This window comes from Vicia villosa, linkage group LG6 (genome assembly GCF_029867415.1).
Source record: "Vicia villosa cultivar HV-30 ecotype Madison, WI linkage group LG6, Vvil1.0, whole genome shotgun sequence".
Classification (NCBI taxonomy): domain Eukaryota; kingdom Viridiplantae; phylum Streptophyta; class Magnoliopsida; order Fabales; family Fabaceae; genus Vicia; species Vicia villosa.
Genome location: NC_081185.1, coordinates 1,931,383 through 2,072,693, shown reverse-complemented (window position 1 = coordinate 2,072,693; position 141,311 = coordinate 1,931,383). Strand labels below are relative to the sequence as shown.

At 33.9% G+C, this 141,311-nt stretch overlaps 4 protein-coding genes and 2 long non-coding RNA genes across 12 annotated transcripts; 4 read left to right on the top strand and 2 right to left on the bottom strand.

The window, feature by feature from the left end:
• The first annotated feature begins 15,205 nt into the window (after positions 1 to 15,205).
• LOC131611119 (probable carboxylesterase 17) lies at positions 15,206 to 16,767 on the top strand. Its single transcript, XM_058883230.1, has one exon. The coding sequence runs from the start codon at positions 15,234 to 15,236 to the stop codon at positions 16,299 to 16,301; it is 1,068 nt and encodes a 355-aa protein (XP_058739213.1). The 5' UTR covers positions 15,206 to 15,233; the 3' UTR covers positions 16,302 to 16,767.
• A 3,883-nt stretch (positions 16,768 to 20,650) lies between these two features.
• Positions 20,651 to 30,555, bottom strand: LOC131608726 (uncharacterized). Its single transcript, XR_009285785.1, has 3 exons — positions 30,454 to 30,555; positions 30,120 to 30,363; positions 20,651 to 29,253 (listed from the first exon to the last, which is right to left on the bottom strand). It is a non-coding gene; the product is annotated as an uncharacterized LOC131608726 (long non-coding RNA).
• A 3,827-nt stretch (positions 30,556 to 34,382) lies between these two features.
• On the top strand, positions 34,383 to 35,152 carry LOC131611118 (uncharacterized). The gene is made up of 3 exons (XR_009286762.1): positions 34,383 to 34,456; positions 34,778 to 34,827; positions 34,938 to 35,152. It is a non-coding gene; the product is annotated as an uncharacterized LOC131611118 (long non-coding RNA).
• A 43,008-nt stretch (positions 35,153 to 78,160) lies between these two features.
• On the top strand, positions 78,161 to 109,628 carry LOC131608725 (protein SWEETIE-like). Of its 4 annotated transcripts, none has more exons than XM_058880252.1 (48): positions 78,161 to 78,518; positions 79,825 to 80,032; positions 80,978 to 81,084; positions 82,242 to 82,478; positions 82,585 to 82,674; positions 82,760 to 82,847; positions 85,692 to 85,756; positions 86,419 to 86,523; positions 86,777 to 86,866; positions 86,967 to 87,047; positions 87,128 to 87,196; positions 88,205 to 88,330; positions 88,855 to 88,958; positions 89,586 to 89,718; positions 90,116 to 90,222; positions 91,673 to 91,783; positions 91,860 to 92,027; positions 93,385 to 93,471; positions 94,600 to 94,693; positions 95,504 to 95,572; positions 95,661 to 95,783; positions 95,872 to 95,940; positions 96,033 to 96,137; positions 96,304 to 96,392; positions 97,691 to 97,847; positions 98,408 to 98,557; positions 99,221 to 99,270; positions 99,412 to 99,511; positions 99,773 to 99,829; positions 99,917 to 99,984; positions 100,772 to 100,865; positions 101,449 to 101,651; positions 102,000 to 102,144; positions 102,257 to 102,325; positions 103,061 to 103,117; positions 103,349 to 103,435; positions 103,636 to 103,764; positions 103,852 to 104,055; positions 104,186 to 104,650; positions 105,385 to 105,450; positions 105,660 to 105,757; positions 105,859 to 105,958; positions 106,118 to 106,262; positions 106,382 to 106,689; positions 106,770 to 106,904; positions 107,027 to 107,191; positions 107,282 to 107,407; positions 107,662 to 109,628. In XM_058880252.1, the coding sequence occupies exons 1-48, from the start codon at positions 78,357 to 78,359 to the stop codon at positions 109,192 to 109,194; spliced, it is 7,398 nt and encodes a 2,465-aa protein (XP_058736235.1). In that variant the 5' UTR covers positions 78,161 to 78,356; the 3' UTR covers positions 109,195 to 109,628. The 4 variants fall into 4 exon arrangements, with proteins under 4 accessions (XP_058736235.1, XP_058736234.1, XP_058736236.1 ...); XM_058880251.1 differs by having other exon boundaries at positions 107,024 to 107,191; XM_058880253.1 differs by lacking the exons at positions 78,161 to 78,518; positions 79,825 to 80,032; positions 80,978 to 81,084 and having other exon boundaries at positions 82,346 to 82,482; positions 107,024 to 107,191.
• A 3,728-nt stretch (positions 109,629 to 113,356) lies between these two features.
• LOC131608723 (NADPH-dependent diflavin oxidoreductase 1-like) lies at positions 113,357 to 120,004 on the top strand. 4 transcript variants are annotated; one of them, XM_058880248.1, is made up of 13 exons: positions 113,357 to 113,526; positions 114,955 to 115,127; positions 115,235 to 115,312; positions 115,630 to 115,734; positions 116,009 to 116,100; positions 116,533 to 116,717; positions 117,220 to 117,317; positions 117,424 to 117,498; positions 117,750 to 117,860; positions 118,345 to 118,467; positions 118,563 to 118,682; positions 118,797 to 119,013; positions 119,117 to 120,004. In XM_058880248.1, exons 2-13 carry the CDS (start codon positions 114,990 to 114,992, stop codon positions 119,644 to 119,646), a joined length of 1,872 nt encoding a protein of 623 aa, XP_058736231.1. In that variant the 5' UTR covers positions 113,357 to 113,526; positions 114,955 to 114,989; the 3' UTR covers positions 119,647 to 120,004. The 4 variants fall into 4 exon arrangements, with proteins under 4 accessions (XP_058736231.1, XP_058736230.1, XP_058736228.1 ...); XM_058880247.1 differs by having other exon boundaries at positions 114,948 to 115,127; XM_058880245.1 differs by having other exon boundaries at positions 113,358 to 113,526; positions 114,915 to 115,127.
• Positions 120,005 to 120,019: 15 nt separating this feature from the next.
• Positions 120,020 to 122,299, bottom strand: LOC131608724 (uncharacterized). The gene is made up of 4 exons (XM_058880250.1): positions 121,829 to 122,299; positions 121,361 to 121,532; positions 121,149 to 121,271; positions 120,020 to 120,913 (listed from the first exon to the last, which is right to left on the bottom strand). Exons 1-4 carry the CDS (start codon positions 121,903 to 121,905, stop codon positions 120,206 to 120,208), a joined length of 1,080 nt encoding a protein of 359 aa, XP_058736233.1. The 5' UTR covers positions 121,906 to 122,299; the 3' UTR covers positions 120,020 to 120,205.
• Between the last annotated feature and the right edge of the window lie 19,012 nt (positions 122,300 to 141,311).

The window sequence follows — 141,311 nt, the reverse complement described above, 5'->3', positions numbered from 1 at the left end:
ATATCTAACCAATCAAATTTCTTTTTCATCTAACTTAATTCGAAACTAAGAGCTTTTCATAAATTAAAATCAACCAAACTTTCATCTAACTACAAAAGCTCTTACTTTCTCATTGAACAAATGAAATACATAGACATAAGGTTGTGAAACCCTGTCGAGCTCACTAACAAAAAAAACTAACTTTCCCATTTTACCTTCCTTATAGACAATCTTTTGTAAATAAGACAATAGAAGCAGGAATAAATAGAAACAAACAAACCTATCAAACAAACACATTTACCTTAGGTTAGAGAAAGTTCTTCTTGAGTACAAAGGAGGTGAGGGGTGCCTAACACCTTTCCTTCACTTAACCGACTCCCGAACTCATATTCAGTTGTGATGACCGTCTTATCCTCCTTTTAGGGTTTATCATTATTTCCCTTGTTCCTTAGGAACGAAGAAAATATGGTGGCGACTCTGTGACTTTTTGTCGGATGCGACACTTAAGGCTTCCCCCGACTCCTTCAGTGCCCAGTAAATCTTTGGGGACAATTGTTCTAGTTCGACCAAATGGCCAAATGACTATGGTCTAATACACCTCAAATCCACTCCACTTGATCTAAAGTATAAAGCAAGTTCACACGCTAATGAGCAAAGTATGACCTCTGGTTTCCACTTTTGACTACAATCTTCTTGAATTTTGAAATGACTTTGAAGTTGGAGTGCTAACTAAAATTCTGTTCCTTAGGGGACAAATGTTGGACCAGATGTCTGGTATAACTTGTCCAATTAGTTAAACCAAATTTAACACAATATAACAACAACACAAAATTAATGTAAAAACAATTAAGAACACAAGAGAATTGGTAACCCAGTTTGATGCAATTAGACTTACGTGTGGAGGGCTTCCAACCCAAAAAACGAAATCCACTCTTCAATAAAATTAGTACAACGTGTCTTAGATGAACAAGCCTGTTGCTCAATGCCCTTCTTCCAAATTCTACCTTAATGTCTTTCTATTTAGGACACCTCCAAAATACAAGAACCCCTCTCACTTTCTCTCAATCACATAGTTGACTGATGTTAATCAAGTTTGCAGTCAAACCTTCTACCGGCAGCACATCCTCAAGGCAAGGGAAACCTAGACTGACCAGTTTGCCTATGCGCTTAATTTTTCCATTTTCTCCATCACAAAAGTAACACAAATATTGGAATAGGGTTTCAAATCTTCAAGATATGTTTTTTCTACACTCATGTGCCTGGAACATCCACTATCAAAATACCAATCTTCCTTTGAGGAAACTCTAAGAGATGTGTGAGCTATAAAACTTGTTGCAAATACTATAACTCCCTGTGTTTCTTTAAATTATTTATTTAATTGATTTTGTGGTTTACTTATTTATTTAAATGATTTTTATGTGCTATGGATTGATAGCTGGTGAAATCTATATGCTTATGTGATGTTTGGGGTTGGTGAAATATAGTTTATTTATTTAATTAAATAAGTAGAATTAAGATAATAGTAAATAATAAGAATTATTATTAAATAAATAGAATTAGAGTCAAGAGGGGTATTTTGGTGAATAAGAAAATAAGTAAGGGCATTATGGGGATACCTAATTAAAGAGGATTAGGTTTCTAATAAAAATGGGTTTAGAGATTTTTGGGTTAGTATGTAAAAACATAATTTTGAGAGAAGGAGGCTTGGAGAACAAGGTTGAGAGAGGAAGAAACACCTATTGATAGAGCTTGAAATTGTTGATGGAAATCCAAGATAAGGGGGAGATTACTCTAAATATGACTTCAATTGCATGATTGGGTAGGGAGAAGTCATTAATCCCCATTATATTTCTCTCTATTTTTCTTCATTGTTGAATGTTTAATGAGATTAATGAAATTAGTATGATAACATGATGTAATTGGTGTAAATGTTGTGATTTTTGTGCACTATTTTAACATGAATTTCGTGTCCCTTTGTTTGTGAATATCAATTGAGAATGTGTTTATATGTGTGGTATGAGTATGATGAGTAAATCCCCAAAAGTCATGATAATTTGTTAAATAAATGGTTAATGAATGATAAAACGATGTTATAAACATGTTGTGATGACAAGATATGATTTTACGTGCATTAGGGTGTCTAAATCATTAAAATCAGAGTTTTGAATTGGCTCTCATGGTAGAAAACCTAGTTTTATGTTCTGCTTCAACGTGACGATCGTCGCGAGCATGACGACCTAGTTGTCATGCGTCCTGAGTTAGATCACAAACATCAGCATGGTGACGAGGAGGTCTTCAAGGCCTATAGGCGAGCTTTTGTTTTTCGATCGTTAGAGAGGCGACAAGTAAGTTAGATTGGGGCGCTGGATGGGTGACGACTTGGTTGTCGTGGCTTGCAAAGAGGCGTTTTGCACTATAGGTTCAATTTTCTATTCAGATTATGATGCATTGTTGTTGTGCAATTGATGTCGACAGTTGGTTTGTGTGTGTTATGTGAATTAAATTAAATTATATGAATGATTAAACTGAGATGGTTAATGAGGTAATCATATTGTTGTGTGATAATTATGTGATGATCATAAAATTGCAATTGTGTTATGTAGTTCAGATGTGGGGACTATGTTGGTGTTGTTGTACAAGATTAAATTACAATTAGATGTGGAATTGTAAATTCATTGTTAAGTTGTGGTTGTTGCATAAATATATACATGCATCATTTATTGTTGTTGTTGTGAAAGAGGTGAGTCAAAAGTTCAAATGAGGGGACTAATGACTTGTACGGAGCTCAGATGAGGGGGGTCGGGGTTCCGATGAGGGGCCTAGTGACTTGTACGGAGCTCAGATGAGGGGGATCGGGGTTTAGATGTTGTGATTCGATTTGTATAAAGTGCCATATATTGAGTTGGTACCATATGCATGAGTCGAGTCGTTGTCTACATTGCATTACATATAGGTTGTTCAAATGGATGTTTTGGTGTAGGTGTACTATGGAGTTGTTTTTGGCTAACACATATGAGTTATGCTCATTGATATATTTAATGTGTGTGAAAGATGATATCTTTGTTTACGCTACCCATTGCATTTCTTTTGCACCATTATATATTTTGAGCGCATTTTCACCCCTTTGTTGTTTATGGTGTTTTGTGCTCTTTCTTAGAGAACAAATAAGCAAGTAACTGAGTAACTGCGTTAGAGTTGAAGGATGGCGTTGAGGCTATTCTTCATTTTTCCATTTTTATGCGTTGAGAAATTGTTGCTCTGATCTGTAACACTAGGCGAGCGAGCGTTATTGTTATTTTATTATGCGATATTATTGCGAGAGTTAGATGTTATAACTTCTGATGTTTTCGAGTTGTTTAGATGTTGAAGGGTTTTTGCCATAACTAAGTTTTATCTTTAAAAAGAGAGTTATTATGATACTTAATTGATGTTTGAGTTGTTTTATGTGATTAATTTCGCTGCGATGAGCTTATGTAAAGTCAAGCATGTGATGAAAGGAGTTCATGATATAAACTATTTATCTAAATTGTGTTACAGAGTAGGATTGTGATTGTGTTTGCGTGATTCCCTAGTGCATAGTTATTTACATTCGTATTATTTACGGGTCGTGGTTTTAGGGTTTTACAGGTACCTTGGGTTTCCACACTTTCTTTGCTTGAAGCTTCTTACCTCTTTTTCTTTTGAGTTTTAATTGACTATAGAACTGAGGATATTCATACTTCCTATAACAATCTTCCACAATGATGACATCTCCAAGCAGAGGTCTTGTAACTTTCGTATTAAGGGGACACATGTTGAACAGGTTGTTGAGACATGTGGTCCACCATCAGAAACTCAATTTCTTCTTAGGAGTGACAAACTTCTTAGATGTGATTTTGATTTTCTTGTTCATGAAGTTGGTATCAAATCCTATTTCCTTCACATTCCTGGACATCTTACCAACTTCCAAGATTTCATCTAGAATATTTGAATTATTCTTCAACATACGCACAAAATTCATCATATGTTCAAGCTTAGAATTTAACAAAGTAACATCCTCTTCCAGACCTATGATGGTTAAGACAAGCTTCTCTTTTTTACTTATGAAGTACACCTAAGGTTTACTTCTGTTGCTCAATAATTATACATTCTTCCTCCCACTTGGCATATAAAATCTTATATGTTACATTTATCTCTTCTTCAGTCATGTCTTCATCACTAGATTCACCTTCATGCTTATAATTTCCAATAAGAGCCATCAATTTGTTAGTTGTTTCTCTTTCTCTTTCATCTCAGAATCAGTCCAAGTGATTGACAAATCCTTTTTTCTATCTCTTTAGAAAAGTAGGACATTCATCTTTGATATGACCAAATCCTTCACATTCATGACATTTTGAGGACTGATGTTAGAAACCTTATCATGAACAATTATCCTCCATCTTTTGTCTATCCTTCTCAAAGCTTTGTTGAGCTTTATTCTAATAAAAATTATAACATATGATAGACTTTCTTCAATATCCTTCTCATTTTGATCATCATTTCCTTGGGTGTTGGATACAAAGGGTACAACTTTGTTCATCTTCTCACATCTTCCATTTATGGCCACTTTAAAGTATTTAAGAGAGCTAATGAGTTCATCAAGCTTCAAGGTGCTTAAATCTTGAGCTTCTTTGATAGTTGTTACCTTCATGTAACACTTCTTAGGCAAAGATTTGAGGATTTGTTTTAACCAACTTCTCTTATGACATTTTCTCTCCCAATGCAAATGATTTGTTGGCTATATCACAAAGACGAATGTTAAAATCAGATATGGATTCATCTTCCATCATTCTCATATTTTTAAACTTAGTTGTGAAGAGCTGCAACATCGGCATACGCAATTTAAATGTGCCTTCATGAGCACTCTTGAGAATCTCCTAAGCCATTTTAGCTTCAGTACATGCGTTTATTAGTCTGCATATGTTCGTGTCAACACCATTGGACCATTTGTCGTTTCCAAGAGCTTCATCTTCTTCATATTTGGACCAATTAACTCCATGCTTTAAGCTTGGTTTACCATCTTGAGAAGTGATCACATATGGTTTTCTACCTTTAACCACAACCTTCCAAGTTTATTTGTCCATGGATTTAAGAAAGGAAACAATCTTAGTTTTGCAAAATTACAATTGGTGCCATCCAAAACAGATGGTCTATGAGTGACCCTCCATCCTCCGCATTGTCCATTTGAACATAAAATATCTTTCCTAGAGCTTACTCAAACAGAACATAGTCCCTGCTTTGATGCCATTTGAAATTTTGTTCACAGGGGACAAATGCTGGACCAGATATCTGAGACAACTTGTCCATCTTGTTAAACCAAATTTAACACAATATGACAGCAACACATAATCAATGTAAAAACAACAAAGAACACAAAAGAATTGGTAACCTAGTTTGGTGCAACTAGAGCTGTCAATATGGGCTACCCGGCCCATATGGGCTTCGGACTTTTTAGGGCTGGGCCCAAAAAACCCATTTTTAAATGGGCTCTAATTTTACTACCCAGGCCCGGCCCTGTCTGGGCTGCGGGCTACCCGGCCCTAAATGGGCTTCGGCCCTAAACGGGCCCATTTCTATAAAAAATTAAAATTTTCTCCTTATTTTTGTAAGTAACCATATAATTGCATGCAAGAATACATTTTATATATATATATATATATATATATATATATATATATATATATATATATATATATATATTAAATTTTATATCCAAAATTATAATTTCTAAATAATCCATATAAATTAATAATTAAAATATAAAACAACACATTAACTTAATTTAAACTATCCAAAATACATCACAAATTATCTAATGTAGCACAAATAATTAAATAACTTGTTCCAACAAATTTTAAGTTATAAATATTCATGACAATTATAATTTTATGATAATTATAACAAGAAAATGTTATAAATTTTTATAATAATTATAATTAGGAAAGGATAAATTTTAATTATATTAAAAATATTTAATTTTTTCGGGCCGGTGGGCTACCCATGGCCCATACGGGCCGGCCCATATTTTTTAGGGCTTTTTAGGGCCGGGCTATAAAAGGCCCGGATGTAAATGGGCTCGAAAAATGAGGCCCAGACCCTAAAATTTTTCGGGCCAAATGGGCCGGCCCATGGGCTTCGGCCCATTTTAACAGCTCTAGGTGCAACTACACCTGCGTCTATAGAGCTTCCAACTCAAGAAAGGAAATCCATTATTCCATAGAATTAGTACAAAACGTCCTTGATGAACAAGCCCCTTGTCCAATGCCCAACTTCTTAATTCTACCATACCGTCTTTCTATTTAGGACTCCCTCTAAATATGAGAACCCTTTCACTTTTTCTCAATCACTAACCCTAGTGGTCAACATCAATAATCATAATGATAAATGTTAAATTACAACTCAACTAAACAAACCAACAACTATGCCTTATGATATGAATGTAGGCGATAGTGTGGTATACAAGAAACATAACAAATAAGGACTCAAAACTAGAAACCCTAACACAAAGAGCTACAATCAAGCTCCTGATCTTCAAGGATGGAATGAGTCTCTTTAAATAGAAATTGCTATTTGGGCTTTTCTCCAATGGACATCTGAATTGCACTCTTTGAAGTTGTGGAGATTTGGTTAAGATTTGTTATCCAAAACAACTTCACTAAAACATTTAATTTAATTTAAATTCAAATTTAAAACTCCATAATTTAAATTTGATCTGATTAAATTATCAAATAAATCTAACTAATCAGATTGCTAAAAGATAACAACAAATTTGATTGAAATACAGTAAGAAATTGTGCTTCAAACATCAACAACACGGGCTTGCTGCCAAGAGCCAGATGTTGCACACATGTTAGAACATCGTGTCCCACATGTGTTCCTTCTTCACCAAAATATCTTGTATACTCCATGTTGTTTTGTATGATGCAGTCAATTCAAAAGGAACAACACTAACCGTATAAATTCATCTTGTACCACCGTAAAGAAGATTGGAGCAACCGTTCAAAATTATCAGTTTTTCAACTGCATCCATTTTTTAGTTTCCACACACACACACACACACACACACACACACACACACACATACACACACACACACACACACACACACACACACACACACATATGAGGAGGGATATTCTTACTCGAGGAGTAAGTTATCAAGACTTACTCCTCATCATAACCATTGATTCTTTTCAATCTAATGGTTAAAATTAATAACAGAATATATATATATATATATATATATATATATATATATATATATATATATATATATATATATATATATATATATATATATTGAATAAAAACAGAATAAAGTATATAAAATAAAAATAGTATAAATATTCATATACACAATAGAATATTAATGTTAGAATTAAATGATCTATAGTATAAAAACAAATAATTTACTAAAAATATAAAGTAAGTATCATTAATTTGTTGAATAAATCAATGATTTATAGTATAGATACACATAGACTGACAAATTAAAATGACAAATTAAAATATCAGTGAGATTATATGTTTGTTTGCATTGGCTTATTTGAGTTTACCCAATAGCATACATTTTGTGATATTATTTGTTTGAAAGAACTTATGGAAACAACTTATGACATTGTTCATAAGATTTTTTTCATCTTATTTTCATAATTTCTTCAAGATAACTAAGATTTATTTTTATATTTTAATTCAAAGTACAAAATACAATATAATAATAATAATATTATTCATATTTATTTAAATAGGTCGACCTCATAGGTTTAAAAGACTTTTTATATGGTCTTTGGCCTAGCCTTTTTAGCTAAATAGGCTTATCAAAAAGCCTATACCTTTTCTATTTACATGAAAAACCTGGCCTAACCTAAGTCTATGTAGGCTGGGCCATATGCCCCTGTTAATTGGTCTGGCCTATTCCCATCCCTATCTCCATCCAAGAATATTTACTTTTATATCAATCTTTACAACATTTTGTTATCACTTTTCTTATATATTCTTCGTATATAGCAAACTACATGAAGGAAAGTACAGTGAAAAAAGTAGGCACGCAAGGTACGCGGAGTTTTTTTTTCTTTCTTTATGAAAAAGAAGATCCATTGCTATCAATGATCAAAGATAAACTTCTCATGTCTTAAAAATATTGGTCAAACTAGAAAACATCTAATTAAAGTATTTTCATAATTTGCCAAAGAGTGAAATAAAATACAAAGGAGAGACAGAGACAATTTTGTTTAATTATTTGGTATCTCAACACATCTACTTGAATTAAAAAAAAAGACAATTTTTAATTTCTTCTAAATTGTCAAACATGTTTTGGTTAATTTTTAGATTCAACGATCACTAGCTTAATCATAGTATAAATTTTATTTTCTATAGTATATATAAAATTCGAATCAAGCTTAAACAGTGTTAAATATCATTTTGTTGTCTTAATAACCGAAAGTATAGCTCTACCTAAATCCAAATAAATAACGTTTTTCTTTCATAGCTTATCACTTCAAAAGTAAGGAATGTACCAAGTAGGACTTTGGTACATGGAATGGCAAAGTGTGCTTAGAACAAATTTGGACTAAAGAAAAATTATCGAATATTCAGCAGATTCCATGATTTTATTCCAAGAATCAAAATCTCATGCAATTGTTCAACATCGTGGCGGTACATGATCCAGGCAGAGGGGAGGAAGTACCTTTTAGAAAACTCCAATCTTTACTATAGATTATGAAGTGGAACCCACAAAGAACAATATGAGTCATATTAACTTTATATAGTTAGTTTTATGTTGTGACAATGGTCAATTATTCTTTTTATCTACAGGTTCATGTATGACCTTGATTTTGATTTGTGAAAGTGAAGGATTTGTTGAAAAACAATTACTAGAATGAGTAGTATAAGGAAATTTTATATTAGTTAGGAATATGGAGATTTGAGCCTTTATAAGTGAAAGAATGAACTCACTTATCGCTTTAAGGTTTTAGGTAGATATGTGGTGTGTGTCTCACAAAGATGTGTTGCTCCTGAAGGTAGTTTCCAAGTAGGGGTGAGAATAGGTCAGGCCAATTAACAGGGGCCTACGACTTAGACTACACAGGCCTAAGTCAGGCCAGTTTTTTTTTTCAAATAGAAAAGGCCTAGGTTTTCTTAAAAGCCTATTTAGCTAAAAATGTTAGGTCACAGACCATACAAAAAGTCTTTTAAGCCTAGTAGGTTGCCTATTTAAATATATATGAATAGTTTAATTATTATTATTATAATATTGTATTTATACTTTGAATTAAAATACAAAAATCAAGCTTAGTCATTTTGAAGAACGAATGAAAATTAACTGCAAAAACTTTATGAACAATGTCATAAGTTGTTTTCATAAGTTCTCCCAAATAAATAGTATCACAAAATTTATGTTAATAGGTAAACTTGAATAAGTCAATGCAAATAAGCATTTAGTCTTGTTGATCTTTTAATTTGTTAGTCTATTTAAATATTAGTTAAATTTCTTATTTACAAATGCTCAAATAAAATACGTTTTTATGTAGGCTCTTAGGCCAAACAGGCTTTCAAAAAGGTCAGGCTTAGGCCTAAAAATAAGCCTTTGATAGGCCACAGGTCAGACTTAGGCTTTGAACTTTTTGACAGGTCAGTCTCAGACTTGGAAAATCCTAGCTCGGCCCAGCCTATTCCCACCCCTATCCCCAAGTGTAAAAATGCTCCTCGTTTGACCCCCGAATTGCGCCAATAGGGTTGTAGCAACAGGACGCATTCGAGAATGATTAAGTGTGTAGTAGTTAATAATAGGTGATGTTATAAAAAAAATTTAAGGATTTTGTTCTTAATCTTGATCAAATTAGTGAAGGAGTTAATACGATTGTGTAAAGTCTCATAACTTCTCGAATCACCCGAACTAGACGGTTGTGATTAAGTGTGGAGTAATTAATAATAGGTGATGTTATAACAAAATTTAAGAATTTTGTTCTTAACATGGCATGATCTTGAGCAAATTATTGAAGGAGTCAAGATGGTTGTGTGTAGTCTCATAACATCTCAAATCACCCGAACTAGACAGTTTTACAATGTTTGTTCATGGTAGTTGTTACAGTTACGATAGACATAGCGAAAAACACACACAAAACATAAAGAAGGAAGAAACTATTAGATCATCAATTAGGGGGGTTCACCATGAGGGAGCATTTTTCATTGGAGTATTTCTTTATAAGCAACACACCTTGTGAGAGACATGCCACATATTCACCTAAAATCTTAAGGTGATAGGTGTCTGAATTCTCCCACTTATAAAGTGCTCAATCTCCATTTTTATAATCAATGTGAGACTTTCTCACACTTGTTTCTCAACACTTCCAACTCACACTTGTTTTTCTCAACAGAAACAAGTCTGTAAAATCGCCCCACGGCCAGATGGGATCATAGCACGATGCATGCAAGAACCTAAAGAAGAATAAGTGTGTGAAAATTTTCTCACAATTGGTTGAGATTATGGTGGGATTTAGTATCCAACTGTGTGATGCCAAGTGAATTAAATGAAATATCGTTGCACAATGTGTTGGTAAATATTGTTGATCCATCGTGATATTAGGGAAGAAATTTTAGTAACTTAATGATTAAATAGCGAGAAATAACAGATTTGAAAATACTTCAATTTTAAGCTCATAAATTTCTCAAAATTAATTTAAAATTCACTTCTTCTAAATATAGGCTCTACATAACACCCTTCCCCCTTCTATAACCTTAGTAACTTTAATCATTGTTCCGCTAAAATTAGAATAACCCATGTGTATACAAACTAAAAAATATTACAATTTGAAGATGATTTGGTACACTTGTCAAAAAGTCTATTTAATTTTTGACGTCTTTGCCGGAGTTTATTTGATTAATTTCAACAAGAAAGTTAGAAAAAAATTGAATTAACTTTTAATTTCGTTTAACGGTTAAATCCAAAATACCAAAAAAAGGGATTTATTCATATTTCTTTCTTTTTATTTGTGCAATGCTACTGAAATAGTTTTATATCAGTGTAGGCGTGGTAAACAATATAGCATATTAATATTTGATTGAAGAATTGAGAAAACCGCAAAAGCTAATTGGAAAGTACCTCAGATGGAAAGACCATAAGTAAAAGAAAAAAGAGCAACCATGGAAGGGACTAATTAAGACAATGAATCCATACATTAGGATAGATCGATGAATCAATCGCTGCCACCCATGTGTATCTTAGGAGATTTTGGTAGAATGATCAATCGATGGCAGATCACTCGCGGATTCTAGTCATCGAGTTGAGTTGCCTTCGATGTCAAAAATTAAGTTCTTGCATATCTAAAAGACACATGATATGATTGGAAAGTACCTCAGATGGAAAGACCATAAGTAAAAGAAAAAAGAGCAACCATGGAAGGGACTAATTAAGACAATGAATCCATACATTAGGATAGATCGATGAATCAATCGCTGCCACCCATGTGTATCTTAGGAGATTTTGGTAGAATGATTAATCGATGGCAGATCACTCGCGGATTCTAGTCATCGACTTGAGTTGCCTTTGATGTCAAAAATTAAGTTCTTGCATATCTAAAAGACACATGATATGACAAGGGATTAGTTTAGGATCCATATGAACTGTTGATAAGGTTTTATGAGACATGTTCATTATGTTATCCAACTGAAGTAATTAAAGATAACAAAAGTTAAGATTCTTCACTTTCACCTTAATTGAAAGAGCGAAAGAATGGTCAAGTTCCTTGAGAAGTGGTACCATCTGTAGTTCAGATGATCTAGAAGAAAAGCTTTTCGAGAGGTTCTATCCAATTAGGAAGATCGTAGATAAGACGAAGAACATTAAAAATTTCAAACAAGGTGATGTTCAATCTCTTTATGACTCATATGAGAGGTTCAAGTTAATGTTGAAGAGATGTCCATTACATGATTTAGATGACATGGTACAAGTACAATACTTTACACATGGTTTTAAAACTCACACATGTATGATCTTTAATGCCTTAGCTAGAGGCAGTATGAGGAACAAATTATAAACACAAGTGAAAAAACTCATAGAGAATATGACCTAGAATGAATATTGTCACTACAACAAATTTTACATATACCTACAGAGGTCTTTAATAACAATATTTAAAACTGTAGGTATAAATATTATATACTTACAGGCGAGTACGGTGTACAGCGGGTGTAGGAATTATACTCTTTAGAGGTTAAATATGTGGTTTTGGTACAACATGCAGTGCAATTTATGGAATAAATAGTAATTAATTATTATTAATTATTACTATTCTACTAAAAAACTCCTTCTCGCGGGTCAGTTTCTAAAACCCTAATATCACACTCAATTGAAAGATCCAAAAACACATTCAACCCCTAATTATCACTGTTTTTCAATCCCTTTTATCCATTCACAACCAATCATTTCTACAGCCTTTCAAATACTCCCCTCCTAGAGCCTATTATATCTTTGTTCAACCGCTAGCAACCTTTAGCATTGACCCTCCTTTGTATGTGGCCAACATCAAGCCTTGAGAAACTATTCTACCTGGGAGCCCCCTATTTCATCACCAACCTCGATCTGTAACCTAAATCCTAATTTGTGACAAACCTATCGGTATGCGACTCACCACCATTATAGTTGGATTTTTTACTTCCATAGAACGAGTCCTCCAACACCATTGTCGCAATATTTTGTATATTTGTAGCCTTTACTTTCTGTGAATTTTAAGTTAGTAAGGGTTTTTAATTTGAGCTAGAAATCTTTTAACTCACTGTGTTCAGCTACAATACTTCATTGGTTTAAATGGAAAGTGATAGTTGTTCTTTTGTGATGGAAAATCGTTGATTTCCTTGCTAAGAAAGATGATTTCATAGACGGCAGTAGCATATACATGTAGAATAATATGCTGAAGATGTTTCCTTTTTCTGTTACAGGTGGAGATATTTTCTAGTTCAGAACATCCAAGAGACTTTGCTTCCAATACTAGTGTTTGTTCACAAACTTCTTTCGTTGATTCTCACGAGTATGATATGTAAGTAAATAGTTAGATTGTTGTGTATTTTCAATTAAAGTATGTTGATTCTCATAAGTCGGATATGTAAGTAAGTAGTTATCATTGTTCTGAAAATTATAAAACAACATAATTTTGTGACCACATCTTTGTATCATGTATAAGCTGCAAAAAGGAGGGTAAATGTGAGTTTAATATTAAGATAGAACTTGTCAAATTATTATATAGTGACAGACAAAAGTCGTAGGTATAACTAAATGTTTTATTCCATCGGCTTAAAATATGTAACTATAGCCTAAAGTGATGAAAAAAATCAGTAGTACAAACGAATTATATGTTATGAAGTATTTTGGACTATACCTACGGAAAATAGACATTTACCTATGCTTTTTGCCCGTCACAAAAGTCAAATTTATTGTAGTGTGTACACTCACTTATAAATGTGCTAAAAAGAAAGGAGTGTTACCCTTGATACTAAGTGCTCAACTTGAAGCCCTGATAAAGCATATTGTGGGTTCCACCTTGACATCACAACCTGTTCAACAAGATCAATCTCTTAGATACGATTTTATAGTGTTGAAAATATAAATGATTAGTGTGTGCGCAAAGGTGAACCAAAAGAAGCCAAATGTAAGAATAATTTTTAAAAATGTAATCCGTTCTTCCACACTTACAATCACGGATGAAAAAATCATCCTAATTTTAAGTGAAGCATCAATTAAAATCAAACATCAAATCAAAAAGCATCTAAAAAAATCAACAAACTTAGAACCAACCACCAAAGAAACATTCTTCTCTATAATAGACTCTAACTCAATTCATAAAGATGATAGAGAGGAATTTTAAAGCAATCAAGAATAATTAAAAGATACCCTGAAAAAACGATGAAACATTACTTAGAAATCTAAATTTACATGTAACTACCTAAATACATTTAGGATGTCAAAGTATTAATTTTTATAACTTACATGAGAAGTAAGGAATGTACCAAGTATGAGTTTGGCACAGGGAATAGCAAACTTGGACTATAGAAAAGCTTTCAAATATTATGTAGGTCCAATTTATAAAATTTTATTCCAAGAATCAAAATCTCATGCAATATTTGTTCAACATCTAGGTGGTACATGGTCGTAGTGGACTGAAGCACGGGTAAGTACCCTAAAAACTTTCCAATCTCTACCATAGATTCTGAAATTGAAACTCACACAAAATTAGTTTCATATGTGGCAAATAGTCAACATTCTTATCATCTATAAGATATACATATCCTAAGACATTTGATCATCATTTTTCCAACGAAATATATATATAGAACATCTTAAATGACATTAAGATATCAAAGTTTAATTTGATACTAAATTTCAACTGTAAAAAAATTGATCAAACAGTTATATTAAATAAAATAAAATAATTAAAAAATACAAATAGATTATTTATCGAGTACTATCAACAGTTTAGATTTAGTGTCAAATTAAACTTTGACACCTTAGTGTCATTTGATCCTATCCATATATAAGAATAGGATCAAATAACACCAAAGTGTCAAAGTTTAGTTTGACATTAAATCTCAATCGTTAAAAGAAATGATCAAACAGTGATACTAAATGAAATAAAATAATAATTAAAAAATATGTAGTTTATTTTTCTCCTAAAAAATAGGCTATTTATATAACCGTTTAATCGAGTACTATTTACGGTTGAGATTTGAAATCAAATTAAATGTTGTTGTTTACACATGAACAACATCATTATCATATTATGAATTATCTACTTGTACTTATGCATGCACTTGGAATTAGAAGGATATCCTTATATTTCAATAGTCCATTCAGATTTGCCATGCGTGTATTTTCTTCCTTGTATGCATGCAAAACAAAGGTCAAGGAATCATAAATGTGCAAGTGGTAACATAATAAAAGTTCCTTTCACTTCCATATCAGATAAGAATAATGTTTAACCTAAAGATTCTCTCATTCAATTAAGATTCCTTGTTTATTTTCATAAATTATATATATACACACATGAGTCAATTCTATGATATCTCAAATTCAAACTAGAATCTTCATGAGATTGAGCTTCACCACTTGTTTCACACAAGATCATGAAAAGATAATACCTTTATACTTTTTTTCATTCTCCAATCTCTATAAAAAGGTCTAAACCCTCACCCCATTATGCCATCACAAACAAAATATTTCACTTCAAATTTCCATATTTTTCATCATGACTAGTACTACCATTTCATTCAACCACAACAACCAAAAATCAAACAACATTCATCACCAAAAAGGACTCATCATTGAAGAAATTGAAGGACTCATAAAAGTCCACAAAGATGGACATGTAGAAAGACCACAAATTATCCCCAACGTCTCATGCAATTTTCCATCACAAAATGGTGTCATTTCAAGAGACATTACAATCAACAAAGAAACTAATTTATGGGCACGTGTCTATCTCCCAACATCAACCTCCCATAATAACAATAACAAGCTTCCTTTGCTTGTTTATTTTCATGGTGGTGGATTTTGTGTTGGTTCTACTTCATGGATTTGTTACCATGAATTCTTAAACAACCTCGCTTCAAAAGCGAATTGCGTTGTTGTCTCGGTTAACTATCGTTTAGCCCCCGAAAACCGTCTTCCTTCTGCTTACGACGACGCTTTCAATGCTCTCATGTGGATCAAACACGAAGCGGTATATAATAAAAACCAAAGTTGGTGGTTGAAACATTGCAACATTTCTTCTCTTTTTCTATGTGGTGATAGTGCTGGAGCTAATATAGCTTACAATGTTGTTGCTACGCGCTTAGCATCAAATTCAAACTCAAATGCGTCGCATTTGAACTTGAATCCGTTATTTTTAAAAGGTATTATATTGATCCAACCTTTTTTTGGAGGAGAAGAAAGGACAAATTCCGAGAAAAATCTTCGTCAACTACAAAATTCAGCGCTTAGTTTATCGGTTTCAGATACCTATTGGCGATTATCATTACCCAATGGAGTTTCGGTTTCGCGCGATCATCCATATTGTAATCCTCTTGCACCAAGTGGAATATCTAAGATGAGAGATTTGAGGGTTCCTTCTATTATGATATGTGTTTCGGAATTGGATATACTTCGAGATAGAAATTTGGAGTTCTCAAATTGTTTGGTTAAAGCTGGGAAAAGAGTTGAAACTTATGTTTATAAAGATGTTGGACATGCTTTTCAAGTGTTGCATAATTATCAACTTTCTCATGTTAGGACTCAAGAAATGGTGTCTCATATCAAGAACTTCATGAATCAATAATTTCTTGTTATATGCACACATGTTTCTAAAAAAAAAAAAAGTAGATGCTTGAAGCTTTTCTACATGTAACTTATGTGGAAAAGAATTCATAAAATAAATAGGGTCCTTGTTTTTGAATATTTTTATTCTTTAGAAATATTGCCTTTAACGAATAAGTGGCCAGTTCCAAATTCGGTTATTTCAAAGAGGAATGTGACAGTCAAAGCAATCTTTAAAAGGAAAGATGCTTTACAATAAGATGTAATGGTGGCATACTCACATAGGACCATTATGGGAGCACTTAATACATTATTGGCAATATGGAGTAAGACTTCAATCATGCTATACATTATTGGCTACATGGAGTTAGACTTCAATTATAGGGGGCAATTATAGTAAAGCACTTTTGAAATTATTGTCTAACGTACACTTCTTTGCTTTTTTATAACTACTAACAAACTTGTGCATACGCATGAGTTCTGTTCTGTTACACGCATTTGAATATATCATTTATTTTAAATAAAATATTAAAAAAGAAAAATAATATTTAGATAAATAATTGATTATGTCGTATATAAAAAATATTTAGATCAATAATAAATTTTTTCCCGTATATTATTTTTGGATCAAAAATATCATTTATCGTATATAAAAATATTTAGATCAATAATAAAAAAAAATTTCCGTATACAGACTTCATTTTTGTATAGGTATCATTTACAAAAATATTTGGGTCAATATTTAATTTTTCGTATATAAACAAATTTAGATCAATAATAAGGGGAAGCACTTTTGAAATTATTGTCTAACGTACACTTCTTTGCTTCTTTGATAATCACACAATTTAACCAAAACAAGACAAAAAACAAAAAACTTTTCACGTTTAAAAAAAAATTGCTGTCATGATATAAACATGGTTTTAAGCCAGTGAAGTGAAACTTAATTCATCTCAAATCTACTCTCTTTTTTCAAAGTATAAATGTCAGTTCACAAAGAAAATAATGTACATTATCTGATCTCCAATTTTCATTATACTCGTTTTGAATCTTGAAATATCTTGCACGTTGGAGTCCCAACCTTGCAGATCCACCCCACACTGCCGCATTGGAAATTAACTCCACCTGCTTGAGATTCCACGTCAACCGATTAGATCTAATTTTGGTTCCTAAATGCAATAGTGACGCCGTCTGTGGGAATCGACTTCCATTTCCTGCGAAATTCCATTATCATATCCATCTCGATCTGAAATCAAACCTTTACCAAAAACTGAGGGAATGGAGAGGGTAAATTCGGTAGTCGTGTCCAAGATACTTAGTCCATCTCTTGAATTAATCATTCACCAGTTGGTACCGATCGACGAGTTCTGCAGTGTCGTGTCATTCAATACATGCCCTTCCACATATTTCTTTCTACATGATAGACACTAATGTTCAGCAAAGTAGTGATCAATTAAAGCTAGGGTTTTTAGATCGCAAAAAAATCAACGAAATTCCAAACCCCGAAATCCCTCTAATTCTCACAATCACCAATAGTAAACGAAACCTAACTAGATTCGTCGTGAATGAAGAAAGATCTTGCAACATCTTTTACATATACACGTTGGAATTGTTAGACATCGAGCAAACAGATCTTAATCCATATCGCAGGGGAGATCTGTTAGCTTTTAAGTATTCGATAACTCACCACAGGAAGTGATATATCTGATAATGATGATTGGAGAATGAGTGTACGGGAGAAGAGTAATTCTCAACTTCCTTGTAATCTCGTATAAGAGTGCCTTGAGAGGATCCTGGGAAAAAGGAAGGTCGACCAATGCTAACGCCAACCTTGATGAGTGTCGTACCCCAATTTTAACCCTCTCATTTTATTCATTTCATTAAGTTTGGGTAGTTTCAATTTTCTTTAGCATAGCTCATAGCATTCACAATCATCTGACAAAACCATCTGGATCTTGGCCTTAGGATTATTTTCATTGGTTTTCAAACATGCATTGGATTTCATTCATCCATTATAGAAATTATAGGTTTTGTTTCTTGCATTATAGGTTATTTTTTAGAAAATCAAAGTCCATTTGTAAATCCATTTATATCCACTTTCAATCCATTTTTCCATTTTAAACCAAAACCAATTATCTATTAATTTATCCACATCCAAATATCTTTTTCAATATCCAAAACTTTTCCAATGTCTATTCATTTAGGTTTTTGGATCCTTTTCTTTTATTATCCATTTTTTTCTTTCCATATCCAAATACCTCTTTCATTATTCATTTAAAACCATATTAAATTTATTTTTCATTCCATTTTTGTCCATTTTTTTCTTAACTCATTTTTTATTTTATTTTAAAACCATAGTTTTTATCATTAAAATCATTTTTAAGTCATCATTTTTATTATTATTATTTAGTTTCTCTTTTACATGTTTTGGTCTTATAATGAGAAAAAAACAGTTTCAATAAAAAATAAATAATTTATTTTTATCTGTGCATCCATAATACATGTATATATTACATAGCCATATAATACTATTCACTTTTCAGTATAATACAATTTGTGTTTGTTGCAATTATTTGTTGTTTTCTATGTGATTCTTGTTCATATATTGGCGCGTCCATGGATTCATCATGTTGGATTGAATTTGAATGTTAGGGTTCAAAGTGAGGCGGTACGTTTTACGAATTTGGGGTGGTTGTTTGATGAAATTGAATGAGGTTTCTTGTTTAGGGCTTAATATTGGTGAAGATTTGTATATAAGGCTTCATGTTTGATTGGATATTTGCTCTTGGTTGCCATGGTGTTTTGTTGGTTTATGCAGTAAGAGAGAACAATAGCAAACAAGGAAGATAAATGGGAGTTAGAGTATGCAATTGAAACTTGGTTTAAGTTATTTTGTTGTTCAAGCATGTTGGATCCGAATCTGCCCCAACCCAGACCGATCCATATTGGATCTGTTTTTGTTAGTTTTTTAGCCTGGGCCTGCATAGGCACTTACTCTTTACCACTTAAACTTTACTAAAATTCTTTCTTTTGTTACCTGAATTCCCTTTTTTCATATTATCTTATTATTTTAATTAAATAATAATTTACTAAATCCCAAATAATTCATTTCGGACAACTAATTCACTACTTATGAAATAGAGTAAAGGTGTTGGACAACTAATTCATTTTGAATTTTTGGGATTAAGCCTGATATGAATCAATTAAGAATTGCATGAGGTGGTAACCCTAATAATCTATTTCACAATTTTTTGAAATTGGGTTGGTATTATGAAATAGACATGTGGCGTCTTAGCTTAAAGAGATGAACTCGTTGGTTTTCATAGGTTGAAGGGCCAAAACGTATTTCAAGCGGTCGAGAAAATGTTTGCCAATCATTTCATTTGTGGCTATGAAACATCCACTTATATCATCCTAAGTCATCCTCTTTCGTATAGAAAGCAACCATGAGGAGATACATTTTTAAAGGAATGTTATAAAACACAAAAAAATGTTATGCTTAAAATAACCACTTTAAAGCATCAATCCCAAGGGTGTTGTTATTCTGCAGAAAAGAGGATAATAATTGATTTTGTTGAGTTTATTGTGGTTGAAATGGGGTGGTTAGAACATTTGTAATAGTCGAGTGAGCAGAGTTTAAAGTAAGTTAGGGTTGGGGAAAAGAGAGTGTGGATGGTGGTGGTGGAGTGCATAGTTGAATAGTGGGCATTATTCTGCTTGTGTGGGTGAGGGAAATTGGTAAGCGTATATGCATAAGTGGGAAAAATGTTGATTACAACATTTTCAGAGCTAGTGGGGTTCAAGGGTGAGGAAGGTATACATGCAGAAACTTAGTTCCATGAGGATAAAGCTGGCATGGCAATACATGTAACGCCTTATTTCTCGTATTTCTATTTTAATCGACTTACGATGTTTTTTATTAATTAATTGAGTGATTTAATTATTTGTTTTAGTAATATTTTGTATTATGTGATTTATTGGGATTTAGTATAATTTGATTTAATTTATTTAATAGAATAATAATTAAATAAAAAGAAAAATGAGGAAATAGAGACAGTAGAGCTGAATTAAGAATTATTGCAAAATAAGGGAAATAGTGAAAGTGGAAGTAAGTGGAGAAGTAAGAGTGTAAGAAATGGAATTAATAATATTAGGGATAAATAAATAGGAATAGAGAGAGGAGTCATTCTACTAATAAGTAGAAACTTTATGAAGAATGGGGCTTGGGAAAGAAACTACCATAGCTAGAGATTAAATATTTGCTAGAAATTCAAGTAAGATTGAGATTACTCTACTATGTGTGTATATTGATTAAAGTGCAGAGAGGGGTCCTCACCCTCCTGTAGTTTTTTTTTTTTGTAATCAAGATATATAGATAAGAGAACTAAGGGTTCTCGAAAGCCGAATACAACAACGAAACGAGATTATCTCGCACAAAAAAGGAAATTATAGACCAATTGTAACTATGAAAGGAATAGTATAGGATCCCTACTAAATTCATAGAAACTACAATTGGGATAAGTAATCTCCCCAATGAAAGACCACCTCCACAACAAGGTTTTAATCTCCCTCCTGTAGGTTGATTTGCCATTGTTTTGTTGTTCATGAATTTCTTGTGTGTCTATGAAAAATTCATGATATATATTATGTTGATGTATGGATTTCATGCTCTAAAATTATGCTAAATTTGTACATGACATGTGTTTAGAATTCTAAGAGATTATAAAAGGGTGCAATGAGAAATTGCCTAAGTTTTCTCATTATGGTTGTCAAACCTCGAAAGCTCGTCACTCTTTCTTTCTCTCCGGTCTGTGCTTCATTTCCTTTTGGAATTTCAATTTACAGATTCTTCTCTCAGAAACAGCAACGCCGTCTCTCAAGAAGAACGCTCTCCCAACAAACAGGTATAACCTATCAAGTTAATAACAAGTACACTTTTGCTGCTGTTTAATAAAAAGCCAAATAATTTATAGTTTTGTCTTATTTTTAATACAAATTCCTTTCAACTTAGGACAATACATCTATCAGAAAGAACATTTTTTCTTATTATCTTCATTCCAAGAAATTTTCATTTTTTTCTTGTTATATATTGTTGATCACCATTTTAGGAAAATAAGAATAATCTTCAACATCATCCCACACTTCTTCTCTTTGTGCTTCAAGATGTGCTTGCATACGAATTTTTCAAATCATAATATTCACCACAGAAGAAATGAGGCTTATTGTTGCTACCACCGCCTCTAAAAATTGAAATCACGGAAGCCATTTTCTAGATCTTAGGAACAAGTTATCTACAACGTGCTCTGATGTAAAATATAAGTATACAATGTAATCTAAGAGGGGGAGAGTTAGATTATCGATACTTTCTCGATTTTAAGACAATAACTTGTGTGTTTTTATTTTTATTTATGCTTTTAGAAGAACTTTGAATACTAAAGTGCAGAAAAAATAAATGCGATAAAGTAAATTAACATAAGAAATTGTTTGTTGCAAGCTTGATTTTAAAAAATTGTTTAGGCAGGGGCAACATGACAATGAATTGTTTATTATGATAACGAATTGTAGTGACAATGAACTTACTGAATTTTTAGCATTTTGATAGAAAAATTGATAAATCATGGTGTTTTTTTTTTAAATTCAGTATGTCTTTCTACCCACCGGTTTTTTAAAAAAATTAGGTAAATTTCTACTAATTTTTTTTAATACACTTTGAGATTTTTCAATTCATGCCAATTTTTAATAGAATACTTTGCGCCCTCTTTTAATAATAAAAGTTTGACAAAGATAATTTGATACATAATAAAAAGTTATTAGAATGCAGATAAAAATATCTCTCACTTATTTTAAGGTCCACTTCAGGTTAGTTAATGTTTTTTTGGTTAAAAAGTTAAAAAACACTTAATCCTATTTTTTTTATTAAAGCTGCCCAAACCTCAAAAACTCGTCACTCTTTCTTTTTCTCGGGTCCGTGCTTTATCTCCCTTTGGAATTTCCATTTACTGATTCTTCTATCAGAAACAACAACGCTCCTCCAGCAAACAGGTATAACCTATCGATTAAATAACAAGTTGTTTTACTTTCTTACGACCCTACAACACACACAAACAAGCCATGCACGCACTCAAAGGAATGTGTCTTCTTTGGTTACTCACCAACACACAGAGGTTATAAGTGTCTTGATTCCAGTGGGAAATTGTCAGCTCTAAAGATGTTATGTTTAATGAGACTAGGCTTCCTTACACTTGCCTATTTTCTTCACACCCTCACATTCACTCTATATCGATCCAGTCTTGTCCCTACACACTCTCTTACTTCCACCTTTAATCATGATTCACCACCATCTTTACCTCTGTAGTCCCCTAATCCTAACTATGCTGAAACTGTCTCTCCTTCTGTTAATGCCCAATCACCATGAGAATCCCCCAACTTAGCTGCTTCTTCTATTCTAGAACCTTCCCACACTAGTCCTAATGCTTCATCTCCACATATGTATGTTCAAGTGTCTGAATACCCAATAATTGGAAGGAGCATAGTACATTAGGATTATACATGGGAGGTGACAAAGTATCTTCGCTCCACCTCACTTTAGGCACCGTCAGATTCATCCAAACTTATTGTCATCAGCGCAAAAAAGAAACTGCTAGAGATCTAGAGTAACCACCTTCCCTGTCTTCAATAATTTGGTAACAAAAATATAAGATGGTTTGAAGAAGTGGTAGAACAATTTTGACCCCACATCACCAATAGCAGTGACTCCTCCTCCAGCAACTTTTTTGTGTTTGAGATTGTTAGTGAGTTTTGTCTTCCTCTCCACTTCTTCTTCATTTTCAACTTCTTTTCTTCTCTTAATGAATCAATTTGCAATATTTTTATCATGTATTGATTATCCCTCAAGAAAAAGGTTATGTATAGTAGTCATGGTTTTCAACTGAATCGTCGCAACATCCAGGTTTTTGTGGTCTTTGTAACCGCAATTATGGTAGCATCAGCTCAAATTCTATAAAATTATTTATAATATCAAAAATCACAACATATATCCATAATTTCAGTTTTTAAACCTTGGTAGTGGTAGTTAGAGGGGCGTGGTCACACATGTTATGTTGATGGTGAAAGGTTGTCTATTGGATGAGATGATAGGATCGATATAAAAAAATTTTGAATGCTAGTAGTACAAACGGAATGGTGTCATGGCCATGAGCATAGAAAATGTGATGAGTTTTTCTTTTGGCATTGTTAAGTATGAGAGATCAATGAGAGTATAGTTTGATAATGGAACAATTAAAATGTTGATGAGTTGTAAATTGTGACGAAGGATCTTGTTTACTACCATACTCTAGTTGTTAGACTATGCTAGGTTAAGTTCTAGATCTAAGTAGTAGCAAAAGAAATAGACATAAAAACAAACTTGAACTTTCTTATCTTCTTAGCAATTCGCAATTACAATATAAATAGCTAGGATTATACCTACTAAATAAGACATGGGCCAAGATACTTATAGAAAGTTAAATTAAATAAAATATTGCTAACTACACCCTCTTTTATTAATAAAAATCTTTAAGAAGAACTGATGTTTTCTTTTCTCTAGTGGGCATGTCCTTATTCTTATTAATACTCATGGGCTCGTTAAGAACCTTGTCCTCAAGGTTCACAATTGAGGAATTCGTTGGAATGAAAGGTCGTGGGTGAATAGTAGTTGGAATTGGGCTTCTGGCAGAAAAGTATTTAATTGGGCCAGGTAAGACAAGTGAATGGTTAGGGTTGGGAGAAGGATTAGTGGGGCACGTGGCGGCATGAGAAGCAGCCGCAGAAAGGGTTAGGGAATCTAGCTGGTTGTGTGGTTTACGAGAAAAAGTGGGGGTAGGTGGAAGATCACACGAAGGGTTAAATGGCGGAAAATTGTCTTGAGCCGTGTGAGGGGAAAACGCGTCAGTAGAGGTTGGCCCAACATGTACTTGAGTAGTGGGAGAAGTATCGTTGGAACGTGAAGTCTTATTGAGACTTGAAGTGTTGGAAACAATTAGATCCTTATAAGTCTATATTTTAATGTGATACCTTGTTCTTTGAAAAATGCTTTCCAAAAGGTACTGAGGAACAAGGGGTCCTGATCTGAAACAATAAATTTAAGGTGACCCTGAAGGCGGGCGATGTCAACTGTGAAACGTTTGGCAAGATCTTGTGCTGTGAAATGAGAAGGCATGGCAATGAAATGAGCATATTTGGTGAGACGATTGCAAATGACCCAGATTGTCGAATGACCAAAAGAGTTGGGTAAGTGGGAGATGAAGTCCACGGAAATATCCTCCCACACCCGTTTTGGTACAAGTAACGACTACACTAATCCTTTCTTTTTCTTAGTTAAATACTTGTTGTGTTGGCAAATGTCACACTGCTTAATCAAAGTCTTGGCTTCTTTGTAAATACCGACCAACAAAAAGATGTAGAGATACGAGCCAAAGTTGCCTTGAGTCCAGAGTGTCATGCAGTTGGTGTAGCATGGAATTCCTGAAGAATATTAAAACGGAGTCGTTCTATGTCGGGTATGGAGATTTTCTCTTTGTAGAATAGTAGGCCATTAGAAAAATTGTAGGGTATTTGATCACTCTCGCTGACTAGAAGTTTTCTAATAACATTTTGTCCCGCTTTATGTTTGGCATAACATTTGCGCAAAGTGGAAAGGAGGTCTGGAATTGGTGAAGAGATTGACAGTAATAAGGGTTCAGCCGTGGTGTATTTCCTACTCAAGGCGTCTACTACCAAATTTGATTTGCCAGGTTTGTAAAAAATCTTAAAGTGAAATCCTTGCAACTTAGTTGCCCATTTATGTTGTTCAGGAGTTGGAATGTGTTGGAGCAACGATTTACGTAGGCTTGTTTGATCCGTATAGATGTGAAACTCTTGCCTTATAAGATACTAACGCCACTTTTTCAATGATTTTGTGATAGCAAACATCTCACGGACGTAGACGGAAGATACTTGCATTCGTGGGCACATCTTCTTGCTGAAGAAAGCGATATGGTCGCCATCCTGAGATAAAACAACATTAATAGCTACTCCCGAAGCATCAGTTTCAAGTATAAATTTCTTTGTAAAATTAGGCAGAGTTAAGACCGACATGTCGGTCATTTTTCTTTGTAATGTTGTAAAGGTTGCGGTCTCATCTGTACCCCAAACAAATTTAGTGGAACGCAAAAGATCGGTGAGGGGAGTGACGAGTGAGGCATAAAGACAAATAAAACGACGATAAAAACGTGTTAGACCCAAAAACCCGCGAAGTGCTGTGAGCGAACGTGGTTGAGGCCATTCTAAAATGGCCTTCAAGATCAGGTGCAACAGTGCCAACAAAAATCATCTGGCCTACGTAATTAACTTTACCCCACTGTAAATACGCACTTAGATAGTTTCACAACAAAGACATTGGACTGTGTAATACGGTAAACTGACTTTATATCGAAATGTCGCGGTAAGCAAGAGTCGCCATCGACTTTTATTTTATCCAAACAAGTTAGAAAGGCTAAAAGAAACAGAAAAAAACCTTTTAAGGAAATCTGAGTTCGGGGGGTATTTTATGCAAAGGGAAGGTGTAAGGCACCCTTTGCATCCATGGTTTTCCATGGGCTCTTAATTGCTTTGCTTGCTTTTGTTTTCAGAAAATGTAGATGAAAGAGATAGGGACTTTAGCTTGTAAATAAGCGTTGCCCTTTTGAAGAATTTTGAGAAAGAATATAGCAAGAGGTTTAGAGCAAGGCAAAGCAATTAGGGGCAATTACCTTAAACTTAGATGATAGGTCTCTTTTTAGCCTTTCAGGATGAAAGGCTTCCTTGCCATAAGAGGGCAGGAAGCCTTTCGTTTGGAGGTTGAAGGGTCATCTCGTTATCATTCGCCCAAAGACTGACCCATGCCATAGAGAGGCAGGTAGTCTAAGAGGAAGGATCCAGAATAGCCTTTCGTAGGCAACCAGAAGATACCTCAGCCTTTTTCGTAGGCAACTTCCGAGGGTCGAGGTCATGTTAGTGTATCGAAGGCAGCATCATTAGGGACCATGACCTTTAATCGAGGCAACATGGCTGAGGTATCCTCGTATTCGAGGGACTGGCTATTCTGCAAAAAATACACAAGGCAAAGGCAACGGGCAACAGGCAACAGACAACAGAGAGGGTTACTCAAAAGTGTGCGTGTGTGCACCAATCACGTGATTCAATTCGGAATATATTATCTTATAATTAAATGACTCTAATTCAGTTCAAGATTGCACTCCCTAAATTACTAACCACGCAATTTAAATAATATAATCACACAAATACGGGGGAGGGAAATTGTAACCAGCGGATCCCTTAATAGGGTTTGATATAAGTAATAATAAAAGCAGAAACATTAGGGTTAGGGTTTAGGGTTACCAACACTCGTAGCTTTGGCGGTCGACAAACCCTGAAAATTGAAAAGAAAGAATAAACAGAAAAAGGGGTGAGTGTATTATTTGTTCGGAGACAATTAGGGTTAACCCTAAAAATGAAAATAATAATAAAAGAAAAAGGGTAAAAGAAACTTAACTTCGTGTTTTTGAAGGTTGATAATTGGAGGTAGCCTGAAGCATTGACTCTGACCATTGAAACATTGGCAATAGAAAAAGAAGGAAATGAATGTAGGAGAAATTCTATGTGCGAGGAAATTAAACCCAAATTAAACAAAATTAAAGGTAAATAATATTAACAAAAAAAGGTTTAGAACTTAGCTTCGTTCTTTTGACGTGGCGCATAGTCGGGGCGTATTCGAGAAGTGAACCTGAAAAAGAGGCATAGAAAAACAAATATTTTTAGTGTAGGGAACGATCGTTGAAAACCCTGATTAGGGTATAAATTGAAAAGAAAAAGAAAATAATTTAATTAATTATTGGTCTGACGACCTAATTAATTAAATCGGGTCGAGAAAATAAAATCGAGCATGAAATATATTCTTAGGAATAAAAGCAAAAACATGTATGAATTTTTTGAAATATTATACATAAAATAAGAAAAAGCAAATAAATACAATTACATAAATATATAATTAAACAAATATATAAATATATAATATATATAATTAAGAAAATAAAATTGATATAAATAATATATAATAAAACAATAATAAATATAAATATGTATATGAAATAAGTGTATAAAATAAATAAATAATTAAATAAATTATATATAAAAGTAAAAAGATTTTATAGTTTTAATTGTTTTATTATTATAGAGAAAAGAAAAAGCAATTAAATGATATATATTAAAATAAATTAATATAAAATAAAAATTTAAATAATTAATTAATTGTTTTATTATATAATTAAAATAAAATAAAAAAAAAATGTTGAAAACTTAGCTGGGATCATGTGTGTCACTTGCATGAGGTTCATGGTGCACCTGCAGCCTTGGGCACGTTGGATCTGGACTTTGAGAAGATCTGATGAGTGTGATGCGAGGGTGTACCCGATGGTTGGTGAGGATGCGTGCGCTGTATCTATCTGCAGGAATATACAGAGAAATGTCTCAAAAAGAACGCAAGAGGCAGGGATCGAACCCATGCCCTTGCACATCAAGAACTTAAGGTGCACTCCTTCTACGCTGGGGCAAGAGCAATGCGCTGTTAATGGATTCGCGCGGATTTAATATATAAAAAAAATGAACGTAATTGAATTCAAAATGCTGCACGCGCCCTTCATCTTCCTCGTTGGGATTTTTAAGAACACAGCAATTTTCGCCCACTCGTGGCCATAGGTATCTCACTCTCCAATCTGCAAATCATCATCAAATAATGCAAAGGAATAATCTAGATTAAATAAAAGACATATTCTGAACACAATGGGACCATTAGTTTTGGACAATTTCGCTTCTATTCAGAACCCCCAATCGGAAGCTCACAAAACCTAGCCATGGTGAGTTCTGGATTCTGCAACGAAACTCAAATTAAAGCATCCAGATATATTGTAAACATGAAAGTGAACGCAAATATACAAGCAAATCACGTTTACAATTTGTGAAATTGCGAAATCGAAAACAACAAAATTCACGCAAACCGTGAGCGTGTGGATGGTGCTTCCGAGTGCTTCAGGCCTTGATCTCGATTGGGAAACGATCCACAATACTCCAGGAACACGTTTGAATCTCTAGCAGCCTCTGATCTTCCTTGCAAACGTGACTGCTATGATGATTTTTTCAGAAACCTGCAACTTGATTAAGGTGCCGAGTTTATCTCCTTGCAGCCAAAAAAAACCTCCCAGGGCTTGAGAATTCTTGTCATTATATAGAGTATCAGTTTAGGTCAAGAATTATGGTTCAAATCTTTGTTATTATGGAGATTGGAGTGTGAGAAATCTTTGATTGAATTTTGATTGCCAACTTTTCCAAATACGTATCATTCTCATCAATTCTATGAACCCAATTCCAAATGATTTGCCCTGGTTTTTATGAAGAGATATTGGTTTTAATTTAAAATTAAATACAATCTTTCATTATTTCTAGTATTTCTTTTAATTTAATTTTGAATTAAAATGATTAAATTCAAAACAAAATAAATAACAAATACTAAAAAATAAATGAAAAAAGCCAATGGATCATGGATGGTTGTTCATGAATTAAGTTTGGGATCAATTATTTGGGCCCATTTGGGAGAAAAATCCATTTTAACCTTCATTTGCTTCATGTATTTCATCAAAATTAACCAACTTTGACAAAGCGTATCTCCCTTGAATTTTAGGATATGGAGGAGTTCTAGGACTTTTTAGAAAGCTCGATATGTCCTTGAACTAGTGTTTTTTTTTGTCTCATGTCAAAATAATTTTCCATGCTCCTTATGTACTCTTTTGAAAAAGATGACTTTTGGTTGACTTTCTGAGCAACTGAGTGACCAATCCCTTGAATTGAGACCTTGATTTGAATTTGAATAGGAGAAATAGTGTGGGCAAATTTTGGGGTATGACAGACTGTAATAACTAAAAGATAACCTGCAAATGAATGAGATGCTTAGTGAAATAAGCACTCTAAATAAGAATATCATCAAAGAAAACTAAGATGAATTTGCATAAATAAGGTCTCAAAAGATCATTCATTGCAGATTGAAAGGTAGATGGAGCATTTGTTAGCCCGAAGGGCATGACTAAAAACTCGTAATGACCGTCGAAAGTTCGAAATGCTGTCTTTTCTGTATCTTCTGATGCCACTCAGATTCATTCTCATGTTCTCACATAAACATGATATATATATATATATATATATATATATATATATATATTGAGAGAGAGAGAGAGAGAGAGAGGCAGGACCCATTGACACTAGGTGTAAGTCTAAAAGACTCACACCAAAACTCAACCGTTAATAGCAATAGATCAAACGGTTTTATAAATAGTCTAATTTTTAGGAGAAAGAATAGGCCTTTTTTTTTAATTTTATTTACTACGACCGTTTGATTAATTCTTGTAAAGATTGAGATTTGGTGTAAGTCTTATATATATATATATATATATATATATATATATATATATATATATATATATATATATATATATATATATATATATATATATATATATGTGTGTGTGTGTGTGTGTGTATGTGTGTGCGCGCGCGTGTTCTATAGTGAATTAAGATGTTGCAATTGATTTTTTTAAGAGAATTCAATAAATAGAATTCATTCTCTATTAATAAATATTCAAGAAAATATTTGTAAATATTTATAATTATTAGTCATATTGGATTTATCATGTTGGTAATTTGTTACATATTTATTTTTAATATTTGCAATTACAAAAAAAATTATATATCAACAATAATCAACTCTTATTGAATAGTTTTGGAATATGAATGAACTTACCCGTGCGGACGCCCGAGTCTTCTACTAGTTTAATTATTCAATATACGTATCTTCCATCCAAGAAATATTGTACAAATCTCCCACACATGATAAAACATTTGTAGGGGATATGTTTCATATGGACGGTAATATCCATAACTACTCTCTCCTCCATTTCCAGTTGTAACCACATTGATACTACTTATATTATTTGTAAGATTTGTTTCAAACATGCTCCCAGCATGGCATGCTTCCACCTAAATCACTTTTTTTTCCCGTCAAATTAAAAAAAAAACATTAAATTCTTTGTTAAATTGAAATAGCAAATTATAATTATAAAATAAAAATTACTCACATAAACTTATAATTTTTTTAAAGGACTTAGACTCATATTTCTGAATCAACTTGGCTGCAAAATCACCCGTCCATAATATGTTGCCTACTATAGTTGTTCAAATAATATTTTACTAAAAGATAAATAAATATTATAAAGTTATATATTTAAAAATATAATATTGTTTAATCAAATGGTTTTTCAATTATTGAAGAGATATTTCAATTAATAATAATGTTATCTATCATCTTAGGAACACCTTGGCCCGAGCATTTAGTTTTATTGAAGAGATAACGGTAATTACCATGGCCCAATAAATATATATGTATCTTAGGAACACCAGCATGAACATTTAGGCCATTTGGTCTATTATATATAGACCCTCGATATGGGCTTTCAAAGTTTTTGGCGATAGTATCATACATCATTACAATGATGTTTTCGTCTCTAAGACCACCATCTTTCAACACATGGTAAGCATGACATACGTCAGAGTAATGCCTATAGTTTGAAAATCCTCTTGAACCAGCAACAATTAAAGCCCATTTGGTCCATGTCCCATCACCATTAGTTCCATTCATCCACGCCATTGATACAATCCAAAATACAACCAAAAACATATTTTCTTTCTTTCCATTTTTTTCTTCAAGTTTTGCAGTTATGAGACTATAACAAAAGAGTTTTTTTTCCCTTCAAGTTTTACAACTATGAGACTGTAACAAAAGATTGGAATGTTAACGTATATATAGATATTAATAAATTTTTTGTCATTTAATTTAATCATGTTGAATTAATATTATTTATCATAGAGGTTCATATTAAAACTTATTCTTTTAGTACATTTTCGATGAAAGCTAATTCATTTCATCATGTAACACATATTTTTAACATAAATAGCTCGTGGCTATGAATATTTTACTTCTATGTATTTAATACTGATAATAAATTGTAGGAAATGGGATTTCGTTTATAACAAAATTGGGCGTTGAGTATGAATATTTCACTCCTATTTTTAACACTAATGATAAATTATTGCAAATGGTATTTCCTTTAGAACAAAATTGGGTGTTAAGTATAAATATTTCACTCCTATTTTTAAAATATGTAATAATAAATTGCAATGCAAGCAAATAACAAAATTTACACATTCCATATCCATATACTTGTAAAACAATAACGTGTTATACTCCCCACTTGTGATAATATAATTCTTTTCATTCTTTTGCTTTATCTTATTTTCACTTTATTAATTCTAATATATGAGATTAAATATGTGGTCATTTTAAATATTTAAATGTTTTTTGAAATTCGTGTCGGATGAATTTTAAGTCTTTTCATACTTTTATTTTTTAATATGGAAGTTAAATTTTCTAATTTTCACTTTATTGATTCTTTTTACTATAAATCAAAATATATGCAATTAACTCGCATAAACAATAAATGTTGATTATTTTTAATATATAAATATATTTTATACCAATCTAAAATATGACTAAGTATTAGATAAATAATAATTTTAAATTTCAAAAATAATATATATATATATATATATATATATATATATATATATATATATATATATATATATGTGTGTGTGTGTGCGTGTGTGTGTGTGTGTTTGTCTGTGTATATATATGTGTGTGTGTTTGTCTGTGTGGGGTAGAGCTGTCAAAATGGGCCGAAGCCCATGGGTCGGCCCATCAGGGCCAAAAATAGTTAGGGCTTGGGCCTTTTTTTGGAGCCCATTTGCATCCGGGCCTTTTTAAGCCCGGCCCTAAAAAGCCCTAAAAAATATGGGCCGGCCCGTATGGGCCATGGGTAGCCCGCCATCCCAAAAATATTAAAATGTTTAATATAACTAGAAATTATCCTTTCCTAATTCATAAGGGAATGCTATAAATAATTTGCGTACTATGTATTTTATTTTTTTTTTGGTATTATTATAAAGGTATAAATATCAAACAAAAGTTGATGGTTTGACTTAATTTCAAACTAAAAGGTTTCATCCTACTATAATTATGTAGGTAGTATAAAAAAGACATCATGACGTAAATAAGGTTGAAATGAGATTTAAAAAGTTATGATGTAATTTTTTATGGTAGGATAGAGTAAGTACAAATGATATATATAACAATTTGCTATAAAATAATATCCCTTCAATCTAATTAAAATTGTTATAAAATTTTATAACAGTTTATTGTTATTATTGTTATAAAATTATAATTGTCATGAATATTTATATCTTAAAATTTGATGGAACAAGTTATTTAATTTTGTGTGCTACATTGGATAATTTCTTATGTATTTTGAATAGTTGAAATTAAGGTAATATGTTGTTTTACATTTTAATTGTAACTTATATAGATTATTTAGAAATCATAATTTTAGATATGAAAATCAATATATAAGTATTATTGCATATGCATGGTTATTAAAAAAATAAGCTGAAAATTTTGTTTTTTTTTTAAATAGGCCCGTTTAGGGCCTGAGCCCATTTAGGGCCGAATAGCCCGCAACCCAGATAAGGTTGCGTCTGGATAGTAAAAACGGAGCCCATTTAAAAATGGGCTTTTTAGGCCCGGCCATGAAAAGCCCAAGGCCCGCATGGGTCAGCCCGTTTAGAGCCGGGTAGCCCATTTTGACAACTTTAGTGTGGGGTATCATCTGGTTCAAGTCTTGTGTTGAGCACTTTGTCACTCCTTCCGGATAATTAAGCTCCATATCTTCTCTAAGAATTGAGAAAATATATTTAACATTTACCCCCGTATAATCCTAAAATAAATATTTGAAATCATATAAGCATAGTATATACCTTGGAAAAACCATATAAAATAAATATAAAATATATATATATATATATATATATATATATATATATATATATATATAGATATATATATATATATATATATATATATATATATATATTTTAAGATATATATATCTTAAGATATATCTATCATATCTATCTATCTTAATATATATATATATATATATATATATATATATATATATATATATATATATATATATATATATATATATATTAAGATAGATAGATATGATAGATATATCTTAAGATATATATATCTTAAAATATATATATATATATATATATATATATATATATATATATATATATATATATATATATATATATATATATATATATATATATATATACCTTAAGATAGGGCTGGACAAAACTTGTTCAACCGTGAATAACCGACCGATCCTATCCTAATTAACTTTTTCGGATTGGATTATTACGGGTTCACGGGTCAAACGGGTTATTAATTCGGTTTTTAGTGGACTAAATCGGTTCGGTTCGGATGAAAATGTTGAGCCCATCGGTGATCGAACCCGACCGATTTTAGTATTAATATTATTTAATAGTCATATTTATTTGGATGGCCACCAGTAATCCCTAATGTCACTTTCTCTATCACTCTTCACTCTCTTTCTTTTCTTTCGCCGCCGCTGAGTATAACACTTCTTCACCTCCCTTTTCTTCTTCTTCTTCTCACTTGTGCCTCCCTCTCTTATCGTCATCTCACCATCAATTTACCTTCACGGTCTTCTCATCTTCATCTTGCCATGTTTATTATTGCACGGTATATCATCACATGTTGAACTGATTTGAAACTACAAGATCTTGTTCTACCAAAATGAATACATGCAATCCATCAAAAGTTAGGGTTTTTCTTTATAGTTTGGGTTACTCTGACAGTAAACTAGGTTTTGAGTTTTTAGATTTGTATTGTTTGTCTTCAAAAAAATATTTTAGCATTTATGTTTTGTGAACTATAAGATTATATCATGTGTTAATGAACCGTAAGATTTGTTATCTCTAAAAGTGATTTAGGGTTAAGATTTTATAATATGTAATGTTTGGATCTGATGAACTATAATGGTTTTGTATTTAAAAAATGTTTGTGTTTTGATCTTGCAGATTGAAAGATGATTGGAGTTTTCACATATTACATGGCCTTCAAAAAGGAACTCTCAGCAAATATGATTTGTTGTAAGTTTAGTTTGATATTTTGTTTTAGGAATAAGGTAGTATTTAATATTTTATTTTATATGCAGATTAGGTGTTTGCATTTGAGCATTTTAAAAACACATCAAAGAAACCATTAAAACATGAAGAGATTTGTAGTTTGTAAATGTAACAACTTTTGAATTTCCATAGCTTCTTTAAAATTTCATCCTCAATTTCTTTTGTTCTTGAGGTTATAACAGACCATGAACATTGAATGTTTATTAAACCAATAATAAAAAAATTGTTGTAAAATTATGATTAAGGTATGTTTTCAACTGACTTTTTATATTTTGTGTATTAAAGTTTCAGGGTTTAGCAAGTCTCATTTGCATGTCTGGTTACTCTAAAAATTGGTATAAACTGTGAATAGCTTTCTTTACGGTTTAATTTCATTTCTTTATTCAATTTTTTCTATTCAACATGCATAGTTTTCTTAACAAGTTCACTTTTTTTTTCTTAACAGGTTCACCTCTCCAACAATGTTATTAGGTATTTTAACCATTGATTTTCATAGTAGCATGTTTACTCTGAGGTAATTTTTTTGAGAGATTTTCTTCAAAGTTCAACTTTTGTGTCCTTCATTTATAGGGTGATCTTCTTATACAAGATGAATCTAACTTTTGGTGTCTTATTACTTCTATGCTTTTTTTCAAGGTTAAAGTATTCCTACAACTCATTGCACATGTGGAAGACATTTCTAAACGGTTGATTTAACATCAACAAGGTAATCTTGATGTTTATCAAATACTTTTTGATTACTACTGTGATAATTTGTTAGATGATCTCCAAATGTTTCTTAATTATACCTGTGATGATTTTGTTATTAAGAATTCAACTCTATATAAACAAAGGCCTGTAGATGCCAAAATTTCTTGTTCATTTACTGCAACTATTAACAAAGGCTTTTTCATGCCAAAATTAGCTTATACAATTGTGTGGCTTAATATGTTATATAAAAATTAGCCTTTGAAATGTTAAGGTAATATTTGTTATGATTTTGAAATTAACCTTTGAAATGTTATCTTAAAGTTTTGTTTGTTAAGGTTGTGATTCTTCTTTCATATAGTTGTTTTCTGATATGCATAATTTTGTCGCAATTGGTTTATATTGGTTATTATACTTGAATTGTCTTTAATATTTCTAGATCTGGATCTGTTTTTTTTATAAGAATGGATGATTAATTTTGAATTTATGAATTTTAATGTTGAGATTAAAATCAAATATTGATTATAAGAAATTAGTTATGGTTTTAATATGTTGAATATGAGTTTTAATGTATAATTATAATTAAACTTAAATAGCATTAAGATTGTGGTTATTGTCACAGGTTTTTAATTTTTAATTACACTTAAATAGCAATTGATTTAAAAGGGATGAATTTTTACAGGATTTTGCATGAATCCAGTAGGAGGAAGAATAGAACTTTTTTACAGTTTATTGTTTTTGTCAGTTTTATCATTTCTTGTCTATTTCTAGTCCCTTATTATTAATTTATTATTTGTTAAAGTATTATTAACTATTATCACTTGTAATTAATTTGACAGGTAATCTAAGAGTCCACAAGAAAGAAGGGAGAGACTATATTTAATATTTAGTGAATATTATTGGAAATTGTAATAATATTAGATTTTAATTTCATTGAATGTTGTATTTTTACTTTATTTTTTTTAGTTTTAAAATAATTTTAAAAAATATTTAGAAGATAAATTTATTTTAATTGCTAATTAAAAAATATTGTTGTTTTTATGAAAGACTAAAACAGAGGTTAAAATATTCTTAATATGAAAGGTGTGTAATTTGATATGGGCCTAATATAAGGCCCAATAAATGAGCATTGTAAATAAAAAATATGTGAATTTTGAATTTGGGCCAAACATTTGATATGAACCAAATGCTAACCGAAATAAACCGACTCAATAAACCGAACCGCTCAAAACCGAACCCGAAAAAACCGACAGGTAAAACGGTCGGAAATAGGGTCCACTCTTTCCACCCGTGGGTTGGTCCGATTCCAGGTTTTGGGCCCGAACCGAACCGTTGTCCACCCCTACCTTAAGAACACCAACATAAATATTTGGGCCATTTGGTCTATTATATATAGAGCGTCTATTATATATGAATTTTCAAAGTTGTCGTCGATATCATCGTACATCATTACAATGATGTTTTCGTCTCTAAGACCACCATCTTTCAACACATGGTAAGCATGACATACGTTAGATTGATGCCTATAATTTGAAAATTCTTTTGAACCATTAACTAGTAAAGCCCATTTGGTACCTTCATGTCCCATCACCATTGGTTCCACTCATCCACGCCATTGAAACAATCCAAAGTACAACCAAAAACATTTTTTTCTTTCCGTTTTTTTCTTCAAGTTTTATAGCTATGAGACTATAACAAAAAAGTTTTTTCCCTTCAAGTTTTACAACTATGAAACTGTAACAAAAGAGTGGAATGTTAACGTATATATAAATATTAAATTTTTGTCATTTAATTTAATCATGTTGAATTAATATTATTTATCATAGAGGTTCATACACGCTATTGCTAAAATTGCTACTAAAAGAAATAACTTCCTTCTAATCTTTTTATTTATTTTTTAAAATTGCTAGTAAAAGAAATAACTTTCTTCTAATCTTTTTATTTATTTTTTAAAATGCTAGTAAAAGAAATAACTTCCTTCTAATCTTTTTATTTATTTTTTACTTGGACTCTCTTTTGTTTAATTTGCAGCAGAGTGGAACTCCAAGGTCGCTCTCCAGCCATTCCTATAAGTTTTCAATTCCTACAAGTTATAACATTCCTTATCTGTAATAGTTGTAGGAATATTTCACTCCTATTTTTAAAATATTTAATAATAAATTGTAGTGTAAGCAAATAACAAGATTTACACCTTCCATATTCATATACATGACAAACAATTACGTGTTATACACCCCACTTGTGATAGTATAATTCTTTTCATTCTTTTGCTTTTTCTTATTTTCATTTTATTAATTCTAATATATGAGATTGATTATGTGGTCATTTTAAATATTTAAGTGTTTTTAAACATAGAATCACCAAATAAATTTATTAAAAAAATCAATTGCAACATTTTAATTCACTATAGATTGCACGCGCATGCTCGCCAGCGCGCGCACACACACATATGTGTGTGTGTGTCTATATATATATATATATATATATATATATATATATATATATATATATATATATATATATATATATATATATATATATATATATATATATATATATATATATATATATATATATATATATATATATATATATATATATATATATATATATATATATATATATATATATATATATATATATATATATATATATATATATATATATATATATATATATATATATATATATATAATATTTATATCGATTTTGCGAGACCCGTGCGAACGCACGGGTCCTTTACTAGTTCCTACAAGTTATAACATTCCTTATGTGGAATAATTTTATGAATATTTCACTCCTATTTTTAAAATATTTAATAATAAATTGCAGTGTAAGCAAATAACAAAATTTACACCTTCCATATCCGTATACATGTCAAACAATTACGTGTTATACACCCCACTTGTGATAGTATAATTCTTTTCATTCTTTTGCTTTTTCTTATTTTCACTTAATTAATTCTAATATATGAGATTGAATATTTGGTCATTTTAAATATTTAAATATTTTTTGAACATAGAATCACCAAATAAATGTCTTTTGTTTGAAAATTTGTTAATATGCTAATTATTTTAAACATAGAATCACCAAATAAATTTTCAACTTAATTAATTATTATAATTCAATTTTAAGTTATTTTATAAAAGGTATTTTAACATAACATAAGAAACATCAAAAAATAAAAAATAGAACCTATTGTATAATAATTATATATTTATCAATTTTATTTATTTATGATGGTCTTTTTAAAAGATATATATTTCATTTACAGAATCCATCTACCATGATTACGTTTATAGTCACTTTCCATCTTTCATAAGCACCTCATAATGTTAATATTATTGGACTGACTGGTTTTGGCGGGCTTTGTATTTTGTAGGGCTGGGCCAAAAAAACTCTGTGTAATATAGGCTTGAGAATTACTACATGAGCCCGACCCTAGATGGGCTTCAAGCTACCCAACCCAGAAAAAATATTATTTAAAAAAATTTAAACAAAAACTCCATAATATTTATTATAAATAAAATTAAAATTATATTATTTTAAATTCCAAACATGCATCAAAGGTAAATGCATAGGAAGTAACCTTAGGTACCAACAATAACATTCCATAGAGATGGCTTCAAAGCATGTAAAAGATTTAGAGTCATTTTAAAGCCCTTGAGGCCAATCAAAGAAGCAAAAACAAAGAAGACAGAACATCTATTAAGGCATTTAGGCATGGATAAACAAAATTGGAAGAGAAAACAATCCATAATAACTTCAAGTTGTAACCCTGATCATGCATCAAAGACCAAGAGTATTGCATAAGTTTTGATCAATCACAAGTAAATAAATGTTAGGAAATTAGGGTTTTAGACCAGACAAATTGTTAGCCATTAATACATCAACTTAAACCCTAAAAACATTGAATCAACCTCAAAAAAGGTAAACAAGCATGGCATGGTGCTTCATCAAGCATCTATTTAAGATAAAATCAAGAAATTAAACCATTTAATCAAATTATTTTAACAAAATAAATTAATTAACAAAAATAGATTAAATATTAAAATAAATAAACTAAAGGAAAAATAAAATTAAGAATTTGGGAATATTTAGGTTATTATTTTAAAGATTAAAAGGAATAAAAAACAACAAGAGTAAATGCAAAGAAAAAAAGAAAATAGAAGAGAAAGCTAGAAAAAGGATAAAAAAAAGTTCCATGGGTGTTGAACCCATGACCTTAAGTATAACAAACACACATTTCACCAATGCGCCAAAGCTAGCTTGCTGGTAACAAGCTCAATTCAAAATAATAAGACATATAACAAACACGTCCAAGTGAAAAATGGATAAAAAATGTCAAAAAAGGGTTTCATGGGTGTTGAACGCACGACCCTCAACATAACACACATAACATCACACGATTGCGCCTACTGCTAGTCTTATGATTCAAAATGCATATGAGTGAAACAAAGCGCACTGAATAACCGAAAATTGCCAACACATGAATTTCAAATGTGGCGCCAAGGGGTCATCCCTTACGTTCAGCTCCGACCACCACCAACCACCATACATGGTGGTTTATTTTTTCAGAAATGAAATATGAATATATCATCTTATTCAGAATTAAACAAGTATCATGAAAATGGCATTTCATTTTAATGAAACAAATTAAAATTCACGCAACTATGGAAAAACCAAAGTAACCCTAGATTTACAAAATGAAATTAAATCACACACGCAAACAATCAATGTATATTTTCATAGAGCTTCAGCTCATGTTAACCCGAGCAATGATTCAATATCAAGAATTTTGGAAAATGATGCTTGGAAGTAAGCTGAATTCCAAGCAAACTGAATTCATGCCTAGCAAACTGAATTCCAAACACTTAGTGAAAATTCTGATGGTTTTGCAATTCCAAACAACATGATTCATTCATTTTAGCCTTCAATTTCTCCCATTTGAGAAAAAAAATTGGATCAAATATTCCACTATGATGAAGTATGCAATATCCTCTTCAATTGCAGCCTTCAAGCATAAAACATGGTTCCACGGATTGTTCACAAATTGGCCACAAAGTCATGCATTTGGAAAGACTTTAACACATAGAAAAATTTCTAAGTATTTTACTTTTGTAACAACTGGAAACCTCAACTTTGACAAACAAATTCAACCACTTATTAATTATAGTAAATATTAATAGTAATAATAGTATTCTATTTCAAGAAAAATTCTATTTTTATTTATTCAATTTTGTTGAAAAATTATTAACAATTAAAATAAATGGTATCTTCCGAGATAAATCTCTAAACTAAATTTTGTAAAAAAAGAATTTGGTGAGTTCGAATATGCATTTCCAAAAGACAGTGAGTATTTCAGAAATTTCTCCGAGAAACATGAGAGAATGTATAAGGTTGCAATGACAAGTTGCCTAATTTTTTTCATTACGACTGCCAAACCTTGAAAGCCCGTCACTCTTTCTTTCTCTCAGGTCTGTGCTTTGTTTCCCTTTGGAATTTCCATTTACAGATTCTTCTCTCAAAAACAGCAACGTCGTCTCACGAGAAGAATGTCCTTCCAGCAAACCGATATAACCTACTAGTTAATAACAAGTACACTCTTGATGTTGTTTAATGAAAAGCCAAATAATTTATAATTTTGTCTTCTTTTTAATACAAATTCCTTTCAACTTAGGACAATACATTTATCATAGAGAATTTTTAAAAGAACTTTAAATACCAAAGTGCAAAAAAATAAATGTGATAGGTCAATGGTTTGTTTTTCTTTGGAATTTCCACTTAGCTAATTCTTCTCTCAGAAGAAACAACAGAGCAAACAGGTATACACTCTTGGTGTTGTTTAATAAAAAACCAAAGTCTTTTTTTTAATACAGATTCCTTTGAATTTAGGGCAATACATCTATCATGGAGAGTAGAAAGTACTCGCACACCTATCTAAGGTACAGTTAACAAAACTCATATTAAAATTAAAGTCAAAGTTTTGATTAACAGTAGCTAACATGTGTAATGTAATAAAAACTAGTTATTGATAAATAACTTGTGTTTCCATTATATTAAAATGTTATATCCTTCTTCTTTTTCTCTATTGTGCAATTATTATTGGGGTGGTACTAAGGTACGTGGTTTTAAACTGCGATCATTGTCGCCGTTGTAGCGTGAATTTTGATCGATAAATATTTGAAATATACTGTTAAAAATGCTTGATGCTAAGATTTTTTAGAAGTAAATTGAGTTTTGGGGTTCTAAATTTTGAATTTTTACCAAAATACTTGAAGAAACTTGAGCTAACTTGTCTCATGTTAAACAACATCAACGTGAAAGAACAAATGATTTCAAATTACGTTGCTACTGCGGTTTGATGAGGTTACCACATCAACAATATTGCGGCCGCAATTTAAAACCATGGCAATGTATTTTGTATTCTCTTAAGAGGTTTTCTACCATCTCTGTTCTTTGGCTCTTTAATTTCTACAAGTGTTGGTCTCTCATTTGATCAAAAGACTAGGGAGTAATAAGGCCATTAGTTCATTAGGGAGCAATAAGGTCGTTAGTCCATATCTTCATACCAATAAAATTTATTTAACTACTAACAACTACTAACATTTAACTTTCTAAAAAATGTTATATAAAAAATATAACACCCCGTAATTTCATAATTTAATTTAATCGGCATTTAAATTAATTAAGTGGCATTAATTGATTATTTGTTGAAGTAAGGGGAGAAAATTTTGAAAGAAAGTAATTGGGCTTGGGTTAGTAGTTAGTAGAAGGGGGTGTTAAGTTGAGTAGGCCTTAATAACTAATGGTTCTAGTTTTCATAAAATAAGAAAAGAAGGAAAATTGAAAAATAGAAAGCAAAAGAGCCAGAGAAGGAGAAGAGCAAGTACGTGAAATAGCAGAAGAGGGGAAGAGGAAGAATCTAAAGAATTTTGCTAAGGTAAGGGGTGACTAATCCATTTACTCTCTATTATCGGTTTAATAGTGGTAGGATTGAGTATGTAGGTTATTTGAATCAATTGATAGTATGTTAGGTTTGGGGTTTTTTTTAAATGTAGAACAATTGTTGGATTGCGATGAAATTGGATGAATTGAAATGATGTTTGATGTTAATGGACCCCTAATTATGTTAGAAAGAAGTTAGAATGTTTGAATTGAGACTGTATTGGTGATTTACTGATGTGGGAACGATTTGGGTTGGAATTGGAATGGGGAAGTGCTGTCAAAATTTGGTATTTTTGGTTCTGTGCACGATGTAACCGGGTAGCAGCCTTGCTGTAACCAGTTATCGCGTGGAAAAATGAATAATCTGGGAAATTTTGAGTACTGTAACCGGTTACCCACCATGCTGTAACTGATTACAGGCGCATTTTGAAAATAGCGAATACATTGACGTAAAGGCGTAACCGGGTAACGCCCATGCTGTAACCGGTCACACCTGATGCATTTTGAAAATTCATATCTTTCAAACCGTATATTTGTTTTAAGCGTCGTTTTGAGCATTGTGTCACTAATTAAATATTTTATATAATTAAATGATGTTTTGAGATGTAGCTCGATTATATTTTAAAAACCCTATTTTATTTTATGGTGGGGAGTTGTATGTTACATGTTTATGTGTTAAGTGTGAAGGTTGAGAAAACACTTAGAAGGGGGGGTTGAATAAGTGGGTTTTAAAACTTTATGAAGGAAAGATAGTCAAAACACAATTATTTTTATCTTGGTTCACCTTCTCAATAAGGCTACATCCAGTCCACCCTCAATAAGGTGATTTGCCTCTCTCTACAGAGGTCTTAATCCAGTATAACCAGAACCTGATTACACTTGCACGACCAACTGCCGTGACTCACAATACAATGCACGAGCCAAACTGCTTGTGACTAACAACCCCGCACAAACCAACTGTTTGTGACTAACCAATCTTCTAAGACTCAAGTAGTCCTAGACTTCTTGAGACTTCTGACCCAACTAGTATCTCTAGGACTCAATTACCACGTAACTTCTGTTGACAGTGTATTGTTTTGCTTCTAGAAAGCTGTAATCACAACTGTGATATTTCACTAGGATTAAGTACAGAATAATGAACTCAGAATATGAATATGAAAATTTAGCTTCAGAGAGTTTTTCTTCACACTTGATGATTTATCAGAGTTGTAGCATTCTTGTGTGTTATTTCTTGTTTTCTTCTATTTCGCTCATTATATTTTCTTCAAACGATCATGACTATATATAGCTTCAGAATTTTTGACTATTATCTCCGAGGCTTGTATTCAGCATTAAATGGTTTGCGTGTTGTCTTTTCTCGTGCTGTCTCCAAGGATTTGCATGTGGATAGCTTCTTCAATCAACCTTGGGAATTACACTTTTGGAGTGTTGCAGCTGTTTTTCTAATGATTATGTCTTCAATGGTTTAATTTGAATCAATCTTCGTAAACTTCTGTTCAATCTTTGTTCTTCAACTTCTGTTGTGAATGTATTTACGGTGTTCTGGTGTAATATCTGAAGTTGCTTTCAGCGGTGTTGATTTGAATCATTCCTTATAATCTTATGTTCAGCCTTGTTCATCAACTTCTGTTGTAGATATGTTTGCAGCATGCGGTATCAGAAGTTCCTTTATGACTTGCGTTATGTTTCTCTAGCTCCTCATAAGTGCCAAATTCTGATTGTTGGTACTGGTACATCTTCTGAAATTAGAACCATATGATTAGAGTACCATGTTTGCATTATACAAAATTTATTTGCTTGCTATCATCAAAACACTAAAATATGATTAGAACCAAACTATGTTCGAACAAAGTGTAACAATAAGGTGGAATTGTAGCAATGTAATTGCTTTGTGGATGTTGTATTTGATTGTTGATTATGCATAATTTAATTTCTGAATGGTGTTGAATTATAAATGCATTGTTTTGGTGTTGCTTCAGTGAGTTGAAATATGATAATGATTGTTCATATTAATTGGTGTTGATGATTAACGTGCATAAGGTGGTGCATGCATTCATAATCATATTTGTGGTTGTATCCTGGTGGTGTTGGATCTGTAACACCCCTCTAATACCCCACGACAATTAACAAAATTAAATCAGAGTAAACATGCAAAGGGTGTCACAATTCAAAAATAAAAGAAAACACACGTTCGGCATATGTCATGCATTCACTGAAGCATCTGAATTATAACTCATTAGATAAAAATCATGTTTACACAGCGGAATCAAATCATCAAGTCAACATTACATCGTTAATGTATCAGACTTCAAATAAAATAAACAATAGAGTTATAATCGAACTCAAAACATCGCGTCCCTAGTGTTACATCTATCAGAGCATGACACCGACACAACAACTAAACCGACTTATGAGCTAATCCTCACCAAGTCGAAAGCAGCTATCCTCAATCTGAAAATGTCAACAGTAAGGGTGAGTCTCATCACAGTTAACAAATGTTATTGCATCTTAAATAACAACACATCATAGTTATATCATTCACCCAATTTCATCATATTCAGATTATCAGGAACATCTATCGTTTACACAAACATCAACAGAACACATCTTTCAAACAGACAATCATACTCAACATTAATTCAACAAAACACACAACCAACACATCATCAATATTTATAACACTGGAATACATCCAATCATGTTATAAAAGTATGCATATGTATGAACTGACACTATGCATGTGGTACCAACCTCATCAAATGGGAATATCCCATGACCGATCCAACATCATCAAGATACGGCCCTGCCAGCACAGATTCCACACAATGGGAATCATGCCCTTCACTGATCCAACACACCCTTATGGATACAGTATCATCAATGAACATGAATGAATGCAACATATACAACATACTATACCATCGTCAAGTCTAATGAGTAACATCATCAAATACCCATTTCATCATCAACATCATCATCATCATCAAAGTATGTTTATATACATTAGCATCATTCAAATATAATCAATCATCATCATCATCATCATCATTAAAGAACATACAAGTGTCCACATCAATCATCATTATCAAAAATAAGGACACACATGTATTCACATCATTTCAAAGCAAATCAGTCATCATCATACGACTCTAAACAAATCATCACATCATAATGTTTTTCAAAACAACATCTCATATTGTCACATTTCATCATATATGTCAACAATACATCATCCAATTAAACAAATCGTCACATGATTAATATTTCAACATATCATGTATTTAACACATCTCATCACATATATGTACAATACATCATACACCAAGAAATAAAATCATATTTAAAAATAATTGGATTCACACCTCATTTCATCATTTAAAACATAGGCTATCTCATAAGATTCATCGTGCTCGAAACGACACTAAAAACGGACCTACGGTTCGAAAGTTACACATCATTTAACTTTTCAAGAAAACAACTAACGCTACAGCACGTGGCGCAACCAAGACTTCGCGGCGCGACCTGAACCACACAAACACGTTCGCGGCGCCAACCTATGCACGCGGCGCGATGCGAGGAAAAAGTACGCCTTCGCGGCGCCAACACTAGGACGCGGCGCGAACTGGCGATTTCACAGATTTTCGGGTCTGCGTTAGATCCTGCGATCTGACTCAATCTGAGTCCAAAACTGACTCTAAACGTCATATACAGGCAGTTAATCATCAATTGCATCATTATTCATCATCACACATCAAAACAACACATAATCAATCAATAATCCATGCAATTTTCATCAATTCATAACCTCCCTAAACCCGACATATAATCCAATTGACTCAACAACATCCCTAATCAATATTATTATCCAAGAATACGATAATAGATGATAATTGGAGAGTCCCCCCTTACCTTAGCCAAAGATTCTTGATTGGTCTCTCCCTCCATTGCTTCTCTTCACGTACCAGCTTCCCAATCCCTCATCTCCTCTGCTCTGCTTTTCACGTTCCTTTTCTTATTCTCAATTCCTTATTATTTTATAAAATAACCTTTTAATTGGAATAAAACTTTTACTAACATAACACCCCCTCATTCCTTAACATCACACTTGGCCCAACACCATAAACCATCCTTTTCCAATTAATTCCCACAACCACCTATAATTCTAATTATTAATTAAATTTCCATTTAAATTAAAAATTAAAATATACGGGTGTTACAACTCTCCCCCACTAAAAGAGTTTTCGTCCTCGAAAACATACCTCAAGTAACCAGCTCGTATAAGAGTCCTCCACTTGACTCTTCAGCTCCCAATTAACATTACCATCGGTCAATCCTCAAAATCCATCTGACATCACCAACAGGGAACATGTTTCATACATTCAAATCCCAGTTCTTACGTCGCATTTGACCATCAAAAGTTGTACCACTCATTATATCTCCAAAAGGTTAACTACAATAGAACATTGAGGCATAACCTATACAATACACTCAACAACTGAGTAATACAATTACACAATCCATAGTATGATCACACTTGATCAACAATGCAGTAATGCATTCCATCTACCAAACATACCAACCTTAGACACACTTTTCCATCTGAGTGATAATGTAATACTTACATTTTTCACCAACCGCTTCCTTCAAGTAACTCAATAACAACATTCCTATACTATTGAATTCCAACTATCTGACTCCCTTCAAGTCACACCATCAATTATCCAGCACGTTGCATTCCGCTTTTCCGCACTACTCTGATTACTCATCACAATCATCTGTACAAATTAGATTTCTGAGTTTTACCCGATTCCGACTCTCTTTACTCATTCGTTTCAAGAATCATTCTTCATCATTCATGGTACCAATTTACCACTCAATAATACTTACTCGCACTCAAAAACAAATTCTTGAGTTTTTACATCTATTAAACATCCCGGCCATCGGAACGAGTGCACACAAGTAACTATAATCACGCTCATCATCTCAATACGACATTTCTTACAAAACAACTCAATTTGAGTTTCGCTCTTTTCTAAGAATTAAATAAATTTCTCCCTTCATAGAGTATAATTCCTCATTATATATGGAATCTACAATAACCCCTTAACAACAACACAAAATTATTACAACGTCATATAGCATCAACTCTTCATTTTAATTTCGCCGGATACATACTCGTTAACTACGTACAACCGTAATAACATATTCATCATCTCGGCAATTATTCAAAAGAGTTATAATTTTTCGACACGACATCCTTACATCCACTGGATTCTAAATCCAACATATAGATTAATACATATTCTCTATGTAGGCTTCCGACACATTAATTCCTTACTTCCCATAAGTAGTACTCATAACACTACTCCACATCGTATTTTCGCTGCGCGACTCTGATTACCCGTCTTAAGTCATTTGCCCATCATGTCGCGCTCTTCCATATTCACCTTTCATAAGTCCACACAACATAGTGCGTGATTATTCTCACGGCTTAGTATTCATCACATCTTAAACCATTAAGGTAACAAAACAAGCTTATCTCTTCTATATGATTCCATCTACTACCAACAAGAGATTTAGGGTGATCAAGTCCTAAATTTGTCAATATTAGTTGAAAATCATATTTAAGCATAAACCGTCGTTACTACATAATAGTGTCCATTTTCCGAGTTTGCACCCAAACTCATTAACATCTTCATAGTCCAATAATTCACTACGGCGTCCTCATAGAATATCCTTCCGAGGCTCAAAACATCAGTTACACAAATCCAGTCACTCAACCTCATTACATCATTTTCGTCGATTCTGAATTCACCGCCTTTACTTTGGTAATTCAAAGTCAACCTATCGATCAAGTCAACATCATCTTTCTGACCTTCTCTAATCTCGTCAAGAATACCACTAGTCATCTCTAGCATACTCAATCTAACACTATTAGGAGTGCCTTCACATACTAACTCAAGTCTCTAAATTGTCCAATTAAATCCAACTCATTCATCATTAGCACCGACATTTTAAAGATTTCTTACGCAACACAATATAACAACATTTTCCTCATTAGGATGGCAATTCAAACCAAAATCCTAATCCAAAAATATATTCTAATCATCTCTACTGCCTCATATCAAGCCCTTTCTGATCAAAGAGGTACTTCAACTCTTATGATCACTAAACACTTCGAATTTTGAACCATACAATTAGCCTGCAAGACCAAGACAACACTCATAACTCGTGGTTTTAATCCAAATTCTATTACATCCTTCACGTCCAAATATCATCCCACTCGGAATCTCAACAAAGTCTTCCTCACGTCAACAAATGTTAGAAATTCCCTACAATTCTCCTTTTATACTCATCGTTATTTTGCCATCACAAATACGATTCCAAGGGTTCCAAAGTTTATCCCATCTTTACTACTAATTCACTCTTCACTAAAATTCATCGGCCCTCAAACCATCCTTATTACCGAACATCTCATCAACAACATGTTACACTCAATTTTGTTTCCAACAATCACGGTAGTAAGCATTCTTATTCAACAAGTTTCACGCTTCCATAACCGACTTCAGAACCTTTCCTCATAGGGTCACTCTACTGTATTTATAACTCTCCCATAAATTAGAACACAATCCCTCCTCTTCGTAGGTTCAAACGGCACATCAATCCGACACTCGGAACTCAAGATATGAATTTTCCAATCGTTGCCCGAAAAATGCAACACTGACATCATGCAGTGACACTCTATACGATATATCCAAAACTCCTCAATTGGTAAATTCAATTCTTAAAATTACTCCTCAACAAACCTGTTAATTGTTCCTTCGATCCCTTCAACACTGACATCCCGTGCAGTACCAATAAACAAGTCTAGTTATAAGAACAAGAGTAACCGTAACTTCGCCTCTTACCAACGTCATCCTGTCACAATTAATTATCTTACAGCTGTTGCAACCATTTTTATAATAAAGTTCATCTCATTAGCTTCCCGACGCTTCAAACGGAACTCAATTCGGGTGTCCAGAACTCCAGTTATGAATTTTCGAAGTTCCGCAGCTATTCAGCAATTTTCCTGCGTTTTGCTTACGAAAATCTCTCTCCAAAACTCATTCTCTTCAACTCTATCACATTCCAAACAGCCCCTTATCGTATCTCTTCACTTCCAAACATCATTATAACTTAAGCGACACATTCCCCCGCCGAAGTCCGCTTTCTGCAACATCACGACAACAATCCTCCTTACAAACTCGTAACTGAACCTCTTCCGAGACGCAAGGCTACTCAACTGACAACTTCGCAGCACACCAGCAGAGCTGACACATCGCAACTCTCCAATCTCCTTCTCTTACAATAACTGTTAATTACCTCTAATCACCTTCCTTCAAGATGTTCCAACTCAATTCCCAGTGAAGTCTTAATTCCAAGTCACCTTCAACTCGGGAAACAACAAACTCCGACAACGCTCGCACTGTTTCCAACAACAGCCTACTGAATCAATCTTCTTCAACTGAAACATAACCGAGAAGCGAAGCTTCTCCCCCACTTGTTTCAATCCCACACCTGCAACAAACAACCAAGTACCGACAGTGATTCACTCACATGTCGCATACCAAGGAATAAAAATGCCGACAGTATTCAACCGTCGTGCAACTCAACTGACTCAACAATTGGCCGGACGGACCGACCTGCTCTGATACCACTATTGTAACACCCCTCTAATACCCCACGACAATTAACAAAATTAAATCAGAGTAAACATGCAAAGGGTGTCACAATTCAAAAATAAAAGAAAACACACGTTCGGCATATGTCATGCATTCACTGAAGCATCTGAATTATAACTCATTAGATAAAAATCATGTTTACACAGCGGAATCAAATCATCAAGTCAACATTACATCGTTAATGTATCAGACTTCAAATAAAATAAACAATAGAGTTATAATCGAACTCAAAACATCGCGTCCCTAGTGTTACATCTATCAGAGCATGACACCGACACAACAACTAAACCGACTTATGAGCTAATCCTCACCAAGTCGAAAGCAGCTATCCTCAATCTGAAAATGTCAACAGTAAGGGTGAGTCTCATCACAGTTAACAAATGTTATTGCATCTTAAATAACAACACATCATAGTTATATCATTCACCCAATTTCATCATATTCAGATTATCAGGAACATCTATCGTTTACACAAACATCAACAGAACACATCTTTCAAACAGACAATCATACTCAACATTAATTCAACAAAACACACAACCAACACATCATCAATATTTATAACACTGGAATACATCCAATCATGTTATAAAAGTATGCATATGTATGAACTGACACTATGCATGTGGTACCAACCTCATCAAATGGGAATATCCCATGACCGATCCAACATCATCAAGATACGGCCCTGCCAGCACAGATTCCACACAATGGGAATCATGCCCTTCACTGATCCAACACACCCTTATGGATACAGTATCATCAATGAACATGAATGAATGCAACATATACAACATACTATACCATCGTCAAGTCTAATGAGTAACATCATCAAATACCCATTTCATCATCAACATCATCATCATCATCAAAGTATGTTTATATACATTAGCATCATTCAAATATAATCAATCATCATCATCATCATCATTAAAGAACATACAAGTGTCCACATCAATCATCATTATCAAAAATAAGGACACACATGTATTCACATCATTTCAAAGCAAGTCAGTCATCATCATACGACTCTAAACAAATCATCACATCATAATGTTTTTCAAAACAACATCTCATATTGTCACATTTCATCATATATGTCAACAATACATCATCCAATTAAACAAATCGTCACATGATTAATATTTCAACATATCATGTATTTAACACATCTCATCACATATATGTACAATACATCATACACCAAGAAATAAAATCATATTTAAAAATAATTGGATTCACACCTCATTTCATCATTTAAAACATAGGCTATCTCATAAGATTCATCGTGCTCGAAACGACACTAAAAACGGACCTACGGTTCGAAAGTTACACATCATTTAACTTTTCAAGAAAACAACTAACGCTACAGCACGTGGCGCAACCAAGACTTCGCGGCGCGACCTGAACCACACAAACACGTTCGCGGCGCCAACCTATGCACGCGGCGCGATGCGAGGAAAAAGTACGCCTTCGCGGCGCCAACACTAGGACGCGGCGCGAACTGGCGATTTCACAGATTTTCGGGTCTGCGTTAGATCCTGCGATCTGACTCAATCTGAGTCCAAAACTGACTCTAAACGTCATATACAGGCAGTTAATCATCAATTGCATCATTATTCATCATCACACATCAAAACAACACATAATCAATCAATAATCCATGCAATTTTCATCAATTCATAACCTCCCTAAACCCGACATATAATCCAATTGACTCAACAACATCCCTAATCAATATTATTATCCAAGAATACGATAATAGATGATAATTGGAGAGTCCCCCCTTACCTTAGCCAAAGATTCTTGATTGGTCTCTCCCTCCATTGCTTCTCTTCACGTACCAGCTTCCCAATCCCTCATCTCCTCTGCTCTGCTTTTCACGTTCCTTTTCTTATTCTCAATTCCTTATTATTTTATAAAATAACCTTTTAATTGGAATAAAACTTTTACTAACATAACACCCCCTCATTCCTTAACATCACACTTGGCCCAACACCATAAACCATCCTTTTCCAATTAATTCCCACAACCACCTATAATTCTAATTATTAATTAAATTTCCATTTAAATTAAAAATTAAAATATACGGGTGTTACAACTCTCCCCCACTAAAAGAGTTTTCGTCCTCGAAAACATACCTCAAGTAACCAGCTCGTATAAGAGTCCTCCACTTGACTCTTCAGCTCCCAATTAACATTACCATCGGTCAATCCTCAAAATCCATCTGACATCACCAACAGGGAACATGTTTCATACATTCAAATCCCAGTTCTTACGTCGCATTTGACCATCAAAAGTTGTACCACTCATTATATCTCCAAAAGGTTAACTACAATAGAACATTGAGGCATAACCTATACAATACACTCAACAACTGAGTAATACAATTACACAATCCATAGTATGATCACACTTGATCAACAATGCAGTAATGCATTCCATCTACCAAACATACCAACCTTAGACACACTTTTCCATCTGAGTGATAATGTAATACTTACATTTTTCACCAACCGCTTCCTTCAAGTAACTCAATAACAACATTCCTATACTATTGAATTCCAACTATCTGACTCCCTTCAAGTCACACCATCAATTATCCAGCACGTTGCATTCCGCTTTTCCGCACTACTCTGATTACTCATCACAATCATCTGTACAAATTAGATTTCTGAGTTTTACCCGATTCCGACTCTCTTTACTCATTCGTTTCAAGAATCATTCTTCATCATTCATGGTACCAATTTACCACTCAATAATACTTACTCGCACTCAAAAACAAATTCTTGAGTTTTTACATCTATTAAACATCCCGGCCATCGGAACGAGTGCACACAAGTAACTATAATCACGCTCATCATCTCAATACGACATTTCTTACAAAACAACTCAATTTGAGTTTCGCTCTTTTCTAAGAATTAAATAAATTTCTCCCTTCATAGAGTATAATTCCTCATTATATATGGAATCTACAATAACCCCTTAACAACAACACAAAATTATTACAACGTCATATAGCATCAACTCTTCATTTTAATTTCGCCGGATACATACTCGTTAACTACGTACAACCGTAATAACATATTCATCATCTCGGCAATTATTCAAAAGAGTTATAATTTTTCGACACGACATCCTTACATCCACTGGATTCTAAATCCAACATATAGATTAATACATATTCTCTATGTAGGCTTCCGACACATTAATTCCTTACTTCCCATAAGTAGTACTCATAACACTACTCCACATCGTATTTTCGCTGCGCGACTCTGATTACCCGTCTTAAGTCATTTGCCCATCATGTCGCGCTCTTCCATATTCACCTTTCATAAGTCCACACAACATAGTGCGTGATTATTCTCACGGCTTAGTATTCATCACATCTTAAACCATTAAGGTAACAAAACAAGCTTATCTCTTCTATATGATTCCATCTACTACCAACAAGAGATTTAGGGTGATCAAGTCCTAAATTTGTCAATATTAGTTGAAAATCATATTTAAGCATAAACCGTCGTTACTACATAATAGTGTCCATTTTCCGAGTTTGCACCCAAACTCATTAACATCTTCATAGTCCAATAATTCACTACGGCGCCCTCATAGAATATCCTTCCGAGGCTCAAAACATCAGTTACACAAATCCAGTCACTCAACCTCATTACATCATTTTCGTCGATTCTGAATTCACCGCCTTTACTTTGGTAATTCAAAGTCAACCTATCGATCAAGTCAACATCATCTTTCTGACCTTCTCTAATCTCGTCAAGAATACCACTAGTCATCTCTAGCATACTCAATCTAACACTATTAGGAGTGCCTTCACATACTAACTCAAGTCTCTAAATTGTCCAATTAAATCCAACTCATTCATCATTAGCACCGACATTTTAAAGATTTCTTACGCAACACAATATAACAACATTTTCCTCATTAGGATGGCAATTCAAACCAAAATCCTAATCCAAAAATATATTCTAATCATCTCTACTGCCTCATATCAAGCCCTTTCTGATCAAAGAGGTACTTCAACTCTTATGATCACTAAACACTTCGAATTTTGAACCATACAATTAGCCTGCAAGACCAAGACAACACTCATAACTCGTGGTTTTAATCCAAATTCTATTACATCCTTCACGTCCAAATATCATCCCACTCGGAATCTCAACAAAGTCTTCCTCACGTCAACAAATGTTAGAAATTCCCTACAATTCTCCTTTTATACTCATCGTTATTTTGCCATCACAAATACGATTCCAAGGGTTCCAAAGTTTATCCCATCTTTACTACTAATTCACTCTTCACTAAAATTCATCGGCCCTCAAACCATCCTTATTACCGAACATCTCATCAACAACATGTTACACTCAATTTTGTTTCCAACAATCACGGTAGTAAGCATTCTTATTCAACAAGTTTCACGCTTCCATAACCGACTTCAGAACCTTTCCTCATAGGGTCACTCTACTGTATTTATAACTCTCCCATAAATTAGAACACAATCCCTCCTCTTCGTAGGTTCAAACGGCACATCAATCCGACACTCGGAACTCAAGATATGAATTTTCCAATCGTTGCCCGAAAAATGCAACACTGACATCATGCAGTGACACTCTATACGATATATCCAAAACTCCTCAATTGGTAAATTCAATTCTTAAAATTACTCCTCAACAAACCTGTTAATTGTTCCTTCGATCCCTTCAACACTGACATCCCGTGCAGTACCAATAAACAAGTCTAGTTATAAGAACAAGAGTAACCGTAACTTCGCCTCTTACCAACGTCATCCTGTCACAATTAATTATCTTACAGCTGTTGCAACCATTTTTATAATAAAGTTCATCTCATTAGCTTCCCGACGCTTCAAACGGAACTCAATTCGGGTGTCCAGAACTCCAGTTATGAATTTTCGAAGTTCCGCAGCTATTCAGCAATTTTCCTGCGTTTTGCTTACGAAAATCTCTCTCCAAAACTCATTCTCTTCAACTCTATCACATTCCAAACAGCCCCTTATCGTATCTCTTCACTTCCAAACATCATTATAACTTAAGCGACACATTCCCCCGCCGAAGTCCGCTTTCTGCAACATCACGACAACAATCCTCCTTACAAACTCGTAACTGAACCTCTTCCGAGACGCAAGGCTACTCAACTGACAACTTCGCAGCACACCAGCAGAGCTGACACATCGCAACTCTCCAATCTCCTTCTCTTACAATAACTGTTAATTACCTCTAATCACCTTCCTTCAAGATGTTCCAACTCAATTCCCAGTGAAGTCTTAATTCCAAGTCACCTTCAACTCGGGAAACAACAAACTCCGACAACGCTCGCACTGTTTCCAACAACAGCCTACTGAATCAATCTTCTTCAACTGAAACATAACCGAGAAGCGAAGCTTCTCCCCCACTTGTTTCAATCCCACACCTGCAACAAACAACCAAGTACCGACAGTGATTCACTCACATGTCGCATACCAAGGAATAAAAATGCCGACAGTATTCAACCGTCGTGCAACTCAACTGACTCAACAATTGGCCGGACGGACCGACCTGCTCTGATACCACTATTGTAACACCCCTCTAATACCCCACGACAATTAACAAAATTAAATCAGAGTAAACATGCAAAGGGTGTCACAATTCAAAAATAAAAGAAAACACACGTTCGGCATATGTCATGCATTCACTGAAGCATCTGAATTATAACTCATTAGATAAAAATCATGTTTACACAGCGGAATCAAATCATCAAGTCAACATTACATCGTTAATGTATCAGACTTCAAATAAAATAAACAATAGAGTTATAATCGAACTCAAAACATCGCGTCCCTAGTGTTACATCTATCAGAGCATGACACCGACACAACAACTAAACCGACTTATGAGCTAATCCTCACCAAGTCGAAAGCAGCTATCCTCAATCTGAAAATGTCAACAGTAAGGGTGAGTCTCATCACAGTTAACAAATGTTATTGCATCTTAAATAACAACACATCATAGTTATATCATTCACCCAATTTCATCATATTCAGATTATCAGGAACATCTATCGTTTACACAAACATCAACAGAACACATCTTTCAAACAGACAATCATACTCAACATTAATTCAACAAAACACACAACCAACACATCATCAATATTTATAACACTGGAATACATCCAATCATGTTATAAAAGTATGCATATGTATGAACTGACACTATGCATGTGGTACCAACCTCATCAAATGGGAATATCCCATGACCGATCCAACATCATCAAGATACGGCCCTGCCAGCACAGATTCCACACAATGGGAATCATGCCCTTCACTGATCCAACACACCCTTATGGATACAGTATCATCAATGAACATGAATGAATGCAACATATACAACATACTATACCATCGTCAAGTCTAATGAGTAACATCATCAAATACCCATTTCATCATCAACATCATCATCATCATCAAAGTATGTTTATATACATTAGCATCATTCAAATATAATCAATCATCATCATCATCATCATTAAAGAACATACAAGTGTCCACATCAATCATCATTATCAAAAATAAGGACACACATGTATTCACATCATTTCAAAGCAAGTCAGTCATCATCATACGACTCTAAACAAATCATCACATCATAATGTTTTTCAAAACAACATCTCATATTGTCACATTTCATCATATATGTCAACAATACATCATCCAATTAAACAAATCGTCACATGATTAATATTTCAACATATCATGTATTTAACACATCTCATCACATATATGTACAATACATCATACACCAAGAAATAAAATCATATTTAAAAATAATTGGATTCACACCTCATTTCATCATTTAAAACATAGGCTATCTCATAAGATTCATCGTGCTCGAAACGACACTAAAAACGGACCTACGGTTCGAAAGTTACACATCATTTAACTTTTCAAGAAAACAACTAACGCTACAGCACGTGGCGCAACCAAGACTTCGCGGCGCGACCTGAACCACACAAACACGTTCGCGGCGCCAACCTATGCACGCGGCGCGATGCGAGGAAAAAGTACGCCTTCGCGGCGCCAACACTAGGACGCGGCGCGAACTGGCGATTTCACAGATTTTCGGGTCTGCGTTAGATCCTGCGATCTGACTCAATCTGAGTCCAAAACTGACTCTAAACGTCATATACAGGCAGTTAATCATCAATTGCATCATTATTCATCATCACACATCAAAACAACACATAATCAATCAATAATCCATGCAATTTTCATCAATTCATAACCTCCCTAAACCCGACATATAATCCAATTGACTCAACAACATCCCTAATCAATATTATTATCCAAGAATACGATAATAGATGATAATTGGAGAGTCCCCCCTTACCTTAGCCAAAGATTATTGATTGGTCTCTCCCTCCATTGCTTCTCTTCACGTACCAGCTTCCCAATCCCTCATCTCCTCTGCTCTGCTTTTCACGTTCCTTTTCTTATTCTCAATTCCTTATTATTTTATAAAATAACCTTTTAATTGGAATAAAACTTTTACTAACATAACACCCCCTCATTCCTTAACATCACACTTGGCCCAACACCATAAACCATCCTTTTCCAATTAATTCCCACAACCACCTATAATTCTAATTATTAATTAAATTTCCATTTAAATTAAAAATTAAAATATACGGGTGTTACAACTCTCCCCCACTAAAAGAGTTTTCGTCCTCGAAAACATACCTCAAGTAACCAGCTCGTATAAGAGTCCTCCACTTGACTCTTCAGCTCCCAATTAACATTACCATCGGTCAATCCTCAAAATCCATCTGACATCACCAACAGGGAACATGTTTCATACATTCAAATCCCAGTTCTTACGTCGCATTTGACCATCAAAAGTTGTACCACTCATTATATCTCCAAAAGGTTAACTACAATAGAACATTGAGGCATAACCTATACAATACACTCAACAACTGAGTAATACAATTACACAATCCATAGTATGATCACACTTGATCAACAATGCAGTAATGCATTCCATCTACCAAACATACCAACCTTAGACACACTTTTCCATCTGAGTGATAATGTAATACTTACATTTTTCACCAACCGCTTCCTTCAAGTAACTCAATAACAACATTCCTATACTATTGAATTCCAACTATCTGACTCCCTTCAAGTCACACCATCAATTATCCAGCACGTTGCATTCCGCTTTTCCGCACTACTCTGATTACTCATCACAATCATCTGTACAAATTAGATTTCTGAGTTTTACCCGATTCCGACTCTCTTTACTCATTCGTTTCAAGAATCATTCTTCATCATTCATGGTACCAATTTACCACTCAATAATACTTACTCGCACTCAAAAACAAATTCTTGAGTTTTTACATCTATTAAACATCCCGGCCATCGGAACGAGTGCACACAAGTAACTATAATCACGCTCATCAGTCTCAATACGACATTTCTTACAAAACAACTCAATTTGAGTTTCGCTCTTTTCTAAGAATTAAATAAATTTCTCCCTTCATAGAGTATAATTCCTCATTATATATGGAATCTACAATAACCCCTTAACAACAACACAAAATTATTACAACGTCATATAGCATCAACTCTTCATTTTAATTTCGCCGGATACATACTCGTTAACTACGTACAACCGTAATAACATATTCATCATCTCGGCAATTATTCAAAAGAGTTATAATTTTTCGACACGACATCCTTACATCCACTGGATTCTAAATCCAACATATAGATTAATACATATTCTCTATGTAGGCTTCCGACACATTAATTCCTTACTTCCCATAAGTAGTACTCATAACACTACTCCACATCGTATTTTCGCTGCGCGACTCTGATTACCCGTCTTAAGTCATTTGCCCATCATGTCGCGCTCTTCCATATTCACCTTTCATAAGTCCACACAACATAGTGCGTGATTATTCTCACGGCTTAGTATTCATCACATCTTAAACCATTAAGGTAACAAAACAAGCTTATCTCTTCTATATGATTCCATCTACTACCAACAAGAGATTTAGGGTGATCAAGTCCTAAATTTGTCAATATTAGTTGAAAATCATATTTAAGCATAAACCGTCGTTACTACATAATAGTGTCCATTTTCCGAGTTTGCACCCAAACTCATTAACATCTTCATAGTCCAATAATTCACTACGGCGTCCTCATAGAATATCCTTCCGAGGCTCAAAACATCAGTTACACAAATCCAGTCACTCAACCTCATTACATCATTTTCGTCGATTCTGAATTCACCGCCTTTACTTTGGTAATTCAAAGTCAACCTATCGATCAAGTCAACATCATCTTTCTGACCTTCTCTAATCTCGTCAAGAATACCACTAGTCATCTCTAGCATACTCAATCTAACACTATTAGGAGTGCCTTCACATACTAACTCAAGTCTCTAAATTGTCCAATTAAATCCAACTCATTCATCATTAGCACCGACATTTTAAAGATTTCTTACGCAACACAATATAACAACATTTTCCTCATTAGGATGGCAATTCAAACCAAAATCCTAATCCAAAAATATATTCTAATCATCTCTACTGCCTCATATCAAGCCCTTTCTGATCAAAGAGGTACTTCAACTCTTATGATCACTAAACACTTCGAATTTTGAACCATACAATTAGCCTGCAAGACCAAGACAACACTCATAACTCGTGGTTTTAATCCAAATTCTATTACATCCTTCACGTTCAAATATCATCCCACTCGGAATCTCAACAAAGTCTTCCTCACGTCAACAAATGTTAGAAATTCCCTACAATTCTCCTTTTATACTCATCGTTATTTTGCCATCACAAATACGATTCCAAGGGTTCCAAAGTTTATCCCATCTTTACTACTAATTCACTCTTCACTAAAATTCATCGGCCCTCAAACCATCCTTATTACCGAACATCTCATCAACAACATGTTACACTCAATTTTGTTTCCAACAATCACGGTAGTAAGCATTCTTATTCAACAAGTTTCACGCTTCCATAACCGACTTCAGAACCTTTCCTCATAGGGTCACTCTACTGTATTTATAACTCTCCCATAAATTAGAACACAATCCCTCCTCTTCGTAGGTTCAAACGGCACATCAATCCGACACTCGGAACTCAAGATATGAATTTTCCAATCGTTGCCCGAAAAATGCAACACTGACATCATGCAGTGACACTCTATACGATATATCCAAAACTCCTCAATTGGTAAATTCAATTCTTAAAATTACTCCTCAACAAACCTGTTAATTGTTCCTTCGATCCCTTCAACACTGACATCCCGTGCAGTACCAATAAACAAGTCTAGTTATAAGAACAAGAGTAACCGTAACTTCGCCTCTTACCAACGTCATCCTGTCACAATTAATTATCTTACAGCTGTTGCAACCATTTTTATAATAAAGTTCATCTCATTAGCTTCCCGACGCTTCAAACGGAACTCAATTCGGGTGTCCAGAACTCCAGTTATGAATTTTCGAAGTTCCGCAGCTATTCAGCAATTTTCCTGCGTTTTGCTTACGAAAATCTCTCTCCAAAACTCATTCTCTTCAACTCTATCACATTCCAAACAGCCCCTTATCGTATCTCTTCACTTCCAAACATCATTATAACTTAAGCGACACATTCCCCCGCCGAAGTCCGCTTTCTGCAACATCACGACAACAATCCTCCTTACAAACTCGTAACTGAACCTCTTCCGAGACGCAAGGCTACTCAACTGACAACTTCGCAGCACACCAGCAGAGCTGACACATCGCAACTCTCCAATCTCCTTCTCTTACAATAACTGTTAATTACCTCTAATCACCTTCCTTCAAGATGTTCCAACTCAATTCCCAGTGAAGTCTTAATTCCAAGTCACCTTCAACTCGGGAAACAACAAACTCCGACAACGCTCGCACTGTTTCCAACAACAGCCTACTGAATCAATCTTCTTCAACTGAAACATAACCGAGAAGCGAAGCTTCTCCCCCACTTGTTTCAATCCCACACCTGCAACAAACAACCAAGTACCGACAGTGATTCACTCACATGTCGCATACCAAGGAATAAAAATGCCGACAGTATTCAACCGTCGTGCAACTCAACTGACTCAACAATTGGCCGGACGGACCGACCTGCTCTGATACCACTATTGTAACACCCCTCTAATACCCCACGACAATTAACAAAATTAAATCAGAGTAAACATGCAAAGGGTGTCACAATTCAAAAATAAAAGAAAACACACGTTCGGCATATGTCATGCATTCACTGAAGCATCTGAATTATAACTCATTAGATAAAAATCATGTTTACACAGCGGAATCAAATCATCAAGTCAACATTACATCGTTAATGTATCAGACTTCAAATAAAATAAACAATAGAGTTATAATCGAACTCAAAACATCGCGTCCCTAGTGTTACATCTATCAGAGCATGACACCGACACAACAACTAAACCGACTTATGAGCTAATCCTCACCAAGTCGAAAGCAGCTATCCTCAATCTGAAAATGTCAACAGTAAGGGTGAGTCTCATCACAGTTAACAAATGTTATTGCATCTTAAATAACAACACATCATAGTTATATCATTCACCCAATTTCATCATATTCAGATTATCAGGAACATCTATCGTTTACACAAACATCAACAGAACACATCTTTCAAACAGACAATCATACTCAACATTAATTCAACAAAACACACAACCAACACATCATCAATATTTATAACACTGGAATACATCCAATCATGTTATAAAAGTATGCATATGTATGAACTGACACTATGCATGTGGTACCAACCTCATCAAATGGGAATATCCCATGACCGATCCAACATCATCAAGATACGGCCCTGCCAGCACAGATTCCACACAATGGGAATCATGCCCTTCACTGATCCAACACACCCTTATGGATACAGTATCATCAATGAACATGAATGAATGCAACATATACAACATACTATACCATCGTCAAGTCTAATGAGTAACATCATCAAATACCCATTTCATCATCAACATCATCATCATCATCAAAGTATGTTTATATACATTAGCATCATTCAAATATAATCAATCATCATCATCATCATCATTAAAGAACATACAAGTGTCCACATCAATCATCATTATCAAAAATAAGGACACACATGTATTCACATCATTTCAAAGCAAGTCAGTCATCATCATACGACTCTAAACAAATCATCACATCATAATGTTTTTCAAAACAACATCTCATATTGTCACATTTCATCATATATGTCAACAATACATCATCCAATTAAACAAATCGTCACATGATTAATATTTCAACATATCATGTATTTAACACATCTCATCACATATATGTACAATACATCATACACCAAGAAATAAAATCATATTTAAAAATAATTGGATTCACACCTCATTTCATCATTTAAAACATAGGCTATCTCATAAGATTCATCGTGCTCGAAACGACACTAAAAACGGACCTACGGTTCGAAAGTTACACATCATTTAACTTTTCAAGAAAACAACTAACGCTACAGCACGTGGCGCAACCAAGACTTCGCGGCGCGACCTGAACCACACAAACACGTTCGCGGCGCCAACCTATGCACGCGGCGCGATGCGAGGAAAAAGTACGCCTTCGCGGCGCCAACACTAGGACGCGGCGCGAACTGGCGATTTCACAGATTTTCGGGTCTGCGTTAGATCCTGCGATCTGACTCAATCTGAGTCCAAAACTGACTCTAAACGTCATATACAGGCAGTTAATCATCAATTGCATCATTATTCATCATCACACATCAAAACAACACATAATCAATCAATAATCCATGCAATTTTCATCAATTCATAACCTCCCTAAACCCGACATATAATCCAATTGACTCAACAACATCCCTAATCAATATTATTATCCAAGAATACGATAATAGATGATAATTGGAGAGTCCCCCCTTACCTTAGCCAAAGATTCTTGATTGGTCTCTCCCTCCATTGCTTCTCTTCACGTACCAGCTTCCCAATCCCTCATCTCCTCTGCTCTGCTTTTCACGTTCCTTTTCTTATTCTCAATTCCTTATTATTTTATAAAATAACCTTTTAATTGGAATAAAACTTTTACTAACATAACACCCCCTCATTCCTTAACATCACACTTGGCCCAACACCATAAACCATCCTTTTCCAATTAATTCCCACAACCACCTATAATTCTAATTATTAATTAAATTTCCATTTAAATTAAAAATTAAAATATACGGGTGTTACAGGATCAGCGATAGCTAATTCCCATTGTGTGGAATTAGTGAGTGGAAGTAGATGTATCATATTGGTGATGGATCGGTGAGATGGGTTAATCCCATGATTGGTACCATATGCATAAGAATCATTGCATTTGCATATATGTTGATATAATATGATTGGAGGTTGGCCATATTATATCGGTTTGTGGTGATTTATGATTGAGTTGTGTGGATAACTGCCTATGAGTGATTTTTGAAATCTAATTGTACTGCAGTTGGGTAAATGATTTGTTTATGACGTTTTATCATTATGAGCTTATAATATAGTTTAAATGTGATTTGTCTCACCCTTACTGTTGACCATTTTTAGATTAAGGAGTAACGGCTTGTGCTTGGTGAGGATAGCTCGTAGAGTTATTTCGTTTAGTTCGGTTGTGTCAGTGTCATGCTCTGATCTTGTAACACTAGGGAACATTTATTTAGAGTTGTTTGATGAACTATTATCTATTTTGTTGGAATAATGTTTTGGTTGGTTTTGAGTCGGTGATTTCTTAGTGTTGGATAACGATGTTTTATGTTATTCAATTTATGAAGTAATTCCGTTGTGTTAACATGTTTTGCAGAATAATATGGTTTGATGTTCTTCATAAGGCATGATATGATTGAATGTTTTAATTATTTTGGTGTTGTAATGCCCTTATACATGCTTACTCTGAATTTTTATTAATATTCTGCAGGGGTTTAGAAGGGTGTAACAATAGTGGTATCAAAGCATAGTCGATCATTATGGCCAAAGTCTTATTGTCATTATTCCCTTGTATACAACTAGTGTAAGGTTGACACTGTCGATACTCTTGTTCTGATGGAGATTATTTTGTAATTAGCAGAACAATGGCTGGAAGAGGTGGGAGGGATGATGATGCTACTGTCGGGGCACTGGGTATAATTGCTGGTGTGCTGGAAGGGAATGCCAATGGAGCTGGGGTTGGTGCCAACAGACAGTTGGGGGAATTTCAGAGGAACAACCCTTAGTTGTTCAAAGGCACTCACAATCCTGAAGGTTCTCAAAAGTGGCTGAAGGAGATCGAAAGGATCTTTCGGGTGATCGATTACGCTGAGAATCTGAAGGTGAGGTATAGTACTCACATGTTATCCGAGGAGGCTGATGACTGGTGGGTTACTACTAGAGCTAAATTGGATGCTGATGGTGTAGCAATCACATGCACTATGTTCAGACGGGAATTTTTGAGAAATTACTTTCCTGAAGATGTTCGGGGAAGAAAAGAGATCGAATTCTTAGAGCTGAAGTATGGTAGTATGACAATGCCTGAGTATGCTTCTAAATTTGTTGAGCTGGCGAAGTACTATACTCATTGCAACAATGATGAAACTAGCGAATTCTCAAAGTGTATCAAGTTTGAGAATGGTCTCCGTGATGAAATCAAGCAAGGTATCAGATGTTAGAGGATTCGTCGATTTACTAACTTGGTGGATTGCAGTCGGATCTTTGAAGAAGATAACATAAAGCTGAAGTCATCTCACTTTCGTGAGTTGGTTGACAAGAAAGGAAAGAAGCCTATGGATCGAGGTAAACCGTATGGCAGAGGTAATTCAAAAGCTGGTGGTTGGAAGAAGCCTAATGGGGGAGACTCTAGTGCTCCAGTTAGGTGCTATAAGTGCGATGAATGTAACACCCCATAATTTCAGTTTATTAATTTAATTTGGATTTAAATTAAATAATTGGAATTTTAGTATTTTATTTGGATTTAATTGGAAAATGATGGAATAAGAACTATTAGGCTTATGGTGTGATGTTAGTAAAAGAGGGGTGCTATTTGGTTAGGCCTTTTTACTAAGTGGTATTCATTTTATTTTATTTTTCATAAAATAAGAAAAGGAACCAAGAGAAGAGAAAGAGGAAGAACACGTGAAAAGGGCAAGAGAAGAGAAAGAGACAAGAACGTGAAACCGGAAGGAGAGCATTCAAGAGATTCATCGAGGTAAGGGGGGACTCTTCCTTTTAGTATTTATTATATGGTCTTAGGTAATAGGTAGATTGATGTATGGTTTGGTTCAATTAGACATTGGGATTGTTAGGTTAGGGTGTTATAATTTGGATTGAATTGATGATGATTGTGTGTACTATTTGCTTAATAATGAGTTTAAATGATGTTTTGTGGTGTATGATTGAATGTATGATGATTATATGCCTATATGTGATGTCTGAGGTCGATTTTGGACTAAAATTAGGTGGAATCGCAGGGTCTGTCGCAGACCTGAGAATTGTTGAAATCGCAGGTCCGCTGAGCGGAAGTCCCAACGTAGTTCACTTCTGTTGGACGTCGCTAGTGGTCCGCTAAGCGGAGGTCTGAAGGATTTCGCTTCTGCCTTGCATCGCTGAGCGAACCTTGCTGTGTGTGAATTTTTCCAGACTTTAAAATAACGTTTCTTTTGATCCGTGTATCATTTCTTAGTGTCCTTTTGGGTGTTGTGCAAGTAATTAAATGTTTTATATAATGAATGATGAATATGGGTGGTAGCTGACTTTATTTCTTTAAAACTCGGTTTAATTATTTGACGAGAATTGAAAATTGTGTGCATATGAGATAGGTGTGACAATGTATTTGATGTGATGATGAATCGGTTGTGATTATTATTATGATTGGGATGAATGCATGACTATTTGAATGATGTTGAAAACATGTAGATACTTATTCGGTGATGTGGTGTTGAGATGAATTGTTCATCGTGATTCGATGATGTTTTTAAGTATGTTATGTGTGTTTCATTCATTCATATGCATTTGATGTTGGATCCCGGTGATGTTTGAATCATTGGTGGATATATTTCCCATTGTGCGGAAATTGTGTCGGTGGGCCGTATCTCGATGAGGCGTAGATCGGTTAGGTGGATTGATTCCATGGTTTATTGGTACCACATGCATAGTGTCAGTTGTGTCATATGCATTTCGTCATAACATGATTGTATGGATTTTTGTGTTATGTGTTGTAATCTATTATTGTGTGAATTGATGAATAATAGATGTGAATCTGAATATGTATAATTGGGTGAGCGGTATATTATGATGCTTGTTACTTATGAATTGCATAATATTTTCTAATTGAGAATGAGACTCACCCTTACATGTTGTCATTTTCAGATTGAGGAGTAACGACATTAGTGCTTGGTGCGGATGACTCGTAGAGTTTATCCGTTTATGTTGGGTCGTGTCGCTCATGCTCTGATCTGTAACACTGGGGAACGATAGTTTTAGAGTTTTTATGAGATTACTCCATTTTATTTGGTGTTGGATTATATTTCCATTTGGTTGTATTCGATGATGTTTCCTATTCCGATGTGATAAACATGATTATGTTTTGGTCAACCGTTTCCTAATGAAGCATGACTTTGACCTTAGTTGATTTAATTGTTTTAAATAATTGTGTCACCCTTGTGCATATGTTTTTACTCTGATTATTTATTTAAATTGCCGCGGGGTTTAGAAGGGTGTTACAATAGTGATATCAGAGCATAGTCGGTCGTTTGAGTTAGAGTCTCGTGTCAGTTAAGCCCTCGTATGCGATTAATGTAAGGTTGACACTATCGATACTTCTTGTTCTAATGAATATTGTTTTATATTTAGCATAATACTGGCTGGAAGAGGTGGAAGAAACAACGATGCTATCGCTGAGGCTTTGGGCATGATTGCTGGGTGTGCTAGGAGGGAATGTCAATGGAGCTAGTATTGGTGCTGACAGGCAGCTGAACAGTTTTCAAAGGAACAATCCTCCGTTGTTCAAGGGCACGCATGATCCTGAAGGTGCTCAGAAATGGCTTAAGGAGATCGAGAGGATTATCAGAGTCATCGATTGTGCTGAGAATATGAAAGTGAGGTATGATACACATATGTTGTCTGAAGAGGCTGATGACTGGTGGATGGCTACTAGGGCTGAACTGGATGCTGATGGTGTAGCTATTTACTAGGCTGTGTTTAAGAGAGAGTTTCTGAGGAGGTATTTTCCTGAGGACGTTCGAGGCAGGAAAGAGATTGAATTTTTGGAACTGACTCAAGGTAACATGACGGTACCAGAGTATGCTTCGAAATTTGTTGAGTTGGCGAAGTACTACGTTCACTACAACAATGACGAGGCTAGTGAATTCTCAAAGTGTATCAAGTTTGAGAATGGTCTTCGTGATGAGATCAAGCAAGGAATCAGGTACCAGAGAATTAGGCGATTTGTCGATTTGGTGGACTGTAGTAGGATCTTCGAAGAGGATAACCTTATGCTGAAGTCATCTCACTCTCGCGAGTTGGTTGACAAGAAAGGTAAGAAGCCTATCGATAGAGGTAAGCCATATGGTAGGGGAAATCCTAGAGCTGGGGATTGGAAGAGGCCTAGTGGGGGAGATTCTGGTGCTCCCGTTAGGTGCTACAACTGTGGTGAGACTGGGCATAGAAGGAATGAGTGCAAGAGTGGAGAAAATAAATGCTTCAAGTGTGGTAAGGCGGGTCATATTGCTTCTGATTGTAGGACGAAGATCGTGACTTGCTACAATTGCGGCGAATAGGGTCACATCAGTCCACACTGCACTAAACCGAAGAAGGATCAGGCTGGTGGAAAGGTCTTTGCTTTGTTTGGGACAGAGACTACTCTAGAAGATCGTCTGATTAAAGGTACGTGTTTTATCCATGACACACCTTTAGTTGCCATTATTGATACTGGAGCGACTCATTCGTTCATTTCATTGGATTGTGCTAAACGATTGGGATTAGAAATATCCGTTATTCATGGAAGTATGGTTATTGACACTCCTGCGTCGGGTTCAGTAACTACTTCTTCTACTTGTTTGAACTGTCCTATTGACATACTTGGTAGAAAGTTTGGAATGAACTTAGTGTGCCTTCCTCTTGAACAACTTGACGTCATTTTGGGGATGAACTGGTTACAATTTAATCGAGTTCATATCAATTGTTTTACAAATACGGTTATCTTTCCTGAAGAGGTTAGTGTTGAGGATTTGACTATGTCAGTCAAACAGATGAATTTAGCTGTCAATGATAGAGCGGTGGTATTTATGTTGTGCTCTTCGATGGAAGTGAAAGGGGGCGATAATACCGGTGAACTACGAGTAGTGAATGAGTATCCGGAAGTATTTCCAGAAGATGTTAGTGAGTTGCCACCTGAAAGAGAAGTGGAGTTTGCTATAGAATTGATTCCTGGAACTAGTCTTGTGTCGATGGCACCGTATCGCATGTCGGCATCGGAATTAGTTGAACTGAAGAAACAAATAGAGGGATTGTTGGAAAAGAAGTTTATTCGTTCTAGTGTGTCATCGTGGGGTGCGCCGGTACTGTTGGTTAAGAAGAAAGAAGGTTCAATGCGGCTATGTGTTGACTATAGACAACTGAACAAGGTGACAATCAAGAATCGATACCCTTTGCCGAGGATTGATGATTTGATTGATCAGTTGGTTGGAGCTTGTGTGTTTAGCAAAATTGATCTGAGGTCCGGATATCACCAAATTCGTGTGAAGGCGGAGGATATTCAGAAAACGGCATTTCGAACGAGGTATGGACACTGTGAATATTCTCTTATGCCATTTGGTGTTACTAATGCACCTGGTGTTTTCATGGAGTATATGAACAGGATATTTCACCCGTATCTTGACAAATTCGTGGTAGTGTTCATTGATGACATACTAATTTACTCGAAGAGTGATGAAGAACATGCAGAGCATTTGAGAGTGGTATTGGAGCTATTGAAGGAGAAGAAGCTTTATGCGAAATTGTCTAAATGTGAATTCTGGTTGAAGGAAGTAAGTTTTCTTGGCCATGTAATTTCGGAGAATGGTATCGCGGTGGATCCTATGAAGGTAGAAGTAGTATCTCCGTGGGAGACGCCGAAGAATGCTTCAGAGATTCATAGTTTTCTTGGTCTGGCAGGTTACTATAGAAAGTTCATTGAGGGATTTTCGAAGTTGGCATTACCAATGACTAAGTTAACAAGAAAAGGACAAGTATTTGTATGGGATTCAGAATGTGAAAAAGGTTTTCAAGAATTGAAGAAGAGATTGACAAGTTCTCCGATCTTAATTTTGGCTAATCCAGCGAAGTCTTTCAATGTGTACTGTGATGCTTCACTGATGGGTTTATGTGGTGTTTTGATGCAAGATAAGCAGGTAGTGGCCTATGCTTCAAGACAGTTGAAAATTCATGAAAGGAATTATCCGACTCATGATTTGGAATTGGCGGCTGTGGTGTTTGTGTTGAAGCCGTGGAAACATTATCTCTATGGTTCTCGATTTGAGGTATTCAGCGATCATAAGAGTCTGAAGTATCTCTTCGATCAGAAAGAGCTTAATATGAGACAGAGAAGATGGTTAGAATTTCTGAAGGACTATGATTTCGGTTTGAATTATTATCCTGGTAAAGCAAATGTTGTTGCTGATGCATTAAGTAGGAAGTCATTGCATATGTCTATGTTAATGATGCGAGAATTGGATCTAATTGAGCAATTTCGAGATTTGAGTTTAGTATGCGAAAGTACTTCCAATAGTGTTGAGTTGGGAATGTTGAAGTTAACTAATAGTATCCTTGAGGAAATTAGAAATGGACAGAAATCTGACGTTGGCTTGGTAGATAAGTTGACATTGATTAACCAAGGTCGAGGAGGTGAATTCCGAATTGACGAGAATGGTGTTATGAGATTTGGAGACCGAGTGTGTGTACCCAATGTTGCTAAGATCAGAAAGAGTATTCTGGAAGAAGGACACCGAAGTGGATTGCGTATTCATCCTGGTGCTACCAAGATGTATCATGATTTGAAGAAGTTGTTTTGGTGGCCTGAAATGAAGAAGGAAATTGCTGAGTTTGTTTATGCTTGCTTAATTTGTCAGAAGTCGAAAATTGAGCATCAGAAGCCGTCTGGATTGATGGAACCGTTGTTTGTTCCAGATTGGAAGTGGGATGGAATTTCTATGGACTTTGTATCTGGTTTACCTAGAACGATCAAGAATTGTGATTCTATCTGGGTTATTGTAGACCGGTTGACGAAATCTGCTCACTTTATTCCAATAAGAATGGATTATCCGATGGAGAAGTTGGCTCAGTTGTATGTTGAGAAGATAGTGAGTTTGCATGGTGTTCCGGCTAGTATTGTGTCGGATAGAGATCCGAGGTTTACTTCTAAGTTCTGGACAGGATTGCAAGAAGCCTTAGGTGCTAAGTTGAGGTTGAGTTCTGCTTATCATCCGCAGACAGATGGTCAGACGGAGAGAACGATTCAATCGTTAGAGGATTTGTTGCGAGCTTGTGTATTGGAAAAAGGTGGTGCTTGGGATAGTTATTTACCTTTGATTGAGTTTACCTACAACAATAGTTATCATTCGAGTATTGGTATGGCTCCATTTGAAGCATTGTATGGTAGGAGATGTAGAACGCCGTTGTGTTGGTACGAATCCGGAGAAATTGCGGTGGTTGGACCGGAGATTGTGCAACAAACTACGGAAAAGATCAAGATGATTAAGGAGAAGATGAGAGCTTCTCAGAGTCGTCAGAAAAGTTACCATGACAAAAGAAGGAAGGATATTGAATTTAAGGAGGGAGATCATGTGTTCATGCGAGTTACTCCGATGACTGGCATTGGGAGAGCCTTGAAGTCGAAAAAGTTAACCCCGCGTTTCATTGGTCCATTTCAGATTACTAAGAAGATTGGGAAGGTTGCTTATCAGATTGCTTTACCGCCTGCACTCGCTAATTTGCATGATGTGTTTCATGTATCCCAGTTGAGGAAATACATTACGGATCCGTCTCATGAGATTCAGGTAGATGATATACAGGTGCGAGATAATCTGACTGCAGAGACATTACCTATGAGGATTGAGGATCGTAAGGTGAAGCAGTTGCGAGGTAAAGATATAGCAACGGTGAAAGTGGTTTGGGGAGGACCAGCCGGTGGAAATGTTACATGGGAGTTAGAGAGCTAGATGAAGGACTCTTACCCGGAACTTTTCGTCTAAGGTATGTTTTCGAGGACGAAAACTCTTTTAGTGGGGGAGAGTTGTAACACCCCAAAATTTCAGTTTATTAATTTAATTTGGATTTAAATTAAATAATTGGAATTTTAGTATTTCATTTGGATTTAATTGGAAAATGATGGAATAAGAACTACTGGGCTTATGGTGTGATGTTAGTAAAAGAGGGGTGCTATTTGGTTAGGCCTTTTTACTAAGTGGTGTTCATTTTATTTTATTTTTCATAAAATAAGAAAAGGAACCAAGAGAAGAGAAAGAGGAAGAACACGTGAAAAGGGCAAGAGAAGAGAAAAGGCAAGAACGTGAAATCGGAAGGAGAGCATTCAAGAGATTCATCGAGGTAAGGGGGGACTCTTCCTTTTAGTATCTATTATATGGTCTTAGGTAATAGGTAGATTGATGTATGGTTTGGTTCAATTAGACATTGGGATTGTTAGGTTAGGGTATTATAATTTGGATTGAATTGAAGATGATTGTGTGAACTATTTGGTTAATAATGAGTTTAAATGATATTTTGTGGTGTATGATTGAATGTATGATGATTATATGCCTGTATGTGATGTCTGGGGTCGATTTTGGACTGAAATTAGGTGGAATCGCAGGGTCTGTCGCAGACCTGAGAATTGCTGAAATCGCAGGTCCGCTGAGCGGAGGGGGTCCGCTGAGCGGAGGTCCCAACGTAGTTCTCTTCTGTTGGACGTCGCTAGTGGTCCGCTAAGCGGAGGTCTGAAGGATTTCGCTTTTGCCTTGCGTCGCTGAGCGAACCTTGCTGTGTGTGAATTTTTTCAAACTTTAAAATAACGTATCTTTTGATCCGTGTATCATTTCTTAGTGCCGTTTTGGGTGTTGTGCAAGTAATTAAATGTTTTATATGATGAATGATGAATATGGGCGGTATCCCACTTTATTTCTTTAAAACTCGATTTAATTACTTGACGAGAATTGAACATTGTGTGCATATGAGATAGGTGTGACAATGTATTTGATGTGATGATGAATTGGTTATGATTATTATTATGATTGGGATGAATGCATGACTATTTGAATGATGTTGAAAACATGTACATACTTATTCGGTGATGTGGTGTTGAGATGAATTGTTCATCGTGATTCGGTGATGTTTTTAAGTATGTTATGTGTGTTTCATTCATTCATATGTATTTGATGTTGGATCTCGGTGATGTTTGGATCGTCGGTGGACATATTTCCCATTGTGCGGAAATTGTTTCGGTGGGCCGTATCTCGATGAGGCGTAGATCGGTTAGGTGGATTGATTCCACGGTTTATTGGTACCACATGCATAGTGTCAGTTATGTCATATGCATTTCGTCATAACATGATTGTATGGATTTCCGTGTTATGTGTTGTAATCTATTATTGTGTGAATTGATGAATAATATATGTGAATCTGAATATGTATAATTGGGTGAACGGTATATTATGATGTTTGTTACTTATGAATTGCATAATATTTTCTTATTGAGAATGAGACTCACCCTTACATGTTGTCATTTTCAGATTGAGGAGTAGCGGCATTAGTGCTTGGTGAGGATGACTCGTAGAGTTTATCTATTTATGTTGGGTCGTGTCGGTCATGCTCTGATCTGTAACATTGGGGAACGATAGTTTTAGAGTTTTTAAGAGATTACTCCATTTTAGTTGGTGTTGGATTATATTTCCATTTGGTTGTATTTGATGATGTTTCTTATTCCGCTGTGATAAACATGATTATGTTTTGGTGAACCGTTTTCTAATGAAGCATGACTTTGACCTTAGTTGATTTAATTGTTTTAAATAATTGTGGCACCCTTGTGCATATGTTTTTACTCTGATTATTTATTTAAATTGCCGCGGGGTTTAGAAGGGTGTTACAGTGAACCTGGACATCGTATCCATGAATGCAAGAGCAAAGAGAAGAAGTGCTATAGGTGTGGTAAAGTGGGCCATGTTGTTGCTGATTGTAAGGGAAAGACTGTGACTTGCGATAACTGCGGGGAAGAAGGTCACATTCGTCCACAATGTCCTAAGCCGAGGAAGAATCAAGCTGGTGGTAAATTTTTCGCCTTATCTGGTTCCGAGACTACTCTTGAGGATTGATTGATTAAAGGTACGTGTTTTATCCATGGCACACCTTTAATTGCAATTATAGATACTGAAGCGACTCATTCTTTCATCTCTTTGGATTGTGCTAAAAGATTGAATTTGGAAATATCTGATATTAATGAAAGTATGGTTATTGACACTCATGCGTCGGGCTCAGTGACTACTTCATTTGCTTGTTTGAATTGTCCGATTGATATTTTTGGTAGAGAATTCAGAATGGACTTAATGTGCCTTCCGCTAGAATAACTTGATGTTATCTTGGGAATGAACTGGTTGGAATTCAACCGGGTTCATATCAATTGTTTTACGAAGACGGTTATCTTTTCGGAAGCGGTCGGTGTTGAGGATTTGGCGAGCTCCTTTGTTTAAATTATTTTGAGGTTTTTGAGACTTAGGAGTCGGTAAGTCGGGAAAAGGTTTATCGACATGCTCACATTAAGAAGGAGACTGTGTAGTTGAGTTGTCATTCAGTATAGGCTTCAATTTCTTGGGAGCACCCTTTGTCTTAATCGGTTGAGACGGTGGTTTCATGTCGATTGTTTCAGGATATCCAATCTTTCGCAATTGTTCTTTGATATGGAGTTTCATGTTATCATCGGCCTTCGAAAACCTCTCTTGTACCGCTTCCAATTCGGAAGTAATGGAGATATTCGATTTCTCTCCTTTGACGCAACCATCGTCATCAAAACTAAGTATTTTCCAATGAGGGATAACTTCGTCCATTCTTATTGGCTCACCTAGTCTTACTTTTTTAGCAATAACACATGCACACGTGAGACCATACGTTCTAGTAATAGTACAACCACACTTTACACTATCAGAACTGACAGTTTCACCTCGTTTGGCCTAGTGAAAAATATAGTTCAACTCAGCCCGAGACACATTGTCGATCAATTGAGAATAAAGAATGTTGTCCCGAAATTGATGTTCGAACACCGTAATGCTATGATCAAAAGTGGTTTGTATCTCATTATGTTGGTTTTTGATCATGAGAATTATGGTGTCCAAATCTCGACACAAGTTACCCTTGCTATTAGCCAACCAATTTTTCAAACTAGCATGTGCCGATTCTGTAACATCCCGATTTTTTATTTTTATTTATTAAATAGATATTTTATTATTAGTATAATTATTTAATTATTCTCTGGTGTGATAATTATTTAATTGTGTGTTATTATACCAATGAGGTTAATTGAACTATTAGTATAATAATGAGATAATATCTATTGAGCCTAATAATTGAGAATAGAAATAAATATGGGTGAGTGGGTTACTAAGCCCATTAACCTAAGAGAAAGATAGTAAGTAAATAGGGTATATAGTCATAATTATCATTTGGTAAAGAAGAGAAAGAGAGAGCTCAAGAGAATAGAAGAGAAAAAGTAGAAAGAGGGAACTAGAAGAGGAAGGAGATTTAACCTAAGGTAAGGGGGAAAATCCTTATTATTGTGGGTATGGTATAATCTTCTATGGATAGTAGTATGCTTAGGTTTCATATCTCAATTCCTCATAATTCATATGTTAGGGTTTGTGTAAATCTATGAGATTTTGTGAATTAATCATGTTTAATGTTGTTATAATGATAACCCATGGTTAAAAACATGATTATGAACCTTACATATGTGGTTAATTGCTATTTAGATGGACTTTTGTTGGTTAGAAACGATTTTCTGAAGTGCTGCTAGATTATAGTTTTTTTCCCCAAAATCTCAGACGGCGTGTCGCGCGGTAAAAACTTCTATTTGAGCGCGCGTAGCGCGAAAGTGGGTGCCTAGTGTGGCCTGCTATATAATTTTTTGATTTTGATTCTTTGACTTGGGATTTCGTATGCTTATGATTTAAGATGGATTTACATGTGTTTTAATAATTTATTCAATAATGTTTGGATATGTTTTGAATCGAAAATGAACTTATACATAAAACTTGTGTTTTGGTTATGTATAATGTGAATTTGTGAATTGAGTGAATAACATGATTTGACTTGTGTGTTATATGTTATATGTGATCATTACATGCTATGTGAATGCTTGTTTAATAATAAATGTGTGTTGTGCAATGTTTTGGTGAATAATTCAAATTGTGCGAATTATTGTGATATGCTTGGATAATTAAGGTTGTGTGAAAATCTTAATTGCATATGTTGTGAATATTGTTGCACATGCATTCAATGGGAGTTGGAACTCCAGTTGGCTTTGATCCTTGTTTGGAAATAGAGGCATGACTTTGTTCCTTTGTGGATTCGGAAGCGGTGAATTATATGTTCATATTTTGAGGGCTTTGGTCTTGTCTGGATCATAAGCGTGGTTCTGGTTCTTGAGTATGGAATCAGGAGCGGTGAGCTTGATACTCACATGGTACCACATGCATGAGTCACATTAATTTCCTCTCGAGTCGCTTTGTTTGCTATGTGATTATTTTAAATTGATGTATGCTAATGTGATAATTGAAAATTTGTGCCATGTGTAATATTTATTGAACTCATTTAAATTATGTCGTATTATATATATTCATAATGATTTGAATTCTCACACTTCTGTTTGAATGATGTTCATTGCGACATCGCCCAGGTTCCGACGAGTAGCGTGCTTGCACGAGGATTTAGCCGAGGAGCTTATCAATGATTTCATTTCGGTTTAGGTAGTGAGTCAATGCTCTTATCTTGTAACACTAAGGGGTATTTAAACTCATGTTTTTTATGTTTGGACAATGTTATCTTATTGTATTTAACATGGTATTTTGGATATATATGGTGTTGATGGCTAATGATGTCTACCGTTGGATTCATATGACATATTTATGAGATGATAATGTCATTATGATTTTGGTAGACAATTATAGTATGGGATATAATCGTTGAAATGCTTGAGAAATTGTTATTCCGTTGCGATATGCATATTGACGAAACACGAAGTTTTCAAATTGTGTTGTAAATATGATTAGTTGCATGTTTGTATGTTTTGATTTTGGATTTTCATTGCTATGGAAACTACATGTGATGCCCTTTTAGTTATATGCATGTTAATACTCTGTGAATATATGTATTTAGTTGGAGTTAGAAAATGGGTGTTACAGATTCAACTCTATTGGTGGTTGTATTCTCAAGGTGTTAGACATTATTGGTCCACGTACACACAAACTTCTCCTTCACCTTATCAAGAATGATGCTTTCAACATATTTCAATAACTTCGGATACTGTTCACACACTTTTCGAAATTGAAAGACGGAATCGGCGTATAATTCTTTTGTCGAAGAATTTGCAATACGAGTCCATGCATCCATTATTTGTTCAGCAATCACATAGGGCTTCACCTATTTTCTACTTGTTCATGCATTCATTAATCAAAGCGGTATCGCGGTCCATAATAATCGCCTTGGGCATCTCGACTTGTTCCTTCAAAAGTGACCGGCACACCTCTAATGCCCACCTAAAATTATCCTCTTTTTCACACTCCAAAAAAGCAAAACCAACGACGTATGTCTTATTCGTGGATGTAACACCCACCATCTCAAATAACGGAAGTCGATACTTGTTGGTCTTGTAGGTAGAATCAAGAAGGAGCACTGTCGGGAAAGTGTTGAACAACTTTATAGAATCCGGATGAGTCCAAAAAATATCTCGGACCGTAATCCCATCGTCGCAAGTTCTGTACCGCGACACGTATTTGTTATCATCCAACATCTTCAACAGTTGTTGCATTTCACTTCTATCTCCCCTAATCGCCTTATTATTGCGGTACCAGATGTTATACACTTGCCATATATTCAGGGACGGAGCCAGAAGTTTTAAATTGTGGGGGCAAATTTTTAAATTTATTAAATTAAAAATATAATATATTATTTATAAATAAATAATTAATTTTTTTATAATTTTGATATTTTGAAAATAAAAAAAAAACCATTTTCTAATTATAAGTGTACATCATCTTTTTGGCTTCACAAATTAAATGATAGATTATAGAACGCTAACTCTTTTTAACTCCAAAATTATACTATAAAAAACATGAGATAAAAAGTTTTTTTTTTTTGTATAATGTGCTAGTTGAAGAATAACTTGAAATGCAATAATTGTCTAACGTAATATGTACTATCACTACTATGCACTCATAAGGTAGATGATTATAAATATATTTTGAATCCTAGTGGGGGCATATGCCTACAAAGTCCAATAGCTAGCTCCGTCTTTGCATATATTTGATACGTTGTCGGGTTCCTTCCGTTTGAACGTGGCAAGTATATTTTTCGGTACAACAAGATTCAAGGACATGTCATTAATACATGTCTTCTCTTCCAGTTTGAGCCAACATACACTAGGATGTCCTTGTAATATCCCGCACATGTCATGGTTATGCAAACCACAAATAACATTAAATCTCCACTTCTTGCTAGCCACCATGTAACCACGAATTTTAAATGGACACTCACATTTTCTAGTACCCGTGTCGTCTCTTTTAAACTTTCTTAGAGGAGGATGATATTTCCTGCTTCTTTCACACAACATTGTTACGAAAGTGTTTCTTTTTACCGTACCATTATCCGAACTTCTTATTACCGCACCAAAACCAATGTCAATTGCATTCCTACGAATTCATGTGAGCATGCTTTGCTTTCCCGATCATCAAACTCTTGTTTGTTATTAAAGTTACCGCCAACATCTATCGCCTTTACGACAACCCTTCAACATTCAAAGAAACATCGACTGAAGGAACTAATTCTCTGAAAATATTATCGGAATGTACCATGCCTATTCGTAACCAATAACAAAAATAATACAAAATTACAAGACCGCTAAAAAAAATTCCAAGATTATATTTATTAATTATTTTAGTTGTACGTATAAACTACTTTTATATATTTTTGCAAAATGAAAATTACTACTAGTTTATAAAATGAAAATAGACGAGTTTAGACACGAGAACTCGAAAAGGAGGTACTAATCTGAAATTTACACATCAATCTGTGATCCAAGCAACAACTTCTTCTTCTTCAACAGTTCCACTTCATTTGGTTTAAACACACCAATCAACCACATAACATTGTTGCGAGAGAGATATTATACTATACAGCATCGCAAAGTGGAAGTTGAATTCTCATGTCAAAGAATCAGATGGCGCCGGCACCGCTATCGCGGTTCGGCGTACTGGTGGCGCAACTGGAATCCATAGTCTCCTCGTTTGCTCACAAATCTCCGGAGCCACTTCTCTGCTTCGATCTCTTATCGGATCTCATTTCCGCCATCGATGAGGATACTAAGGTCATTTCCTCCACTTCCATTTCAGTTTCTTCGCATCTCGTTCGGTTTCAATTTTCCCGCAATTTTGAATGTTTCTTTGAGATTTGGTTTGAGGTTCCATTGATCTTGCTGTTTGTCACTCTATTTTGATTCGTTCGAGTTTGCATTTGCTTGTATCTATTTTTTAGAGTAGATTTCTATAAATCATGGACACCGGAAACATGACTGGACACCAGAAACATGACACTACACCGTTTATAATTTGAAAAAAATGAATAAATTAAACGTAATTGTCGTCGGTGTCAATTTTAGACATCACATCTCTGAAGGTGTCAGGTGCTACTTAGCTAGATTTACTCTACCTTGTGTTGCATCAGTTTGGATTAAGTGTTTTTGATTTTTTATCATTATTGTCATTTGATTAGTGATTAGCTATTTTATTGTTGTCAAACTCAATGTATGCTGAAGAGAACAGCTTGAAGATTCGAATTGGTAATGTAAGGCCATGTTTGGACAAACAACCTAATTAAGCGAGTTACGTGTGTGTTTGGCTCTACGGTGACGAGAATTGATTATGAGTAAATTGGTTTTGTGGAATTGATTTTGGTTAAAAGTGAGTTGGATGTAAAGTGATTTATGTTTGGATAATTTATGTAAAAGTGAGTTAAATTTTAGTGTAAAACTCACGTCTAAACTCAAAAACTACAAATTAGCGTCAAATAGAATCAATATTGGAGGCTTATGAATAGTAATTTTGTATCTCCTAGGTCTATGAATGTAGTTTTTAAGAGAATTTGTTTTGCCATCTAAAAAGGAGTAGCGGTGCAGATTGTTGCCCGTTTGCCTTATATTTCTGTATAAACTTTATTAAGTCTACTTTAGAACAACTAAACACTTCAAAATCACTCTAAAATCAATTTTACACATCTAGTACTGCTTTTGACTCTTTCAAAAGATAAACCAAACATACACTAAGAGCTAGTGGTATAAGATTAGTCATTTCTATGACTAAATAAGCTATAAGCGGTTTTCATTAGCTATCATAGAGAGATTATGAAAATAGGCTGAAAACAACTTCTGATAAGCTGTTTCCATAAGTTATGGCAAAGTGCTCACAATTGCTTATGCCTGTAATAAGGTTAAGTAAGGTAATCCAAACCGTCTGTAGGTTGTTGATGAAGCTCTTACTGATTTTAGGAATTGGATCTTATATATAATCCAAAGCTCCAAAATTACCGGGAGAGGCAATGTTTTTCATTTGTAATTTTTGTAGAAAGACTTTTGGCATGGGTTATTGATATATGATACTGAAATACATAACTTGCAGGACAATATTATGGTGTGGCAAAGGAGATGTGAGGATGCATTATATTCCTTACTTGTTATTGGTGCAAAACGGCCTGTGCGTCACTTGGCATCAGTAGCAATGGCAAAGATTATATCCAAGGGAGATGGGATATCGATTTACTCTAGAGCAAGTGGCCTTCAGGGATTTCTTTCTGACGGGAAGAAGAGTGAACCTCTGAAAATTGCTGGTTTGTTGAAATTAAAGATTTCTTGAACTTTTAGATGGATATTATATTGGTGCTTTGCTTGTAATGAATTCTTCTGATAAATGTTGAATAGTTGATAAATGTTGAATAGTTGACTATCTCTATCTGAAGAAGGCTACTGATGTTGTTTATTTATGGTGATATCCCTCTCCGATTCCAAATAAACTTAGCATCATAAATTCATAATGCAATGTTTGTATAGTTTGAAGCAGCCATGAGCTCAACACCAAAGAGAAGCCGTTAACATAACTCCGTGTCATTATAAGTTTAGGGGAAAATACACACCCTTATGGTCAATCAAACCTCTTAACACAAGTAGTTTTCATGTTGATTTTTCATGTTTTCTTTTGATTGCTCCCGGTATGACATGACTCTTTACGCCATATTTATGTTATATTTCACGTTGCATGCTTTTTACTCATTCCAGGATAAACAACAACGACCACCAAGCCTTACCCCACTAAGTGGGGTCGGCTACATGAATCAAATTACGCCATAATGTTCTATCATAGATCATGTTTCACTCCAGGATGAAATATAAGCAAAATTTGACCAAATTATGCATATTTAGGAAGACAGTTGATATTACATTTAATCTATAAAGTCTCAATGAAAAACGATGTCTATTTCCTAAATTACCCTCTATGACTAATAAGTTGGTTCATTGTGAATATAAAGAGTTAAATTAAATGGGGGGAATTTTAGAGATACTATCATTAAATAAGAGAGAAGTAGTAAACATCTGTGTATATTTCATTCCAAAAAACGTGAGGTAAAGTTTGCTTATATTTCATTCTAGAGAGTATATTGGATACTGGTTTTTCCATTGTTTCTTGCATGTAATTATTAGTCATATTATGTGAGGTATCTTTTGTTTTTTCTTCTTCCTGTAATTTTATTTTTCTGAATATGATGTTATATTTGTAGGTGCTGCACAATGCTTGGGAGAATTGTATAAGCACTTTGGGAGAAAAATTACTTCAGGTTTGCTTGAAACAACCAATATAGCAGCTAAACTTATGAAATTCAATGAGGTATTTTCTTACAGCTTGCTTGTTTATATGTTTAAATTACTGAGGCACAGTGAGTTGCAAAATATAAATGCCTTATAAAAGTTTCCTTTGGTTGATGTTGTTGGTTTATGCATACATATTTTCCCTTGCCCAAGAATTTGTAATTTTGAATTTGTAATTTTGAATTTGTAATTTTGAATTTGTAATTTTTTGAATCTATCTTTGAATTAGTTTTATCTTTTGATTGTTTTTCCATTCTCTGTTTAAGTTGAAAGTTTCATTATTTGATTATTTTTAATATATATTAAAATTTAAGAGCCTGAAAACTTAATGTTGAGTACAAGATTGACTTCTTAGCTGAACAATGTTGTTCATTAAATACTTTGGCTCTTGGCTGTCGAGAATGTGCGTTTCCCATCACTAGAGAATTTAAACAATTTAGTTAAAAACAAGGTCACCTTTATATGATAATGTACAAGAAGTATTGACTAAGATTAAGAAAATAAAAAAGGCTATAAAAAGATTAGGCCATGTCTAAGGTACACAAATTCCTGTATCAGTTTGCCGTTTAATCAATACTGTTCAATTTAAATTTTTCAATTTTTTTTGTTTGGAATTGTTCAAATCTGGTGAAGGGTCCGGGGTTATGAAAATATCTATAAAAAATAGAAAAGGAAGAGACATAAGTTACTCTTTGCCACCTTAGTACCCTGGACCATTCTCCTCCTTCTCCCACTGTCTTCATTTCCAGAGCGCAACTCCTTCACCTCCTTTTCTCATCTCTTGCATTTGTAACCTCCTTTGCCCCATCTATTAGCACAATGCAATCCACCAATTACGACTTTTTGAAGCAGTTCATGGAATTTCAGCCCCCGGGTGTTCTGCTTCATAGGCCACCTATACTGATTTCTTGAAATTGTTGCAGTAGAGCCCAAGCTCATGCTTAGTTGATCCATAGGGTAATTATGGTTTATTAGTCTCGTAAATATAGAAAATAGGGTAGGATTAGTATTTTTCATTTTATTATGACTTATTGTATATAACATAGCTCCACTATGTAATATGCACAAATTCTCTCATTTGTTTTCTCGTTTTCTCTATTTCTCATCCGAAAACACCTTTTTTTTAAGCTTGCTCCGCTTTCTTTTAATAAATTTGTCATGTCTCTCAAACTTTAGGAATTTGTAAGACAAGAAGCATTATATATGCTTCGGAATGCTTTAGAAGGCTCTGGTGGTAGTGCTGCTTCAACAGCATATTCAGAGGGGTTCCGTCTTATAATGAGGTCTGCCGCTGGGGACAAGTCGTTTGCTGTGAGAATAGCTTCTGCAAGATGTTTGAAGGCATTTGCTAGCATTGGTGGTCCAGGCTTAGGTGTGGCAGAACTTGACAATTCAGCATCTTATTGTGTCAAGGCAGGTATTTTGTCTCAATTTCATCTCTTTCACTAATAAACACTGCAATCGGTTGGTGAAAAATCACAGTATTCTTTACTTGTCTTTGTACTGCTGCTTCTGATAGGCTCTTGAAGATCCTGTTGCATCGGTCCGTGACGCCTTTGCTGAAACTTTGGGTTCCTTGCTTGCTCTTGGAATGAATCCTGAGGCACAGGTTTCTATATATACTTGTTTTCTTTTCTCTGACTTGTCCTCGATGCTTATGTCCTTCATTAATTCCCTCTCCTAAATCTTACTAGATTCAACCAAAGGGAAAGGGCCCTTTACCACAAGCAAAAAAGCTAGAAGGTGGATTGCAGAAGCATTTGATATTGGCTTTCACAAAAGGTAAAATGATTTTGTTTGGACCACCGTATTTTTGTTTGCAAAGATGGTGAGAGTATATCATGGCAGGTCCGTGATTAACTTGCTTAACATGGCCCAACCTCCCTCCTCCCCTCAAATTTAAAAATAGAACCTTACCTAGGTGGTCCTGCGTGTAAATAATTTTTTCTATCCGTTGTCAAATGAGTGTCGTTTTAACAAATAAAATTTATTTCAAAATGGATGTCATTTTCACCTTTCAATGTAGGTGAGGGTTGCCCAAGCTTTATAAACTCTATGCATACCATATCTCTAAGCAATGGGACTAAATCCACCCCTTGAAAACCAATACACTCAAGGTGTTGAAGGCTGCAATGAAGGCAAGCCAAATGCTACAATTAGGTATTAGTGTATAGTCTATTAGTGTATAATTTAGAGTGCCATTATTGATTGTGTAAATCTGTTACAATGGATAGGATATATATAGTGGATAGGATATATATAGGTATCCTAACCTGTGCCACGGTATTGATGACATGACACTCTAGATTATACACTAATAGACTATACTCTAATATTAGGTGATTTGGGGCGGACTGTAATGAAGGCGGAAATTCCCTCACACCTCCTCATGCTTGGTCTTCAATGAGGCCGAAGCGTGGATGATGCGGAAAGTCCAACGGCGGATCTAGGATGGGCACTGATACCATCTTAGAATGTGTGGGTTGAGTCTAACTCACCCCTATAAAACCGACTTGTAAGGTGAAGGTTGCCCAAACTTTATAAACACTACACAAGCCGTATCTCCAAGTAATGTAGGACTAAATCCATCCCTTCAAAGTCAATACGATGAAGGTGTTTGGGGCTGCATTGAAGGCAAGCCAAATGCCACAATTAGGCGATTAGGGGCGGACCACAATGAAGACGGAAATTTCAACGCTACTTTTCCAATTGTGTCATTTAATTATTACTATATACAATACTTACCAATATATTATTAAGGTTAATTTAGTAAAAGTGTAGAGCTTTTGACAATTTTATTGCATTCCTTAATTTGTGTGCGAAAACTTTAAACGACACTCAATTTGAAATAGATGGAGTAATGTTTAAGATCTTCCCCTGATCAACCGTACCCTTAGAGGTTTACATTGAGTTTAGTGAAAAAATGGGTTATGCTTGGCCATTTGGGCCTTTCTCTTTCTGATGGCCACGAGTGCTTGTTTGCATAGGATGCATGAATGAATGTGACTTTTAATGCTTGAGTCTATTAATAAAATTTTCAATTTAGGATTCTAGTTGTTTTACTTGTTTACATATCCGTTGAAAACATTTTCATTGCTTTTAATCGAGATTCATTACTATTATTTGATAATAATAAACAAAAAAGGTGAAAAAATGATGGTCTTTGTTTCTCTTGACATTGTGCTTCGGGTATTGTATGTGAAGTGAACTTGTTTTACAAGTTTTATAATTGTAGTAAATAATACTCCCTCCGTTCTAAAATAAGTGTCATACTTGACACTTTCTGACTCTAAAATACTTCCTGAGCTCTATAAATATATTCTCCTCTTTGATAATAAAAAAAAAATACTTGACACTTTCATACATAATAAGAAAATGTAATAATGAAAGAGAAGGAAAAATAATTTTATCAAATTACCCTTATCAACGCATTCTAATTATTACTAATACAAAGTGAGAGAATAATAAAGAGTATTAATTAGAGAGTAAAATTGGAATTTGGAACATAAAAGTTAAATTTGTATTAGAAACTAAAAATGACACTTATTTATAGACAAATAATTTTTTCAAACATGACACTAATTTTGGGAGGGAGTATTAAATAATGTACAAGCTTGTAGAGAATCCCACATTATATACTGATATGGTATGTCTTAAAATTAGGGTTGGGCCGAATTCATCCCTACAAAACAGGATTGTAAGGTGAGGATTGCCCCCACTTATAAACACAACACATGCCATATCTATAAACAATGTGGGACTAAATCCACCCCTTCAAACTTGTTAAGAAGTGTGGTTGGACCTAACTCAACCTTACAAAACCGGCTTGTAGGGTGAGGTTCATTTATAAGCACATGTTTAGGTCATATATTGTCCGATGTGGGACTCTTAACACTCCCTCACGCCCAGGATTAGACAACTGAAGCGTGGAAATCAATGGTGGGTGGCCCGGTAATGGAAACCTGATAGTAGGTGGTCCACCGAATCTTAAACGAGACTCTGATATCATGTTAAGAAATGTGGTTAGACCTAACTCAACCCTACAAAACCGACTTGTAGGGTGAGGAGTGCCCCCATTTATAAGCACATGGTCAGACCATATATTGTCTGATGTGAGACTCTTAACAAAATCCAACACAATGAAGGTGTTGAGAGCTACAATGAAGGCAAGTCAAAGTGCTGCAATTAAACAATTAAGGTGACTAGGGGCCGACCACAACTAAGGCGGAAATTCCAACAATATGAATAGGGTTTATGAATGGTGGACATCACTCATCTTGCAAATCAGTAAAGATGATTTAGGCCAAATCCAAAATGGGAAATGGTATTAGAGCATATCCATCCGGCCACCTACCATATTTTCATGCACCAAACCAATAATAGCATTGGGTGTGAAGAGGTGCCAAACACCTCTCACATTACAAGCCGAATTTGTAAAGATGAGGTAGACCCAATTTAAAATAAAAAAGAAAGCTAAAAATACAGAAATAAAATAATTATACCAATGGAAATTCTCTCTGTATCTAAAAATTACAAATGTAAAATTATCTCATTATTTTGATAAGACTTCCTATGACCGTGTACATCTTTTGTGGGCATGTAATGACATTAATTACTTTGATTCAGCAAGCGGAGTACGTTCAAGGCATGTTCGGGTTGGCCTGACTCTATCTTGGGTATTCTTCTTACAGGTAAATCTTGATATTTCTCTGACAGGTGTTCAGCAAACTGTTTGTTTAGAAGCGTTCTTCTAATCTCCTTGTTGATATTTGTAGAGTGGATATCATTGTTATTTCATTTTGTTAGAAGTCTGTCTTGTTTTGTTTTTTATCAAGGGTCTACATGCCCTATTATGCTTTTTTCTGTATTTGGACATTTTTGAGCTCAATTTTTTCCCCTTCCTAATCACTAACTGCTGCTCATCTTTTTCTATGCCCAGTTATGTTAGCTACTTTTCAAACGATTTTTTCTATCAATAATGAGAAGTATTTTGTCGATAACTTCAGGCCACGTTTTGTACTTATCATTAATGTTGGGAGGGATATGGAGTTTGAATTGAAGCTTTATGGAAGTTTTCTTATTTTGTTAATTTGCTGAGGTTTGGTGTTTAACTGGAGTAGAAATATAAATAATGAAGATATTATGGGTTGTTGTTTATAGCTGTGAAAAAGTCTTCTGCTTTAATGCATTATGATTTGTAATTAATATAATTTTGCAGTGAACTATTTGTATAATCTTGAGTTCATCTTGTGCACAAGTCTTCTCTCTTTATTGACAAAAAGTGGATATATATATACCTTTGGTAGTTTTGTCTTGGTCGATCTTTTATTCTCCGTCAATTTCTATTTTGCAGGCAATTCGTATAAAATATCTACATCCAGATAGTGAGCTACAAAATTATGCACTGCAAGTTATGGAAATGCTCCGTGCTGAAACTTCTGTTGATGCCCATGCATTGGTATTTTTTTCTTTCAATAAAATGTTCTTTATATTTTCTCTTTTGCAGTTGATTTGTTTTATGATGTGCATTTATTGAGATAAAATGGCAGTGATTAGTGGTAGAATACTGTGCATGGGTCCTAATATTGAATCAGGGGAAGATGCTAGTGGGCCTTTGATTAAAGAAAACTGCTAGAATTTTCAGCCACTGGTTTCCTTTAATATTTCTAGTTTTTTAAACTGTTGACCAGAGCATCTTTATCTTGCTGCAGGCATGTGTTCTTTATGTTCTTCGTGTCGGAGTAACGGATCAAATGACTGAGCCCACTCAGAGGGATTTTTTGCTTTTTCTAGGAAAGCAGGTGCAGATTTCTTTATGCCCTTCTTGCTTTTATTTCATCTTAATGATATGTACTGAATCATTCACCCCCTACCCTCTTTCCCCAAATTTTTGGCATATAGCTCCAGTCACCTGAAGCTGGTCCTTCCATGATGGTGGCGGCCTTACGAACAGTGTCATATACTCTAAAGACTTTGGGAGAGGTAATGAGATTTAGGTTCTATTACAAAAGGAGGAAGTATGGTTGGGACGTCGTGTGTTATCTCAATTTGTCATTTTGCAGGTTCCCTTTGATTTTAAGGAAGTTCTTGACAACACTGTAGTTGCTGCGGTGTCGCATTCTTCAAAGCTGGTGAGCTCGTGATAGTGTGCATACATATATACATGCACCTATGCTTATATTATTATTATTATTATTCTTGCACTTAGTTTTGGATTTTATTCTTGTTTTGGTTTAACACGTCATCTTCCTCGTGCTCTTGGATAGAAATTATAAAAACTAAATGTGATATGCCCTTTTAGATATTTTTTTCTGGTAATTGTGCAGCGAAACATGATGGCTGAAATTCAATTAGAATGGCTATCTCTGGAAGATAAATGGAAACCCCTTTATTTTTGAGCTCTGCACCTTCTTATCTGAAGGTCTTTGAGATTTAAATGTGCTCCTTTTTCCTAATTATGGGTTTTCTTTTCTTAATTATTCAAGATGAAATTTGAGTTCTATATTGATTAGGAAGATGTGATGTTGCTCATAGTGGTAAAAATTGAAACACTTGTATGGGAGATGGCATTAAGGAAAGTTTGAAGACGTGTTTGTGTATGTAATTTTATTAGGATGATGGTTGAGTGATGTTAGAAATGTAAACAATATGCACTTGTGTGATTAATTGTTCAGCTTAGTTAATATAGTTATTAAATTTAACTACAGCGTAGTTATTTTGTATACTTTAAGCTCCGGTGGTTATATGGGATTATGTACATTTACTAGAGATATAAATAGAATGAATATACTAGGCATGTACCCAACAATGATTTTAACCCTACATAATCAAATCATGTTTAGATGACTAGCTCCTTGACAGCTGATTTTAACCCCACAGTGTTAGACGGCTAGCTCCTTGACAGTTAATTTTACCCCTCACTTGATAAGTTGAGAGCTTATAGTTTCCACTGAATTACTCTAGAAGCAATCTGGAATTCTTAAAAATGTATGTATTTTTCGCATGCCTTTATCCAATTTGAAATACTTTTGATCGGGTTCATGTTTGTGCAGAATATGGAATCAGAGAATAATTCTTTTTATCCAGGCTTTCATGTCTTGTCCCTTTGTTATAGCTTTTTGAAGTTGGTATATTGTTAGGTTCGGATTGAGGCTGCTTTAGCATTACGTGCAATGGCTGAAGTTGATCCAACTTGTGTCAGTGGTTTAACTTCATATGGGGTGACCAATCTTACTGCTTTAAGAGAGAGTGTTTCTTTTGAAAAGGTAAAATTCTTCAAACTTCATGATAATCTATATTTTAATGCATCATTTGTTATTATTGATATTTTTTTTTCTCAAAAGCATTTGTTATTGATAGAATAATTTTTATAAACAATTATTTGAAAAGAGTATAATAGAAGATGAGGAAAGAGAAACTGTCCATAGCTGTGGCACAACAAAGTTACATAAAAAGATAGAAACATGTATTGATAATTATTTGTAATTAATTAGCCAAAATCTTCTTCCCTTCATTTTATTATGCATAATATTACATTGAGGATCCACCATATGTTCATGAGAATGAGATGAGTCCAAAAAAGTCTTGCACATGTGATCCATTATAGACCACATGAAGCACTGATCCCCCTAGAAGCCACCAAATTTCATATTCAAATGTTTTGTAGGTTGAAATTTTTAGTGGAGTTTTAGCTTTTCTACGCAGAGATTATAAAAAAGTTTCAGGTCTTCAAGTAGTGGTGTTCTAAAAATTTTCATTTTTTGAATTGACATTAATACTTTGTCTGCAGGGTAGCAATTTACAGTTTGAACTTGATTCTTTGCACGGGCAGGCTACTGTCTTGGCTGCTTTAGTCTCTATTTCACCAAAATTGCCGCTTGGTTACCCAGCAAGGTTTATTTATTGTCTCTTCTTTCCCTTAGTTTTCTTACATTTTTTGTTTTCTATTTTTTAATTTCATACCTGTATTTTTGTTTTTGCACCACCAAATTAATGAACTCCTTTCCCCTGTGTATATACAGTGTCACTGAGCCTTTGCTTTGAAAATGATGTCTTTTTGTTTGTATCATACTATTTATCTATATTTTGAGATGGAATGGAAACAGATTACAACCCTATAATTTAGATGACAATGTGTGTAATGAATCAGTGCCACAACTGGTTCAGAGACCCATAATACTTTATAGTTTTGAACTTAGTTGATATAAATGTCAATCAACACCTTCGTTATCTTTATATATATATCTTTATATATATATATATATATATATATATATATATATATATATATATATATATATATATATATATATATGTATATATATATATATATATATATATATATATATATATTTAATTCTTCCTGCATTCTTCATTGACACAATTAAATATCTTATTAGAATTTACATTTTTTGTTTAAACTCTGTCCATATGCTACTAGATAACAAAAGAATTGTTTCTTATGCAGTTCAATGCTTGCTTGATTTTTTGTACTAATATGTAGTAATGTGTTATAACCAGGCTTCCCAGATTAGTGTTTGAGGTTTCAAAGAAAATGCTGATAGAATATAGCCACAATCCATCAGCAGCGACAGTTGAAAAAGAAGCTGGATGGTTGCTTTTGTCATCTTTATTGGTTTCTTTACCTAAGGAGGTATTAAATTGTTGATAGTCAGAATTTTTTTCTGAAAAGCTATAATTGTTATGAAACTAATAAAATGAATGGCAAAGGAAAGCGTGTGAAAATATTTGACATCAGCTTTAAATTAGCCTTAATATTTTATAACACGTTAAGGAGAAGAATCAAATATTCAATACGTCAGTCTTATTGGCTCCAAAATAAGGCATATTATTTCCAAATCTTTTCAAGCCCTTGTCTATCTTCTGTAGCTATCTATCCTCTTGAAATTATAACAGAAAATTTGCACGCATGTTTTGCAAGACATGATAATATGAATTGTTACAATTATTATTAGGAATGCATTTGGTGATATTCCCTATAATTTTTTAAAGAAAAAGTCTCATGTTTTAGGGTTTTTCCCTGCCCGCAGGAGCTTGAAGAGGATGTCTTTGATATTCTAGCACTGTGGGCTACACTCTTTACAGGGAATCCAGAAAATGAAGTTGCAAAAACCGATGATTTAATGTCAAGGATATAGTAAGTACAACGTATTGTTTCCGTAATCAAATTATTTTGAACTTTTTCATATTAGCCAAATTATTTGCATTTATATGGTGAATATCATTGTTAAAAGAACTGTGAGAGAAAATTGTTTTCATTCTTGTGCATAATACCAAACGGATACAGCTCATACTATTGGAGCAGAGTTGGTTCTAGAAACCAAACTGCAGAAGTAAAAGAAAAAGATCCTAGAATCTGGTCAGATATTGGTAATGATATTGATACATATATGATACAATCCTAATTAATACAAAGGAAAATTATGAAATAAAGAAAAATGGAAAGGTAATCAGATTTTTTTTTTGAAAGTAAGGGAACCAGGTAGTTGGAGACTCTAAAGCAGGGCTTTATAGCAACACCCCCCTAAAGTCGGTGTGTAAAAATATCTATCATGTCCAACTTGCTATCATGAAATTCAAATATATTTTTGGATAACCCTTCAGTGAGTATAATATCTGCACTTGTTAAGATATTGGGACAAATGGCATGCAAACAGTCTCATTTTCTATTCTTTCTTTGTGAAGTACCTATCGATTTCCACATGTTTGGTTCAATCTTGTTGGACATGGTTTTGGCAATGCTAATTGCAGTGGCGGAGCTAGGAATTTTAGATAGTCTGGGCAAAAGATTTATCCTACTAATTATTCATCTGTTTTAATTTTTACACCCTATTTTTTATTAATTTTGCCCATAATTGTCTAAAAATCGACTATTAAATTAGAGGAGTACAAAAAAAATAGGGATTGAGCCCGGGCGCGTGCCCGGGCTAGCTGGGCTCTAGAACCGCCCCTGGCTAATTGTTGCATTATCAGCCCAATAGAACTTTATGGAAAGGTTAATAGATACAACGAATTCTTTAAGAACTCCGTTTAACCCAATCAATTAACAAATTTCTTGTGGCATTGATCAATATTCAGCCTCAGAACTTCCTTTAAAAGGTCAAGAACATATGTCTTTTTCGATGTTTGGACCTTGCTACCTCCTTACCAAGGAAGTACCTAAATGACCCCAAATCTTCTATTTCAAACTTCACAGGAAAAGTCTCTTCCAGCATTCCCGTTTCTCGTAAATCATCACCTGTGAGGATGATGTCATCCACATAGACAATGAGGAAAGTAATCTTCTTTCTGTTAGTTCACTTCACAGATCTTGTATGATCTGTTAGGCTTTGGGAATATCCTTGCTTTATAACAAATTGAGCAAACCAATCAAATCAGGAAAAATATTCACGAAGTATTTGCTGTTATGTTAATTGAACACAGTCTTTCAGTCAAGATAGGGTCCACATGTTTCTTGTCATGTAGATTTCTTTAAAATTTGAAGTTGCCAAGCATTGTTATTTTTTAGACGTGTTCTGTCTTGAATAATAAATCAGAAGCAATTCTAATTGTGCATGTGTCTTTAATGGTCTGCTCTTTTTTTGTAGTGTATGGTCTGCAGCTGTTCATGCACTTACAGCATTTATAAAATGCTTTATATCTCCTGATGTTATGAATGATGGAGTTCTACTTCAACCCGTTCTTGTATACCTTAACAGGTATCTGTGCTGCTTTATTTATGGCTGTAACTTCATTTGACTGTTGATAGTAATTCCTAACCCTTGTTGAAAGCAGTGCATTATCATACATATCGGCATTAAAAGTCAAGGAGCTTCCGAACGTGAAGCCTGCAGTTGACACTTTCATCATCAAAACTTTAATAGCTTATCAATCTGTCCCAGATCCCGCGTCTTTTAAAAGTGACCACCCTCAGATTATTCAACTATGTACATTTCCGTTCAGGTAGTGTTTTTATTTTTCTGTTATTTATCCTCAGATTATTCAACTCCAAATAGATGTAAAATGCTTATTTCTTATCCCAAATAAACCATTCAACTCCAAATAGAAGTAAATTGCTTATTTTTTTATCCCAAATAAACCATTGTGCCACTAGAACCTCTTTAAACACATAATATTTATGCTCAAACTATACACATCAAATTGTAGTGAAGTTTTTCCGTTACTATAAGAATTTAGCCTCTTCTTCACTCCTTTTAGAATTGTGGTTATGTCATTTAGCCTCTTCACTCTTTTAGAATTGTAGACCCTAACTCAACCTCACGACATATAAGGTGAGAGGATGTTAGACTCTCATAAAGGAATTAAGGAAAATTGGCTATTCAGTTTTGTAACTGTTATTATATTATTAAGGGCAGAGTTATCAATACTGGATAGCGGCACGGAGCGGCTGACCCTAAAAATGGGATAGCGGGATGGCGGATAGTAGTATGACTGCTATTTTATTATTTTTTAAGACAAATTACATGAATGATATTAATAACTAACTAGAAACATATGCTTAATGTAAAATTGAACCCATAACTCAATACCCATAAAAGGTTCATAAATTAAATTATCAAAACACAAGATTTAACAAAACAACTCTTAATCAGTTCAACATCAACAAGTCTTAATAAAAAAATATTAGCAAGGAATATTGAATTAAGAAAGAAGAATGAAAAAACGGAGGAATATTGTATTAATTTAACGCAACACAAGGGAATAAAGTATTAAATTTTAATTTTAAAAAAACAGAGGATAGAGGAAGAAGAAAAGAAACAGAGGATAGAAGAAGAAGAAAAGAACTTAAAGGTACCATTACCGACAAACCCAGAAGGTGGCAGCGCAAACACGGGAGAAAGATGAAGCGCACACAAGAGAAAGATGATGCGATGAAGCACACAAAAGAGAAAGATGAAGCATAGAACGCGAAGCAAACATGAAAGAGAGAGATGAATATTGGATATTATGGCTGAAGTGCAAATTGACAAAAATACCCTTAAAACAATATTTTTTAAAAGGTATTTTGGGGTTTTCATCGTTTAAAACAGAAAGTGGTTTTTAACCCGCTCTGCTCCCGCGACCCGCTAACAACCCAATAGGGCCGTGTTAACTCTAATAAATTAAGGAATTGTCTTGAAAACAACGAAAAATTTTGCTAACAGTTTTTTTCACTAATAAAAACTTTTTCAGGTCATATCACATCCACTCTAGAATTCTTTCCAGTTTTCTTTTATTTACGTCATTTACATAACAATTGATTAGACCGTTAAATCTTCATTGATTGATCTGAATATTTGTTATTGCTTGTTTGAATAAGACATGCTTCAGAATGTGAAGAAAGTTCATGCTTGAGGATGCTGTTAGACAAGAGAGATGCATGGTTGGGTCCGTGGATTCCTGGAAGGTATCTATCTGGCTGTTATACTGTTATGCTCTGTAGTATCTTTTCCTAATTATTAGAGTGTATTGTAATGAACCCTTGATGTTAAATGAAATTACATAGATTCCCTAACTTGTTTGCAAATGACAAACTCCTCCATTAAATTATAAGAAAAGTATACTGTGTCATATTAGATGCTATCAATTCACTCTTTTTGGTGCTCTGTCAAGGTAGACTACATTTGTGGTTGTTCTTGCCTTTTTCCACTCTGCATTGCTCTTTTGTTCATTCTATAACCATTAGTGGTTTTCAGAGGTGGTTGGCTTTATTTTCTGGAGTTAAATCTTGTCTAGTTATTTAAGTGCAAATGGATGAAATTTGATTGAAGTTGCCCAGTACCATATTCATGATTAACAGAGGAATCAAAGTAGTGTCTGCCTAATATAGTTGTGATGGGGTTAAATAACATCTTACCAGCTTGTACCTGTAACTTTGAACCAAGTTGGGCTTCTTATATCTTCAATGTTTCTAGAGCACATGCTAAGAAAATATCACTTTACATTCTTTAGACTCACGAAGCCTTTTGGTACTTGTTCATTTTATTTTAGGCTATATGGAGAATTTTTTGGCTGCTTCAATATTTCTTTTTCTTTCTTTTAATATAATAGAATATTTTGTATTCAAGATATAAACCAAAACTTGTACATCTTGTGCTAGTCTATCTTTTCCACCTTCTGTGTTTCTCTACTCTTGGATTCCTCTGTCTGTCTCTGTTCCTGTTACTGACTGCATCCCAAACAATCAGTGTACCCTCAATTTTTGACATAAAAAGGAGATTTGTATCAGAAGATTTCATTTTCTCTCTCCTCTAACCACGCGTAATGTTTATGTTCCAAATTACCTTTGTTGTTTTCCATTTTTTTGCATTGGCAAATGATACTCATTAAAAAACTTAGTTCTGTTCTGTCATCGAAATATTAATATTTCTGTTATATATTTTAGGACACTTAATATAGGCGAGGCTGATATTATATAAAATGTTAGTTTTTTCAGCATTATTTTGAAAACAAGTGGAGCAGTTGTCTAGGTCTCTCTTTTTTCTTCTCCATTTTCCTATTGACTTCTCTCAACTTTATATTTATATGAAACAAGGGATTGGTTTGAAGATGAGCTCCGAGCTTTTCAAGGTGGAAAAGATAGCATCATGCCCTGTGTATGGGAGAACGAAATTTCTAGCTTTCCTCAGGTATTATTTCTTTGGAAAAATTAAAAATCTGGAACTCTTGGCATAAATTATTACTAATTAAGGAAAAATCTACTACATATGTAATTAACATCACCCATATATTTTTAATGCGTTATTTGTATTTGACCTAACTTATCATTTGTTCTTTAATCTATTACTGATTTAGCTAGACTAGTTAATTAGGAAGTTAATTACTGAGATGGAAAACATAGGCTATATAAATAATAGGAAGGAGAGATTAGAAGGGGAATCAATTGATATTAACTCAGAAATGCACCATGGAAAATCATCGTGTATATTATTCTAAACTACATTTAGTAATACATTCATAACATGATTGATGTACATTGAGAGTCGAGAATGTCTCTTGCTAGTTTAAGGACACAATGATGAATTATCGGTAAGATGGTTTTGCTTTTTGAGGAAAAGACAAATTAATGCGATAGTACGGATACTTGATTAGATGGAGGATAGTATGATAAGTAGAGGGGAGAAAAAAAGACTATGAAAAACTCTTGGGAGAAATCATTTTAAAAGGCCTTGTTAAGAATTTGGCCCTTGGCGAAAACTTGGTATTTAATAGAACAAAATGATGTCATTTAATATATGTATCTAAATCTCATTTAGTAGGAAAAGTGCTCCGTTGTTATTGTACAATTTAAGTTAGAATTTCTTTGTAGTTTCACTAGCACATTTTGATTTGTTTATCCAGATTATTTCATATATCCTTTTCCATGCAATCTTGTTTTAGTTATTGTTTTTTATCATAATGGTGTGTTTTCATTTGGTAACCTAAACTTAACCTTGAAGCCGGAGACAATAAGCAAGACTTTGGTGAACCAGATGCTTCTTTTCTTCGGGATCTTATTTTCTTCTCAGGTAGAGCATCACACACCGCTATTATATTTCTGTAGAATTCTGTTAGTGGTTTCCCTGTTGTTGAAATCATTAGTAATTTATATCTCAGGATAGTGGTGGCATGCTGTCCCTTCTTGGTGTAATTGAGCAGTGTCTGAAAGCTGGGAAAAAACAACACTGGCGCAAATCTAGTATAACCAATATTTGCGTGGGCTTACTTGCTGGGTTTAAGGTTCTGTTTATCCTTCTATTGGCATGATCCAAGTTCCTTGTGTTGATCTCACCGAATATTAATATTCTGATTTCATTATATTTTCCAGTCTTTGCTTTCTTTTCGACCACAAACATTAGAACAAGAGATTTTGGGGTTGGTACAATCTATTTTTCAGGTAGAAAACCTTAAACCAACAATATGACACACATTTAATTATTGTTCAACACTAATTTTTGCTTTTCTTTGTTTGCCATATTTGAATGGAAGAGTATTTTGGTGGAAGGAGACATTTGTGCATCACAGCGTAGAGCATCATCTGAAGTTCTTGGATATTTAGCTCGATTTGGAAATGATATCTTCACTGCTAGATTGGCAAGTTTTTTACTCTGCTTCTCAAATCCTCATAGAACTGTGATTTACCTATAAAAAACTTTTTTCTCTTCCACAGTCCACACACGCACATAGCTTCTAAATTTTGTATGTGCTATTTAGTGCGTTCAGTTCTGATTTTTTTTCCATCATTGATGGTGGCTAACAGACTAGATCTCTACTTGGTGAGCTAAATGGAGCAACTGATTCCTACTATGCTGGATCAATTGCTTTGGCACTTGGCTGCATTCATCACAGGTCACTGGTTAATAGTTTGCATCTTTCTTTAATCAATTCTTCAAACCCCACCCTCTCCAAACCAGGATATCTTTCTTCCGTTCAGAATTACTGAAATTTTTTAATTTGTTTCAACTAGCTTGTCTGTTCTGTAGTTCAAATTCTTCCTTAATTATAGTGGATATGTGTTTGACTAGTTTTAAGGGACAGTAATTTTTATGCCGAGATTTTGTTGGTTCAGAATCTTCAGATAGAAGAGATATACAAAAGACAAAAAGATTTGAAATCCTCCACAAGAACCAATCAATAAGATAAAAGTACAGCGAGTCTTGCTAAGGAAGAGGAAAAGTGGAAAACAAGAAAGCTAATAGGAGAATAGAGTCCATGTGTAACAATTACCCACAAGGGCGTGTTTGTTTAAGATTCTTAAAAAATAATTTCTGATACAAATAGTTTAAAGATGATCCATTAGTGATTAAAAAAAACATAAATTATGGTTGAAATGAAATAACATTCAACTTGAAAAACTATGCTTGTTAAAGTAGTTGTTCGTTAATATGGTTGAAAAAGCATAAACACCATAAATTATGTTTTTCTCCCTCTTTTATTAAAAGTAATTTTCTTCAAAAGCTAATCAAAATAGCTATTTCACCAACGAGCATCATCTTTGAAAGTTGAAACACACCCAAACCTCAGTTCTTTAAGCAACTGTTTAAGCCATATCATTTTATAAGTAGGCGAAGCCATTTTTCTGCACTGGATCTTGCTACAACATTTCATTTCTTGCTCTTTCAAGATATATAGTAAATATTTGTGGAAAATTTTAAGTGATGAACTTGATTAGCAATTGAAATATAATAAAAAAAGTGGTTGTTAGCATGAATAATAATAATGATAATAATAATAATAATAATTAAATTTACACTAATTATAATAATAATAATAATAATAATAATAATAATAATAATAATAATAATAATAATAATAATAATAATAATAATAATAATAATAATAATAATAATAAAATTTACACTTTTATACTGGCCTTTTTACAGAATTTGTGCTCCCGTTCATGAAATGATTTAATTCATCATCGGATTAGACTACAAAAACCATATTGGTTCCAGTAGAGGTTTACAGTTTTGTTATTTATTGAACCCTTTCTGTTACGTTATACTTGTAAATTTATAATCTCATTAGATATTTGGCTGAACAGATTGATAACTATTCTCAAATTAAATGAGAAATTGTATATTTTACTTCGTTTTCCCATGACTCCATATGTCCTGACAGTTTTTATCTTATATATCTTGCTGCAGTGCAGGAGGGATTGCATTGTCAACTTTAGTGCCTGCAACAGTGAGCTCTATTACCGCGCTGGCTAAAAGTTTTATCCCAAATCTGCAGATCTGGTCTATGCATGGACTTCTTTTAACTATTGAAGCTGCAGGCCTGTCTTTTGTTTCTCATGTCCAGGTATCTCATTTCAAATGTCAGCAGCATCTTGTGATCAGTATATTTCTCACATATAGAACAGATAGTCTGCCTTTCCCTTATTTTAATGAAAATATTTCTTAAGGATCAACATTACTCATAGTGCTGAAATGTCACTAATTGATTCATCTGCACCAATGATTTCAGTTTTTTATTTTATGGATTATTACAGTATTCATGTTTATCCAACACAGAAAACCCTTGTTATCCTTTACCAAAAGAACCCCTTTTTATCATACATACATATTCACATGAACATGGCTCAGAAAATTTATGCCAATGTTTTACCAATAGAAGCATATCCCCTCCCATGTAAGTTACTGCCTGCCTGGCTTATGTATAGTAGTTTATTTCTGCATTCCACATCCTCCTTACATCTCTTCTAAGTGATTTATCTTTTTGCACCCAAAAACTAAAGAAAAATGAAGGACTGGAAGGAAAACTTTTGTTGTTTTTATTTGTTAATCTGATTGAGTACCTCATTTTTTTCTGTAATATTATCTATCTTATGATTTCATTATTATCTCTATTTTTCTTTGCAGGCAACTCTTTCCCTTGCTATGGACATTCTTTTATCTGATGATAATGGTTTGGCAGACGTTCAGCAGGGAGTTGGCCGCCTTATAAATGCTATAGTTGCTGTTCTTGGTCCTGAGCTTGTACCAGGGAGCATCTTTTTTTCACGCTCCAAGGTTTATTTTTTTAGAACTATTTTAATGTAAGAAGAAAGAGAAGATAGTTGTAAATAATTTGGAAGACAAGGGATCATATCTAATATAAAAGTAAAATGCAAATGAAATGAAAAGTATTAAAAAAGTAATGAGGTGAAGCTACCCAATTTCTCAACATGTCTCTTTGGTAAGCTTCCATAAGAGACCGCAAGCTATGATCATTTAGGTCAAATAACAGCCAAATGCCTTATCTGATACCCAATCAATTGCGTGGCAAAAGTAACTTCCTTAAAGATACAACAATTACACTCCAGCCATACTGTAAAGTTGAGTATATATTGCCTGTTGTCACAAAACTTAAGCTTTTCACTTTACCAGAACCATTACATTAAATATATTAATAATTAAATGTTCACATAACACATGGCTTTCGTTTTTTCCTCTTTTTAAAATCATTAAATGTAAACTTCATACAACTAGAGGTAAAGGAAGATCTAGAAAAACTATAAAAAGAAACTATTAAGAAAGATCTTGAGAGTTGAGATTAACAAGTTGGATAGAAACATGGTTTTTGATAGAACATTACGGCGTAGTTTGATCCATGTAGCCGGTCCCCACTTATTATGGTAAGGCTTGGTTGTTGTTGTAAATGTAAATTTCATGCATTTTTCTTTTTCTTTTCAGTCTGCCATTGCTGAGATAAGCTGTTGGCAAGAAACTTCAACAATGCTTGAGTATGCTTCATAACTCCATGCTTTATCATATAATTTACATTTTTCTCATGGTCATCTAGTCTTTGGCTTTTGGGAAAGTCTTTTTCAGTCGAGTGTTATCTCTACTGATGATTCTCAGTAGTTTTGCTTGTTATATTGCAGGAGTGCACGCTTCACTCAACAACTTGTTCTTTTTGCACCGAAAGCTGTTTCTGTGCACTCTCATGTGCAGACTCTTCTCTCTACATTGTCATCAAGACAGGTTTTTTTCTTCATATTTTTCGCTATTGGCATTACTTGAGACTGAAAATCCGATTCATAATATGGGAGGAATACGCACACACACGAGTCTCCTAGTCAATCCCAATAATTAGGAAAAGAATCAACTAAGAAAGGAAAATCAAGTAAATATAATCAAGACATATTAACATAATATCCTAATTGATACTAATTATATTTATAATATCTCAACAGTATTAATTTGTTATTCACTATTTTCAACTAACTATTTTTCTTGATGCAGCCAACTTTACGCCATCTTGCAATCTCTACTCTAAGACATCTAATTGAGAAAGATCCGGTTGGTTTCTAACCCTGGAAGGATTTCCAATATAGATATATTAGTGTATATTATTTTTGTGCTGAAAGTTGGTTTTAATCTTTACAGGCTTCTGTTATTGTTGAGCAGATTGAAGATAACCTGTTCTTTATGTTAGATGAAGAAACTGATTCAGAGTATGTGAATAAGAAAAAGAAAAAAAAAGATTTCTTACTCTTGCCTGCTGGCACTAACCTACAATAGTTTCATGTTACTAATAATAAAAGAAAAGGGCATTTGTTTAAACACATATGATTGCATTCATACTAATGATATTCTGGAAAACACTATAGTTACTCTTAGAATTTGGGTTGACTCTAACTCATCCAATGTGGGACTCTTAAGACATCCCCTCACGCCTAGAACTTAACATCTGAAGCATGATCCGAGTGATGTGATAGTGGTGAGGTGACCTGATAGTAGGTGGTCAACAGATCTTGGACAGACTCTGATACCATCTTAAAATTTAGGCCAAGTTTAACTCAACCTTACAAAACCGGGTTGTAACTTGTAAGCCCAATATAAAAACCTAGTATGGCATCAGAGGCAGATTAAGAATTGCAATGTTGGAATTGGACCCACGGCCATTGCTAAGCGGGAAGGTGGGTATTGAAGTCTCATATTGCTCGCATTCCCGGGCTCTTGACTATATAATTGTGTTTAGGCAACCTCATCCTTTGAGCTAGCTTTTGGGATGAGATCCAAGCTTATTTTAAGATTTACTAATGTTATTCATGAGGGGACTAAGATAAATGTATGGTTAGCATTATTTATGTACTTAAATTAGAAATGTTTTTCAAAATTTTAGCTATGGGCAACAATAGGTATCATTTATATTTTATTAACAAATTAGATATTGGCCAACATAACTAATTTCTGTTAGGCTTTTATAAAGCTTAGTTCTTACTCTTTTCATTTATGCAGAATTGGTAACTTAGTGCGAACCACTATTATGCGATTACTCTATGCATCATGTCCTTCATGTCCTTCACATTGGATATCAGTATGTCGCAAAGTGGTAAGCTTTCTATTTTTAATGCACATTTTTCTGCATGGTTCACAATGTCTAGAAGTTGTGCTACAGAAATACTGGAAAATTGATACTTTTTAAGCAAATAGTACTAGATGCATTTGAAAGATGTGGATGTTTCCTTTTTCACACTATTGTTTGAAATTCAGTTCTGAAACCAGGAAGATTTTAAAAGGCCCGAAAGTAAAGGAATTGATGTATAACAAGATCCTTTCAGGGATGAAGAGCAATCAACTTTTATATGCTTGGTCTTTTATGCACATTATAGCAAGCTTCAGTTCCCAAAATAACTATGTTACATATAAACTCTGTATCTGCATTAGCATAGTGATAAGAATTGGTTTTATTACAAGACAAATAGAAGGGAGCAAACTAGGGCAAAGCTCCAAGTACAATATCTTATGGAAATACCTAAATAAAAAAGAAAGATTGCTCGAGTAAAGAAATGATCATTTACCCTCAATTCAATCCTTCTCTCCCCTCAGTAGCCCCTTTCTCCCATTCCCCTTCGTATTACTTTCCATAACATTTCACCAAATCTTGACAGTGGTTTAATGGGGAATTATCGCAGGTCCTTGCAACGTCAATGAGAAACACTGAAACTAATAACAATGCAGAAAGTGATTTTTCAGATGGTGATTCAAGGTTGAACCTTAATGATGAAGATAATATGGTTTCTGGCTCCAACAACACTCAGAACCAGTTTCAAACATCCACCGGTGCAGCTAATAGAGAGAAGTACCTCAGATATAGGACTAGACTTTTTGCTGCAGAGTATGTATTTCCTAATCATGTAATTTAATTTTTGCTATAAATACATTGAACTTACAGTTCATACATCTTTCTTAAAAATGATAAAATTTATTCTATTTCAAATTTGTATAAATTTGAATAAATTCACTGCCCTCTTTTACTATTGAAGATAATTAAAAGAGGCTTTTGTCATGTGGTGTTAATTTATTTAATGCTAAACATGTCCTCATCCTTCAGTAAAGTATTAAATAAAAAATCGGTCTTGATTTATATTTTGAGGCTGATGTATTTTTTTGCCAATTAAAGAATCTTGTTTTTAGTCTCTCTGTAGTACTACTGAATGTAATTTGAGTCGTTATTTTATTATAGATGTTTGAGCCATCTACCAGATGCTGTAGGAAGAAATCCTGCTCATTTTGACCTCTTTTTGGCAAGGAAAGAACATGCAAGTGGGAAGTCCCATGGTGATTGGCTAGTTCTCCACTTGCAAGAGTTAATATCACTTGCTTATCAGGTACTGCCAACCAAGTAGAATATAGGATTAGTGAATAAATTACCCTTTGTTCTTCTGAAATATTAAAGATATATTAGAATTAATATCACCCTTGTTATTTTTTTCTCATCAGATTAGCACAATTCAGTTTGAGAACATGCAGCCAGTAGGCGTTAGTCTTCTTGGCACTATTGTGGATAAGGTAGTATGTTTTCTATGATATATGATGGATGCGCTTATTCTATGCCTGTTTTTCCTTGTATACGTCTTTTCTTGTAGCTAATTTGTAGTTTTTCCTGTGTCTTTTCCCAATAACTATAACATCGTGTTATTAGTTTTAGACTTAGATGCTCTGTTAGAAAAAGAGGAGGGGCTTTAGGGTGGGGTCTGCTAACTGTTATTCTCTTTATTAGATGTTAAGAGTACCACATTGGACAATATATGACCTGGACGTGTCTTTATAAGTGGGGAAAATCCTCCCCCTACAAGCCGGTTTTGTAAGTTTGAGTTAGGTCCAACCACATTTCTTAACATTAGATTTTACTTTTTTGGCATGGGTGAAATGTGCGTATCTTCATGATTTCTTCACACTTTGTAGTTCTGGTATGAGGCAGGGTCTGTTTTGGGCCTCTTTTTGATGTTCAGAAAATGGTATCTTTAACTGAGCCTCCCTGATAGTATTTAAAGGCACTGGAGAGCTTACTTCTACTGAAGATTTATTGTCTTTTCTTTGTAGTGTGTTTCTCACATGCCCCTATGCCTTTGACGATCCTTTGTCCTCCATGATTGCTTCTTAAGCTTAACGCTTCTGTAATTGTATTTATCATCTTCTTTTCTTCTTAATTTAATGTTGTGTATACTGCATGGTGTAGCTTATAATCTCCCTATTGGTCAATTTTTGTTAATTCGTGCTTATATGTGAATTTTGGATTTACAGTTTGAAAAAGCAGCTGACCCAGAGCTTCCTGAGCATCTTCTACTTGAACAGTATCAGGTATTCCACAAAATGATTTCAACGCCCCCTAAATTGTTTACTTGACACGTGTCAATTAATTTTTATGTGTGTCTACTAAGTTTTTTTCTTTCTATTTCTTTTCAAGTATCATTTAATATATGCACATGCTTGTGTTTAAACATCCTATAGAACAGATACTTCATTTTAATAGTTATGTAGATTATGAGTTTTGTGATGCTCTTGGAATAACTGAAACTATTACAAATATAGGCCCAGCTAGTATCTGCAGTTCGTACCACCTTGGACACATCTTCTAGTCCTAGCTTATTGGAGGCAGGCTTGCACTTGGCTACCAAGGTTGCAGCTTTCATCATTCTATTCATTTCAGTTACCTTTGAATTTGATTTATTAAATGTTTTAAAATACCCTAAAGTTCACCTAGTTATTACTCTAAACATATCTCAAACTAGTCATTTCGATGTTAGGAATATTTTACGGAAGCTCCTTAACTATGAAATTAAACACAATTTATACTCTGTAATATGTAATAATTTCAGATATTAACAAGCGGAATAATCAGTGGAGATCAAGTGGTGGTCAGGCGCATATTTTCTTTGATTTCACGGCCACTGAATGACTTTGAGGACATTTATTATCCTTCGTTTGCGGAATGGGTCACAAGCAAGGCATGTGACTCTAAATGTTATATAAACTTAATATATTTCAATATTTTATATCTAGTTCTTTTATCTTTTTTATAATTCACATTTTAGATCAAAGTAAGACTTCTGGCCGCTCATGCTTCTCTCAAGTGTTATATATATGCATCCATGAGGAAGCACCAAGATGGAGTTCCAGATGAGTACTCGACATTATTACCATTGTTCCAAAAGAGCTCGAGTGTTCTAGGGAAGTACTGGATCCATACATTGAAGGATTATAGTTATATAAGCCTGTGCCTGAGCCCAAAGAGGAAGGTAAGCATGAACATGAACCTTCCAGATATTCATGGGTGCATACTTTCATCTCGGAGACAAACCTGGATCATTATGATTATGTTGGTGTCATCAGAGTTTCTTTCTCATTCTAGTCGCACTTTACTTGCAGTGGAATCTGTTTCTTGATGGGCTGCAATCACCTGTTGTTTCTTCAAAATTACGGCCATGCTTAGATGAATCTTGGCCTGTAATTTTGCAAGCACTTGCACTCGACTCAGTTCCAGTGAATTCTGAAGGAGATGATTCCACCAAAGCCTCAGTCAAAGAAACTGACAAACATAGTGCTGCTAAATGTCAGTATAGCATGGTCCAATTGAAGTTTGAAGATTTCAAGTTCTTATGGGGATTTTCTCTTCTTGGTCTGTTTCAGTCACAACATCCTATCCTGTACAAACCAATTATACAGTTGGCTTTTGTTAATGTGAAGCATGGTGGGAACTCCCCAAGCGATGATGTGAACCCCCCAGGCTTGAAATTATATGAAATTGTACTACCAATGTTTCAATTTCTTTCAACTGAGAGTTTTTTTGGAGAGGGACTGCTTAACATGGATATTTGTAAAGAACTGCTGCAGGTGGGTGTTGTTTCTTACAGTATTATTTAACATACAGTTCTAAGACATCATTTTATTTTTGTAGTGGGTGCAACATTCAGCCCTCTCAATCAAGTCCTATTACCTTCATGATATTTCCCTAATAGCTTAAGCTTTTTTTTTTTTTTGAAGATTTGGTCCTTTATATGGTATTAATGCTTCTATTGACTTACCCATAAAAAAAATGCTTCTATTGACCAAGTGGCCAATAGCTCAATCCTTTGCAATTTACATAAGGTAAAGTGGGTCTATGCACTGTCTATGCTTACGGGTCCCTACGCGAGGTAATGTGTAAAACCAATGATGTTCCTCCACCTAACCATGTTTAAGGAGAAATTATCCTTGACACAGAACTTGCATGTATGTTTGACATGCAAAGTAGATATTCAATTAAATTTGTGATTTAATAGATCAATCCCGGTGAAATAGGTTCTCTGTTTTCTTCAATGTATATAATTATTACAAATTTGGAGCTGCAACAGCGTTGAATTGGGAGCACCTAAAATTCTTAAATCTACTGACAGTCGGTATTGCTGACATACCTGCACTAAGTCAGTATATCAATGCCAATCCACTACTCTGTATGAGGATATTGGACTGTAAAATAGTTCTGCTTGTTTTTATTCATGACAAGTTCTTTGAACATAGTTAAATACATATAAGGAATTATCATGTAGAGAATTCTAATATTTTTTTATCGTGTTTAATGGATGCAGATTCTTTCATATTCCACATACATGGATAATTCTTGGAATAGTCTTGCAATATCAATTTTATCACAGGTACGCATTCGAGAAATTGATTTCAGGATTTTAACTCTGCATTATATTTTATATCCCTGTAGGGTATGTTTTTCAAAACACTGAAAGTCCTCGTTTTCTTATTAGGCACGATTTGTTGTTGAATGGCGTGTTAATCTTATTAGCTGTTCTCCTAATTGGTTCACTTTTTATGACATGCAAAGTTCAAGTTTCATTTGTTTTCCCTACAGGTTGCCAAAAATTGCCCAGAAGAGATTTTCAATAGTGAAAATTTTACTTTGATAACGATGGAACTTTGTATACACTACCTTTTAAAATTATTTCACAGGTAATTGATTTCCTGTGACTAATAACTTATTGTAGTTTCTTATTTGATAAACATTTTTGCATATATAATATGCTAAATATTCATGAATGTCTGTTGTCCAGAACTGACACAATTTCAGTAGATCATCCAACCTCTGGAGAAAATGTGATACATACACTATGTAGCACAACTGTGGCAGTAATTAAACGTATTGAGAACAAGGTGTGCCTGTTTTGTATGATTCTAGATAACTGGTTTTTATCTCAGCTACTATCATTTTTGACACATTTAAAATTATATTTTCTTGGAAGTCCTGGTGCAATTTTTTAATCCTAAAAGATGATTATCATTACTGACTTGCTCTGATTATGGTTACTCAAGATGACCCAACATCCAAAATCAATGGTTCTAGCAATAGTTTTAGTTGGCTACAAGTGTGTTAAGGAGGCTTCAACTGAGATTTACTTATCAGAAGCTATTGACATGGTCAACTGTACAATACCTTTGTTAAAGAGAATAAGTGATGGTGAGCTATTTTAGTCCAAGTCAGTTTTATCCATACGCATACTTCCCACCCCGTGAAAAATAAAATTTGATTCATTCAACTGCATAACTAAGGGAGTTATTCTCAATTTTATTTTGTAGATGAGGCTGCGCTGGATGATAGCATTCTTCCTTTAAGAGAAATGTTTGAAACTTGTCTGAGTGTTATTGCTGCTTTGATTAAGTATGGCATCGAAGAATTCCATTTGCAGGAGGTTAAGAGTTTAAACCAACGGAAACTAATACATGCAAAGCTTGCATTTTCTCTTGAACAAATCATATTAATTGCGAAACTGGCTCTTGAAAGCAAATATGTTGATAATTGTGAAGCAAGCAAATCCATCTGTGTTATTGCAATAAGATATTGCGTTCGATGTTTCCAAACTGTACTCAGCGATTCCAATATGCAGGTAAATGAATATGTAGGAAATATCACATCGTTGATGTTACCCAGAGAGAAATACTAATGACTGTAATTTGTCGTTGACAGGTCCAAGTTATAGGTTTGCAATTTCTTAAAGCCAGGATTCAAAGAGGTGTTAATACAGAAGATAACTCATTCTTAATGTTTCTTGCTGGGGAGCTAATTACTGATATTTTCACATTGATCCACAAAATGTTAAAGGTACACATTTGCTTTTGTTTTGCCATTAATGTGACTAATAATATCATGAGTTCATTTTATTTGCTCATTGAATTTTGCAATTCTTCGTGTTGCTAAGGGATTTATATTTCTTTTGATAGCAGAATACTCTAACGAAAGAGTCGGTAAACATTGCCAGTGAATGTTTAAGTCTCATGGTGGTGTTACAAGCCCTAGCTAAAGGTAATGACTGCCAGAGAAGTTTTATGACCTTACTTCTGGAGGCCATTGTCACGATTTTCTTGTCAACAACAGACGGGTTTTCTCCGGTAATCAATATAAACTGAGATTTTCTATTGTTGGAGTTAGCTCCTCGTGATTTTATTATGCATTCTTTTGATCATTCAAACAAATGACAGGAAATAAGGGATTTAAGAAACACAGCCATCAAGCTTGTTTCTCGCCTTGCTCAAATTCCTTCATCCGCCATGCATTTCAAGGATGTTTTACTATCAATGCCTCCTCTGCACCGTCAGGAACTTCAGGTATTTTTGGTGCTATTCTTTTTTCTGTGCAACGAAATGATATGCTTCCATTATAATTCATATGTAATTTTTTATTAAAAGGAGAAAGGTTAACCTAGATAAACGATAAGATGTTTTGCAGATGATAATATAACATCATCTTAATTTTAATAACGATGCATTGAGTCATGGATTCTGTTACAGATGTTTAGGAACTTTGTCCATATTCTGATAAAATCTCCTGTTGCTTACTTCTGTTATGCCACGACATGCAGGGGGTAATACGAGCTTCTGTAACACATGATAAAAACCAAACAGAACTAAAAATTCCAGTTTTGGATATTAAAATGCCGAAGCCAGTGGGAGTAAGTGAAGAGAAACATCCCGCACCTTCAGCTGTTGTGATGAAAACAGATGAGAATAACGAGGAGGAAGATGATGACAGTGAAGATGATTGGGATGCTTTTCAATCTTTCCCAGTCTCTAAAAATGAAGGTGGAGATGAATCAAACACAGAGCATTCTGCCAAAGAGAAAGATCCTAGCATTGTTGATAGCTCATCAGATATGGAAGTTTCTACTGCAGATGTTGAGTTTCATGATCAAACTGGTCCTGGGGTTAACGAGCCAAGTGACAATGAGAATCAAAAGATGGAGGAAGAATCAAAGAGCTCTATACTTCAAGAAGTGCCATCATCAATCTCAGGAAATGAACTAAATTCTCGTGATCAGAAATCAGATGATAATGAACAGTATAATAGAGGTGAAGAAGATGCTAAGGAAGATGGTGTGGATGAAAATGAGAGTCATGACGAAAGTCCAGCAGAAAAGGAACATCCAGAGATTGAGGAAGAATTGCAAAGCTCTGGGCTTCAAGAAGATGCATTACCAATCCCAGGAATTGAACTAGTTTCTTGTGATCAGAAGCCGGAAGTAGAAGCAGAAGGATCAATTAAAAAGGACGCGCCTGATCAAGCAGTATCAGATTCTTCGGCACTTCAACAGGGATTTTTTGAATCAGATAATAATGAACAGTATAATAGATGTGATGAAGATGCTAAGAAAGACAATCTGAATAAAAATGAGAGTCATGACTCTCAGCATGGAATGTCTAAAAGTCCAGCTGAAAGTGCACATCAAGAGGTGGAAGAAGAATTGCGAAGCTCTGAGCTTCAAAAAGAGGTATCCCCAATCCCAGGAAATGAACTAGTTTCATGTGATCAGAATCCTGAGGTAGAAGCTGAAGGATCAATTGAAGATGCACCTGAACAGGCAGTATCAGATCCTCCGGAACTTCAACAGGGTTGTGATGAAGACGGGGAGGAAGACAATGTCGGTGAAAATAAGAGTCATGACCCTAAGCGAGGAACATCTGAAAGTCCAGTAGAAAGTGCACATCAAAAGATGAACGAAGAATTGGGAAGCTCCGAGCTTCAAGAAGAGGTGCCATCAATCCCAGGAAATGAACTAGATTCTTGTGATCAGAAGCCTGACGTTGAAGCTGAAGAACCAACTGAAGAGGATGTTCCTGAACAGGTAGTATCAGATTCTCCGGAACGTCAACAGAGTGTTCTTGAGTCAGATAATATTGAACAGAGGAACAGAAGTGATGAAGACAAAAAGAAAGATGGTGCGAATGAAAATGAGAATTACGACTCTAAGCAAGGAATATCTGAAAGTCAAGGAGAAATTGCATATAAAGAGATAGAGGAAAAATTGGTAAGTTCAATCGCTGGTAATGAACTAGATTTTTGTGATCAGAAACCTGAGGTAGAAGCTAAAGAATCAACTAAAGAGGATATGCATTAACAAGTTGTATCAGTTTCTCCGTAGCTTCAAAAGGATGTTTCTGAGTCAGATAATAATGAACAGTGTGACAGATGAGATGAAGATGCTAAGGAAGACTTGCTAAGTCAAACGTCGTAATTCAGCAAGGAATGTGAAAGCCCAGTAGAAAGTGAACAGAATGGTACAAAATTAGAATGATTAGCTGAAGAGTGAAGACTATAGAGAATGAAATGTTTGTCAGCCTGTAATATGTTGCATGTAGTTTATTTATTTATTATTGCCTCACATTGATTTGCTAGTACATTGGGTTCCAAATTTCCATAGCTATAGTTTTATGACATTCAACCTCTATTCAAAATTTGTTGCTGAACTGAATGATGGATTGCTATCACATTTATTTCAGAGTTTTGATGATATACTGAAATTGTCCGTTATGAACAACAGACATTCATGAATGTTTAATATATATCCTATGCAAATTATTTATTGATTACTTGTTGGAATAGGAAAAGAAGAAGACTTCTTACGTTTTGTTGGAAATAAAAACTGAAAACTGATGGTTTTAAAGTAAAAGATTGGCTCAAGCATAATCAGTTTCAATATTCTGTGTCCTTTTTATTCAAATTCAATTTTTTTCTCTAATGAAATGGTGAATTAGACGGAAATATAAGTGGATTGTTTTGTAAATTTTGGAGCTTTGATTGCAATTATTTACCCTTAAATTACCGATGGGGAATATCAAATTAGGTTCAAGCATTTGGAAGAAAATTTATGGATCCACATGACTGCTTTCAAAACACTTCGTAACATATCTGTATAAGTTACTTTATAGAAAGACTTGTCATCTGAACTTTGATATAGTAGGTACCGCAAGACTCTTACAACTAAATAAGTTCGAGGAATTTATAATGTTCTTATGAGAATGCAAAGGTAAATAAAGAGAAAACAAAAAGTTGATGTGATAAGATGAAAAAAAAAGGTCAATAGAGGGTTAATAAGTCATTTTCTATAACTGTATGCTTAAACTATTAAAAAAAAAAAAAATTAAAATCAAAGTGATCAAACCCATTTAAACAACTATAGATTTCCTTGATGAGAAAACATGTCAAGAAGTTCATGGTCAATAAGCAAAAGTTAAAGAATATTATGGTGATCATTTATCATGGATGAAGATCATTTATCTTGAATTGAAATATAAGTCATTGTCAAGTACTCTTCAAATTCAATGGGAGGCAACTAAACTATTTAGATTAACATTTAACTTTCTATTTCCTCATATAACCATGCTAGGTATTTGTGTAAAGACTCTGAATGTCCCAGATGCACATTTTACACATCTTAAAGTGCTTCCTTACTGAGAATTGATGGACCGATTTTGTAGAAAGATGTTTTTAGATGGTTACCGAGAATCTGGAAAGGTTCATGTACTAGTACAAGGCAACATGTTTTAGGGTTCAAGAAAGAAGTTTGCAATCATAGGTACGATAAATTGTCTCAATGAAAACTTTTTTTTTGGTCAAATTTCCACAGCGATCATAGGCACGACAAGAAAGAATTTTTCAAGGGAGTAATTGCAGGATTGCAATTTCTCATCTTGAATGTCTTTAATATGTCTTTTGCATATTGCTTATGGTGCAAGAAAATACTGACCTTTGTGTTTACAAATTTCATTCTTAGAAAATAGGCAAACTTTTTTAGATCTCACATTTCAAACTCATTCTCCATGCTCGTTTTGAACTTTGCCATTCAATCTCATTTGGACCTGTGACCAATAGATCATCCACAAATAGGAAAAATATAATTTGTTCTTGCTCATTGGAACCTTTCACACACACACTCTATGTTGTGATGTGCCCTTGTTGAATCCTAGCTAGATCCAAAAGTTGACAATTCTTTTATTCCATACTCTAGGTACTGTTTCAATCCATACAATGTCTTTCTCAACTTGCACACACTTTCTTCTTGCCCTTTGATCTTAAAACCTGGTGGTTACTTGACATGTACTTCATCTCCTAGTGGTCCATTAAGAAAAGCTAACTTCACATCCAATTGATGCATTTCCCACCATTTACATATTCCAACTATCGTAATGCTCGTTGAGGTATATGTGGATACATATGTGGAGACCCATAACTCAGCCACACATAGTACCATCATATTATCTCCAAAGGTCGTATCTGAATGATGCTCATTATATGGTGTGAAACAAATATCATCCTCCTGAATACAACCAAGAGCCTGTCTGTACGGCTCAACCGTCACATTCCTCCCGAGTGGAATAATCGAGCACACAGGTGGCAACTCCCCAGTGTAGTCGAAAACATACATTCACATGATGATACTTGGAAAATGTTGGAGGAGCCATACTTGAAAATAGTTCAGATTAAAATTAGTAAGGGTATAGTACAAGTATTATGGAATTAATACTTGACATGTAAATAACCCCCAGAGGTTAGCTTGTAGATGAAGGCATGGGTCATAAGAGTGTGCCCCTCTTAAGGTCTCAAGTTCAAATCCCATAGGTGCTAATAATCCTTGTGTTGCGCCCGTCCATACATAACTTTTCTTTGAATTTAAATGGCCTCCACTAATGGATGGTGGGATTGTTCCACTTGTATTAGTCGACCGCAAGATTGGATACTAAGTTTTCAAAATATAAAATAAATCACTGGCATGTAAATAAATGAAGTAGATAGTTGATTCATATCATTTGTCTCGTCCTCCATTGACTAACTTCATCTAACTTGAAGTACAAGTAAACCAAACAATAGCCCCAGGTCACACATGAATATGGTTGTGCCAACCAAAAATAGGAAGTATGTTTTCGACGCATATTATCTATGATAGGAAACCTGTGCATCATCACCATCATTATTTTCAATGATAGTCAAGTGGTTAATATAATTTTTCTTAAGAGATGAAAATTTGGCATGACATTCTCTGGTATCTAAAATCTCCTTTTTGGCATCAGTTAAATCAACTCCTAATTATATCACCGTTAGGTTTGTTGCCCCAAATATATGAATTGAAGAGTGATCGAAAGATGGAGAAAGCACGACATATCATTGAGAGAAATACTCATCTTACCAACGAGAAGATGAAATAATGACCTCTCTACGTGGCATCTCTCAATAAATGTCGACAAAAGACCATGCTCAATATAACCATATTAAGTCCTACAAAAGTTCTTCAATCCAAATAGCCCAAATACTTCCTAAAACCAAAGTTCATTTGGTTGCCGCAACTTTGCTATCTTCCTAGCATAGTTTATACACTTTAGTGGGTCATGGTACTGCAAAGATAAATATATCAATGTCCGATTCAATTAGTATAAATAGATGTTTAAAAGCATAATTAAATATTTATGCTACCTCTCATTCCCACACATGTATAGTAGTATGGTTTTCATATATAGTAAGTATTGACATGTCATTTGGACCTTCAGGAAAACCGTTAGGTGCGACAACACTAGGTCCAATTAGATGATGTGGATCTTGCACACGTACAACTGCATCTAGATCATGTACGAAATCAGCAAGTGCATCATCATGAGTCAGAGATCCATGAAGATGGCCCCTCGATAGTACAAGATGAATCTCCAACTACACATGAGGATTTAGCCTTCTTTTTACACACTAAATCATGTTGAGAAATCGATCATGCTTGTACCTTGATTGTTTGTCAACCATTTTTCTATAATCACATAAGACAATGCATATCATAATCTCAATTAAAGTATACTTCAAAAATTAACAAACAACTACCCAATAGAACCTAAACATGACAAACATAACTAGAAATAACTCAGATTTTAGTTTTCATATTAAGAGTCTAGATTTAGAAAGATATATCAAAATTCATTACAACATAAACCGTAACAACTTAGACCAAACTTAAGTAGGAGAAAAATGATATTACATTTCTATTATATGAAATATAATATAGTTTAAGTAGAATCTACGAAGAAATTGGATGCATCAATATTAAAAGAGTAAGTGAGAATGAAAAATTTACCTAATATTCTTCAAATGTGAGAAATGAATTACTAGAATTGATTAATGGACTTAGTTTGGACTTTGGATGATTAGGAGTAAAAATTGAGAGATTTTTGATTCGGTTTAATTACAGTTGAACCGGTAAAACCAAGACTCGAGCTACACGGTTCGGTTTTAAAATTTCTTCCCAGTTCTCTCTCTCTCTCTCTCTCTCTCTCTCTCTCTCTCTCTCTCTCTCTCTCTCTCTCTCTCTCTCTCCGTTTGCTCTACAAGTCGCCGCCGTCAACCTCCACGGGGCCGACCACTACGCAACTTCTCTCGCTGCCGCCGCTCTATATTCCAGTTTCTCTTTGTGAAGGTTAGTGAGTTCTCTTCCAATAAACCCTAGAGAAATTCATGTTTCAACTTTTTCATTCTTGAATTCAATTTATTGATTTTTCCATTCATTTTATGGTTTGTATTCATTCGATTGTTCAATGCTCTACTGTTTTTCATTTTTTGTAATATAATTGAATTTTGAAATAGGAAAATTGCCACTGTTTACTGTTGTTGTTAGGTTTTAAGCTCCTAATTTTGTGCAATTCATGGTTAATTTTCCGAATTTGTTGAATAACTCAGAAATGTGTCGCCGCTATAGCACGCCATCGACAACTTAGGTTGGGTTTTAGGATTGACACTAGGTCACATATTCTCTTAATGCATGTTAACTTCAGGTCTGAAAATGAAAGTCTACTATATGTTAAATGTTCTGAGATTTGAATGCATCTGTGTAATCCTTATATTTGAAGTTAAGTACCTTAAATCCATCATACAAGATGATGAAGAATAGTGGGAGACGTATACTTTAATATCTAACTTGGGCCAAGTTGAAAAACAGAAATGTATCATGTGTTATTTAGGAATTTTGTATCTGAGCTTTAAAAAAGCTACCACATATTTGTTTTGTTGAGATTTTATTTTATCAGACTCTTGGATTTCGATGACATAAATTGTTATTATGTCTTTTGTTGGTGAGTATGGACTATTATTTCCTGGCATTCAAAAGCGTTTTATATATATATGACTTGGAACCTCTATGTGTGATTGTAAAATTAGTATGTTTTGGAATGAAAGTGAGTTGATGGTGATTCTCCAGAATTCGATTTATCAAGAAATTGGTTACCAAATGTCTTAAATTGAATAGACTCTTTCGCAATCAGATCTATTTTGAATCATTTTGTAGAAACTAATAGGTAAGGTGCTTAAAAGTATGAAAACATTTTCTGTACAATTGACTTCGAGACATATTTATTTTATGTGTCAGCTTTCAGGTTAGAAAGTGTTTTTTTTTTTCTTGGCTTCAACACACTTTAGACAATTCTCATGTTAATGATGATTATTGAGATGGTTAAAGATCTTAAATTTGATTGTAATTTTTTGGTAGGAGATGGATTGATGAAGAGGAATACTAGCATATCTTGTTTTAGGATTTTTTTTCAATAAATAAATTATTCCATTTAGACGCATATAATAATTTTCCTTCTCAATTTAAATAATTTATAAATGATGTTCATATTCTATTAATTACAAAATATATATGTATCGGCGTCGGTGTCATAGGTTTTTGACATTAGCAATACTGACATGTCTATAAATGTAATTCATTTGGGTTTGAATACATTTATTAAAGTTTTTTCTTAATATTTATTTTTGCATGAATGATAAGGATTATTAATTAAAGTTAAATTGTTCGCACCCCATGATCAGGGTTCTGAATACGCTACTGGCCATCGCATAAAGTTTTCAGGTTTTGAATTGTTAGAGGCTAGGCTATAGAGAGAAATGCAGCACCATCATAGGCTTCTCATACTGTATGCAACTCAAACCGGCAATGCATTGGATGCTGCTGAACGTCTTGCTCGTGAAGCCGAACGAAGATCCTGCCCCAACAAACTTCTTTCTCTTCATGATTATGATCCTGTATGATTTATTTTCTTTATGCCCTTGTGCAATCTTTGGATATATTTTTTCAAAATCTTCTTTTGGTATCAAGGTTTAAATTTTAGCTAATGGGTTGCTTTGTTCAGAGTCTATTACCTCAGGAAGAGGCTGTCATTTTTGTGGTTTCTACCACAGGCCAGGGTGACGCCCCTGATTCCATGAAGGTAACTTCCTTTAAACCCTCTCTTATATTTTGTTTAAGAGTTAAATATGTCGTTAGTTCCAATAAAATTTACATTTTTTGTTATAATGTATGTGACCACTTTTTTAGTCCCTACAAATTACAAAATTAACACCATGCAGTTTGTAATTTATATAGACTGGAAAAATGGGTACTTGGACTGAAAATAAAAATTGAGATAATTATAGAGACAAAACATTTAGCCCTTTTATTTAATTAGTTTTTGTTCCTTTCCTTTGCATTATTTGAGGTTGTTTCTTTTAATCTATAGTTTTGCTAATTCTTCTTTTGTGATTCCAGATCTTTTGGAGGTTTCTTCTTCAAAGAAATCTCAGCAACCAATGGCTAAAAGGGGTTCATTACACTGTCTTCGGTTTGGGTGATTCTGGTTATCAGAAGTACAATGTAATCATGCTAATTGAATTGTGGTTTTTTTGTTTGAAAAGTTGTGTTTCATTCTGTTAGATTATAAGTATTGCAGTACTTCTGAGAGTTGTATTGTTTATTGATTATGTTCTTCTTGATACTTAATCACTATGAGCTAAATATGTACTGAATGATATTTTGATTATGAGTAAACAACTTAATTTTTAGTTGATACAAATTTTATTATTTTGCACTTAAGTTTATTTTGTTTAGTTTCATGTTTTGAATAACCTTCACTTGCAAACTGTGGCAGTTTGTTGCAAAGAAGCTGGACAAAAGATTAATGGACCTTGGAGGAACAACTATTGTAGAAAGAGGCTTGGGAGATGATCAACATCCTTCAGGGTATGATTTTGGATTATGTTGTCGATTAAGAATATTCTGCTTGATTAAGCAGAAACATCTACCTTTGTGCTTGTGGAATATGAAAAGGTTTAACAATGTGATTAAGTTATTGATTTGTCCTGAATGTACTCTGAGTTTGAGTATTCTTGTTTTTAGTGGTTGGTATTCATTCAAGTGTGTGAATACTCTTCTTTTCTTTTCTTTGATAAATGCTTCCTTGGATGATATGAATCTACCCTACCCCTGGGATTTTGGTATTATACCTTGTTACTACTAGCTACGGAGAACTAGGTTATACACAATAGTTACTTTACTCTTTGCAGTTTCTTTAAAGCATGCTGTTTTTTAATTTATTTATAGTATTCTCAGTAGTTGTATTTTGGAGTATAGAGTTTTTCTTTCCGCTACTAAAGATTGTATAATTATTTGTAGCTATGAAGGTACTCTTGATCCTTGGATATCTTCTCTATGGAGAATGTTAAACATGATCAAACCAGAACTATTACCAAATGGCCCAGATGTTGTAATTCAAGATACAGTGTTGATTGACCGACCTAAAGTCCAAATCTCATATCACAATATTGAAAATATCGAGTCGCGGTTTTCAAGTGCATCAGGTATCACAAACTCGGTAAATTCTTGGTTGGGTTGCAATGTTTTATTAGCAATTATTATGATCTCAAACAGCCTATTTATGTATATTTCTTTTGCTGTCTTCATTTTACCTTTCATATGAATTTAATACGATGCATATTAAGTATTAGCTTGTTCAAAATTGGTCGAACCCCTTGCTTTCATTCCTTAATCACTGACTTCTTCTAGAGTCTATGGCAAATTATTGGCCGTGCGTTGTGTGTTTGGATTACTCATGATGGTAAATTTTTTAGAGTTATTGATGCTTTAACTCCAAAGCTTGATTTTTGTCATATTTGAGCAAAATCACCTCAAGTTGTGTGTGTGTGTGTATTTCGGGTTAGTTAGTGCTTCCAATGCACGGTTTACTATGGTTGAGTTATGATTTGATTTCGCCTTGCACATTTGTACCCTCATTGTTGATAATAAAATATTAGTTGTTCTCATTATATTTGACTAGAATTTTATAACATATGAATCGTTCAGATTTAACGAGTCATGATATTCTTCGGCGTGCTCGTTCAATGCATCCTGGAAATTCTTCTTCTGACAGAAGTGGGCATCCTGACTGCTTTCTTAAGATGGTACTAGATAGGACACTTTACCTTTGGTAGTTTTATGCTGATGGACAGTTACGCCTTGGTAGCAGTGATCAAATGTCTTAATCTTTATTCCGTGCTAATCATGCAGGTGAAGAATCTTCCTTTAACCAGACCAAACTTCGGAAAAGATGTTCGTCATTTTGAATTTGAATTTGTTTCAGATGTAAGCTATCTTGTCTTTTTAACCTATTTGCAAAACTTGTCTAATGATAAGAGGAACAAAAGGCCTATGATGAAATTCACATGTATAACATTGTAGAGAGCTTTTTCATTTATGTACATACATTGAATCACAATTTACGGTGATTTGTATTCTGTGTATGTTACTTACATTACAACACACGTTAAAATAATTATGAAGTTATTCATCTTCCTTCTTTGAATTAATGTATATATGCATTTTGGGTCCCGCAGGTTGTTCAGTATGACACTGGTGATGTTCTTGAAATTCTACCTGGTCAAGATTCAGCCGCAGTTGATGCTTTTATACAACGTTGTAATTTGGATCCTGATTCACTCATCACCGTAAGTCTTTTTTGGTAAAAGTCTTCTAAGCTTAATTATTGTTCAATTATATTAAAAATACATTAATCTTAACATTGAACATCTTAGATTGTCCCAGTTTTCATATTTGCTTATATATTATAGTTTCAATACATGATTATTATTGAGTATCCCTTTTCCTCCCTATATACCTAAAGGCATAATCCTTACAACTTCAACAGTTAAGATGAATGTGCTTCTTTGACCCTCTTCAGCATTGAGTTCACACATTTAATCAGCTAAGAAAAACATGTCTCAACGTGATTTTGAAAAAAGAGAAACAGGGAAACTCCTTGTATAATTCTGAGTTATATCTGAATGTAGACATGATTTATTAATTTTGTGTTTGAAATTTGAGTTTAATAGTACAAGACTTCAACGCCATAAACATATTTTATTAGATTCATATTTTTGTTTGATTGAAGCATTTGTAAGCTTTTCTAATATGATATCCCCTAAATTTCAGGTGAGTCCCAGAGAAATGGATAGTTGCAATGGACATGGCTCTAGAATGCCTGTAAAATTAAAAACTTTTGTGGAATTGACTATGGATGTTGCTTCTGCTTCCCCTCGGCGGTATTTCTTTGAGGCAAGATGCTGTATGTTTGACTTTCCTTTGAATTTTTCATTCTTCACCAATGTTTCCTCATCAAAAGCTAACTCGGCAACATTTTGATGTCCCAGGTTATGAGCTTTTTTGCAACAGCTGAACATGAGAAAGAAAGACTTAAGGATTTCGCTTCGCCAGAAGGAAGAGATGACCTATACCAATACAACCAGAAGGAGAGAAGAACAGTTCTTGAGGTGAGTTCAATTAAACGTATATTGTACATTATTTTGCTTTGATTCAATTCAGTGTTTTTTACGTATTGAATCATTTTACTCATATATATGTTCTATTTCTTCTGGGATAAAAAGGTGCTTGAGGATTTTCCTTCTGTACAAATGCCATTTGAGTGGTTAATTCAATTGGTTCCTCTACTGAAAACAAGAGCATTTTCCATATCATCGTCTCAATCAGCTCACCCTAATCAAGTACACTTGACTGTGAATGTTGTGTCCTGGACAACACCATACAAGAGGAAAAAGAAAGGACTATGCTCCTCGTGGCTAGCTACATTAGATCCTTGCGATGGTATGTACAAAAAAATTGCCACTTTTTGCCCGTTTGTTTTAGCTTTTCTCAAAAATGATTTTTATAGTGTTAAATAATTTGTCATGTGTCTTGTTTTATACAGCCGTGAGTATTCCTGCCTGGTTCCAAAAAGGTTCTCTTCCAACACCATCACCCTCACTTCCCCTCATACTTGTTGGACCAGGAACAGGATGTGCGCCTTTTCGCGGATTTATAGAGGAAAGGGCCTTGCAAAGTAAAACTAGTTACACTGCTCCAGTTATATTTTTCTTTGGCTGTTGGAATGAAGATGGTGACTTTTTATACAAGGACTTCTGGCTGAATCATTCACAGAAGAATGGTGTGCTTTCAGAAGCAAAGGGTGGTGGTTTCTATGTTGCTTTCTCTAGAGACCAACCTGAGAAAATTTATGTTCAGCATAAGATGAGGGAACACAGTGAAAGGGTTTGGAACCTATTAGCCGAGGGAGCCGCTGTTTATATAGCAGGTTCATCAACTAATATGCCTACGGATGTAACTTCAGCTTTTGAGGAGATTGTTTCAAAAGAAAATGATGTTTCAAAGGAAGATGCAGCTAGGTTGATTAGGGCATTAGAAAGATCTGGTAAATATCACATTGAAGCATGGTCTTGATGACACTTGACAGTTTTGCAGGCGTCAAAAAGCAGATTGTATCCCTACAGCCAGCCTCACATTGCAACCAGATTTTGAGGAATTTTCTCGAGATTAATCTAACGATCTACAGCCAGCTCCATCGTAAAAGCGGTTTTAGATGATATGGGTTTCTCAAGGAGGTACTAATAATACAGTTTTTTATGTCCAATTTTTCTTATTAAGATTATTATTACATTTGATTTAAGGAAGTGATCTTTATTATTTCATTTATACATTGTAAATACTTAACTGGTTTGTGAATACTGAATAGTAGTAGTATTTCGCACACATTTTGCCAACAGTGATATTAGATTTTGGGTAATTATGAATATTTCTTAGATCCATTTCTACGCTCTTGTTCACATTTGAAGGACAATTAATAAATCATTGAATTGGATGATAAATAAATAAATGAAAAAATAAAAAAAAAAAAAAAAAAAAATAAGAATCGAATGAACCAATGCGGTTCATTCTGGTTCAACTAAACTAATATCCAATCGAGGGTCTAGTTTTAAAAATATTGGTTTTGTTTGTGTGCTCATCTGGTTCTCACCGACATCATCTTCCAATCCAAATGTTCATGATGTGTATGCATTTTCTTTACATGTCTTCTTACCATGAGATTCACATCAACATTACTTTGAGACCTATGTGGATTCCATCTAATAGCCTGTGAAGAAGGGTATGTTTTTTCTTCACTCAAATCTTCATTTTCTCTAGCTTCATCAAACTCACTTTTATGATCATTATAACCATCCAAATTCTTGTATGAGCTTAATTCACCAACCATGTCACTTTCTCTACTTGCATTTCCCTTTAAAACTAATATTGTTGCACTCTCTTGTGTTATCATTTCATCTCTTGGATTTTGACTTAATTGAGATTCCTCTTTAAGATCAATACTATAGTTTCTTTTTGAAATTACTACACCCTCTTGTTTATGATTTAAGTATTTACTTATCTCCAAAGTTGCTAATTCCAAAGCTTGTAGAACAGCTTCTGCAGCATTTTTGTTCCTTCTCTTTTCCTCATTCACATCAAATAGATTCTTATCTTGAATTACATTTTGATTAGGATCATGTTGAATATCTTCCTCATTCACATCAAATAGATTCTCATCTTGATTTACATTTTGATTAGAATCATGTTGTTGAGAGTCTTCATGTTTAACATCATCAATAGATTCAACACTACTACAAATTTTGGTTTCTAGTTTATTTTTCGTCTGGTCAGCATTCAATATTTCCTGCAATACATATCACAACATAATCCATTTAGATTTTGAAATGACTTATTTGAGTTTATTTACCGACACAACTCTTCGGAGACTACATGTAAGTGTTCATAAAAACTACTTTTAACGACATGTTCATAAATTATTCTGAACTTATTTTTATAGATTTTTTAGAATAACTTATGAAACAATTTATAGAAATAATTTATGTATAAGCACTTATTTTGAGACATGTTTTTTTTTTTACCTTATTTGACAACGTAGTGTCCATCCCTAAAGGCAAAGTAACTCCTATCTCTAGAGCAATTTTCTTCATAGCATTCATTTTGGTTTCCATTGTGATATATCTTGATGAAAGCTTTTGAATCATCTACATAGTTAAGTCAGAAAAATATATTAGAATACTGTGATAGTTAATTGAACTCTTGAAATAAATGAGGTTTCAAAATATCTATATACCTTAGAGTTCACTCCATTGTTTTTATGCAATTTAATAGCATGATCTGCAAATTCTTTCCCAAATTTTGAAGTCATAATCTCTTGGATTTTGTGTAATTCTGGAAAATTGCCACACCTTGATGATGCAAATATAAGGCTGCATGTTGCTTCCATGAGATCAATGGGACACTCCCTATTTTTGAAATTACTAAATTAGTATATTAAGGTAGTAAAGTAATGCATGTGCCATTTCCATTCACAATTAAAGAAAGGATGAGATTTCCATAAATCCTAGTTCAACTCGCACAAGATGATACATGTAGATTGGACGCTATCATCAGAATTTGAACCCTAATGCTGGTAGGTTGGACGTTATAATCAGAATTTAAACTTTGATATTCAATTATGTGTGAGAATTTTTAGTGATCAGTGATTGTTATGACTTCGTGTACAAAAAAAAGAAAATAGGAAGAGATGAGAAAAACTAACTTATTATTTTCAAGTACTTGAGCTTTTTCTCTTAGGACATTACAATAATCTTCAATCATGATAAATGCATCCAACATGTTTTGCTCTACAATCCAATGTTCTACCTGTTTATAAATAAAAAATACAAAATGCTTGTTGAATAAAAGAGAAAAATAATTTATAAAAAATAAATAATAATAATAGTTTTGATACTTACACGAAGAAGAGCTTGATCATAGTCACCAAGTTTCAAGAGTTGAGAAATATCATAGTGAGCATAAGAAGCTTTAGCTTTGCGATGATTCTTCAAAATTGCAATCCTAGAAATTCCAAGTAATGTTATGTTTTTCAATTTTGAAGCAAAACTTTTTCCTATAAGACCCATTTTGTTCACTTGTATGAATATTGAAAATTTGCTATAAACTTTGATGATGATGATAGAACAATAAATGAGTTTATATTATAACAACAACTATATAACTTCAATGTAAGAGTTTGTGTTCAAGTTTGAGTTGATTCATGAACATGTCAATGTTTGTGTATATATATAATATGGACATGTTTGTTATGAATAGAATCAAGCCTTGATAGTAGCAAAAATAATTAAATATGACTAAGATATGAGATTGGTTACTTGTGTTGAATTGACCTAACCTATGCTTTTTTGTATGAATAGTTCTTTCTTACATGTTTCCTTTTGCATCATAAATTAATAATTTATTTGCATGAGTGGAGACCAAAGTTATACTATATGTTTATGATAATAGATAAAGCCAAGTGGAATTTGACCACTTTTTCTAAGACTAGTTTCAAAGGTCAAGGATGTTACATAGTTGTTGTTTTTGTTTTTATTATTATTTGGATAACTTTATGTTTTTGTATTTGGTTGAAAATGTTAGTTTGGTCAACCATCATCACACGTATTTACCATGTTCGAGAATATTTGACTATAGGTGGCTGCCGATTAACTAAGGAAGGTATAATGAAAATCATGTACACTTTTAAAATAATTTATTTTTAAAAAAGTTAAAATTGAACTAAATATTCTATTTTAACACAAGAAATATAAATTATATTGAAGAAAAATTGTAAATTAAATGACGAGAGATGGAGGATGATTTCCATAGTTTATTCTTCTAAAAATATTTTGTGGATTTTATATGTTTTCATCGACCTTAAGTCACTTGTTCACTGCGGCTATAAGATATTAATTGTTTTTTTTTGTTAAAATTTATCACAATTTTGTTCTTTGAAAAATATTTATCGTTGAATTAAAGAGTGTTGATGTTGTATATAAACTGCAATTAGTTTCATTCTCAAGATCGGCTCAATTCAATCAAGACACACTAGTCATTGACGTACAAGCGGATTTGCATCCATAATTCTCTCACATGACACATCACTCATTTCATTAGAATTGTTGATCTGCATTCAAAAGTTACTCGCTCTCCATGTCAAACAATCTAGAGATACCTGTAACTAGGAGGTGACAAAACGGATCCGACCAATTGGGCATGCGCGAGGCAAGCCATGAGTTTAGACCCACACCATGTAATGTGCATATCTCGTCTACTCTGTTTTTTGCGGGCACAATTGTTTACATGATTTTTTTTAGGCTCAAAAGGTGTAGTGTCTGCGGTCCACCCGTCCCATATTTTTGCGGGGCAGGCATGCCCATTTGCCACTCCTAATTGTAACCGTCTCTCTTATATAAGTGTTACTCTGAGTTACATCCATGTACGATTCAACTCATATTTTCAAAGTTCCACCTCAATCTCATATTGATTGAGCCTCAAAGTACTAATCTTTTTTGTAGGTACCTTATTCGATATTTGGAGAACTTTCACCACCACATCAAAAACATCTTCATGGTAGTCATCTTCCACCTACCAACCAATCTCTTTTCTAGTAAGGAATGGAAGTCTCGTCAGTGATAAACTATATAGAGTAGCTGTTAAACTTCATATTGATCAAGAAGGAAAATGAAAAACGGTGATGTGATTGACTGCACTGATTAAGGCCTTCCCCAAAGATTATTGATTAAGTGACTTTTGTAACACCCCATATTTTACATTTATTAATTTAATGGGAGTTTAAATTACTTTCTTGGATTACTGGTATTTTTAATTGGAATTAAGTTGGAAATTGTGTAAAATAAGCTATTGGGCCAAGTTGTGGTTAGTAATGGAGGGGGTGTAATTGATAGGCCTTATTACTAAAGTTATTTTGCTTTATTTTTCATAAAATAAGAAAAAGAAGGAAATTGGAAAATAGAGAAGAAAAACCTAAGAGGAAGAAGGAGAGAGCTCATGGAGAAAAGAGATTTTCGTATTCATGGTGCAACCCTCATAAAATGGGTCATAACTCTCTGCTCGTAACTCCAAACCAGGTAATTCTCGAAGATTCGGATTCTACACGAAATTTCCTTTGATTTGATATATTAATTCGTGTCAGGGAGGTTCTCGATGAGGGAGATAAGCGAGTTTGAAGTTTGGGAATTCCTGCTGAAAGTGAAGAAAAGGGCTTACGGATTTGATGGAGAAGAAGGGGGAAAGTCCAGATTCTTGGCTAAGGTAAGGGGGGACTCTTCCGATTAACATCTATTATCGGGTTATGGATAATAGGACTGATATAGATATATTATTTCATGTCAATTGAGTCGTATGATAGAGTTGGGATTTTGGGGATGTTTGTTGATAATTATCTGTTTTGATGAATTTCTATGAATTTGGTGTTGTATGATGTTTGATGATGCATAATATATGTTATATGTGAGTATGATATATGTTGTGTGGCTTTTTTGTGGTGTTTGATCAATTTGAATCGATTTGGTCAAGGTTGAGGAATTTGGGATTCAGGTTCGTATACTGTTAATTGCGATGGGAATCTCTGATCTGGTCAGTTCGCGCCGCATCCAATTGTTGGCGCCGCGAACTGCTTGGCAGAAAGCTTGAGGAGAATTATTTCACTCAGTTCGCGCCGCGTCCCTTGTTGGCGCCGCGAAGGCATCGTTTTTTGGCAGCGCGTCGCGAACAATGTGTGGCGCCGCGTGCTGCTATTAAATTTTGAAAAGTTTACAGATGCGTATCTTTTGAACCGTTGGCCTGTTTTAAGTGCCGTTTCGAGCAGGATGAAGTTTATGAAGTATTCTTTGATGTAAGGATGATGAAATGAGCAGTAGCTCGAGATTATTTTTAAATCACAATTTTGCTTGTTTTGATGAATGTTGTGTTGCGGACATATATGATGAGATGTAACGATACAAGCTATGTTTAAAATATGATTCCTGTGATGATTTGTTTGTTGGTATGATGAATCCTATGAGATAGTTTTGTGATGATGTGAGTATGATGTGTATATCTTGTCTGTTGGATGGACGACGTATTGTTGACATATATGATAAAATGTGACAATATAAGATATTGTTTTGAAAAACATTATGATGTGATGATTTGTTGAGAATTATATGATGATGATTGCTTTGTTTTAGAATGATGGGGATACATGTATGTTCTTCCTTACTGATGATGATGATTGATGTGGATACATGTATGTTTTTAATGATGATGATGATTGATTGTACTTGAATGATGCTAATGTATATAAACATACTTTGATGATGATGATGATGATGATGTTGATGATGATGATGATGAAATGAGTATTTGATGATGTTACTCATAGAATTGACGATGGTATAAGTATGTTCATGTATGTTTGCATTCATTCATATTCATTGATGATCCTGTATCCATGATGATGTGTTGGATCAGTAAAGGGCATGATTCCCATTGTGTGGAATCTGTGCTGGCAGGGCCGTATCTTGATGATGTTGGATCGGTCATGGGTTATTCCCATTTGATGATGTTGGTACCACATGCATAGTGTCAGTTGCATTCATATGCATGACTTTTATAACATGATTGGATGTATTCCAGTGTTATAAATATTGATGATGTGTTGATTGATTGTTTTGTGATGATGGAACTTGTCTGAATGTCTGTTTATGAAACAATTGGGTGAATGATGTAACTATGATGTGTTATTATTTATGATTCAATAACATTTGTTTATTTGAATGAGACTCACCCTTACTGTTGACATTTTCAGATTGGCGAGTAGCGGCTTTGGCTTTGGTGAGGATAGCTCATAGGCCAGTTTGTTTAAGTATAGCGTCGGTGTCATGCTCTAATATTGTAACACTGGGGGAACGTTAGTTTAGAGTCTATGATGTTACTCCATTGTGTTCTTATTGTATTAATTTTGTGGGATATTGCATAGATGATGTTATGCTTATCCGTATGATGAATATTCCGTTGTGTAAAAACATGATTTTGTTAAATTAATGATTCGTTCCTAAGTGAAGCATGACAATTGATTTATGATAAATTGTTTTAAATTGAATTGTGGCACCCTTGTTTTCATGTTTTACTCTGAATTATTTTATTAATTTCCGTGGGGTTTAGAAGGGTGTTACAATAGTGGTATCAGAGCAGGTCGGTCCGTCCGGCCAATTGTCGAGTCAGTTGAGTTGCACGACAGTTGAATACTGTCGGCATATTATCCCTTGGTACGCGACATGTGAGTGAATCACTGTCGGTACTTGGTTGTTTGTTGCGGAAGTTGGTTTGAAACAAGTGGGGGAGAAGCTTCGCTTCTCGGTTATGTTTCAGTTGTAAGATGATTGATTCAGTAGGCTGTTGTTAGCAACAGTGCAAGCATTGTTGGAGTTTGTTGTTTCCCGAATTGAAGGTGACTTGGAATTAGGACTTGGCTGGTAATTAAGTTTGAGCATCTTGAGGGAGGATGATTATATGCAATTGATGATTATTTTTAGGAGAGGAAAATTAGAAAGTTGCAATGTATCAGCTCTGCTGAGGGGCTGCGAAGTTGTCAGTTGAGTAGCCTTGCGTCTCGGAAGAGGTTCAGCTGCAAGTTGCAAAGAGGATTGTAGTCGTAATGTTTCAGAAATCGCACTTCGGCGATGGGATGTGTTGCTCAAGTTATAAGAATGTTTGGAAGTGAAGAGATATGATAAGGGGCTGTTTCAGATGTGATCGAGTTGAAGAGAATGAGTTTTGGAGTGAGATTTTCGTAAGCAAAACGCAGGAAAATTGCTGAGTAGCTGCAGAACTTCGAAAATTCATAACTGGAGTTCTGGACATCCGATTTGAGTTCCATTTGAAGCGTCGGAAAGCTAACGAGATGAACTTTGTGATAAAAATGGTTGCAGCAGCTGTAACATAATTAATTGTGACAGTATGACGTTGGGAAGAGGTGAAGTTACAGTTACTCTTGTTCTTAGAACTAGACTTATTGGCACTGCACGGGATGTCAGTGTCAGCGTTGAACGGATTGAAGGAATAATTAGAGGGTTTGTTGAGAAGTAATTTTAGGAATTAAATGTACCATTTGAGGAGTTTTAGAGATATCGTATAGAGTATCGCTGCATGATAACGATGTTGCATTTTAGATAACGATGGAAAATTCGTATCTTGAGTTCCGAGCGTCGGATTAACGTGTCGTTTGAACCTACGAAGAGGAGAGATTATGTTCTACCTTATAAGAGAGTTATAAATACAGTAGAGGTGATCCTTTGAGTAGATATTCCAAAGTTGGTTAAGGAAGCGTGAAGATTGTTGAATAGGAATGCCTAGTACCACGATTGTTTGAAACGAAATCGAGTAGAACATGTTGTTGATGAATAAGTGAATGAGATGTTCGGTAATAAAGATGATTTGAGTGCCGATGGATTTTAGTGAGGAGTGAATTAGTAGGAAAGGTGGAACAAACTTTGGGAACAGTTGAAGTCGTAATTGTGATGCCAAAGTAACGACGGGTATAAAAGAAGAATTGTAGAGAATTTCTAACACCTATTGATGTGAGGAAGACTTTGTGGAAATTCTGAGTGGAATGATATTTGGACGCGAAAGATGTCATGGGATTTAGATTAAAACCTCGAGTTGTGAATGTTGTTGCGGTCTTTTGCTAAGATGAGGATTTTGATTTGGAACGAGATGAATAGTAATGTATGAGTATATTAGTGATTATGAGGTTTGGAAGTACTTAACAAGTATGTGATGCTAAGTGACTATGAAGAGGATTGCGTAAAATGTTTGGACATTGGTGTCTCACCGACAAGATCCAATGAGAAGGGAGTATGCGAGTTGTAAAAACTCAAAGCGAATTATTGGATTATGATGATATTAATGAGTTTGGGTGCAAACTCAGGAAGGACACTATTATGTAGTAACGACAATTTATGCTTAAATATGGTTGTCGGCTATCTATTGACAAATTGAGGACTTGATCACCCTTAATCTCTTGTTGGTAGTCGACGGAATCATATAGATGGGATGAACTTGTTTTGTTACCTTAATGGTTTGGGATGTGAAGAATACTAAGCCGTGAGAATAATCACTCACCATGTTGTGTGAACTTATGAAGAAGTGAATACGAAAGAGTGCAATATATTGGATGATGACTTAAGACGGGTAATTAGAGTCGTGCAGCGAAAGTGTGATGTGGAGTAGTGTGCAAGTACTACTCGTGGGCAGTGAGGAATTAATATGTCGAAAGCCTACATAGAGAATATTTATTGATTTATATGTTGGATTTAGAATCTAGTGGAGGTAATGATGTCGTATCAAAGAATTAGAACACTTTTGAATAATTGTCGAGATGACGAACATGTTATTGTGGTTGTACGTAGTTAACGAGTATGTATTTGGAAAAGTTAATACGATGAGTTGATGCTATATGATGCTGTAATAATTTTGTGCTGTTATTAAGGTGATATTGTAGATTCCAGATGTAATGAGGAATTATACTCTATGAAGGGAGAAATTGATTTGATTCTTAGTAGAGAGCGGGACTCAGTTGAGCTATTTTGTAAGCAATGGTATATTGAGGCTGATGAGTGTGATTATAACTACTTGTGTGTACTTGTTCCGATGGTTGGAATGTTTTAATAGATGTAGTAACTCAAGAATTTGTTGTTGAATGAGTATAAGTATTACTAAGTGGTAAATTAGTACCATGTATGGTAAAGGAGGATTTTAAACGAATGAGTAGAGAGAGTTGGAATTGGGCAAAGCTAAGAAATCTAATTGGTATAGATGATTGTAATGAGTAATCAGAGTAGTATAGCGAAAGCGGAATGTAACATGTTGGATAATTGCTGGTGTGACTTGAGAAGAGTCAGATAGTTGAAATTCAATGATAGAGGAATATTGTTATTGAGTTTTCTTGAAGGAAGCAGTTGGTAAAAAGTGTAAGTATTACTTTATCGCGCAAATGGGAAAGTGTGTTTCAGGTTGGTATGTTCGTATATGGAATGCATTGCTGCAATGTTGATCAGGTGTGATCATACCACGGGTTGTGTAATTATATTATTCAGTTATTGAGCGTATTGTATGGGTTGTACCTCAATGTACTATTGTTGTTAACCTTTTGGGGGTATAACGAGTAGTACACCTTTGGGTGGTCAAATGCGACATAAGAGTTGAGATTGAACGCGTGAGATGTGCTTCCTGTTGGTTATATCAGATGGATTTTGAGGATCGACTGATGGAAATGTTACATAGGAACTGGAGAGTCAGATGAAAGGCTCTATCCGAAACTTTTCACTGGAAGTATGTTTTCGAGGACGAAAACTCTTTTAGTGAGGGAGAGTTGTAACACCCCATATTTTACATTTATTAATTTAATGGGAGTTTAAATTAATTTCTTGGATTACTGGTATTTTTAATTGGAATTAAGTTGGAAATTGTGTAAAATAAGCTATTGGGCCAAGTTATGGTTAGTAATGGAGGGGGTGTAATTGATAGGCCTTATTACTAAAGTTATTTTGCTTTATTTTTCATAAAATAAGAAAAAGAAGGAAATTGGAAAATAGAGAAGAAAAACCTAAGAGGAAGAAGGAGAGAGCTCATGGAGAAAAGAGATTTTCGTATTCATGGTGCAGCCCTCACAAAATGGGTCATAACTCTCTGCTCGTAACTCCAAACCAGGCAATTCTCGAAGATTCGGATTCTACACGAAATATCCTTCGATTTGATATATTAATTCGTGTCAGGGAGGTTCTCGATGAGGGAGATAAGCGAGTTTGAAGTTTGGGAATTCTTGCTGAAAGTGAAGAAAAGGGCTTACGGATTTAATGGAGAAGAAGGGGGAAAGTCCAGATTCTTGGCTAAGGTAAGGGGGGACTCTTCCGATTAACATCTAATATCGGGTTATGGATAATAGGACTGATATAGATATATTATTTCATGTCAATTGAGTCGTATGATAGAGTTGGGATTTTGGGGATGTTTGTTGATAATTATCTATTTTGATGAATTTCTATGAATTTGGTGTTGTATGATGTTTGATGATGCATAATATATGTTATATGTGAGTATGATATATGTTGTGTGGCTGTTTTGTGGTGTTTGATCAACTTGAATCGATTTGGTCGAGGTTGAGGAATTTGGGATTCAGGTTCGTATGCTGTCAATTGCAATGGGAATCTCTGATCTGGTCAGTTTGCGCCGCGTCCAATTGTTGGCGCCGCGAACTGCTTGGCAGAAAGCTTGAGGAGAATTATTTCACTCAGTTCACGCCGCGTCCCTTGTTGGCGCCGCGAAGGCGTCGTTTTCTGGCAGCGCGTCGCGAACAATGTGTGGCGCTGCGTGCTGCTAGTAAATTTTGAAAAGTTTACAGATGCGTATCTTTTGAACCGTTGGCCTGTTTTAAGTGCCGTTTCGAGCAGGATGAAGTTTATGAAGTATTCTTTGATGTAAGGATGATGAAATGAGCAGTAGCTCGAGATTATTTTTAAATCACAATTTTGCTTGTTTTGATGAATGTTGTGTTGCGGACATATATGATGAGATGTAACGATACAAGCTATATTTAAAACATGATTCCTGTGATGATTTGTTTGTTGGTATGATGAATCCTATGAGATAGTTTTGTGATGGTGTGAGTATGATGTGTATATCTTGTCTGTTGGATGGATGATGTATTGTTGACATATATGATAAAATGTGACAATATAAGATATTGTTTTGAAAAACATTATGATGTGATGATTTGTTGAGAATTATATGATGATGATTGCTTTGTTTTAGAATGATGTGGATACATGTATGTTCTTCCTTATTGATGATGATTGATGTGGATACATGTATGTTTTTAATGATGATGATGATTGATTATATTTGAATGATGCTAATGTATATAAACATACTTTGATGATGATGATGATGATGTTGATGATGATGATGAAGAAATGAGTATTTGATGATGTTGCTCATAGACTTGATGATGGTATAAGTATGTTCATGTATGTTTGCATTCATTCATATTCATTGATGATGCCGTATCCATGATGATGTGTTGGATCAGTAAAGGGCATGATTCCCATTGTGTGGAATCTGTGCCGGCAGGGCCGTATCATGATGATGTTGGATCGGTCATGGGTTATTCCCATTTTATGATGTTGGTACCACATGCATAATGTCAGTTGCATTCATATGCATGACTTTTATAACATGATTGGATGTATTCCAGTGTTATAAATATTGATGATGTGTTGATTGATTGTTTTGTGATGATGAAACTTGTCTGAATGTCTGTTTATGAAACAATTGGGTGAATGATGTAACTATGATGTGTTATTATTTATGATTCAATAACATTTGTTAATTTGAATGAGACTCACCCTTACTGTTGACATTTTCAGATTGACGAGTAACAGCTTTGGCTTTGGTGAGGATAGCTCATAGGCCAGTTTGTTTAAGTATAGCGTCGGTGTCATGCTCTGATATTGTAACACTGGGGGAACGCTAGTTTAGAGTCTATGATGTTACTCCATTGTGTTCTTATTGTATTAATTTTGTGGGATATTGCATAGATGATGTTATGCTTATCCGTATGATGAACATTCCATTGTGTAAAAACATGATTTTGTTAAATTGATGATTCGTTCATAAGTGAAGCATGACAATTGATTTATGATAAATTGTTTTAAATTGAATTGTGGCACCCTTGTTTTCATGTTTTACTCTGAACTATTTTATTAATTTCTGCGGGGTTTAGAAGGGTGTTACAACTTTAAACACAAGAGGACGGGGTGATTGTGTTATTTTGAAATCAAAATCATTGAAAGAAGTTCTTTTTTAAAATCGGTTTATATTAGTTCAACAAAGATAAATTCGTGGAGAAGAGGAAGAAGAAAGAATTACAAAGGAAATAAAAGTAGACGACAAAAAGTAAATGAATAAAGTTAGGGAGAGTGCTACAGAAGTTTATAAAGGTTTGTGTGAAGTCAAGCTTCACCAAATTTTATGTTTTGAAGAAGACAACTACCTTGAGAATGTATCAAGAAAGGATGAGCAAAAGATCAATATATAATGAACTATGGATCAAGACTTGTCTCATAAGCAATCTCATCAAGATTAGCTTTGATCTTCATTAATCAGTACAAGTTACAATTCAAGAGTTGATATACATTTTGTGCTAAAAATATGTCAACATATTCATACATATGCATTACCGATTTAAAATTTATTGTCACTAAGTTTCAAATAAATTTTCAAAGTTTTTTAGTTTTTGGAACAGTGTTAACGGGTTAACACATTTTGGTTAACCAGTTAACATGATCTCAAAAAGCTGTCTAGTGGCTAGTTTTGAATGTGTTACCGGTTAACACATTTCTGTTAACCAGCTAACACTGAAGTAGTGACACTTTTTCATTTTAAATTAGATTCGAACGTATTTGGATTTTGTATTTTTAAACATTGCATTGTTTGATAAAAAATACACTCATTCAAAGTGGTATGATACTCCTATAAATACTGCATGGTTTATATTTCAAATCTTCACCTCTTTCATACAATTCAAATCCATTATTTCTCCAATTTTCAAGCACAGGCACATTGTCTTAAACTTCCATTGAAACTTGCTGCATACAATTTTCATAACAGTCCAGAAAGTTTAAGCATCATATTCATTAAACATTTGTATAAGATACAATTGATACAAGTCTTACAATTTCAAACATCTTATAAAATTTAGATTTATGTATATACCTTGTTGTCCAGGATTGTTGGAAACAAGAGAGTGAAAAAGAAATGATTATTTTCTTTTTCTACATGATTGGTGTGTATACCTTGCTGTCCAGGATTGTTGGAAGCGAGAGAGTAGAGGATTATTCTCATTTCAACTTGGTTGATCATAAGGCGTTGTTGCCTTAATGATTGGTTAGAGTATTGTATAGAAAGACTAGATGTGTCTTGTCTAAAGATCTAACTAACTATATTAAAATCTCTCATATGTTGTAAGGGAACTAAACGTACTCTCAAACTGTGAGGGGAACTAGGATAATTCTTGGTGTTCTTTATCTTTATACACTTTACCGCTTTCATCACATTAAATAAACCAGAAAGTAAAGAATCATCCTTCCATAAAACCATAATATTTTAAAGTACCCGATTTAACCCCTCCCCTCCCCCCTTTAGGCGAACTCAATACTAATCATTTGGTCTACCACATGGACTATTCTTGGAGACAAGAATTTTCTCTTGAGATTTCCACTAACAATAAGTCTTAAGCTTTTATGGATATACCTTCAAATATTTTCTCTACAATGAGATATTTTATGCAAAATAATCTCTAAACTAAACAAAGCTTTTAACAGACTAAGCTCACAAGGCAAATGGATATTTTAAAAGGCTGATCTCAAGAATTAAACTGAGATTTTAATATCATAACATCAAGAATGAAACAAGAATATTTCTCAAGAAAATCACACCCTTGAACATGAATAAATACAACACCTCACTAGTACAACCAAACTTTCACAAATATTTTTCACTCAATTGGAACTATGATAACTTTAATAAAGAATAAGAAAATAGAGAAAAATGGAGTGGAAAATAGTAAAGTATAGTTTTAATTTCTAAAATTTGTATGAAATGGAATTAAAAGAAGTCATCTATTTATAGAAGATTTAGCTCAAAATAGAAATGATCCATGAGTTTTATTAATATACTAATCGATTAACCCTAATTGTGAATAAGAAACATAAGCTAAATAAGGAAGGTTTTGAAAATACATCGTCATAAATAGATTAAAAAACCCTTTAATCAATTTAAAGGCAACTACAAATCAGTTAATCAATTAACCTTATTGTACTCATTGATTATACTACCTAAAAGTCCCGAAGTTCGTTAAACTTACAAACTTTGGTATTTCGGTAGATTTTTGTGTGCTTATACTACATAACATTCACAAAGTTTGTTAAACTTGCATACATGTGTATTTTGAAAGTTTTTAGTGTGTTATACAACAAAAAAGTCACGAAGTTATTTAAACTTACAAAATTTGGTCTTTTTGAAGATTTTCATTTGCTATACTACATAAAAATCATGAAATTCGTTAATCTTGCAAACTTTCGTATTTATGAAGATTTTCATGTGCTATACATAATAAATGTCACGAAGTTCGTTTAACTTGCAAAATTTGGTCCTTTTGAAGATTTCTGTGTGCATACTACATTATAGTCACGAAGTTCGTTATATTGCAAAGTTTGGTATTTTGAAAGATTTTCGTGAGCTATACTACATAACATACACAAAGTTTGTTAAACTTGCATACATTGTTATTTTTGAAGATTTTCGTGTGGTATACTACATAAAAGTCACGAAGTTCGTTAAGCTTGAAAATTTTGGTATTTTGGAAGATTTTCGTGTTCTACACTAAATAATTGTCACGAAGTTTGTTAAACTGGCATACATTGGTATTTAGGAAGTTTTTCGTGGTTTATACTACATAAAAGTCATGAAGTTATTTAAACTTACAAAATTTGGTCTTTTTGAAGATATTTGTGTGCTATACTACATAATAGTCACGAAGTTCCTATAACTTGTAATGTTTGGTATTTTGGATTTTTTTGGGTACATAAAAGTCATGAAGTTAGTTAAGCTTGCATACCTTGGTTTTTTGTAAGATTTTCGCTTGCTATACAACATAAAAATGACCATATTTGTTAAACTTGCTAACTTTGGTATTGATGAAGATTTTCATGTGTTATACTACTTAAATGTCACGAAGTTCGTTAAACTTGCATACATTGGTCTTTTGAAGATTTTCGTGTGATATACTACATAAAAGTAACGAAGTTCGTTAAACTTGCAAAATTTAGCCCTTTTGAAGATTTCCATTGCATACTACATTATAGTCACGAAGTTCTTTAAACTTGCAAAGTTTGTTTTTTGGGAAAATTTTCGTGAGTTATACTACACACCGTATACAAAGTTTGTTAAACTTACATAAGTTGTTATTTTGGAAGATTTTCGTGTGCTATACTACATAAAAGTCACGAAGTTCGTTAAACTTGCATACATTGGTATTTAGGAATTTTTTCGTGTGTTATACTACATAAAAGTCACGAAGTTATTTAAACTTACAAAATATGGCCTTTTTGAAGATATTTGTGTGCTATACAACATAATAGTCACAAAGTTCCTCAAACTTGCAAAATTTTGTATTTTGGATTTTTTTTGCTACATAAAAGTCATGAAGTTAGGTAAGCTTGCATACATTTGTATTTCGTAAGATTTTCGCGTGCTATAAAACATAAAAATTAGCATATTTGTTAAACTTGCAAACTTTGGTATTGATGAATATTTTCATGTGCTATAGTACTTAAATATCACGAAGTTCGTTAAACTTGCATTCATTGGTCTTTTGAAGATTTTCGTGTGCTATACTACATAAAAGTCACGAAGTTCGTTAAACTTGCAAAGTTTGGTATTTTGGAAGATTTTCATGTGCTACAATACATAAATGTCACGAAGTCTGTTAAACTTGCATACATTGGTATTTTGGAAGATTTTCGCGTGCGGTGCTACATAAAAGTCACGATGTTCGTTAAACTAATAAAATTTGGTCTTTTTGAAGATTTTCGTGTGCTATACTACCCAGAAGTCCCGAAGTTTGTTAAACTTGCAAACTTTTGTATTTAGGAAGTTTTTCTTGTGCTATACTACATAAAAGTCACGAAGTTCGTTAAATATGCAAATTTTAGTGTTTTGAAAGATTTTCGTATGCTATACTACATAAGATACAAAAATTTTGTTAAACTTGCAAACATTGGTATTTTGGAAGTTTTTAGTGTGTTATACAACATAAAAGTTACGAAGTTATTTAAACTTACAAAATTTGGTCTTTTTGAGGATTTTCATGTGCTATAATACATAAAACTCATGAAATTCGTTAAACTTGTAAACTTTCGTCTCTACGAAGATTTTCATGTGCTATACTACATAAATGTCACGAAGTTCGTTAAACTTGCATACATTAGTATTTTGGAAGATTTGCGGTGCTATATTACATAGAAGTCACGAAGTTCGTTAAACTTGCACAATTTGGTCCTTTTTAAGTTTTTTTGTGCTATACTACATAAAAGTTTTGAAGTTCGTTAAACTTGCAAAGTTAGGTATTTTGGAAAATTTTCATGTGCTATACTACATAAATGTAACGAAGTTTGTTAAACTTGCATACATTAGTAATTTGTAAGATTTTCGTGTGCGATACTACATAAAAGTCACGAAGTTCGTTAAACATATAAAATTCGTTCTTTTTGATGATTTTCGTGTGCTATACTATCTAAAAGTCCCGAAGTTCGATAAACTAGAAAACTTTGGTATTTTGGAAGATTGTCGTGTGCTCTACTACATGATATACACAAAGATTGTAAAACTTGCATACATTGGTATTTTGGAAGTTTTAAGTGTGTTTTACAAAAAAAAGTCACGAAGTTATTTAAACTTAAAAAGTTTGGTTTTTTTTGAAGATTTTCATGTGCTATACTACATAAAAGTTATGAAATTCGTTAAGCTAACCAAACTTTCACAAATTTTTTCACTCTATTGGAATTAAGACAACTTTAATATAGGATAAGAAAATATGGAAAAATGGAGTAGAAAATAGTATAGTATAGTTTTAATTTCTAAAATTGGGGTGAAATGGAATTAAGTGATGTCATCTATTTATAGAAGATTTTACACTAAATAGAATGATCCATGAGTTTTTTTTTGATATTCTTATCGATTAATCCTAACTGTTATGTTAATAAATTAGATAAGCTAAATAAGGAAGGTTTTTAAAATACATACTCATAAATCGAATAAAATCCCTCTTAATCAATTTAAAGGCAATTACAAATCAGTGAATCAATTAACCCTATTGTTATCATTGATTATACTACCAAAAAGTCCCGGAGTATGTTAAACTTACAAACTTTGGTATTTTGGAAGATTTTCGTGTGCTATCCTACATAACATTCACAAAGTTTGTTAAACTTGCATACATTGGTATTTTGGAAGTTTTTAGTGTGTTATACAGCATAAAAGTCACGAAGTTATTTATAATTACAAAATTTGGTCTTTTTAAGGATTTTCATTTGCTATACTACATAAAAATTATGAAATTCGTTAAGCTTGCAAATTTTTGTATTGATGGAGATTTTCATGTGCTATACTACATAAATGTCACGAAGTTTGTTTAACTTGCATACATTGATATTTCGGAAGAGTTCTATGTGATATACTACATAAAAGTAACGATGTTCGTTAAACTTGCAAAATTTGGTCCTTTTGAAGGTTTCCGTGTGATATACTACATTATAGTCACGAAGTTAGTTAATATTGCATAGTTTGGTATTTTGGAAGATTATTAGTGAGCATACTACAATATAGAAACGAAGTTCGTTAAACTTGCAAAATTTGGTCCTTTCATTGATTTTCGTGTGCTATACTACATAAAAGTCACGAAGTTCGTTAAACTTGTATACATTGGTTTAATGGAAGATTTTCGTATGCTATACTACGTAAAAGTCACGAAGCTTCTTAAACTTGCAAAATTTATTCTTTTGGATGATTTTTTGCGTGCTATATACTACGTAAAACTCACGAAGTTCGTCCAACATTCAAAATTTGTTTAATTGGCAAAATTGGGTCTTCATGAAGATTTTCATGTGCTACTAAATAAAAGTAACGAAGTTCGTTAAACTTGCAAATTTTAATATTTTGGAAGATTTTCGTGTGCTATACTACATAAAAGTCATGAAGTATGTTAAACTTTTAAAATTTGGTCTTTTGGAAGATTTTTTTTTGCTATACTACATAAAAGTCACGATGTTTGTTAAACTTGCAAAATTTGGATTTTAGAAGATTTTCGTGTGCTATTATACTACGTAAAACTCAAGAAGTTCGTCCAACTCTCAAAATTTGGTCCTTTTGTAGATTTTCGTGTGCTTTACTACATAAAAGTCACGAAGTTCGTTAAACTTGCATACATTGGTATTTTGGAAGATTTTCGTGTGCTATACTACATAAAATCACGAAGTTTGTTAAACTCGCAAAATTTAGTCTTTCGGAAGATTTTTCGTGTGCTATATTATACATAAAAGTCACGAAATTTGTTAAACTGTCAAAATTTGGTTTTTTGGAAGATTTTCGTATGCTACTACATAAAAGTCACAAAGTTCGTTTAATTTGCAAATTTTAATATTTTTTAAGATTTTCGTGTGCTATACTACATAAAAGTCAAAAGTTTCGTTAAACATTCAAATTTGGTATTTTGGAAGATTTTTGTGTGCTATACTACATAAAAGTCACGAAGTTCGTTTAACTTGCATACATTGGTATTTTGGAAGATTTTCGTGTGCTATACTACATAAAAGTCACGAAGTTTGTTAAAATTGAAAATTTGAGTTTTTTGGAAGATTTTTTGTGTGCTATATACTACATTAAAGTCACGAAATTTGTCTAAACTGACAAAATTTGGTCTTTTGGAAGATTTTCGTGTGCTACTACGTAAAAGTCACGAAGTTCATTATAATTGCAAATTTTAAAATTTTGGAAGATTTTCGTGTGCTACTACATAAAAGTCACGAAGTTCGTTAAACTTTCAAAATTTGGTCTTTTGGAAGATTTTTTTGTGCTATACTACATAAAAGTCACGAAGTTCGTTAAACTTTCAAAATTTGGTCCTTTTGATGATTTTCATGTGCTATACTACATAAAAGTCACGAAATTCATTAAACTTGCATACATTGGTATTATGGAAGATTTTTGATGCTATAATACATAAAAGTCACGAAGTTTCTTAAACTTGCAAAATTTAATCTTTTGGATGATTTTTTGTGTGCTATATACTACATAAAAGTCACGTAATTTGTTTAACTAGCAAAATTGAGTCTTTTGGAAGATTTTCGTGTGCTACTAAATAAAAGTCACGAAGTTCGTTAAACTTGCAAATTTTAATATTTTGGAAGATTTTCGTGTGCTATACTACATAAAAGTCATGAAGTATGTTAAACTTTAAAAATTTGGTCTTTTGGAAGATTTTTGTTTGCTATACTACATAAAAGTCACGAAGTTTGTTAAACTTGCAAAATTTGGATTTTAGAAGATTTTCGTGTGCTATTATACTACGTAAATCTCAAGAAGTTTATCCAACTCTCAAAATTTGGTCCTTTTGAAGATTTTCGCGTGCTTTACTACATAAAAGTCACGAAGTTCGTTAAACTTGTATACATTGGTATTTTGGAGGATTTTCGTGTGCTATACTACATAAAATCACGAAGTTTGTTAAACTTGCAAAATTTAGTCTTTCGGAAGCTTTTTCGTGAGCTATATTATAAATAAAAGTCACGAAATTTTTTAATCTAGCAAAATTTGGTCTTTTGAAAGATTTTCTTGTGCTACTACATAAAATTCACGAAGTTCGTTAAACTTGCTAATTTTAATATTTTGGAAGATTTTCGTGTGCTATATTACATAAAAGTCACGAAGTTCGTTAAACTTACAAAGTTTGGTATTTTGGAAGATTTTCATGTGCTACAATACATAAATGTCACGAAGTTTATTAAACTTGCATACATTGGTACTTTGGAAGATTTTCGTGTGCGATGCTACATAAAAGTCACGACGTTTGTTAAACTTAATAAATTTGGTCTTTTTGAAGATTTTCGTGTGCTATACTACCTAAAAGTCCCGAAGTTTGTTAAACTTGCAAACTTTTATATTTAGGAAGTTTTTCCTGTGCTATACTACGTAAATGTCACGAAGTTCGTTAAACTTGCAAATTTTAGTGTTTTGAAAGATTTTCGTATGCTATACTACATAACATACACAAATTTTGTTAAACTTGCAAACATTGGTATTTGGAAGTTTTTAGTGTGTCATACAACATAAAAGTTACGAAGTTTTTAGTGTGTTATACAACATAAAATTTGGTCTTTTTGAAGATTTTCATGTGCTATACTACATAAAAGTCATGAAATTCGTTAAACTTGTAAACTTTCAAATTTACGAAGATTTTCATGTGCTATACTACATAAATGTCACAAAGTTCGTTAAACTTGCATACATTAGTATTTTGGAAGATTTGCGGTGCTATATTACATAGAAGTCACGAAGTTCGTTAAACTTGCACAATTTGGTCCTTTTCAAGATTTTTTGGGCTATACTACATAAAAGTTTTGAAGTCCGTCTAACTCGCAAAGTTAGGTATTTTGGAAAATTTTCATGTGCTACATAAATGTCACGAAGTTTGTTAAACTTGCATACATTGGTATTTTGGAAGATTTTCGTGTGCGATACTACATAAAAGTCACGAAGTTCGTTAAACTTATAAAATTTGTTCTTTTTGATGATTTTTGTTTGCTATACTATCTAAAAGTCCCGAAGTTCGATAAACTAGAAAACTTTGGTATTTTGGAAGATTGTCGTGTGCTCTACTACATAACATACACAAAGATTGTTAAACTTGCATACATTGGTATTTTGGAAGTTTTTAGTGTGTTTTACAAAATAAAAGTCACGAAGTTATTTAAACTTACAAAATTTAGTTTTTTTTGAAGATTTTCATTTGTTATACTACATAAAAGTCATGAAATTCGTTAAGCTAACCAAACTTTCACAATTTTTTTTCACTCTATTGGAATTAAGACAACTTTAATATAGAATAAGAAAATAGAGAAAAATGGAGTAGAAAATAGTATAGTATAGTTTTAATTTCTAAAATTGGGGTGAAATGGAATTAAGAGATGTCATCTATTTATAGAAGATTTTACACTAAATAGAATGATCCATGAGTTTTTTTTAATATACTTATCGATTAATCCTAATTGTTAATAAGTTAGATAAGCTAAATAAGGAAGGTTTATAAAATACATACTCATTAATCGAATAAAATCCCTCTTAATCAATTTAAAGGCAATTACAAATTAGTTAATCAATTAACCCTATTGTACTCATTGATTATACTACCGAAAAGTCCCGAAGTTCGTTAAACTTACAAACTTTGGTATTTTGGAAGCTTTTCGTGTGCTATCCTACATAACATTCACAAAGTTTGTTAAACTTGCATACATTGGTATTTTGGAAGTATTTAGTGTGTTATACAACATAAAAGTCACAAAGTTATTTAAAATTACAAAATTTGGTCT

Excerpts from the sequence above, each read along its gene's own strand:
- LOC131611119 (XM_058883230.1), top strand. The coding sequence starts at position 15,234 with ATGACTAGTACTACCATTTCATTCAACCACAACAACCAAAAATCAAAC.
- LOC131608725 (XM_058880251.1), top strand. The coding sequence starts at position 78,357 with ATGTCAAAGAATCAGATGGCGCCGGCACCGCTATCGCGGTTCGGCGTA. Across the intron at positions 86,867-86,966 it reads TGCTTTTTCTAGGAAAGCAG|CTCCAGTCACCTGAAGCTGG; the intron begins GTGCAGATTTCT and ends TTTGGCATATAG. Across the intron at positions 98,558-99,220 it reads TCTTTTTTTCACGCTCCAAG|TCTGCCATTGCTGAGATAAG; the intron begins GTTTATTTTTTT and ends TTTTCTTTTCAG.
- LOC131608724 (XM_058880250.1), bottom strand. The coding sequence starts at position 121,905 with ATGTTGGATGCATTTATCATGATTGAAGATTATTGTAATGTCCTAAGA. Across the intron at positions 121,533-121,828 it reads CAAGTACTTGAAAATAATAA|GGAGTGTCCCATTGATCTCA; the intron begins GTTAGTTTTTCT and ends TTTCAAAAATAG. Across the intron at positions 121,272-121,360 it reads ACAATGGAGTGAACTCTAAG|ATGATTCAAAAGCTTTCATC; the intron begins GTATATAGATAT and ends TTAACTATGTAG.
- LOC131608723 (XM_058880248.1), top strand. The coding sequence starts at position 114,990 with ATGCAGCACCATCATAGGCTTCTCATACTGTATGCAACTCAAACCGGC. Across the intron at positions 115,313-115,629 it reads ACGCCCCTGATTCCATGAAG|ATCTTTTGGAGGTTTCTTCT; the intron begins GTAACTTCCTTT and ends TTGTGATTCCAG. Across the intron at positions 117,861-118,344 it reads ATCCTGATTCACTCATCACC|GTGAGTCCCAGAGAAATGGA; the intron begins GTAAGTCTTTTT and ends CCTAAATTTCAG.